Source organism: Xenopus laevis, chromosome 9_10L (assembly GCF_017654675.1).
Source record: "Xenopus laevis strain J_2021 chromosome 9_10L, Xenopus_laevis_v10.1, whole genome shotgun sequence".
In the NCBI taxonomy this organism is placed as follows: Eukaryota; Metazoa; Chordata; class Amphibia; order Anura; family Pipidae; genus Xenopus; species Xenopus laevis.
This window is the reverse complement of record NC_054387.1, coordinates 123,306,487-123,450,665: the sequence shown is the minus strand read 5'-3', so window position 1 is coordinate 123,450,665 and position 144,179 is coordinate 123,306,487. Positions and strand designations below refer to the sequence as shown.

Here is a 144,179-nt window from a genome sequence, read left to right as displayed (position 1 = left end):
CCGAATCCTGATGAAAAAGGCCGAATCCCGATCCGAATCCTGGATTCGGTGCTAATGGCATGTGGGCTAAATTGTTTTATCCATTCTATTAGGAAATTCTGTATTTCCGCTCTGATGAAACGTGGAAAGTGAGACAGGGAATAAAGTGGGGCCAGCACTGAGCTATAAATACTCCTTTTTCCATGTATTGGGTCATATACAGTTCTGAGAGGAACACACTGATTTCCATGACTTCTGACTTCCCCTTAGAAACTTCCCTTTTGTATTCTCAAAAGAACAATCTCTTAGGCCTTCCTGAAATAACGACACACACTGACGTCTTGAAAGAACTCCTAACTGTCCCTCGTTTTTCCCCTTATTCATATAGCGCCAACATATTCTGCAACACTTTAGAGTGATTATATTTCATTCACATCGGTGCGTCTGTCCTTTTTTTTCCAAACTAATTTCATTCATTCATTTATTTTATGAAGAGATTCAGTGATATGCCACTAGGTGGAGCATGCAATGAAAACCATAGGCAGGAAAGACTTCTTTGGATAATGGCATTGCTGCAAAGATGCATTGAACGCAGTTTAATTACTTCCACTTATGGAAAGGTGCTTCCCCCTTGTGTTTATTAGTAGCCCAGGGAGACATTGCTCTCTGCGACTTCAGGAATCGTTCAGAAGTACTTTTAAAGGGATTCTTTGATGATTTTTATGGTGTAGCTTTTATTTTTAAATTATACTGTTTATACTGCAAATAATTCATACCAATAAGTGTTTTTTTTGTTGTTGTAATATTGGTGTTGGTGATAGGTAATTTTGCCTGGTCATGTGTTTTCAGAAAGAGCCAGCACTTTAGGATGGAACTGCTTTCTGACAGGCTGTTGTTTCACCTACTCTGTGTAACTGAATGTGTCGCAGTGGGACCTGGATATTACTATTGAGTGCTGTTCTTAGATCTACCAGAGAGCTGCTATAGGGTTACATTCCTATTGTTCTGCTGATGGGCTGCTGAGGGGGAAGGGAGGGGTGATATCACTTAAATTTGCAGTACAGCAGCAAAAAGTGACTGAAGTTTGTCAGAGCACAAGTCACATACCTTGGAGCAGCTGGGAAACTGACAATATGTCTTGCCCCATGTCAGACCTCAAAATTAAATATAAAAAAAAAATCTGTTTGCTCTTTTGAAAAACGGATTGCAGTGCAGAAGTCTGCTGGAGCAGCACTATTAACTGATGCATTTTGGGGGGAAAATTAAAGCACTTCCCATGACAGTATCCCTTTAAGTGATTTGCTTGCAATGGGACAGGTTCTGGACATTTTGTTGCCTCCTCTTTGGCTGTGTAACTTTCCTGTCCTATAAGAAATCCATTAGATAGTTTAGCTTAGCTAGAGGGAAGGGATAAGGATTATTTAAAGGGTAGGATTTATTGTTTTCTCTACTGAATGCAAAATCTGTTCCATAGTTGCACAGTAAAACTGGTCATACACAGGCTGGTAAAAGCTGCCGACTTGGACCCTCCAGGCAGTTGATGGTGTATTGGCCCCAATATGGGGCCCTTCTTCAATATCTGGCTCCTCTGCACTGATCTCCAAAAAAGGAGCGTAAATATTATAAGCTGATCTGACCAAATATGGCGGCTACTAGACCCAAAATGCTGGGCTGGTATGGGGGAGCAGGACTGTTTGTGGGGGAGGGCACGGTTGTGGTCATTCAGGAAGGGCAGGGGCTTTGTTTTTCTTTAACTGGGCTCTGATAGGAGTTGAGGAAAAAATGATCTAAAATTTAAAATAAAAACAAAGGTCTAAAATCAAACTGAAACGGCCAAATCAGGCAAAGATCCAATTGGCATGATCTTTCTGTGTGTGGCCCTCTCTGAGGGAACCCAGACTATTACTTCTATCTCTTGCACCTTTTGAGATGCCCTGGCCACTGATACAGAAACAGATATATATATATATATATATATATATATATATATATATATATATATATATATATATATATATATATATATATATATATATATATATATATATATATATATATATATATATATATATATATATATATATACACAAATATTCATCATCACCTGCTATGGAGATTCCACTTTTCTGTTTGTGATTAAAGGACCAGTAACATAAAAAAAAAATATTTAAAAATTAGTCTTTCTCCCGTATCATCAGTGCAGCGGCCAGTAATAGCTTGAGCTCCGAGTTCTACAAGTGAAACTATGAAGACTCCATTCGGACCTGAGCACACTGACCAAGCCAGTGCTCTGAAACTTAGTCCCTCAGCTCATCCCTCAGCGCAGACAGCTGGTGCGTTTGCGTCGTGGGCCACAGACATTATCTAGCACGGAACTACTCTGAAAGCTTCCGGTCTCCCGTAAAGTTCCCCTGCCAATCCCAGGCGCATCTACCGATTGAGGGGGTGGTGAACTCCCGCGGCCGCCTGCTCGTGGATTGCAGGGAAGAGAGGGTGCCTGACCCCCTTCGGATGAGCATAGGAGCCAGTGGAGCTGATGAACATGCTGTGTGGATGATGATGGGGGGAGCCGGCGGCTGGGTGATGCTCCCCTAACATGGCAGGAGTGGTCAGTTCCCTCCTGAGGATGAAGTCCCTGCTGGTAGAGTAGCCAGAGTGAGGGTGAGCGACGCAAACGCATACGGGAGAAAGACTACTGCGCTTGCAGGAGAGGACAGCCTGTGACACTGTTGCTGCTGGACACCAGGAGGAGGATGAAGGACGATGCCTGTCAGTGAATAGCCAGGGAGGAGAAATCGATCTCTGCTGTATGGATGGTCGCCTTTTCGCGTTTCTAAAGAGGACAGGAAGTTGACATTCTGTTAGTTATTTCTTAATAAAGGCTTTGCTATTTAAAAGTTTAATTTGTCTTGGTGTTTATTTTTCATTGTGCACTAACGAATTTTTAAATATTTTTTTTTGATGTTACTGGTCCTTTAAAGGGGTGGTTCACCTTAACGTTAACTTTTGGTACGTTATAGAATGGCTGATTCTAAGCAACTTTTCCATTGGTCTTCATTTTCTCTTTTTATAGTTTTAGAATTATTTGCCTTCTTCTTCTGACTCTTTCCAGCTTTCAAATGGGGGTCACTAACCCCTTCTAAAAAAAAACAAACACTCTGTAAGGCTACACATGTATTATTGTTACTTTTTATTACTTATCTTTGTATTCAGGCCTCTCCTGTTCATATTCCAGTCCCTTATTCAAATCAATGCATGGTTGCTAGGGTTCTTTCGACCCTAGCAACCAGACTGCTGAAATTGCAGACTGGAGAGCTGCTGAATAAAAAACTAAATAACTTAAAAACCACAAATGATAAAAAATGAAAACCAGTTGCAAATTGTCTCAGAATATCACTCTCTACATCATACTAAGTTATTTTAAAGGTGACCAACCCCTTTAAGAAGCCTGCAGTCGTATGTGCATAAGTGATTGTGTCTAATGTATAAAGAAAATTAAATGTTATAATATTAATTTCCTCTTTATTTCCCCCCTGACAGTATTCAAGTCCGAGCCTGTTCCGCGTTGGCCACCTGAGCACGGTTGACCTCACCGATGAGAACCAAGAGCTGGTGAGTTGTTCAGCACTGTGCCGAAATCCAGCCTGGGGGTCACTAACTGAAATTGCGCTGCCATACAGAGTGAACAGATGTGCAAGGCCAGGGTACCCAGCACATTATCTAATTAGCCGAGCCATCGCAGTTCTTTAATTAAATGCAGCAGACTTTTATTCAGTGTTTCTAAATAAAACTTGAAAGTAGTGGGTGGGGAAACATGCTGACACTCATTTAATACCATGGGGGTAATGTAATAAAAGGCACCAAGTTTGCCCAGGAGCAGTAACCATAGCAACCAATCAGCAGTTATCGGTCACCTGTGTTAAGACAAACATCTTATAGGTTGCTGCGGGTTACTGCTTCTGTGCAAACTTAGTGCATTTTATTACATACATGGGCAAGGATCTTGCTACTGTGTAATATCCAGCTAAACATGTGAATAATCCCCTGAGATTTGCTTAAAGGGGAAGGAAACCTAGTCGACGCAAAACCCCCACCCACCCACCCTCCCCCCCCCTGGCCTACCCGTCCCGCTGGGCAAATGCCCCTAACTTGTTACTTACCCTTCTGCGCAGGTCGAGTCCAGGGAGTTCACCGACGACATCTTCTTCCACGCGATCTTCTTCCTGCTTTGAACGGCGCATGCGCAGTAGGATCATTTCGCCGGTACGATCTACTGCGCATGCGCGTGACTTTTGGCGCATGCACAGTAGATCCGTACCGGCGAAATGATCCTACTGCGCATGAGATCGCGTGGAAGAAGATGTCGTCGGTGAACTCCCTGGACTGGACCTGCGCAGAAGGGTAAGTAACAAGTTAGGGGCATTTGCCCAGCGGGACGGGTAGGCCAGGGGGGAGGAGGGAGGGTGGGCAACAAATGGGAGGGGGGGTGGGGGGTTTGCGCCGACTAGGTTTCCTTCCCCTTTAACGGGTATTAAAATCCAGAACACTTCTAAGGTCGATTCTGTTCTACGTAAAAAAGTCGGTAATAATGAAATGGACTTTGACGTAGTTGGCCAGCTTAAATATATTGCAATATATGGACAAACAATCCCTGTTTTGTTTAAAGGGTAAGGCATTTTTCAGTAGCTGTATGCACAAAATGTCGCTGTCTTAAATATATTGAGAATGGGTTGAGTGCAGAGGACTCTTGTATGTGTCTATATGAAATGGATGAGCCCAACCCTCCCTCACTGCAGCAATGGATTAACTTAATAAATGGTACATTGCCCCTAGTTTAACTGACGTACAACGCTAGGGGAACACCCGTGAAAATTTTGGAACCTTGGTTGGATGCCAGCCCTCATGCATCCCTCCAGGTGACTGAACTATAGAATTGCTCCGAAATATATGAAGATTATCGCTAACTATGTTACACGCTCCTCTATGCTTCGAAACTATCACTGTACATACGAAATAATTGTAAACGCAAGTCAAGTAAATGTCAAGCCTATTTGTGTTGTTTATTTTTGTTTTAAAATGCAAAATAAAAACCTTTAAGAAAAAAATAAAATGTGAATAATCTCATTTCGCTTGGTTTAGGAGGAAACAGAACTGACCACCACGTTTACAAAAGAAATCCCCCGCAATGAGAACCTCCTGTCCCTCAAATACGAGGTAGGTCTCTAAGCTCTTCTTTAGGGATCGGTCACAGTCAAGGATCTGATTGGTTCACATGAGCTGAGCCTAACACATTTCATGCTTCCCTTAGCACTTATTCTAAAGGCAGTGGCACACGGAATATTCCAAGCATTGTGCAGCCGTGCTGTTGGATTTGGATTCGGCTGAATCCTTTGTGAAACATTCGGCCAAATACCGAACCCCAATCCTAATTTGCATATGCAAATTAGGGGTGGGAAGGGGAAAATATTTTTTTACTTCCTTGTTTTGGGACAAAAAGTCACATGATTTCGCTCCCTGCCCTTAATTTGCATATGCAAATTCGGATTCAGTTCGGCCAGGCAGAAGAATTCACCTGAATCCTGCTGAAAAAGGCTGAATCCTGCCCGAATCCTTTATTCGGTACATCCCTACTGATAAGGAATAGCTGCTGACAATTACCCCTCCATTTATTTATACATTTATCACCTGGACACTTCCAGTGCATTTGCAGGTCAGGCAATTATCACTCGGAAGGGCTCATGTCCATATTTCTAAGCTGAATTCCCCCCAAGTGTTTTGGCAGGTGAGTTTGTTTCCAGTATTTAGCCATCCACTATACTGTAAATCATTGAAGAAGGGGAATAGCCCCAATATTTAATAAGTTTGCCCAGGAGCAGTAACCCATAACAACCAATAATATGTTTGCTTTTAAAAAGGTGATCAGTAAATTCTACCTGCTGATTGGTTGCTATGAGTTACTGCTCCTGGGGAAAATTAGTGCCTTTTATTAAATAACCCCCAAAACGTGTTAAGCTGCATTTATGCATTAACTTCAGTCTATCCTTTTTCCAGCTTGGGGCTGGTTATCCAGCCTGGAGCAGGAGGGAACAGATAGCTCATCCACCAGCCTACACAGGGCCTACCATTAAAGGGATCCTGTCATCAGAAAACATGTTTTTTTCAAAATGAATCAGTTAATAGTGCTACTCCAGCAGACTTCTGCACTGAAATCCATTTCTCAAAAGAGCAAACAGATTTTTTTATATTCAATTTTGAAATCTGACATGGGGCTAGACATATTGTCAATTTCCGAGCTGCCCCCAGTCATGTGACTTGTGCCTGCACTTTAGGAGAGAAATGCTTTCTGGCAGGCTGCTGTTTTTCCTTCTCAATGTAACTGAATGTGTCTCAGTGGGACCTGGATTTTACTATTGAGTGTTGTTCTTAGATCTACCAGGCAGCTGTTATCTTGTGTTAGGGAGCTGCTACCTGGTTACCTTCCCATTGTTCTTTTGTTTGGCTGCTGGGGGGGGAAAGGGAGGGGGGAGATATCACTCCAACTTGCAGTACAGCAGTAAAGAGTGATTGAAGTTTATCAGAGCACAAGTCACATGACTTGGGGCAGCTGGGAAATTGACAGTGTCTAGCCTCATGTCAGATTTCAAAATTGAATATAAAAAAATCTGTTTTCTCTTTTGAGAAATGGATTTCAGTGCAGAATTCTGCTGGAGCAGCACTATTAACTGATTCATTTTGAAAAAATCTTTTTTCCCATGACAGTATCCCTTTAAGGAAATAGTACAAGGGACCTTTGTATGTTTCCATTTGTTAAAGCTGAACAGCAGGAAATAATGAGGAGACACACACGATACGTGCCCAGATGCCCAGCCAAATTATCAGCATATATATTAGATACAATTGGCATTCTGTAGTGCTCAGGGTATGGTGGAGTTGGGGTTAAAGACAATGGTTAGTTATAACTACTCTTGAGTCTTGTAACAATAGGTTCCTGTTAAAATTATTTGAACTATTTTTCACTCCTGTTTTCCAGAGTTTGGACTATGATAACAGTGAAAACCTGCTGTTTATGGAGGAAGAACGCAGGATAAACCATGCTGTAAGTTTTGTCCAGCAGGACCTCCATTCATACCTCCTCCCTGCATCAGAGGAGCTTGGTGTGGGGGGAAAACAGAAATCTGAGAGCACAGGCAGCACAGAATTTTTCCTGCTTCAAATGCTTCAGTGGCTATCACTTGTAATCAGTAGCATGTGGTGTGGCAACTGAGACAAGATATAAGTGTTTAAAGGGGAAAAAATGAAAATTTAATATAAGCTTCAACATACTGAAATAAACTTTCTAAATACAATCAACTAAATATTCTGTATTGTCTCTGAAATAGATCTTTACTATTTCTCTCTCAGCATTTGTTTCTCTTCATTCTTTTTTCTGCAGGAAGTGGCTGTCAGATAATCATTGACCGTTTGATCGAATATATCTTATAGGGGGGCTCCTTTTGCCTAGAAGATGTATTAGAGCTCACTCTATTAAAATCACCAGACATCATGTCTCTCTACATGCAGGATTTGTGCAAAAATGCAGTTATTTTGTTAGATTTTATTTGTACTGGAATTAGTTATTTGCATGAGCTCTAATACATCTGCTAGGAAAGGAGCCCCCCTATAAGATATATTGGATCATTCATCTGACACCCAACTGCTGCATGAAGACAGAATGAAGAGAAACAGATGCTGAGAGAGAGGAATAGTGAATATAAACTTGATTATTTCAGAAAAAATTGCTGAATATTTAATTGATTGTATTTACAAAGTTTATTATTTCAGTGTGATGAAGCTTATATTAAATGTTCATTTTTGAGATTGTTCCCCTTTAATTATGGAGCCCACTCATGGGCCTTATATAACCAAACCCATGATCCTACCTATGCAATGCATATACTTAGTTCTTGCACAATTTTGTGGAGCTAGTGCTGTGTGGGGGTCTGAGTTATATAATTAATTCAATGCACATTTCTTGGGTTTATTCCAGGCATTCCGGACAGTGGAGGTAACCCGCTGGGTCATATGCGGCTTGATCGGAATTTTCACTGGACTCATTGCCTGCTTCATAGACATCCTGGTAGAGAAACTGGCCGGGGTCAAGTACCAAGTGATCAAAGACAGTATCCTTTCCATATGAAAGACACACAGACGCCCAATAGCATTACTTTGGTCAGGAGCCTATCAAGATGCCATATTAAATCTTTACCTTTAGTCCTACCTCCGCAGACTTGATTTGAAGATCTAATTTTACCACTTTTAAAGGGGTTGTTCACCTTCCAAACTTTTTTTCAGTTGTTTTCAGATTGTTCCCCAGAAAGGAATACTTTTATCAATTACTTTCCATTGTTTATTTTTTACAGTTTTTTTTCAAAATCTAAATTTAAAATGTTTCTGGTAGTGATGCGCGGGCCAACATGATACCCACGGGAGGGCGGGTTTGGGCCGACCATGCACGCTTTGTTTCGGCTTCCGACTTCTGGGTTCGTCTTTTATAGACGCTGCGCCGGCTCGCCCCACCCCTTTTGTGATGTCATGCGCGGCGCAGGTCTACAAAAGAATCCTGGAAGTGCTGATGTGGGCGGGTACGGGCCGAGGGAGGGTTAAGGTCGGGTCCGGGTTGTGGAAATTCCGACCCGCACATCACTAGTCTCTGGTGTTTGAGTCTGGCAGCTCAGTAATTCAGGTGCAGATTCTGAACTGTTACAATTTTGCAACATTTAGTTGATCCATTTCTCAGCAGCGTCTCTGGAGTATTAGCAACTATTGTATCAAGTCTAACAGCTGCCTGTAATGAAACCCAGAGATTCTGCTCAGCAGGGACAAAGATAAGAAATGTATCCACTAAATGTATCAGTTCAGAACAGTTTGGGGGGGTCGGCGACCCCCAGAGCTGCTTTAGAAGGTGAAAAATGTCATTTTACACTTCAATATTAGAAAAACGGTCACACATAGAAAATAGAAAGTAATTGGAAGAAGTCTTTATTTATGGTGATGTATCTGAAACCAACTGAACTGAAAAAAAGTGTTGGAACAACCCCTTAAAGGGTTAATTTATTATGCAGGGGCCAGGAAGCAAAGTACACAAGTGGCTACAGCACCCAGTTTTTTTAGGTATTTTGCTCCATTTTTCTTTAAGGGAGAACTAAACCTTAAAAACAAATGTGGCTAAAAATAGCATATTTTTTATAGTGAACTTATTGCACGAGGCTAAAGTTTCAGCTTGTCAATCGCAGCAATGATCCAGGACTTCAAACTTGTCACAGGGGGTCACCATCTTGGAAAGTGTCTGTGACACTCACATGCTCAGTGGGCTCTGATTGGCTGTTGAGAAGCTAAGCTTAGGGCTAGTCACTAATTATCCAGCAGAAAATGAGCTTCCCCTGTAATATAAGCTGATGCTACAGGTTTGCTGATTATTCAATTCTGATGCTAATTGCACTGGTTTCTGTGCTGCCATGTAGTAATTATGTGTATTAATTACTAATCAGCCTTATATTGTGACATTTCTATTCTATGTGTACTGTATATTGTGAGTGGGTCCCTAAGCTCAGTAAGTGACAGCAGCACAGAGCATGTGCAGTGAATCAGCAGAAAAGAAGATGGGGAGCTACTGGGGCATCTTTGGAGACACAGATCTTTACTGCTAAAGAGCTGTGGTTGCCTTGGGCTGGTACAGAAGCATAAAACTTAATGTACAACATTTCTAGCTACTTCTTTTAAGCTTTAGGTTCCTCTATTAAATACAGGACTGTACCCCTTTACTGTGTTTGCAGAGTAAAACCCTGCTGTTAAATATGAAATATATGACATCCCTGCTACACGGTTACTTGAAAGGCAGGAAATATGTAATTGGATCCAGACTTTCTGCTTATCCCCCTCTATGCTGTGGCTGCTGGGGGTGGGGGATGAGAATAGGGGGCACATTTGGGTTCCTAACTCATGTACAGTTAAGCTATATGTATTCCCATATAAACTATTACCTTTTATGGGGAGGGTGGGGCAGGGTGACTGGGACTTTTACAACTCTATAAAATGTGTTGCCTGCTTACACAGCCATTATACGCCAGGGGTTTGTAATGTGAGAAAGCACAGTAAACACTCTAGTAAATATCAGTGCTGAAACCAACGACAGGGACCAGACAGCACATAAATGACATTGGTGCCCTTTAATGCCACCCTTGTTGCCTTAACATAAATCCACAAAGACATTGACAAATTCACAGAGAAAGGAGGCCTGTCATTCTCGCTGCTGCTATGGGCAGCGTTGAACTGTACCTTTGTCATGGTCGGTTCTCTCATGGTCGCCTACATTGAAGTAAGTTGTTCTTCTCTTTTATTGCCTAGTCAAACATTCCCATACAAACTGACAGTCAGTACTGTACCATTAGCCTATGCTCCAGCCTACAGATATAAACATATTAATGTTTATCATATCAAGCCTGCTTTCCTCCTGAGATAGATGCACTACAACTCCCAGCATGCTCTGTCAAGTATATACAAGTTTAGGACCCACTGGCTAATGGTAGGTGGCGGGGGGTTGTTTGCAGAATGGGAACATTAACTTTTCCCTATTTTATCTTGCAGCCTGTGGCAGCCGGCAGTGGCATTCCGCAAATCAAGTGTTTTTTAAATGGAGTCAAGATCCCACACGTTGTAAGACTCAAGGTACCGGCATAAATATTTCTTAACTGCCTAAATGTAAGTTGGTCACAGTGGGGCTCATTTATAAACACTGGGCAAATTTGCGCCTGTGCAGTAACCTATAGCAACCAATCAGTGATTCGCTTTTTTCAGCCAACTGCAGGTTGGACAGTGAAAGCAATCATCTGATTGGTTGCCAAGGGTTACTGCCCATGTGCAAATTTGCCTAGTGTTTATAAATGACCCCCTGTAAGTACTAACAGTGCAGGTCAGTAGCACAAAATCCCAAAGCCATGTGCAATCCTTTGTGCTCTTACATATAGTGAAGGCTCTGGGTTTTTCGTAGACTGAAATTAAGTTGAATTTAAAGGGGAACAGTTTTTTTTGTTCATCATGCAAAAAAAAAAAAAACGGGAGGGGTTGGGTAGAGTTCTCCTTTAACAACCCCAAGGGTTATTGGTTTTCATCTACATCACTGAGTTAAGGTTTGCTCATTTAGATGGTTCCTTATTATTCATTATAAAATCTAAAAATAAATAGTTCCTTTATGTTGCTTTCCAGTAAAGTTGAGCACAGAGCATTGATTCTTTGTATTATTGAAGTCGTATTGACATCGTTAGGTCCCGACACATTTTGGAATTTTGATTAGAATGGCACCATCTAGTGGCCAGGACAGTGTGCGCTCTTGTATTAATGCTTCAAATGTGAATCAGAGCAGAGGTGTGAGACATTTATATACTTGTTTCCTTTCTTTTGCAGACGTTAATGGTAAAGGTTGTTGGGGTCATATTATCAGTAGCTGGTGGGCTGGCAGTTGGAAAGGTGAGTTTCTAGGTGCCATTTTTCCTTTACCGCTCCTGTGATTTCCATCCTTGCAGGGCCGAATCCACATACCTGGGCAAACTGAAGCCTAATTTGCATATGCAAATTTCCTTCCTGCCCAAGTTAGGGGCAGGAAGGAAATCATAACTTTTTGTCACAAACAAGGACGGTAAAATGTTTATTCTACTTTTTCCCGTCCCTAATTTGGATATACAGTTTCCCTTTCTGTCCCTAATTTGCATATGCTAATTTACATATGCAAATTAGGGTTTGGATTTGATTCAGTATTTGGCCAAATCTTTCATGAAGGATTTGGCCGAATCCCAAATAGTGGATTCGGTGCATCCCTAGAACTAACAGACTCCTTTTTACAGATTCAGTCCCATTTAGGGCCTTCTCCCAAGCCAAGAAACATAGTTGCACATGCCGCTCACTTCTGCTTTCTCTGAATTTAGGAAGGTCCCATGATTCACTCAGGAGCTGTGGTTGCAGCCGGAATTTCACAAGGAAGATCGACCTCCTTAAAGAAGGATTTTAAGGTCAGTGCTGGTGTCAAGGTAGAGCACAGGCATATGAAAATGCATCATCTGGGATCCAAGTCTAATATAACATAATGCAATTACCGTTGGACACCGAACTTCCTGTTCTGCAGAACAGGAAGCAGCTTGAATAATCAGAGGCTTTCTCTGCGAACAATATGCAACAGCCTCTTTAGTCTTTAGAGACCAGCCCACTCTTAATAAAAGCAGATATACATTGAAGGAAAGCTCTGTGCAATCTAGGACTTTGACAACATAATAAATTAGTTATTTATGATAAATGAATCGAGTATATTTTCCCTTTCAATGCTGTAAATAATTCAGTTAGTATGTGTGTGTGAATGCACATGAAGCAGAAATCCACGGTTCTAAAGTGGCTGCTTTTCACCCTGGGAGCACTTGAAGTTTGCGTGGCTGAGACTGCGTAAATCCTCTGTTAAATAAATCTGTCGCCATATGTTAGGAAGTTTTACAGCTATGCCCTTTGCTTAGAAGCCCTATCGTGTTTCAGTGCTTGAAATCTGGGAGACTCATGAGCTTGGCTCTGAATGACTTGTATTCCTCTTTGCAGATCTTTGAATACTTTCGCAGAGACACGGAAAAGAGAGACTTTGTGTCAGCGGGAGCTGCTGCCGGGGTCTCTGCGGCGTTTGGCGCCCCCGTTGGTAAATTTTCTTTCTACTTCTGCTTTTAGGAAATTTATTGTCAACCATAAAATAACATTTCACAAGCAGAAAATCAAATTCTTTGTTGTATTTGAGTAGTGAAAGCAATAACAAGGTTACAGATATAAAGAAACATTGGGGTAACAGTCATCCTGCTATAGTTCCAGGGGTACCCAGGGTACAAATAAGCACTCACCCCAAATCTCCCCCTAACTGGCCTTCAGACTGGGCCCCCTTAGCTCATAACAAGGTTACAGATATATAGAAACATTGGGGTAACAGTCACCCTGCTATAGTTCCAGGGGTACCCAGGACACAAATAAGCACTCACCCCAAATCTCACCCTAACTGGCCTTCAGACTGGGCCCCCTTAGCTCATAACAAGGTTACAGATATATAGAAACATTGGGGTAACAGTCACCCTGCTATAGTTCCAGGGGTACCCAGGGTACAAATAAGCACTCACCCCAAATCTCCCCCTAACTGGCCTTCAGACTGGGCCCCCTTAGCTCATAACAAGGTTACAGATATATAGAAACATTGGGGTGTCACCCTGCTATAGTTTCAGGGATACCCAGGACACAAATAAGCACTCACCCCAAATGTCACCCTCAATGGTTTTTAAACTTGGGCCACCTGCAGAATCTTGTGGCACCTTTTACGTCTGTATTTACAGCCTCCCATATCACTGCTCAGATCTGTTACATGAAGAAAGACATGAGCTATCATTGCTATTTTCTTTGTCTCTATTATATGTAACTTGTGCATATCACCAGTATTGTTTAGATACAGGTATTTCCAGTGGTTAATTTGCACTATACCCGGCAGGCGAGACTAACTTGCTGTTCTGTTCTTTGCCTGCAGGGGGTGTGCTTTTCAGCTTGGAGGAGGGAGCCTCCTTCTGGAATCAGCTGCTGACATGGAGAATAGTAAGTAAGCCATTCCTCTGACATGTGATGCCAGTATTAAATTCATAGTGGTATCACTGTAGTGTCTTACTTAATGAATTGTAAGCTCTCCGGAGTGCTCAGTAGTGCTCGCTAATCACCCCACCCACCGTTCTCTTTCATTGGCTACAGAACTGTCAGTCTTTGAGTGTACACATGTACTCATCCATCTGTTTGTCTACTTACCTGCAGACCAGCTTATGTGCTGCAATCACTTTTATGTCCACTGTTTAACCCTGCGTATGACTTCTGGTTCATTGACGCAAACAGGCACTTTGTTAGTTCTGCCTTTGCTTCCGCTCAGTAGACTCTCCCTTTCAGCGTTGGGTGGAGTAGTGTATTTAATGTGGTTACAGAGTGATGCTTTCTGAAGGACCGACCCAATGACCTGTTTGTTCAGGATTCTCTTTTTCTCTGTAATAATAAAACCTTGTTTTTCATCCAAATTACGATAGAATTAATCCTTATTGGAAGCAAAACCAGCCTATTGGGTTAATTTAATGTTTAAATATTTTTTAGCAGGCTTAAGGTATGAAGATCCAAATTACAGGAAGATCCATTCTGTATAACAGCTCCCATACCTGTACTGTATTAATCGCCTTACAGTGACTTTCAACTTGCCCCCATAAGGGCCCAAAGCATTGGAGGGGTTGCCTGGTCCGAGGGTCATGTTAGGGGCTTCATCACCTACTGTAAATGATAAGGATATTAGAAGTCACTGAGGGGTTGTTCTGTGACCATATAAAGGCACACGGCTGCAGGCTGAGTTATACAGGGAACTCTGAGTATCACTCATGTATTATAAGGGATAATGTACCCCCTACTGTAAATGATAAGGATATTAGAAGTCACTGAGGGGTTGTTCTGTGACCATATAAAGGCACAAGGCTGCAGGCTGAGTTATACAGGGAACTCTGAGTATCACTCATGTATTATAAGGGATAATGTACCCCCTACTGTAAATGATAAGGATATTAGAAGTCACTGAGGGGTTCTGTGACCATATAAAGGCACAAGGCTGCAGGCTGAGTTATACAGGGAACTCTGAGTATCACTCATATATTATAAGGGATAATGTACCCCCTACTGTAAATGATAAGGATATTAGAAGTCACTGAGGGGTTGTTCTGTGACCATATAAAGGCACACGGCTGCAGGCTGAGTTATACAGGGAACTCTGAGTATCACTCATGTATTATAAGGGATAATGTACCCCCTACTGTAAATGATAAGGATATTAGAAGTCACTGAGGGGTTGTTCTGTGACCATATAAAGGCACAAGGCTGCAGGCTGAGTTATACAGGGAACTCTGAGTATCACTCATATTATAAGGGGTAATGTACCCTCTACTAAATAAGGCTAGTAAAAGTTCTGTGACCATTTAAAGACACATTTTCTTAGCTTTCCTTTTTTAAAGAACCATTTATTTAAATAAACCAGTTATTTTAATTGTGTCGTCCTGAACATTATACATCAGGGTTCATAAACCTGGCTGCTGAATAACCACTCCCAGCATCCATAGCTATCCCATTGGAGTTGGGAGAAAATCAGATAGAGCTCATCAGGTCAACTTATCTTGTGATATTTATTGGCTTTCCTGTAGCTAAGTCATCTCTTAATAGCCAGGGGGCTAACTTGTTCCAACAAAGCAAACCCTGTGTGTAACTGGTAGGGCAAATGATGCAACTTTCTGATGGAGCTGCTGATAAGAAGGATAATGTGACTTGTCCAGGGTCACAAGAACAGCCTGATGATTGTAGTCTACATAGTGGCACTACTCTGTTATCTATCATTTCCCAACATGCACTCCAAGGGGTTTTTATTTCACAGCCTCCTCTTGGGGGATTTTCCTTCACTTTACATGTCCAGATTATCTCCATATAATAAGGGACAGCGCTCTATTCTGTAACTCTAAAGCTGTATAGTTTAAAGGGGTTGTTCACCTTTAAATTACCTTTTAGTATAATGTAGAGAGTGATTTTCTGAGACCATTTGCAATTGTTTTTCATTTTTAATTATTTGTGGTTTTTGAGTTATTTAGCTTTTTATTCAGCAGCTCTCCAGTTTGCAATCTGGTTGCTAGGGTCCAATTACCCTATCAACCATGCATTGATTCGGATAAAAGACTGAAATATGAATAGAAGATGCCTGAATAGAAAGATGACTTATAAAAAGTAACAATAACATTAAATCGGTAGTCTTACAGAGCATTTGTTTTTAAGATGGGCCCCCATTTGAAAGCTGGAAAGAGCCAGAAGAAAAAGGCAAATAATTCAAAAACTATAAAAAAAGAAATAATGAAAGCCAATTGAAAATTTGCTAAGAATTAGCCATTTTATAACATACGTACATACATAAGTTAATTAAAACGCAAACCATCCCTTTAAAGTAGAAAAAAAGTTACAGAGACAGTTTATTGCCAATAGATTAGTCACAATAGTGCAAGCTAGAATGCTATGCTTTACCATACCTAAGTAAACATCTCTAGAAACTCTCTCTGTTTGTTTAGGATAGCAGCTGCCATGTTAGCTTGGTGTGACATCACTTCCTGCCTGAGTCTCTCCCTGCTCACTTATAGCTCTGGGCTCAGATTACAACAGGGAGGGAGAGAGGAGCAAACGGAGCATGCTCAAGCCCAAGCCCTGGAGGTTTATGCTGAAAACAGAAGTCTGATACAGAAGCCCATGAGTACACGATAGAAGGAAAGAAATGCTGTGCTTCTTTTGACAGAGGACTCAGAGCAGCATTACTTTGAGGGATTACTGGTGTATTTATATAGACCTTTCTGATAAAGCTTACTTAGTTTTAACCTTTCCTTCTTTAAGGTTTTACAGAATACATACATGGAGTCTGTCTAGTGGCAAGTACAAATTGCTGATTGGTTGCTACAGCAACTGCTCTTGCCCTGTATAGCGCTTATGATGGCAAATGAGCTCCATGTTACATCTATAAATGGTTTACATTCTCTGCCCTCCTCCAGGTCTGCTAATCAGCTGGCTTCTGCTACATTGTTCAGGAGTCAGAACCAGCAGGACATGGGATATAACCAGCCAGCCAGGCAGATTCTGCTTTCAGTAGAAATTACATTTACAGATCACTGTAAAACCAGTGCAAATATGTAATGAATGTATAATGGCAAGTGGCTTAGTATAATATTTCCCCTTTATATCCTTACTCTGGGGAAAAATGGCAGATGTTGGCTGTTTGGATTCTTTTTGCTCGGAGTATGGGGAGGACGGTATAATATCCGCTGTGTGTGTGTCTTTATAAATTGTCTTAGAGGCAGGAAATGTAATTTCAGCCTCTGTTGGCTTTAGGCCCATAAATGTTATTTTATTGCTCTGTGCTTTATTGGCCGCCACAAAAGTAAGCGGTTTCAGTAGCACAAAATGATATTTAAAGGAAAATGTCTGGCCAAAACCACAATGACTGTCACTGTTCTACCAGCTGGCCATTGCGTGGCTTGTCCTTTCAATGGAGGGGCAAGCTGGGGAGAGAAGGGGCTAAACCTGGCAGACGATTTAAAGGGAATTATATCCGGTTTGTGAGCAGTGTGATAAATGGTGATTGATGCTTTCTTTTTTTCCTGCCCAGACAGCCTCATTTATGTGTTAATTTATGGTTATACATGTAGGCAGGAGCTGCCATACTGCTTCTTGGAAGGAAAACCAGTTAAATTTCAATCCATAGCCCCCTCCAGTGGCCAAATGCTTTTTTGGGATGCTTTGAGCCAATGGCAGCCTGGCAAGACTAATATAATAGGCTGCTGCTTCCCTGCAACAGGCACAGAAAGGTAGAACATGTTCCATCTGCTGGGTGGGGTCCAGTAAGTTAAAGGACCAGTAACGTCAAAATGTTTTGTTTTTTTTTTAAAAAAAATTTGTAAGTATACATTAAAAAAAAAAAACACCAAGACAAATTAAACTTTAAAATCTCAAAGTCTTTATTAAGAAATAACTTACCGAATCTCTGCTTGCGCTCCTCTTCGGAAAAAGATCGGGCGATCCATTGTATGGCACTCGATTTCTCCTCCCTATGTTCTTTATAGGAGATAGCCAGGGAGGAAAAATCGAGCAGCGCACGATGGATCGTCACCATGTCCCTTTTCTGAAGAGGAGCGGAAGCAGAATTTCAGAAAGTTATTTTTTAATAAAGACTTTGCGATTTTAAAGTTTAATTTGTTTTGGGGTATTTTTTTTTTTGTTTTTGTTTTATGATGTTACTGGTCCTTTAAAGGAGTGGTTCACCTTTAAATTAACTTTTAGTCTGATGTAGAGAGTGATATTCTGAGAAAATCTGAATGTGTTTTCATTTTTTATTTTTTTTTGTTATTTAGCTTTTTATTCAGCAGCTCTCCAGTTTGCAATTTCAGGACTCTGGTTGCTAGGGTCCCGCTTACCCTAGCAACCAATACGAGCCTGGAATATGAATAGGAGAGGACCTGAATAGAAAGATGAGTAATAAAAAAAAGTAGCAATAGCAATAAATGTGTAGCCTCACAGAGCAATTTGTTTTTTTATTGATGGGGTCAGTGACCCCCATTTGAAAGTTGGAAAAAGTCAGAAGAAGGCAAATAATTCAAAAATTATATAAAAACAAAAAGTGAAGGCCATTTGAAAAGTTGCTTAGAATTAGCTATCCTCTAACATACTAAGAGTTAACTTATAGGTGAACCACCCCTTTAAATCCACCTGTCTTTATCTTTCCAGTGTAGAAAGTGTCGCCCCTTAGACAATTGTGTGTTTTCCTTTCATTCCCCCTGCTATTAACTGCTTTCCTCTCTTGCAGTTTTTTGCCTCCATGATCTCCACCTTCACCCTGAACTTTTTCCTGAGCATTTACAACCAGAAGCCCGGCGACCTCTCGAATCCCGGCTTAATCAACTTCGGCAGGTTTGACACAGACGTGAGTGTGTAATATTGTTTTTATCCAGCGGTGTGATAATAAGAATGTTCTATTCACCTCTACCTTGGTGAGCTTGCTCTTAAAGGACAAGGAAAGCCTCAAAATAAGGTGTTACTCACCATATAAGCACAGGTTCAGCATGCATTATAGTAACTGCAACCTATATTAATGCAGATAGTTGTATCCTTTATTGGTGTGTGCCTGTTTGCATATTTATATGGGGAGGTTACATTTTTGTTTAGAGGCCACACCTTGTGATTGCTGATTGCGTATCCCCCTATAGCTCATAACAAGGTTACAGATACTGTATATAAAAACATTGGGGTAACAGTCACCCTGCTATAGTTCCAGGGGTACCCAGGGTACAAATAAGCACTCACCCCAAATCTCACCATAACTGGCCTTCAGGCTGGGCCCCCTTAGCTCATAACAAGGTTACAGATATATAGAAACATTGGGGTAACAGTCACCCTACTATAGTTCCAGGGGTACCCAGGGTACAAATAAGCACTCACCCCAAATCTCCCCCTAACTGGCCTTCAGGCTGGGCCCCCTTAGCTCATAACAAGGTTACAGATATATAGAAACATTGGGGTGTCACCCTGCTATAGTTCCAGGGGTACCCAGGGCACAAATAAGCACCCACCCCAAATCTCGCCCTAACTGCCCTTCAGGCTGGGCCCCCTTAGCTCATAACAAGGTTACGGATATATAGAAACATTGGGGTGTCACCCTGCTATAGTTCCAGGGGTACCCAGGGCACAAATAAGCACCCACCCCAAATCTCGCCCTAACTGCCCTTCAGGCTGGGCTCCCTTAGCTCATAACAAGGTTACAGATATATAGAAACATTGGGGTAACAGTCACCCTGCTATAGTTCCAGGGGTACTCAGGGTACAAATAAGCACTCACCCCAAATCTCACCCTAACTGACCTTCAGGCTGGGTCCCCTTAGCTCATAACAAGGTTACAGATATATAGAAACATTGGGGTAACAGTCACCCTGCTATAGTTCCAGGGGTACCAACCAGTGCAGTTGCCATTATCTGCTCTGAACTAATTACTGATTGGTTGCCATGGGTAACTGCACAGTTGCAGTTTAGCTCTTATGTAAAAAAATAGCCCCAGTCCTTCAAGAATAACTGGCTGAACAGATTTTTTTGTAACCTAAAATATTTTTCTTTACAGGAGAACAGCTATCAGTACTTTGAGCTTCCAATCTTCATGTTTATGGGAGTAGTAGGTAAGAAACCATTGAGTTCTCTTCAGTCAAAACATTGCTCATAGGTTACGTTGCTCTTTCTGGTTAATAGTATAAATTCCAAATGACTATATTTGATCATTTATAAGACTATGCTGATTGGCCTTCCTGCTGATCCCGTAGGCAATTGCAGGTCCAGTACAGAACATTTTCTCAGATGTCTATGCTGTGTCTGCCCCCCTATAAAAGAGTGTACTTGGGAAATCAGAAAAACGTGTTTTTTTTCAAGAAGAAGAATAGCGTCTGCCTGGGGTGGGAAGTGAGCAAATAGAATTGCTGGGGGTGTCTGGATTCAGGTGTCCCCTTAAACAGCTGTTTTTATTAATTGTATAGTAGAAACAGTGTAAATCTAAAGTGGGAGCCTCTCATCTGCGGCACCCCTAAAGGATTCGAGTGCATAAGCCATTGTGAGCCTGACTGGAGTCTGCATGTTCTTCTGTTGTTCTTGTATTATCCATGCTGCTTATAACACACTGTGTTCCCTCTATGTTCCATGGTCGGGTGCAGGCGGCATGCTGGGAGCTCTGTTCAACGCCTTAAACCACTGTCTCACTACCTTCAGAATAAGGTACAGTCAGACTCCTTCTGTTTAACCCAGTTCTGCTGAATCAATGAGCCGTGCACTTAATCCTGTTTATGTAAAGTCTCTGCAATGTCCATAACCCTCCTGTGCTGCTGCCAGAACCCTGTGTTATACATTAGCCTTCAACCTGGACCTCCGCTTCCTCTCTCTCCCCCTAGGCAATTGCATAATGGTTCCTATTATGTTTCCTTCTCGCTCACTGCTGGAACAGTGTTTAGACTTTAGCATCCCTTTGTGTTTATTTAAAAAAAAAACTCTGAATTTTGAAATAATAAAGGGGGTTTAATCAGGGTGACTGTTATTGATGCAGAATCACAAGGGGGCTTGATCCAGGAATTGTGGCCGTTCTGTGATCCTCGTGGGCATTTAAATCTCATGGCAACGCAAGCAGTTTCCTTTTGGGGAATGAACTTAATTGCCTCCCCCAGGATTCCTGTGGTTTTCCGACAAATGTAAACCATCAGAAATACAAACAATTGGCAGACTGTGCCATCCTGTTAGGATTCAGTGGGAGTCGTGGAACGGAGCAGGAGAATTAGCCTTTCTGGAGGCCAGCTGCTGTGTAGCCATGGGGGCAGCCATTCAAGCACAGGATACACTGTAGATAACAGATAAGTACTACTATAGTTTATATAAACAAGCTGCTGTGTAGCCATGAGGGCAGCCATTCAAGCACAGGATACACTGTAGATAACAGATAAGTACTACTATAGTTTATATAAACAAGCTGCTGTGTAGCCATGAGGGCAGCCATTCAAGCACAGGATACACTGTAGATAACAGATAAGTACTACTATAGTTTATATAAACAAGCTGCTGTGTAGCCATGGGGGCAGCCATTCAAGCACAGGATACACAGTAGATAACAGATAAGTACTACTATAGTTTATATAAACAAGCTGCTGTGTAGCCATGGGGGCAGCCATTCAAGCACAGGATACACTGTAGATAACAGATAAGTACTACTATAGTTGATATAAACAAGCTGCTGTGTAGCCATGGGGGCAGCCATTCAAGCACAGGATACACAGTAGATAACAGATAAGTACTACTATAGTTTATATAAACAAGCTGCTGTGTAGCCATGGGGGCAGCCATTCAAGCACAGGATACACAGTAGATAACAGATAAGTACTACTATAGTTTATATAAACAAGCTGCTGTGTAGCCATGGGGGCAGCCATTCAAGCACAGGATACACTGTAGATAACAGATAAGTACTACTATAGTTGATATAAACAAGCTGCTGTGTAGCCATGGGGGCAGCCATTCAAGCACAGGATACACAGTAGATAACAGATAAGTACTACTATAGTTTATATAAACAAGCTGCTGTGTAGCCATGGGGACAGCCATTCAAGCACAGGATACACAGTAGATAACAGATAAGTACTACTATAGTTTATATAAACAAGCTGCTGTGTAGCCATGGGGGCAGCCATTCAAGCACAGGATACACTGTAGATAACAGATAAGTACTATTATAGTTTATATAAACAATCTGCTGTGTAGCCATGGGGGCAGCCATTCAAAGGAGAAAAGGCTCAAGTTACACAGCAGATAAGCTCTGTAGAACATAATGGTGTTATCTGTTATCCACTATTTAACCTGTGCCATATAGACTTTTTTAAATTTCCACCATTGCTACACAGCAGCTTGTTTATATAAACTATAGTAGTGTCTGTGAAGCAAACACATCAGTTTTACCAGTGCAGGCAACTATACATGATATTTTCATTACTTCATAAAACCTTCATTTGTTGGTGTTACTGTTCCTTTAAATAGAAAAAGAGTGTGTTTGTGTTCCCATTCATACAGAGAAATAGGAATGGCCCTGCTGTAGGTATGATTGGAAGGGCAGGAGTGTCCACTGACAACTGGGTCCACAGGGAGTTTTCCCAGTAGATGAGCCATTCAAACCTGCCCAGTCTGTGAGCTACATCTTGGCCATTGATAAGCCTGGGAGATGCCTATCTCTGCACACTGTATCCCTTCCGTATGGAGCTCAACTGCCCTTGCTAAACTAAAATTCCCAGCATACACTGTGCTGTGCTCCAAAAATATGTAAATCCACAAAAGCTGGAGAGACCAAACTAAGTTTGATGTTCTAGACTCCTATTGATGTATCATGTCTTTCCCCAGGTATATGCATCGGCGCTTCCTGCAAGTGATAGAAGCCATGCTGGTGGCAGCCGTTACAGCAACCGTGGCTTTCGTGACCATTTACTATTCCACCGACTGCCAGCCACTGAGGCAAGATGATACCGATTATCCCTTGCAGGTAACCAATAGAAATAATTACCATTATAGTGTGCAATTCTGCCCCTCGCTGGGGACACGGACTTGATTTAACTACTCTTGTCAAAGGCAGCCTATGAGTTTGGTGGCACCATTGATGTTTAAATTGTTGTTGCTTCCAGTTGACGGCAATTGCAGGTGCCACCAGTATCTACTAACTCATAGTAGTTGCCTCCAAACAACTGCTAGAGTCCTATGACTGTCCCTAGGATTTTACTGAGCAGCGGCCATCAAGATAAGCTGCTTCTTATGAGGGTGGTCAAGTGATATACTTTGTAAAATATTCCTACCTTTCTGCTTTCTGCAGCTGTTCTGCTCAGACGGTGAATACAACGCCATGGCATCTGCATTCTTCACCACGCCAGAGAAAAGTGTCCGTCGCCTCTTCCACGATCCGCCAGGTCAGACTTATGTGTAACTTTGTCACCCTTCACTAGTTGCCGCTACTCTGTGCATATTCTTGAACTTGAATTGTCTAGGACTCTAGACTAAAAAGGGGTTGCAGTTTGTTTACAGAGCATATTTGTTTATATGGGGTCAGTAACCCCCCATTTGAAAGCTGGAAAGAGTCAGAAGAAGGAGGCAAATAATTCAAAAACTATAGAAAACTATAGAAAAATTAATGAGGACCAACTGATAAACATTAACAACCCTTTTAAACAGGACCTAAAGGCAAAAAATAAAATCCAATTTTTACTTTCTGTAATGAAAAAGAAACCTATCTCCAATATACTTCAATATACAAATTATAAGAAACCTGACTGTATGCAGTGAAATTCTCCCTTCATTTAATTGCTCTAACTGCTGTGGATAGGAAACTTCAGACGGTCCCTAACTGCTGTGCAGGGAAACAATCATACTTTCAAACAGCAGGGGGAGCCCCACCCACCTTACTTCACAGAACTCAAGCTGCTTTGTTTGTTTCCCTGTAGAGCAGTCGGCGACTGTGTAGAGATTCATATTGGATTTTATTTTTGCCTTTACATCCCCTTTACCGTTTCCAGATTTAAACAGATAAACTGGGATTTTCATTGAAGGATTATTTTGCTGCAGCCACTGGTTCTGCAGAGTTGCAGAAAGTTTGTATTAAACAATACAATCCACATTAGATCACATGACAACACAGGACCCAGTACAGTCTGTATATTCTGATTATTAATCAGTCTTGCTGTATCTAGCAAATATTATTTGACTTGTGCTGTTTTGATAATTTATGACGATCCCTAAATTTAACCTCCCAACTGAAGCCCAGACCACACTGAGCATGTGCGTAGTCTTGGTCTTGCAGAGATGTATAACAAAGTTACAAAATGGTGACCCCCTGTGGCCAACTTTTGAATAATTCCCTGTGTATTTTTCCTTCTAACAGGTTCTTTCAACCCTCAGACGCTGGGCGTGTTCACAATCCTGTATTTCTTCCTGGCCTGCTGGACGTACGGACTGACAGTGTCTGCTGGTGTTTTCATCCCTTCCCTGCTGCTTGGGGCTGCCTGGGGCAGGCTTTTTGGCATTCTATTAACAATCGTTCCTAATGGAGTTGTAAGTACCTATACAGCTGTCCTAGCATTATAATAGTACTTATGTTATATGCGTGCTCTACCTTGAGCCCTGGTGCATCTGCATGTTAGGAGCCATTTATAATTTTGATATGACGGACTCAAATTGCTCGGAAAATGGCATTCGTGACCAGAGAAGTCATCTGAAATTTCCCCAGTTAGTTCTAAGCAGAGCAACATCACAAGACTCTCCTTTTCTCATAAAATTAAATTTCAGATGACTGAAATGAACACCAGGTGGTGCTGTTGTTTCAAATTCAGTATAGTAGCTGAATAAAAACGGCTAATCTCTTAAAGGGGATCTATCGCGAAAAAATGAAAATGTAATAGAAGATTCATCTAACTTTTTAAATATAATCAATTAAAATTTCTCTACTGTTTAAGAAATAATAAAGTTAGTCTTCAGTATTTCACACTCCACAACCTGTCACTCTTCATGCTGAGGTCTGGGTCAGAGTTTGATTGACAGGTAGGTCTAATACGTATTTTAGGGGGGGCTCCTTTTCTTAGCATAATTACTCAAATAACCAACTCCAGCACAATCAATAGTTAACAAAGTAACATACTCTGGCAAACACCCTGCACGTAGAGAAACAGTAAAAATAACCAACTCTGATGGAAATCCTGAGTGAGCACCTAAATTAAGGGCGCAACCCCCCCAAAGGATGTTTTAGACCTAACTGTCAATCAAAAACTGACTCCACCTTCTGCATGAAGACTGAATAAAGAGAGACCGGTTGCTCAGAGGGGGAGAGTGAAGAGTAACTTCATTACTTCATAAATGGTACAGAATTATTAATTGATTATATTTATAACGTTTCAGCAAGATGAAGCTTATATTACATTTTCATATTTGCAATAGGTCCCCTTTGAAGATTAGCAAATAAAAGGAATGTAAATTGCAGAAGTGATCGCAATTTGACTTTAAGTTGTTCCAAGATTTACTTTAAAGGAGAACTAAAGCCTAACTAAAGAAGTAGCTAGTAATGTTACACATTATGTTTTATGCTTCTGTACCAGCCCAAGGCAACCACAGCCCTTTAGCAGTAAAGATCTGTGTCTCCAAAGATGCCCCAGTAGCTCCCCATCTTCTTTTCTGCTGATTCACTGCACATGCTCTGTGCTGCTGTCACTTACTGAGCTTAGGGACCCACTCACAATATACAGTACACATAGAATAGAAATGTCAGAATATAAGGCTGATTAGTAATTAATACAGATAATTACTACATGGCAGCACAGAAACCAGTGCAATTAGCATCAGAATTTAATAATCAGCAAACCTGTAGCATCAGCTTATATTACAGGGGAAGCTCATTTTCTGCTGGATAATTAGTGACGAGCCCTAAGCTTAGCTCCTCAACAGCCAATCAGAGCCCACTGAGCATGTGAGTGTCACAGACACTTTCCAAGATGGTGACCCCCTGTGACAAGTTTGAAGTCCTGGATCATTGCTGCTATTGACAAGCTGAAACTTTAGCCTCGTGCAATAAGTTCATTATATAAAATATGGCCTTTTTAGCCACATTCATTTTTAGGGTTTAGTTCTCCTTTTATCTACACGTGCTTCAATAGAAGTGCTATACTTGTAGCATTAGAGGAAGCCGTTTATCTGTACGTGAGGCTTTTCCCCATTTTGGCTTGACAGGCCTTTTAATTATTTTGCCTTGTGTGCTTCACAGACATGGGCCGACCCTGGGAAGTACGCTCTGATGGGAGCGGCAGCTCAGCTGGGTAAGTATAATAACATTTGGGCAAATGGACGGTATTTTCTATTTATCTTCCAGTTTTCCCTGGGATCCTTCAACTCTTTCCACTTCAGCCTTCCTTTAACTGCTGTCTATTTGTACAGTCACTGAAGCACAGCCAATCAGTGTTTATTTCTTTACCCAGTGAGCTTTGCCATATGGCATCTATTGCCCCCCACAAGGCCATTTTATTCTGGCACAGCCTATCAAGCAGAATCAGAAGAACATCTCATTCTATTCTGTCTTCAAATATTTTATTATGTTTCACAGTAAACGACAAGATGAGAACAACGTGACGGCTACTTCCCTGCAGAATCGAAATCATATTACACTTCAAAAAGAACTAGAATATGAAATAAATTTGTTCAAATAATCAACTCCTTTTTAATCCGTTATCAAGCAAAACAGAAGCAATGTGAATATGTGAAAAAGAATAAAGTAGAAAAATAAATAATCAGAAATAAATAATCCAATGGACGATAGAGGAAAAGGAAACCACTGTTTTCAGGAAAAATTAGATTCCCGAATTGGCATATGTACCACATACAAAGAAAGCTGAATATTTGATCCCTGTTTCTGGAATCACAAACCTCAAAATAAAGAGGCCATGTAAGCTTGAATGATTCTTGGAAAAGAAAAAGAAACCCCACCAATTGTTATGATTCTAAAATTGGCCAGAAATACTGCAACGTGATTTATTACACTTGTTTACTGACAACAATTCATAGAGAATTGTAATAGAATTAATAAAGTGCTAGTGCTGCTATAAATTCATCCATAATTAGAAAAATTCATGGATTTAAGTAAAGTGCTGTGCAATAAATTAGAATATTAGACCCCAAAGAAAAAAATCAATTAAAAATATATATAGAAAAATGACCAACTTTAGGTAGTGGGTTAGCAATTGAAGTCACAATCCATAAATTTAGATTACAGAAAATAGAAAAAATACAAAGAAAGCTGAATATTTGATCCCTGTTTCTGGAATCACAAACCTCAAAATAAAGAGGCCATGTAAGCTTGAATGACTCTGTTATCTTCTGATTTAACTTTCAGAGCTTCTTGCCAAGCTGAGCTGGTCATGGTATGACGTGATGTCTGTTACTGAAGGAGATTCCATTTTTAGCCAAAAATGAATTAATGCTTTTTTTGAAGCGGCCATTATCAAAGTAACATTTTATTGGCACCTGTACTGTATTCTCTCCAGGGCTGGATTAGGACTCCCCATTAGTAGCATTAATTACAGAACACACATCTTATGGGAGGATTGGAAGATGTTTTCTATATATATATCTATCTATCTCCACTATAGCACTGAACTGCTACTCCCAGTTGCTTCCAATTAAAAGATCAGCACCAGACAGAGGGTAGCAGGTTGGGCATATCGTTCTTTCCCTGTTGGACTGGGTGTAGGACATTCTTCATGCTCTAGTTTTTTTTTGTTTTTTTTTAAACTAAGCATTTTTATTGACCAATCTGTTCTTTCCCGCTCCCTGTAGGTGGCATCGTCAGGATGACATTAAGTCTCACCGTCATTATGGTGGAAGCCACGGGAAACGTCACCTACGGGTTTCCCATCATGCTCGTCCTGATCACAGCCAAGCTGGTGGGGGATTATTTTGTAGAGGTAAGACGGCCCCCCTTCTCCAAATGCACAATGCGTTCACACTCTCCATTTGTTCTTGTGCATGGGATCTGCCATGTTTTTTTCAGCAGAACGGCGACGTTTCATTGCGAGCTCTATGGGCTGCGCCCACTGCATTGTAAACATGTCAATATGGGTTCCACAGCAGTTAGCATTGCTGCCTTGCATCACTGAGGTCCTGGGTTCTGTTCCAACTATATGGCCGGTGGGTGACAGCTTGGGCTGACAGATGACTACCTGCTGCTGCAACAGATGGCTCCTGCACATTAATCATAACGCAAAACATTTGGTATTTCCGCCAGTGTTTGCTCAGCTTCACTTTCTCTTGTCACTGCCTTAAATCCTTTACTTTGCCTTTATCTGACGCTCACAGATACCTGTGCTGATTTAGACCCTCAATTAGATTGTAAGCTCCAAGGGCAGGGCCCTCCTTCCTCCGTTGTCTTTTATCATGTGCCACATAATCTCTGTTACTATGGATATTTATTGCAGTGTTTGGTCCCTGTCAGGGCTGCCATCATGGGGGCACAGGGGGTACAAGTATACCGGGCCCGGGCATAAAGGGGGGCCCGGCTGTGCTGCAGTTTTTGAAACAGCCGGGCCCCCTTTGGTAGGGCCGAAAACGTGCCACCTCTTTAAAAGTCCTGAACCGCTGAAAAGCCGAAGTACCGAACTGCTGAAGTCACGAAAAGAGCTGAAGTCCTGAAGCCGCAAAAAAGGCTGAAGTCATGAAAGGAGCCGAACTTGAAGTCTTGAAGCCACAAGTTCAGTTCTACTGAACACCAATGTGTGTTTTTTAATTTTTTTTATGGGGGGCCCTGGCTCCACAGTTTTTTTTAACTTATAGGGGGGCCCTGACCATCAATGGCTTTTTATAACTTGTTTGTGGGGGGTTTACCATTTTTAGCGCTGATGTCTGGGATCTGGGGTGGGGCTTGGGGTCTGGGGTGGGCGTGGCCCAGGGAGCCCTGAAAATTGTGTTGTACAGGGCCCAGTAATTTCTAATGGTGGCCCTGGTCCCTGTTAATCTACTGCAAAATTATCCAGTGCTTTGTATGGAGTAGTAATGAAGAGCCACACAGTGCTTCTAAAGGGAAAGCTAAACCCTATGCCAATCTTTGTCATTTTATATTTGTTTCAGGGTCTGTATGACCTCCATATCAAGCTGCAGAGTGTCCCATTCCTTCATTGGGAAGCCCCTGTGACGTCCCACTCTCTGGCTGCTAGGTGAGTTCCTCCAGACTGGTGCACCGAATTGGTAAAAGGGGGAGTCCTTGGCATAATATTATCAGATTTATCAAGGGTCGAATTGAAAATGGTTGACTAGGGAGTTATCCAATTTTTTTTTTAAAAAAAATTCGAATTTGATTTTCAAGATTTAGCATACACTGGCCCTTTAAGAATTCGTATTCGACTATTTGCCACCTAAAACCTGCCGAATTGCTGTCTAAGTCAATGGAAGAGGCCCAGGGATCAATTTGCAGTCTTCCTGTTATTTGATGTCAAATTTTTGGGGTTGTTTAAATTCGTCCAAGTTTAAAAAAAAAAATCACATTTTATTAATAAATTTCGACTAGTCACTTATCGAAATTTATGAGAGTTTAGGGGAGTTTAAAAAAAAAATTCAACCCTTGATAAATGTACATTTATTATATGATTTATTCATAGATGTGGTGCCTGCCAATCACGCCTAGTTCACAGAATTGTATCCGGGTAGCATTTATTCATCTATAAGGGAACACTGCCCTCTTGTGGTGTAATGATCAATAAATCAATGTTGGCCTGCTGGCTGCCCTTTAACAGATTGTCTTCACTAGAGTCATCCTAACTTAGAATATCTATCATTTAATGGGGCAATAAGAGGATGCATTATTCTGCTTTATCCAGATAACCCCCAGCAGATTCCTCTAGGGGCAAGTTTATTTAGAATTGCCAGCTCTGGTGGCTGCTACTGTTCTGAACCCTGTCTCATAGGAGTCCTAGCGACAGATGATAGAGGGTCCGATTGATCTGTTTCATGATTGTTTCACTGTATCCTGTATGGAATATGGGAACCATTGGATGAATGCAAGTGTATAGTGCTGGGGTTATGTGTCCCTAATATCCTTACTGATTGCAGGGAAGTCATGAGCACCCCTGTTGTTTGGCTGAGGAGGAGAGAAAAGGTCGGCGTCATCGTGGACATACTCAGCGACACATCGTCCAATCACAACGGCTTCCCTGTGGTTGAAAATACAGTGGACAGCAGCCGGGTAAGTTCTGTGCAGCCCAGTGCTTCTCAGCTGAGTGTCCATGATTGGCTGACTGGGGCTACAAGAAATAGAGACATTATGCCCTTCCTTTGAGAATGTCACACCAATATGGCAGCAGATGGATACACCACAGTCAATGATTTGCTGCTACAGAAATATAAATAAATGGAAGCACAGAATATTTAGAAATGTGTCTTCTGCTTAACCACCTTCTATTTCTCCCTCTGTTCTAGCCCTCCAGGCTATGTGGGCTGATCCTCAGGTCGCAGCTGATTGTCCTCCTCAAACACAAGGTAAGGAAATAGTATCATATGCAGGGGACCGACACATTATGTCTCCGATATGGACTGATCTGGCTGCGGTAAAACTACAACTCACAGGATGCAAATGTCAGGTCATCGGAGGCCACAAGCTTAGCCACAAGGCTGTATATGAATAATTCGGGGCAATGGGTGGGAACATGACTTTTAGGCATCAGGGGGTTTGAAAAGAAGTGAAACCTGAGCCTGCACCACCCAGCGAATACCAACCTTGTACTGTACTGTAGGTACTACCCATGGATGCAGGACTGTTCATTTACTCCTACACAATCTCTTATAGAGGGGCCTGCACTCCAAAATTCTTGTGTTGAAAAAACTCATTTATTCATCACTGGTGCATCCTATAAATAAAAGTTTTTTCAACACAAGAATTTGGAGTGCAGGTCCCTCTATTAGAATTATACAATTATCATTGACCCAGCCCCCACAAACGGATATTGGAGTTAGAGTGCAGGTACCTGCTGGAGACCAGGCCTCAGGGATAACTTTGGCTGCATTCATTATATGGATTTAGTGTGCTATGTAATAGGGATTGAATCCAGACCTTGCTCAGTACTAAGTGCAGCCCAGACCTTTGCTATTAATAAGGGATGCGCCGAATCCAGGATTTAATTCAGGATTTTATTCAGGATTTGGCCTTTTTCATCAGGATTCAGATTCGGGCCGAATTCTTGTGCCTGGTCGAACCGAATGCTAATTAGGGGCAGGAAGAGAAATCGCGTGACTTTTCGTTAGAAAACAAGAAAGTAAAAAATGTTTCCCCCACTTTTTCCTTTCCCTAATTTGCATATGCAAATCAGGATTCGGATTTGGTTCGGTATTCGGCCTAAATTCACCGGGGATTCAGATGAATCCCAAATAGTAGGTTCGGTGCATCCCTTTTATTAATGCTTTCCTTCCTCCCCGGTGCAGGTGTTTGTGGAGAGAGAAAATCTGAGCCTGATACAGAGACACCTAAAGCTGAAAGATTTCAGAGACGCCTACCCACGCTTTCCCCCCATCCAGTCGATCCATGTGTCTCAGGATGAGAGAGAGTGCCAGATGGATCTGACGGAGTTTATGAACCCCACTCCCTATACAGTACCCCAGGTGCGTAGCTATTGCCACATTCTTGCAACGGGGGCTTCATTTCTTCTTTTTCATTCAGCATTCAGATCCTACAGATTCTTTATATAGTGACCAATCAAAGACTTGGCCTGTCTAGACTTATTCGGCAGCTTATTGGCCAGTGTATGGGGCTTCCAGATGAGTTGCCTGGCATATTTGGTGCTTGGATGCATTCCTCTCCCAACTGATCTCCCTAGGCCGCCATTGTGATCTGAAGCTCAGCCAGCATTTTGGTGGCCATTTAAAGATCCTCTTACTTCCACCAAACAAGCAGACTTTAGCAGGTCTGCCCAGCCTAAATTTAGCTAAACTCTGTTTTCCTATGCTCAATCTTATAATCCCGTTTGCCAAAAGTAAGAATCCAAATACAACTTTAGTTGACCCGTGATTCAAAGACGTACAAAATCAAGTGCATTGATCTGGTTTGGCCACTGGACCAGGGATCCCCAATTTTCTTTTTTACCTATGAGCCACATTCCAATGTAAAAAGAGTTGGGGAGCAACACAAACATGGAAAACATTCCTGGAGCTGCCAAACAAGGGCTGTGATTGGCTATTTGTTAACCCCTATGTGGACTGGCAGCCTAAAGGAGACTCTGTTTGTCAGTACAGCTGGTTTTTATACAACCAAAACTTGCATCCAAGCCTGGAATTCAAAAATAAGCTCCTGCTTTGAGGCCACTGGGAGCAACATCTAAGGGGTTAGTGAGTAACATGTTGCTCGTGAGACACTGGTTGGGGATCACTGCACTGGACACTCAAGATTCAGCCGAGTCTGAATTCTGCCACAGGAACTGGGATTCATTCTAATCCCACATTAAATCCAGTATTCGGTGCATCACATAAAACTCACTAGTACTAAAGCTAAATCTATTCTATTCCTAGTACAGCTGCTGTACCTTTAGTGAGCCATAGATGTCACCACTGAGCAACACAACTGCACATAGACCAGTGATCCCCAACCAGTAGCTCGTGAGCAACATGTTGCTCTCCAACTCCTTGGATGTTGCTCCCAGTGGCCTCAAAGCAGGTGATTATTTTTGAATTCCAGGCTTGGATGCACATTTTGGCTGCATAAAAACCAGGTGTACTGCCAAACAGAACCTCAATGTAGGTTGAAAATCCACATAGGCGTTACTAAATGGCCAATCAAAGCACGTATTTGGTGCCCCAGGAACCTTTTTCATGCTAGTGTTGCTCCCCAACTCCTTTTACTTCTGAATGTTGCTCATGGGTTCAAAAGGTTGGGGATCCCTGACATAGACAAACACTTCTTACAGGCAGTTACTAATCCATAGAGTAACATAGAGTGGCAATTTACTGTTTTACTATTTGGGAAGCAAACCAGCAGAAAGTTGATTAGTGTATGTATGTATATATATATATATGTGTGTGTGTGTGTGTGTGTATATATATATATATATATATATATATATATATATATATATATATATATATATATATATATATATATATATATATATATATATATATATATATATATATATATATATATATATATATATATAGTGAATAAAGTACCCCCTTTTGTAAAATATAAGGATATTATAAGTTACCGAGGAGTTTCATGACCATATAAAAACACGAGGCCGAAGGCCGAGTGTTTTTATACAGGTCAGGAAACTCCTCGGTAACTTCTAATATCCTCATATTTTGCAACTGGGGGTACTTTATTTATTATAATACACAAGTTTCAGTGAGTCATGTGACAGAAATGACATCAGAACTCACCGTTTATAACTGATGACATCAGAACTCACCGTTTATAAGGATATAATTTACAGGATATTCATGGCTTTTGTGTATTATATATATATATATATATACACACACACGCACACTTGGATGTTTTACACACATTATCTTTTATCCTTCGTTACAGGAAGCCTCTCTACCGCGAGTATTCAAGTTATTCCGCGCCCTCGGCCTCCGGCACCTCGTTGTGGTGGACAATCATAACAGAGTAAGAACATGCACAGTATCTATCCCTGTAGTACCCACTCACTCTTTACTACTGATCACTTTGTAGGGCTCCCCGGCCAGTCTCGTATGAATAGCTATGTGCTCAAGTTATTCAAGGGGAACTGTCGCTAATTTAATATAAGCTTCATCAGACTGAAATAAGAAACTTTCTAAATACAATCCATAAAAAATTCTGCATTGTTTCTGAAATAATCAAGTTTATATTCACTATTCCTCTCTCTGAATCTTTTTCTCTTCATGCAGCAGTTGGGTGTCAGGTGAATGATCCAATATATCTTATAGGGGGGCTCCTTTTGCCTAGAAGATGTATTAGAGCTCACTCTATTAAAATCACCAGATATCATGTCTCTCTACATGCAGGATTTGTGCAAAAGGCAGTTATTTTGTTAGATTTTGTTTGTACTGGAATCCGTTATTTGAGTGAGCTCTAATTCATCTGCTAGGAAAGGAGCGCCCCCCTGTAAGATATATTGGATCATTCATCTGACACCCAACTGCTGCATGAAGACAGAATGAAGAAAAACAGATGCTGAGAGAGAAATAGTGAAGATAAACTTGATTATTTCAGAAACAATACAGATTATTTAATTGATTGTAATTAGAAAGTTTCTTATTTCAGTATGAGGAAGCTTATATTACATTTTAATTTTTGATAGTTCCCCTTTAAGACTCACAGTGATAGGCTGCATCATGGGGAAGGCTGTTGCTCTTCTCGTTGGTATCCAGCTTTAGGGCCCCAACATTGCACATCTGGGTATTTTTCAAGGCCCAGGTTATTGCTCGTGTCCTGTGATCCTTTCTCTTCACTTTTAGGTGGTTGGTCTGGTAACGAGAAAAGATCTTGCTCGGTATCGGATAGGTAAAAACGGCCTGGAAGAACTGGATCTGGCCCAGACGTGATACTGTCCTACCTATTCTTTGTGCTTTCCTTGGAATGGACCTTCAGCTCTCTGGGAACCAACTGCACTGCCCGACACGAAGCTTCCGATCAAAGCTGTTTGGGATTTTGTTCCCAGATACAAGAGGTTCCCCCAGACCCTCCCTTTATTAATAATGGGCCTTGTCTTTGCCAGAGTAGTGTGCTTCTCATGGAGTTGCTATCAAATCCTTCATTTCACCCTAAACTATGACTATGCATCGACTCCTCTGACCAATCCAAAAGCTCCTCCTGGTTCTACGCTGATTTTAAACTAAATAATAATGTCTATGCACAACAGGAACTGCGCTTCCTGTACTTTTTATTTGGCAAGAATATGGACTTTCCCAGGCTTGCTGCATTCTGATTGGTTGAAACTGTTACAAAGGCAACCCTGGCCTCCAATGAGGTGGCAAAACAACTACTGACACCACCCCACACGCTGACTAATCACTGGAGTTCTGAACACCAGACAAAAACATAGTTTGCTTCTTTTTTTTTTTTTAATATCTTCTCTACCTGTATAAAAAATTTAGTTTTTTGCACTGAATTATGGGCCATTTCATTGTTCTTTCTGACCACTTAGCATTTCCTCTTCTTTTAAAAAAATAGCGCATTTTATATTTAAAGCTGAATATTGCCGTTTAAATATCCAATTTCTTTCTTCACCGGCCTGTTAAATACGACAGGCCCTGTCCCTGGCCGGGATTCCTTAGGCCGGCCTATTAGCGACACTGTTTTGGTGATGTTTGAAGCCGGCACAAGAGATGAAAGGGGTTCACCAAAAAATGTTGTTTTTTTTTTTAAAAAATTAGGTTTTAATTCTCCTGCAACATTATGTAATCTATGCAATTCTGAAATGGCCTTAATTTAGCAGTTTATAGTTGTTCATGGTCAAAAAATGAAATAAATTGTTAGGATATAAATCTATAATTAATTTGCTGGGCGGTGGTTATCGGTGGGAAGGCGGCTATTGATTATTATTGTCTCCCGGGGCAGATTGATGCAATAATGTTCCCCTCAAGTCACTGATTGGTTACTGACTGGTAACCAGGTCTCTGAGGAATTTAAAGTAACAGTTCAGAGTAAAAATAAAAACTGGGTAAATAAATAGGCTGTGCAAAATAAAAAATCTTTCTAATATAGTTAGTTAGGCAAAAATGTAATGTATAAAGGCTGGAGTGACTGGATGTGTAACATAATAGCCAGAACACTACTTCCTGCTTTTCAGCTCTAACTCTGAGTTAGTCAGTGACTATAAGGGGGGCCACATGGGACATAACTGTTCGGTGAGTTTGTAATTGATCCTCAGCATTCAGCTCAGATTCAAAAGCAAAAGTTATGTCCCATGTGACCTCCCCTTAAGTTACTGCCTGGTAACCAATCAGTGGAAACCAAGAGAGCTGAAAAGCAGGAAGTAGTGTTCTGGCTATTATGTTACACATCCACTCACTCCAGCCTTTATACATTACATTATGGGCTAACTAACTATATTAGATACATTTTGTATTTTGCACAGCCTATTTACCCAGTTTTTTTTTTTTTATAATGAGCGGTTCCTGTCATTTACTTATAGGTATGTTGAGTAGGTGGCCCTATCTGAAATATGGTGGTGCTCCAATCAGGATCAGTGCCACCCTAGGCGTCGGACCTCGCTGCACGTGATGTCACGTCCTTTACACATGACGTCACTTCTGCTATCACAGAGTGACATCACAGCAACCAGTGTTTAATGGCCAGTGACCAGCTACACCCCCAGATTTACTCAGGTTCTTTCTATTGGCAGCGGGGAAGGTTTTTTCTTATTTAATTTCTAAAAAAAAATTATATAGACACCCAAGGGCTGCCAGCTTAAAGCTGCCACCCTAGACACAAGCCGTTGGGTGCCCATATATCAATGCAACATACAGGGAGGCTTGAGCTTGCAATATGAAAAAGACGCCAATACCTTTAGATGCTGCAAATGGGGGTGATCCCAAGTTTATTCCATGGTGCTATCAGACACTACAACCACAATCCAACCTTTCAGGACCACATGTTCCTTCCTCATGCCACTATCTAAGCCCTAGGGCTAAAAAGGCTTATGTCCCAACCAGATGCATTATGATAGACTGCACCATACAAAAGGTTTATGTTATGTTTAGTCCCGGGGTGCCCAGGACGCCAATCGCGCAATTGTTACTGGTAGACCGTGACCTGGGGCTGGTATTGGGAGGGAGGGAGTGAGTGAGGCTGGGCCGAAGAACAGGAGGGAGGGCGGAAGGAGCAGCACAGAGGGAAAGAAGGCTTCACAGGAGGAGCAGCACGGAAGGGAGGATGGAAGAGCACAAGAACAGCAGCACTAACGGAAGGGAGAGCAAAAGACCAGCAGCAAGGAAGGGAGGGAGGGAGAGAGAGAACAAGAACAGCAGCACTAACGGAAGGGAGGGAGAGCAAAAGACCAGCAGCACAAAGGAGGGTTGGGCTGAGCACAGAGGACTAGTCTGCACATTTTCCCCTCCCTGAACTGATAAGCAGCAGTACAAGGGTAAGCAGTATCTATTACTTGTACTGCTGGCACTCCCCCCCCCCCCCAACTCAGACACATTTGCCTGGTGTTTATTAACTCTTTCCTGGACTTCTGTGAATATGTCACTGCTATGACTTCTGGGGGTATTTATACATGAAATTGCCATTTTCCTATGAATTCCGGGGGTATGAATTGGACATTAATTTGACACTGTGCCATCTGGCTGTGAGTTCTGGGGGGTATTTATACATGGATTCGCCACCCTTCTATGAGTTCTGGGGTGTTTGTACTAGGGATTCACTGAATCCAGGATTCGGGATTCAGCTAGGATTCGGCCTAATCCTTCTTCCCGGCCAAATCCTAATTTGCATATGCAAATTAGGGTCAGGGAGGGAAATCGTGTGACTTTTTGTGACAAAACAAGGAAGGAAAAACGGTTTTCCCCTTCTCACCCCTAATTTGCATATGCAAATTAGGATTTGGTTCGGTATTCGGCCGAATCTTTCACAAAGGATTCTTATCTCCTGATGGGGGCCAGGTGTGAAGAGTAGATCCCAGGGTAATTCTGACAAGTGTCCAGCGGTGGCCTAGACTCAGCGGTAGAAAGTGGGAGCTTAGTGTTGCCTTAATAATCATGACCTATCGGCTGTATTTAGGTTGGCTGCTGCTCTAGGCACTGGAACCTGCTCCTTTTAGTTGGAAATTGGTGACAATGCAGATGGTCAGACTGTACTTCAGGCAGAAGCTTCAGGTACCTCCCCTATGTTGTTCCACTGTCGGATTGAAGTGCCAGGCTCCTGTTTTGAATAGAGGCACCCAAGCCCCCCCCCCCCCCAAAGCTGCTGCCCCTTGGGTGCCTCTATGTTAAATACATCCATGTGCTAATTAAGGTGTCGCTTGCCTGGCTGCAACCTTAGTGAAGGCTCTCGGGTACATCCCGTCATATCCCAGTGTGTTTATTTATTATCCTCTCGCTGTGCTGCCCCCCGAGTTCACTGTATGTATGAGAAATGTCTTCTCGTGATGTTCTATTATAAAATAGACTTATGTCAGATCTCCAACATATGCCTGAGCGCCCCACTGCATTCTAGCAGAGCTATTTTGTCCCTCTCCAGACCCAGTAGAGCGTGAAGTGTATAGAGTGCTTTCTATGCATACGGTTCCTGCTACCCACGTTTTATGCTAGATAAAGTTCAATAGTAGAAAAACACTTATCCTTTACAAGTTCATCTCTGAATATATATATTCTTAAATTCTGCAAACACAAGTAAAAAATAAATTCAACTGAAGCAGCTGATCAATATACATGATTCACAGAATATTAGTGTCAAGGGGGGGCAACTATTCTCCCCTCCATCAAAAGAGAATTTTGCCTCATTGTTATTTAGTGGGTAACAGTTGTATTAAAGGGGTGATTCACCTTTAAGTGAACTTTTAGAAAAAGCCATTTTTCTTCAGTTGGTCTTCGTTATATAGTTTTTTTAAAATTATTTGCCTTTTCCTTCTGACTCTTTCCAGCTTTCAAATGACCCCTTCTAAAAACAAATGCTCTGTAAAGCTACAATTTTTTTTGATATTGGAACTTTTTTAATACCTATCTTTCTATTCAGACCTCTCCTATTCATATTCCAGTCTCTTAATTAGGTAATTTGAACCCCAGCAACCAGTTTGCTGAATAAAAAGCTAAAAATAACTCAAAAACCACAAATAAAAAATGCTAATTATCTTAGAATACCACTCTCTGCATAATATTAAAAGTTAAGTCAAAGGTAAACATCCCCTTTAATACAGTTCTATTTTGTAGCTGCACTGGGCTTGTGAAAGGCGAGTGCTGGTTGGTTGCTCTGGGTTTCTTGCCCCAGGTCAAGCTTTGACAAAGTTTATACTATAAACCTACTCAAGTGCAAGTTGGATAAGACCATGGATATTGTCTTAGCAAGGGCATTGGCAACCCAGTCACCACCAGAAAAATAACACTTTACCTTCACTGGATTAATAAGAGGGAAAGACAGAGAGAGGAGGGTCTCTAACCTGTGAGCCCTGAAATTATTTTAAAGGAGAAGCAAACCCAAAAGTTAAAAAGACTTCCCTACAAAGACCACCCTCCCTCCTCCCCCAGCTTTAGTGTTACCCCAGGAAATGCCCCTAACTCTTTGCTGCAGATTCAGGCATCAGAGTTCATGGGCGCCATCTTCAGCCCTTTCGGTAATCTTAGGAATGAGACCGGCGCTTCAGCAATTTCCGTGAGCTTCGGCGCATGCGTAAAACAGAAAATTGTTCCAACTGCACATGCGCCGCTGGTCTCATTCCAAAGATTAGCAAAGAGAAGAAGATGGCATCGTGAACATCGCTGGACAGAATCTGCACAGAGGGGTAAAGACTTTGGGGTATTTGCTAGAGGGAGGGGGGTCTATGTAGGGTAGGGGGTAGGGGTTTTTTAACTTTTGGGTTTGCTTCTCCTTTAAGGAGGGGATCCAATAGAGCCACAACCACTTGGCAAAGTTCTATCCCTTTGAACTTGAGTTTGAAATCATAGACCAACCAGGTTGCCCATTCTCAACACTATAACATGCTCCTCATATGTAGGTGTTGCCTTCACTAATACCACCTGACACACTTAAAATGTGGTGTGAGAGGCGCGAGCTGTTGGGCATATTCAGTTTATGTCATATCAATAGGGGTTGGTAATTGAAACCAATGAAATAGTGTTCAAACATGGAAAGCAGATTAAATCTGAGGCTAGATGATCGTGATGCTTTTTCCATCATTTTTTCTTCTGCCCAGGCCCTTTCTCTATTCATATCCACACCACAGCCTGGTTGCTAGGGTAGGAGAAGGTTGGACCCTAGTGACCAGATAGCAAAAGACTACGTCCAAATTCAATGATTACAAGGTAATTTCCAGATGAACTCTGTTTAGCGACAGCGGATTGAACCGAGATTCTAGTTCATCTGCTGAATTCACTGATTAGATCCCTGGTGGCACCGTGCAATTCACTGTGAGCATCGGAGGTCCAGTTCTCCAGCAGGTCACTAAAGTCCGGAGTGTTGGTGTTGAGTATACAGGCTGGGGCCGGTGTAGGCTCCTTCCAGAAGGACATGGGCAGCATTCTATTGGCCATGGGAAGTAGATGAGCATATTTATTATGAAGTCTTTGCTGCCTGCCTTCTTTGCTCCCTGCTGCCTTCCGCCTTGTGTATTTGCGAAGGCCAAAGTCAAACAACTCCATTAAGGGTCCCAGTTTTGTAGGATCTTCTTTGGTGCAAATTGACTGTAATCTCTTCTGGTCTATGTCTCCTGGAGGGGTCAGGGGGTTAAATAAGTCCTCCCTGTCATAATGCGTGGCCTGTGCCATCTTCACAAGGTCTTGATAGTACACCTCCTGCCCAGATAGACGGGGGGCACAGTAGTCCTCATAAATGTTGCATGAATCTGGATCTTCTTCCTTCGTCTTTGGTCCAAAGTATCTTTGAATATCTGAGCTAATTAGCTCAGAAAACTTGAGAAGTTGAAATGTCATTTCAGTGTGAAGGTCACTGGTTTGTTGGCTATTCATATTGTCACTTGGCACAGGGGTCGCTGGGTTCAACTCTTCCACCTCATCCTCCATCTCCTCGTCCTCCAGGAAATCTTCTTCCTCGTCCTCAGAAGATTCCTGAAAATCCAGGTCATCTTGTAGTGACGGATGTAGAAAGGTGATGTAAAAAGGTGGTGGGAACTTGAACTCTGGAACGTTTCTGATCACACCTGTGGCCATTGTTTCAAAACAGGATCAACTAAAAATAGAAGAGAAACCAATTATCGATTTGTGTGCAGCAAAAAAATTGCATCAAATACATCATTCTCACCCTAAAGTCAACAAATACAAGTTAGATTAATTGCCTTTGTTCACATCATCATCATAGGGTGTTTGTAATCCCCTCGTTTCCCATTTATAACCCTATAGCCCTACATTTTGGTTCAAACCAGTTTCCTAAACGTTGTCTCTAATCCTGCCTAGTGGTCTAGAGGTTGGTTGGTTCTGTTCTCATCTGGAGGTCTGTGGGTTGCTTTGAAGCCAGTTTAGTCATCTACAGGTTGGTTCTAACCTCCCCCAGTTAACTATAGGTTGGTTCTGTTCTCACCCAGTGGTCTGCAGGTTTCTAACCCTGTTTAGTGGCCTACAGGTTGGCTATAATCTCCCCAGTTGCCTAGATGTGGTTTTAGCCATACTCAGTATCTTATAGGTTGGTTCTTTCCTCACCCATTTGCCTAGTTGTTTTTAACCCTGCTTAGGGGCCTACCAATTGTTTCTAAACTCACCCATTTGCCTGTATCATTGCCTTCACATTGGTTATTACCTCCCCCAGTTGCTAGTTGTTATTTTCTAGTCCTGCCTATTGGCCTACCAGTTGGATGTAACTTCACACAGTAGTCTGTAGGTGGTGTTTCATCCTGATTAGTGGCCTACAAGTTGTGTCTAATCCCACACTATTGCCTACAAATTGTTTCTGACCTCACCAAGTCACCTACAGGTTGGCTCGACCCTCGCCCAGTTGCTTGCAGACTGCGTCTGACCCTGCCTACTGACCTACACATTGGTTCTAACTTCACCAGACATATGTAGGCTCACTCTAAGCCTGTCTAGTGATCTATAGGTTGGTTGGTCTCTCATCTGGATGTTTTGAACCCTGCTTAGTGGCCTTCAGGTTGGTTCTAACTTCCCCCAGTTGAGTACAGGTTGGTTCTATTCTCACCCAGTGGTCTGAATGTTTCTTACCCTGTTTAGTGGCCTACAGGATGGTTATAGTCTCCCCCAATTGCCTACTGGTAGTGTCTAACCCCACTAGATGGCTTACAGGTTGGTTCTTTCCTCATCCATTTACCTAGTTGTTGTTGTTATTTTAACCCTTCTTATGGTCCTACCAGTTGTTTCTATCTCACCCAATTGCCTGCAGGTTGTTTTATAATCTCCCCTAGTTGCCTGCAAGTCAGTTATAACCTCCCCCAGTTGCTAGCTGTTGCTTCTAGTCCTGCCTATTGGCCTACTAGTTGGATGTAGCCTCACACAGTTGTCTGTAGGTGGTTGCTAACCCTGATTAGTGGAGTCCAATTTATTTCTAACCTCACCCTATTGTCTACAGGTTGTTTCTCACCCAGGTGCCTATAGGTTAGCTTGACTCTCACCTATTTGCCTGCAGGCTGTGTCCAACTCTGCCTATTGACCTACACATTGGTTTTAACTTCACCCAGATGCCTACAGGCTCTCTCTAACCCTGCCTAGTGGTCTATAGGTTGGTTGGTTTTGTTCTCACCTGGAGGGCTACAGGTTGTTTCAAGCCCAGCTTAGTGGCCTACAGGTTGGTTCTAACCTCCCCAGTTGACTACAGGTTGGTTCCCTTCTCACCCAGTGAACTGCAAGTTTCTAACACTGCTTAGTGGCCTACAGGTTGGTTATAATTTCCCAAGTTGCCTATAGGATGGCTTGACCCTGACCCAGTTGGCTGTGTACACACTGGTTCTAACCTCACCCAGATGCCTACAGGCTCTCTCTTACCCTGCCTAGTGGCCTACAGGATGATTCTAGCCCAGTCAAGTCTGGTTGATTTGGTCGCTATCCTCATAGCCCCTAAATCATTCAGTCCTTGGTGCTCATGAACAAACACAGCAATTACATCAATTCAAATCCCACCGAAAATTCCTGATAATAATCTGTTTGCATGTAGTAAATTAATGGAATGTGTGCTTGTATAAATCCAGCCCAAAATATATGTTGTAGCTTTGCAAATGTGACTATTACATACTGACAAAAGGAAAGGGCTACGTTTTTGTGGGTTCATGGGAGAAAGAGAAAACAGATACAAATACAATGGCAAGTGGGTGCTCCGTGCAAGATCATTTGCACTCCCACCTTATCTGGAGAACACTAAGCAATACACACACCAAAGCACCATCACCCCTAGACAAGCTGATAATATTGTTCCCCGTAAATAGAAAGATGACGTGAAAGTGATGAATAGTCCCATAGATCTACCCTAATGGTGTTTACTTAGGTGCAATCTCTCTCACTGAGCTACGGGATTTCCAAACTGATGGGCGCAAATCAGGAAATATTCAATTTAACTTCAATTTCATCTCTCCGTGAATGTAAAGGGGAACTTCATCCGAAGAATGAAAGAAATTACATTTTGCATATTGAAAAAGAATTGAAAGTTGCTTTGAATTAGAATTTGAGCAGAGTTCTAATTTGCTACTAGAAAGTAGATGATTGTTGCTAAATGCCCCTTAGAAAATTTTATGTTGGGCCAAATTAGTCACTAGGGAAAAACTTGTGGTTTATTATGTGAAAACTACATTGTAGTTTGTATTTGAATTTTTGGAATTTTTATTTGGAAATAAGGTCCATTTTGTGCATAAACAAACACTGAATTCAGATGAAATTGAATTTATTCGAGATTTAAAGATTGTTATACTTTTGTTTTAGATCTCCATAATCTACTAGAAAATAATATAAATATTAAATAAACCCAATAGGCTTCCAATAAGGAATAATTATATCTTAGTTGGGATCAAGTACAAATCACTGTTTTATTATTACTAAGGAAATCATTTGTAAAAATCTGAATTATTTGCGTAAAATGGAGAGACGGCCTTTCTGTAATTCAGAGCTTTCTGGATAACGGGTTTCCAGATCAGAACCATTATATCAAATACATTTAAATCACACACATATATATATTTTTTCTTTACATTTTTATATTTATTTATTTAAGATAAATGATCGTTATGCATTATAAATTGTGACCTGTTTTTTTACAAATAAGGGGTTTTTTCTGTAATTGGATCACCATGCCTTAAGGCTACTAAAAAAATATTTACCCTTGCAGAAATAAAAATAAGTCAATCGAAAACGATCCCCCCCAAAAAAAGTGTATATATATTTATAAAATAAGGATGCACCGAATCCAGGATTCGGTTCGGGATTGGGGCAGGATTTGGATTCGGCCGAATCCTTCTGCCTGGCTGAACCGATCCTAATTTTCATATGTAAATTAGGGGTGGGTAGGGAAATCACGTCACTTTTCATCACAAAAGAAGATTTTTTTTTCCACTTTTGCCTTTCCTGCCCCTAATTTGCGATTCAGTTCGGTATTCGGCCAAATCTTTCACCAAGGATGTGGGGATTCGGCCGAATCCCAAGTTATCCAGAAAGCTCTGAATTACGGAAAGTCCATCTCCCATAGACTCCATTATAACCAAATAATCCAATTTTTTATAAATGATTTCCCATTTCAGTGTAATAATAAAACAGTAGCTTGTACTTGATCCCAAATAAGATATAATTAATCCTTATTAGAAGCAAAACCAGCCTATTGGGTTTATTTAATGTTTATATGATTTTCTAATAGACTTAAGGTATGAAGATCCAAATTACGGAAAGATCCGTTATTCGGAAATCCCCAGGTCCCAAGCATCTTGGATAACAGGCCCATACCTGTATATGTATATACATTTATATATTATTATTTATTTTAGTAGGAAAGTAGGAAACTGAATGACTGTATTTTTAAGAAATCTGGGCGACATGGTTCCCCATAATTAATCCCATACCTATAATATATTTTAAACATATTTTTTGAATTACATAAATAAATGTAAAAAAAAAAGTATAAAAATTTAACCTGTATAAATGTTACAAATGTACAAACCTATGCTCAGTGCTACATTATCCCTGCACACAGTACATCATATAATAAAATATATAGTGAATAAAGTACCCCCTCTTGTAAAATATAAGGATATTATTAGTTACCGAGGCGTTTCATGACCATATAAAACACGAGGCCGAAGGCCGAGTGTTTTTATACAGGTCATGGAACTCCGAGGTAACTTCTGATATCCTCATATTTTACAACTGGGGGTACTTTATTTATTATAATACACAAGTTTCAGTGAGTCATGTGACAGAAATGACATCAGAACTCACCGTTTATAACTGATGACATCAGAACTCACCGTTTATAAGGATATAATTTACAGGATATTCATGGCTTTTGTGTATTATATATATATATATATATATAGAGACTTACCTTGTATGAGAGCTGCCTGCCCCTGTGTCTCTCTCCTTTCTACCTGAGATCAGGTATTTATAGGGAAGGCTGGGGCTGTGGGTTGATAAATATTTGATATTGTGGTATTGTAACAGGAGACTGGACAAACAGAGGCTGAATTTGCTTTAGCGCCCGGCAACCACAAGCAAAGGGAAAGGGAGTAAACTGGAGCGGATGGGGAGCTGTGAGTTAATGGAGCTCCTGCCAGGGGACAGTCAAGTGGAGCAACTGCAGCTCCAGCGATTAACTGTCCCAACCCAGATGCTGAAGCGCCCGCAGCACTTGTACTTATCCCCCTTATCACCTGCCACATCTCATACTCAAACCTGCCCTGACAAATAGCTGGAAAATTACATTTCATGCTATTTTGACTTCTGGAGTAGCATCTTTGAAAGGACATAAAGCTTAACAAACAGTCAATATTGATACAGACAATTGGTCAGTGAGGTGGAAAAGAATATAAACTGAGCCAGGGCTGCATGAAAGCCTCGGGGGGGGGGGATGATACGGTGGCGTGAAACGCGTTACTACCTTAAAGTAATAAATGTATTCAAATTTAATTGAATTTAAATTTTTTAAAGAACTGTACTAAGCACAATTCTGCAGGAACAGCCCACCTAAATTTGTTTAAGCCTATGCAGACCATAAATCCGTGGCAGCATAGGTATTCCCCTGTACTAAGCACAATTCAGCAGGAACAGCCCCTAAGTTTGCTCATAGTCTGTACAGAGATATACCATAAAACTATGGCAGCATAGGTATTCCCCTGTACTAAGCACAATTCTGCAGGAACAGCCCCCTAAATTTGTTTAAGCCTATGCAGACCATAAATCTGTGGCAGCATAGGTATTCCCCTGTACTAAGCACAATTCTGCAGGAACAGTCTCATAAGTTTGCTCATAGTCTGTACAGAGAGATCCCATAAAACTATGGCAGCATAGGTATTCCCCTGTACTAAGCACAATTCAGCAGGAACGGTCCCCTAAGTTTGCTCATAGTCTGTACAGAGAGATACCATAAAACTATGGCAGCATAGGTATTCCCCTGTACTAAGCACAATTCAGCAGGAACGGTCCCCTAAGTTTGCTCATAGTCTGTACAGAGAGATACCATAAAACTATGGCAGCATATGTATTCCCCTGTACTAAGCACAATTCTGCAGGAACAGACCCCTAAGTTTGCTCATAGTCTGTACAGAGATCCCATAAAACTATGGCAGCATAGGTATTCCCCTGTACTAAGCACAATTCAGCAGGAACAGCCCCTAAGTTTGCTCATAGTCTGTACAGAGATATACCATAAAACTATGGCAGCATAGGTATTCCCCTGTACTAAGCACAATTCAGCAGGAACAGCCCCTAAGTTTGTTCATAGCCTGTACAGAGAGATACCATAAAACTATGGCAGCATAGGTATTCCCTGTACTAAGCACAATTCTGCAGGAACAGCCCCCTAAGTTTGTTCATAGCCCAGGTAGTATTAGCTAAAATAGGTGGAAATATACTCATGTTCTAGAGATGCAAACCATGTTTTACATCATTGATCCCCAACCAGTAGCTTGTGAGTAACATGTTGCTCTCCAACCCCTTGGATGTTGCTCCCAGTGGCCTCAAAGCAGGTGATTATTTTTGAATTCCAGGCCTTTTTTGGTTGTATAAAAAACAGATGTACTGCCAAACAAAGCCTCCTGTAGGTTGACAATCCATATACAGACTACCAAATGGCCAATCACAGCCCTTATTTGGCACCCCAAAAACATTTCTCATGCTCGTGTTGCTCCCCAACTCCTTTTAATTCTGAATGTTGCTCAGAGTTTCAAAAGGTTGGGGATCCCTGACATAAAGGCTACTAATATCCAATCACATTTGGCACTCCTTTTTCATGCTTGTGTTGCTCCCCAATTCTGTTTATATTTGAATGTGTTTGGGGACCCCTGCTCTAGAGGCATGGTAGAGCTGAAGATATCAAGAGACCTGAATGTCCTGGCCATTCTTTCTTTTAATAACACATATGTACAGAACTCCATCCTTGTAGTAGTTCGCCCAACAATTTGAGTAAGAAATAAGATGTGTAACATTACCATTTCTCCATAATGAGGATTTGAGATGGATGGAAGGCTGAAAGTGGCCCTCCAAGCACTTTAAAGGGGTTGTTCATTTTTTAGTATGATGTACAGTTTGATATTCTGAGATAATTTGCAGCTGGTTATATGTGTTTTTTGAGTTATTTAGCATTTTATTCAGCAGCTCTCCAGTTTGGAATTTCAGTAATATGGTTGCTAGGGTCCAAATTACCCCTAGCAACAATATATTCATTTGAATAAGAGACTGGAGTATGAACAGAAGAGGAGTTGAATAGAAAAAAGGAGCAATAACAATAAATGTGTAGCCTTACAGAACATTTTGTTTTTTAGATGGGGTCACTGACCCCCATTTGACAGCTGGAAAGAGTCAGAAGAAGATGGCAAATAATTAAAAAACTATAAAAAAATAAATAATGAAGACCAATTAAAAAGCTGCTTAGAACTGGCCATTCTATAACATACTAAAAGCTAAATTAAAGTTGAACCACCCCTTTATTCCTAAAAATAATTTATACTAGTATATAATAATATATATAATAAAAATACTGATCCCTTGCGGTATGAGTTAAAGTGGACCTGTCACCCAGACACAAAAAGCTGTATAATAAAAGTCCTTTTCAAATGAAAGATGAAATCCAAATTCTTTTTTTCATTAAAGCATTCATAGCTGTTGTAAGCTCATTTAAAGATCTCAGCTGTCAATCAAATATTGCCTGCCCCTCTTCTATGCCTTAGGCAATTACTTTCACTTTCCATTCAGCACTTCCTAGATATCACTGCTCTCCCCACATTCCCCAGTTCTCTTAACCATTTACTTGTGTAGCCAGTGCATGGGGATGGACATCAGGTCCCCCATTCTGGTGCACAAACAAGATTCTGAGATGACACAAGACTTGTCTTAATAACTGTGTCCACAAAATGGCTCCTGCCTGCTTGTTATAATTATGAATTCCCAGACTGATGGAAACGAGATTCAAATAATTTATACAGTGTAATAAAACTTCATTTTGCTCGACTAACATGAAATATAGGATTTGGAATACTTTTTTTGGGGTGATGGGTCCCCTTTAAGCTTGGAAAGACAAGGGAAGTCTGTGCAAATAACAATGTCTCCTTTTTCAGCGCAGCAGTTCTATCATGCTTTATGGTTACCTCAATAACAAAAGAACTGGCACCACATCTAAACCTATTGTTTACAACTCAGATGGGTGTTGAGCCCTTAACAGGATTAACGAGCAGGTAGTGATTGAGATAAGGACACAAGGAGGAGAGGTTTCTGTTTAGCACCATGGACAGCCTTAGATTTCCTGCAGGTGATTACTCACTATGGGGAGATCCCTATACTGCAGAGACTCAGATAACCTAGTGAGATGTTCCTGCCATTGAGATGCTATTTATGACTATAGTTGGCTGGTTACATGGACATTGTTATTATAACAATCCTTTCTGGCTTCTAATGGGGTTTATACTGCACAATGGGAAGGGTATGGTGATATGAATGGAAGAATGGATCAGCCTTCCAGAGAAAGACAATGGAACTCTACAAGGAGCAGATTTAAGGACTCATTTAAAAAGGGTTGGATGCAACCGCACAAGGGCCAGGACAGCTACTGCCTGCTGCAGACCTGGATTAAAAGTTGGTCCCAAGACAAATAAGGCAGGGCTGTAGCAGGTAGCGGTTGGACCCCCCAGTGATCCCCCGGCTGGTTGACATGCTAAGGCTGTTTTATGTGTTGCCCACTTACTGCCTTCCCCCCACCATTCCTGTGTCATCACTGGAGTACAAAGAATTGCTCCTCAGGGTGCAAGGTACTAATCCAAACAGGCAGCCCCAAAGCCCCCTCTGGCCCCCCTAGCCACAACCTCCCTCCAAGTACCTTTTCGTGCACGTCTGAAACGAGGGCCAGGGAAGGAGGTTGGGGCAGCAACCGGGGATCATGGAAGGAGGTAAGGTGAGTAGCAGTGCGGGGAGCGGGTCTACATATGGGACAAGGTACAAATGGCAAAAACCATGCCCCTCTACTGAGAGCTGAGTCCCTGGCCTGTTCTTAATGGGTTTGCTCACCTTTAAGTTCACTTGTTGTATGATCAGGGCTGCCATCAGGGGGGGCACAGGGGGTACATTTGTACCGGGCCTAAAGGAGGGCCCGGCTGTGCTGCACTTTTCAAATTAGCCAGGCCCCCTTGACAGCGCTAAACCGCTGAAGTAACCAAGAGCCGAAGTCCCAAAGAGCAAAAGGAGCTGAAGTCACGAAAAAGGCCTGAAGCCATGAAAGGAGCCAAAGGTAAGTTCCACTTTTTGTTTTTTACCCCTGACACCAATGTAATATTTTAATTCTATATAGACCCCTGGCCACCAATGTTTTTTTAAAAATATTCTATGGGGCCACTGGTGCCAATTTTTTTTAATTTATAGGGGGCTATATGTTGTTTGTTTGGGGCTGGCACCAATGATTTATTTTAACTTGTATGGGGTCTCTGACCACCAATGTTTTTTAAAAAAACTTTTATGTGGGTACCCTGGCCACCAATGTTTTTTTTTTTTAAACTTATAATGGGGTCCTGAACACCAATGGCTTTTTATAACTTGTAAAAAGGCAAATTATTCAAAAAGTATAAATAATGAAGACCAATGGAAAAGTTACTTAGGATAGGCCATTCTATAACGTACTAAAAGTTAACTTAAAAGCGAACCACCCCTTTAAACACGTATTGCCATTGGGGATGTAATAAGCATGGGAACGTCACGAATTGTTGTGCTTTTCAATGCAAATACACAGAATACCAATTCATTCCCCCCACCACCATTCTTTTTCTCTCGATTGGGACTATTTACCTTTCAATGTATTTTCCCATGATACATTGGTGGTTTAGAAAGCCTATCCCATTGCAGGACTGGATGATTGAAAATAATAAAGGCAGGAGACTGGTGTTACTGGTCCCATCCCGATGGTGCAATGATAGAGCCATATGTCCAAGCATCTGCTCTGTGCAAAGCATCCCCGGCTCCCTCTCTTATCAGCCCATCCTGCAGGAGGTCACAGAAGTCCGTCTGGCTTATCCCCGTTGCCCAGAAACTTTTCAAGAATCCCAAACCTTAGCCATTGCCCCACACCTCCTCCTCCCTTTTTGTCTTCCCTGCTCTTATTGATTTTCCTGGGAAGTGAATCAATAGTGCCAATATGTCAGCACTTAAGGAGAGGAGCAATGAATTACACAAGCCATTAAGCACAGGAGCACCGCTGTCATTAGATGAACATTAGGAGAGCAGTGATTGGCTTTGCCTCCAGATAACAGATAAACTAAAGCTCCCCATAGACGCGACGATTCTTCTTGCCGAACGACCGATTTTAGGGAAGTACGACCAATCCTTCGAAATTATCGTGCGGTTAGTGGGATTCGAACGATCGTCCATCTTACGATTTTTCGGCCGACATCTGTCAGGAAATTGATCGGCCAGGTCAAAAAATCTTTGTCGGTCCCAGTGCAATCTATCTATGTCTCCAGGGCCAAGCAGGCAGCTCCCTTTTGTTTTCCTGGCAAATTGGTCTTTTTAGTTGATGGACAATTCGTACGATCATTCTGAGAAGATCGTGGTCTCACGATCAGGATCGGATCTTTTAAAAATCTCAGCATCTATGGCCAGCTTAACCCTGACAGTCTCCCACGTAGATCAGGATCTAAGCTGTTTATCAAAGGAAATGTATGAAATGGCAGGCGTAATTCACTCATTTATTTAAAGGAAAACTATACCCCCCAACAATGTAGGTCTCTATAAAAATATATTGCATAAAACAGCTCATGTGTAAAACCCTGCTTCATGTAAATAAACCACTTTCATAATAATATACTTGTTTAGTAGTATGTGCCATTGGGTAATCATAATTAGAAAACTGCCATTTTAAAAAATAAGGGCCGCCCCCTGGGATCCTAGGATTCACTGTACTCACAAACAAACTATACATGTTAAGTCACATGAGCCAATTAACAGACAGAGTTGTGTCTTTTGCTTCCACACTTCTTTCTGTTATAGTTAGAGCTGCAGTATTTCTGGTCAGGTGATCTCTGAGGCAGCACATAGACCATCACGAAATGGGGGTTCAAGGCAAGAGATGTAAAAGGGCAAGATTTACTTAAATATATATTCCAGTTTGGTGAGATCCTTTAATATGCCACTACATTTGATATAAACTATATGTTGCTTAAAGTTTTCCTTTCCTTTAATTTAGATTTTATTCTGTCTATTGAAAACATATGCAGGCAAATAGCCTCATCCTTAAGGGCGTTCACTGCCTGTACTTAGATTAGCGGAACTAATGACGCACAAGGCAATTATAAGCATTTGTAGCTCCGCCGGGGTGGGGACAAAGGGATTGAAATCTTTCTTCCAATGGGAATCACCTGCAAGGGCCTGGTTGCAGTCAAGTGACATGCGCTACGGTCATTCCCATTCAATGAATGTAGAACAATATCAGTATTGTGTCCCCACCCCTGCAGAGCTGCGAAACACTTAAAACCGCTCCCACAAATCCTATAGTACAATAACATATGCAGGTATTTAGCTACAAACCTACATTACTCTCGGACATAAAGGTGCAATAAAAAGATCTTTGGGAGTAATGGCACACAGAGCAATTTTAAGCTTTTTTAGCTCCGAGGGGGTGGGGAGATAATGCTTGAAATCTCTTCCCTTTAAATGGAGAATGGTCTGTAAGGGCCCAGTCAAGTGACCTCAAAGGTGGCAGTAGCTCCAGGGTTCCCATAGCAGCCAGTTATCAACAACCACAGCAGCACAGATGCCATTTTGACAGTGAGCACCGGACAACAGAAGGGGCCCCTACACTTGCGAATTAGCCCTCAATGCTCCATTCTATCCTGACTAGTCCTCTGTGTCAGACTGGCCCACCACTGTACCAGGAAAACTAAAGGTGGCCATACACATAGAGATCCACTTGTTTGGCGATTTCGCCTTGAGGTGGGTGATATTGTGCTGATCTGATCCTGGGCCCTAGGGCCCAACGATCAGATCATAATGTATGGAATATGGGCAGTCAGATTGCGGGATCGCATCAACGATGCCCTGGCATTTCAGGTACAGAGGCCCAATCTGCTCCCCACCAGCCCACTAAATAGTGACATTCTCTGGCACACAGAACCAACAGATGGCCTGTACGGGACTGGCTGTGGTTGCCTTGGGCTGGTAAAAAAGCCTTAAAAGTGCAAAGTGCAAAAAAGGCCACAGTTGGGTATTGCACAAATAGCTGTGCACTAGGCTTTGAATGGAATGCTGCCTGGGTTCAGGGGCAATTCTGGCCCCTAAATCGTCCTGAGACGGCTCATGTGATGTCCCAACAACTTCCCACTGCTCTCTGAACTAGAAGAGCTGAATTTCCAGTTTTTTATCCAGAAATTCAGATCTTAAAGTCTCAAGGAGCGGCTTTCTGGCATCTCTGGTAACTTGCTTTCAGTGCTCAACCTGCAGCTGGCTGAAAAAAAGCTAATCACTGATTGGTTGCTATGGGTTACTGCCCAGATGCAAATGTGCCCAGTGTTCATAAATAAGCCCCAGTATGCCTTAAATTAATAAATTGTGTCAGATGCCTCATCCAGTAATATATTTATTGATGTTGTGTATTATGCCTTATTGAATAAAGTAGTGGTTGTAGAAAGCAAGCAATTGTGAACGCAGTCTTTACATTTATTTTTGGGTTAATATAAATATTGATATTTAATGAGGTGGATGGTAGGAACACCAGTCTACGTCGGGCCCGGTCCATAGGTGAATATTTCATCCAGTACAAGAAGGTGCAAGTGGGTGTGGTCTGACTGCCGATGTGAGCAAACGCTGATTCAAGAGCTCTGCCTAAAACCTCACAAATATCCTCTAAACGCAGCACTAAAGTATACAGCACGGAGCTGAAAACCCTACAAGGCATCCCCTACCCCAGAGGCAAATTATGAGGGTGAGCAGAGCACAAAAAAGAGCGTCGGAGGCCGCTTCTCAGCTCGAGGCAGAAATGGCCACAAGCTGTCCCAGTTCCCCCCTGGAACCACCAGGAGAGTCCCTGATTGCCAGTGCAACCCACGACTCAGCAGAGCCTCTGAATCAAGCAGAACCCACGCTACGGGATCTCATAGTGTGACCTTACCCTTATTACTTGCTCAATTTTTTTCTTTGCTGCCCCAATTTGTTGTGCCATTAATCATATCTGGGCAACATTATCAACCTCTGGAATCTGAGACATGAGCCATTGTCTTATAGTTGCAGCCATACAACAATATGAATTTGGGGGCCCCTTTGCATTGTGTTACCTGCTAACAGGGTCGGACTGGGCCGGCCCAGATCCGCACCCAGATGTGCAATTTCCAGTCTCCTTCCTGCTACAGCCCCGGGCACCCCAGTCCAACCCGGCCTGCTAAACCCCTTTTTCAGCACTGGGTGCCAATGGAACAATTAGGAGGATGCAGGGTGCAGGCCCTTATTGACCCCCTTTTACCCCTAAGAGACCCCAGAGGTAGGATCTTCTGTGTGAAAGTTCCTCTAGCAATGTGAGTGGAGAGCAAGCCAACCAGAGAACTATCTCCCTGCAGCAGTAACCCACAGCGACCAATCAGCAATAAGCTCACATTATCAACTTTAATAAGTCTGATGAAATGTGATTGGAATTGGTTGCTTGGGATTGCTACTCTGGGCACAGATTTGGTCAGGAATTTTGGCAGAACTTATGGCCCAGTCAGTTTCCTGGATCACGTGCCCTGTGCCCATGCCTTGCCTTGGAACATGAAGGGCACAATGTGCCTGTGTAGTTCTCTGTTCATATTCAGCCAAAACTGTAGGTATAAAGCAGCAGCTAATCACAAGGACTGGAGGGATTTACTGCCATCTTGTGGCCACAGAGGAAAATAGTTTAATTAAACCCGCACATCACTAGTGGCTCACCTTTAACTTAAGTTTTAGTATGTTATACAGTAGAATCATCAATTCTAAGCAACTTTTCAATTGGTCTTCTTTGTTTATTTCTTAATAGTTTTTAAATGATTACTATTCACAGTGCAACAAACAAACCAAGGATACACATACATGTGAGGTCATGCGAGCTATTTAAAGGAACACCATAAAATGCAAGTGTTTTATAGGCATATTTAACAAGGGTCGAAGTTAAAATTCGAATTTTGAGCTATTTTTGTGTACTTCCACTAGTGAATAGTCCAAATTCGATTATTGATGATCGAATATCGAAATTTATCATGTACTGTCTCTTTAAAAATTCAACTTTGACCATTCGCCATTTAAAACCTTCCCGAATTGCTGTTTTAGCCTATGGGGGACCTCCTAAAATCAAGGGTTTTCGATCGAATGCAATGTTACTTTCGATTCGAATCTGAACGAAAACTGCCTATTCACCCGAAAAAAACCCTTTTTTGATAAATTTCGGTTTGTCTTTTTTAATTCGAATTTCGAAGTTATGGGAGTTCAAAAAAACTCCCACTACTTCAAAATACGACCCTTGATAAATCTGCCCCAAAGTATGTTATAGAATGGCCAATATGAAGCAATTCTTCAATTGGCCTTTATTATTCATTTTGTTTTCGTTTTTTTTTAATTATTTGCATTTACTGATTTCAAAGGGGGGTCTCTTATTCAAATCAATGCATGGTTGCTAGGCTAATTTGGGTCCTAGCAACCAGATTGTTGAAATTGCAAACAGGAGAGCTGCTGAAATAAAAAGCTAAATAACTGATAAACCACATATAATAAAACATGAAAACCTTATAAAAAAGTATAAAAAGCAGGAAATGAATTATAAGTGTAAGTTAAAAGGCCAGATAAACTCGCGTATAATGAGGGAATGAGGACTGATATGGTCGTGATTAAACAAGTGACTTATTCTCTGCTGATATTTAACAAGAGACATTTGAGCTCATTAGAAGCGTCAGGCTCATGTATATGATGTGCAGTTAAACAGCTGTTTGCAGCTCTGGGAGGCTGGACATCGGGTCACATGACGCGCCATTATGACATCACCAGCCACTGTGTGTGATGCGAGTAAATAACACACACACATCAGGGGATGAGTTTTCCTGTAGTTTCACACTGCATTCAGCTTTTTTCTTCCTTTTCTCTTTTTATTGAGCAACGTAAGCTTTGCCCAGTAATGACTTTCACTGCACAGTTTATTAAAAATGGCAAATTTAAATGAGTGAATTACATTCAGTCAGCACTGCCTAACAGCTGCACCACTATGACATCATCGTCACCATGGCAACGGCATCGGTAAACAAGCCAATGCCATTGTGACATCACAAAGCCATCCTGTGACAAGTCAGCGAACACATAGTAAGCCTCAGTTTTCCTGCATCTTCACACCGTGTCGCATCGCAGGAAAACTTTCCCATTTTTTACATCAATTTTTATCAATTTTTATCCATTTTTATCCATTTTTATCTATTTTTATCCATTTTTATCCATTTTTATTCATTTTTTTCTATTTATAAACTAGGTAAGTGGAAAATAATCTTGAATTTTATTACATTTGAACATTTTTCAATAATGAGACCGATGAAAAAGCGCATTTTGCAAATGTTCATTAGTTTTCAGCTTTGCAGATTTCGGCTTATTACTCGCAGGCAACACAAACCGACACACACTAGGGAACACGTACAAGCGTTTTTCAACATTTTCTTCCTTTTACAGCTACAAGATATTTTGTCAGATGATTTTAAGCATTAACATGATTTTCCTGTTTGTTCTTTTGCTTTTTAGTTCTATTTACCTGAAACAAAAAACATCAATGGAAAAAGTACAAGCTACACTTGAATTTTCATTACATCTAAACCAATTCCAGAATCCGACTGTTGTACCAAGTGGGTAAGTGTGTTTTAAGCCTTTAAGGGGTCCGATTAGGTTAAATGTCTGAGTTTGGTTGAATCCAAATCTTCCAAAAAAAAATCCTCGGACTCAGTTTAATCTTAGATTCGGCACATACTTCAATATGGCAGCTTCTAAGGCATTGCTCTCACATACTCACAATGTCCTATGATCAGTGTTGAGTAAATAGTAAAACTGGAAGTTACTGGGCCCTGCAGTAAAATCATTTTAGGACCTTAGAGGTCTAGCCACACAGGCAGATTCTGGGAGATAAGTCGCCCGGCAACAAATCTCCCCAAACTGGTTTCTGCCGGCTAGAATGAAAATCAACTGGGAGAAGGCGCTCGGAGCGCTTCGTTTTCCAAAGTCGCCTCACGATGAAACTTTGGGCGTCTTTGGAAAATGAGGCACTCCGAGTGCCTTCCCCAAGGCGTTTCCAATTCTAGCCGCCAGTTCAGGGGACATTAGTCGCCCAGAAGAAGAGGAGATTTGTCGCCGGCGACTAATCTCCCCGAATCTCTCTGTGTGGCCAGATCCTTTGGGGGCATATTTATCAATGGTCGAATTTCGAATTGAAAAAACGTCGAAATTCAAATCCAAAAAGACCAACCGAAATGAAGTTGAAGTTTTTTTTTTGGTTGAATAGGTCCGTTTTCGATCGAATATGTCCGTATTCGGCCGAATTCGAATTGTACTTATCGAAGGAATAGCGCATTCGATCGAATTCGATTCAAAGTTTTTCCCAAAATAACTCCAAATGGGTTCTAGGAGGTCCCGCATAGGCTAAAACAGCAATTTTTAAAGAGACAGTACATGATAAATTTCGATATTCGAATTTTCTATTTTTTTTTTTTTTCAAATTCGAATCGAATTTGGACTATTCCCTAGTCGAAGTACACAAAAAATAGCTTGAAATTCGAATTTTTTTCATTTGAAAATTCACCTCGACCTTTGATAAATCTGCCCCTTATACATTGAGCAACATATTCCAATTGTTTTTGGATTGACATCCCCTTCAGAGAAATGACATTTACACTGTATATGGACAGCAGCAAAGGGCGGATTGTCTACCATTGAAAGGAGTACAAAGAAGCATTCTGGCAAATAAATGTCCCCTTTAAAGAAGAATTCAACCCAAACCTTAAAAAACCCCTACCCCCCAATCCTACCTAGACTCCCCTTCCTCCTCCCCCCAGCCTACCTGGTACCTGGGGCAAATGCCTCCAGGATCAGACTGGGGGGGTCGAGGGTGCCTGTGCGTCGCGCCTGTGTGCATGCGCACGGTGCAGCGGTTATGTGCATGCACGCGGCGCCGCATTAGTATGCATGTGTGCGGCACCTCGGTTCTGCGCATGAGCAAACACAGTGTGCACAAACAAAAAATTTACGCGACCTCCAACAAAGGGGGTCACAGCATAAAGAGGAAGATGTGGGTGCGAACCTGGGCCAGCGGGGCCCACAAGAGTCGGGGGTCCACCGGGTTTTTACCCGTTGCCCCGCCGGCCCAGTCCGACCCTGAATGCCCCTAACTTTTTACTTAACCCTCTGTGTCCTCGGGAGTTCACCGCAGCCATCTGCCTTTCTTTCAGAAGCAGACCGGAGTTTCGGCACATGTGCAGTTGGAGTAATATTCCGTTCCCGAACAACTGTGCATGCGCTGAAAGTCACAAAAATTTCCGAAATTGTTTTGTGACTTTTGGCACATGCGCAGTTGTCCGGGACCGGAATATTACTCCAACTGTGCCGAAACTCCGGTCTGCTTCCAAGTTTACCGAAGAAAAGAAGATGGCTGCCGTGAACTCCCGAGGACAGAATCTGCGCCGAGGGGTAAGTAAAAAGTTAGGGGCATTTGCCCCGGGTACCAGGTAGGCTGGGGGGGAGGAGGGAGGGGGGGTCTAGGTAGGGTTTGGGGGTTTTTAAGGTTTGGGTTGAATTCTCCTTTAACAGAATGTGTTTATGAGGTTCAAAGAGAGTTTGATTTTAATGTCACAGTTTAAATATTGATATTGAAAACATTGTTTTTTGTTTGTAGATGTTGGCAAATTGAGGCATCCTTTGAGATTTTGACCAACCTCCCTCACACCATCGAAACCAGGATCTTCCATACTAAAGGTATGTGTTAAAAATTAAATTTTTTTAATTCTGGTGAATAGGATTGACCTGCAAACTCGAATCTAATTTGAATTGTATTCGATCGAATTCGATTCGAGTTTTTTCACACACTTTTCAAAAGTCCACCAAACGACTCCATAGCCTAAAACACCAATTCGGCAGGTTTTTAGATGAATGGTGAATAGTCGAATTAGAATTCTTAAAGGGACAGTACATGATAAATTTCAAAATTCAAGGGGTACATTTACTAAGCTCGAGTGAAGGATTCGAAGTAAAAAAAACTTCGAATTTCGATGGTTTTTTTGGGTACTTCGGCCATCAAATTGGCTACTTCGACCTTCGAATCGAACGATTCGAACTAAAAAATTGTGCTGTCTCTTTAAAAAAAAAACTTTGACTACCTACTTTAAACCTACCGAGCTACAATGTTAGCCTATGGGGACCCTCCCCATAAGCTTTCTAAGCTTTTTTTGATCGAAGGAAAATCGTTTGATCGATGGATTAAAATTCTTCGAATCGTTCCATTCGAAGGATTTAATCGTTAAACGATTTTTCCTTCGATCATTCGATCAAAGTATTTGCGGTAAATCCTTCGACTTCGATATTCGAAGTCGAAGGATTTTACTTTGATGGTCGAATATCGAGGGTTAATTAACCCTTGATATTCGACCCTTAGTAAATGTGCCCCCAAATGTTGATTTTTTTTTTTTTAATTCAAATCGAATTTCGACTATTCCCTAGTCGAATTACACTAAAATAAACTTGAAATTCAAATTTAAAAATGTGAATGTTTAATTCGACCCTTGATAAATCTGCCCCTATGGGTTATTATTGCTGGCATAGCCTTTGTTCGCTCTGTTGTGTAAACGTTTGGTAGATTAATTAAAACTCTTTTGTTTTTAGATAATGTGATGGTTCCGGCTTCAGTTGAGGGCAGTGTTTTTCTCAGCCGTGCGTTTTACTTAAATCTAACCAAACGCGCAGTTACAATTGACGACGTTGTGATCTACACCGTTAATATCCTCGTGGATAAGAGTCAAGTAAGTGATAAAAAGTCTTTTAGATCAGCTTTGTGTTTGTGTGTTGCGTATACTGTGGCTTATGTTTCTTCTTCTATTCTCTCTACAGATTGAAGAGACTCTGAATGCCCTGGAGAGCAAGATGATCTTTCGCCTTTACTTTGCAGAAAGCGACAGAGAGTAAGTAGAGAAATGATCAGAATTGAAGAATATATTAAAACTCTGACTCTATGGGGACCTTCCCCGTAGGCTAACATTGCACCTCGGTAGGTTTTAGGTGGCGAAGTAGGGGGTCGAATTTTTTTTAAAGAGACAGTACTTCGATTCGATTCGAAGTCGAATTCATAGTCGAAGGTCGAAGTAGCCAAAAAAAACCATTCGAAATTTGAAGTTTTTTTTTTATTCTATTCCTTCACTCGAGCTAAGTAAATGTGCCCCTTAGACTTAAATATAGAAACCGATTTTCTACCTGAGCGGTTAAAGGGGTGCTTCACCTCTAAGTTAACTTTTCATATGTTATAGAATGGCTAATTATAAGCAACTTTCCTATTAGTCTTTATTATTTAGTTTTAATCGTTTTTTTTTTTTATTTCTTGGCTTTTTCTGCTGATACTTTCCATCTTTGAAATGGGAGGTCACTGACTCCATCTAAAAAATCAGATTTTCAAGATTTTTTCAGATTTTTCATTAGATTTTCACCATTTTTTCGGAATTTTCACCCAAAAACTTCGGGGTATTGCACGAAACCCAGCGCACATCAAAAAATCATTGGGACGTCTGCCATTGACTTATGTGCAACCTCGACAGGTGTGAGATGCTGGATTTTCAAATTCAGCCTTTTCCATCCTCGGGGTTTAATAAATTCCGAAAAATTTGCAATTTTCAGGATTTTTGCATTCAGAGTTTAGTAAATAACCCCCATAAAGTTAATTTAAAGGTGAACAACCCCAATAGACTTGGTTAAGTGGCAACACTGTTCCGTAAATCAGCGTATAATAATTCTGGTACAATAAAGCTAACAAGACTGATGGTAAGTGAAATTTGATTTGTGTTTAACACATCGATCTTCTGTTTTTAAAGCATATGTATGAATTTGGCACCAATGTGCACGGAGGACATGAGACTGCACTTTAACCTGCATCGAGGGATTCACGGCCACACAAATATAATGTTTATAACACTTTCAAGGCTATCGATCATGGTTCATGGCCTGTTGGTTGTATTACAACCCCCACTGAAGAGGTAAGTACACAGATTTTTACTGTCAGATAAAGAAGATGACATTTTTTTACTATTCTATTAAGAAATAATATCAATTGCAAGCTAATACATACATCTCTTTTAGTTGTTTTCATAGCTTTTCCAAGAAAAACTCAGTGTTCCAAAGAATTCTTCCCAGCTGGTGTACAAAGGCTAAAAAACCGACGTTGGAAAGTGTCATTTACGGCAAAAACTTCAAAAAGAAATTGGCAGCAGACGTAAGTAACAAACCTGAATTTGTATTTGATCTTTAGAAAGATAAAGGAGCACTACACTTAGTAATTCTGTGCTTATACACTGCAAGTTTGTATCAAAATAGAAACAATAATATCAAAACCTGAAGCAGTGTGGATAACCGTCGGTATCCCTTAACGGCTTCAAAGCAAAACCAGTTCAGTGTGTTACCCACAAGAAAGTATCTTTTAGTTTAAAATGTAACTTTTAATTTTTTACCATTAAAAAGAGAAAGCGCTCACTAGTCACACACCCACTGCAACAACCAACCGTTGGCAGTGCCGGATACATATCCATTAGAAGACAAATAATTAAAATCTGCAAATGGTGGAACAAGTGGAGCCACGTGCTTGTATACAGACACCCCTCAGTGGGATAAATGCCGGTGTTGCCTAGGGCCTGGCCGGTAAAAATGATGGCTGAGCTCAATGTTATTAATAGGGAAAAAAGATAAATATATAGGAAGGCTGGTATTTTTTTCCAGAAAATGTGGCAACCCTACTGTTGCCTAATGCCATATAGCCCGCTCCCTCCCTTCCATTCAGATCCCATATATGCCCCTGAAGAAGACAAATTAGTTAGCGAAACGCGTCGGGCTGGCATAGGTGGACAGTGGGGTGCCAAGCTCCCACTTTGTCCCCACGTAGTTAGGCAGGTGTTCTCACGGCGGATCTGAATGGAAGGGAAGGAGCGGCCAAATATGGCATTCGGCAACAGCGGCATTATTGTATTTGAACCTTCCGGAGGGTAAAAACAGTTATGTGAGTGGAATTAAAAATGAGCACAAAAGCCTCTGTTTCTCTATTTTAGGGTAAAAGCGTCGTGATCAAAGAGAAATACTTGCAGCATGCCTACCGTTTCCTTTCAACACTACGATCCTGCTTGCTGCTTTCCTATGATGGACTGTACAGTTATTTCATCTCCCTATCAGAAACGCTGCCTCCGTCATGCAAGCTGGAGCTCGGTATGTGATTGCTTCTACTTTGTGCCGCGTATTTGGCCTGCTCTTTAGGTTTTGTTCAACTTAGTTCATGTAAACATTGACCTTGTCTGACCACCCAACATCCAAAATGGATAATAGATATTAATGAGTCAATGAACACATTCTTTCCTCTTGGAAGTTTAAAGATTATGGGCATGAACAAACAAAGTGCACATTTAGGTGTCCCAAAGTGACCCTTAGTTTACACACTGGCAGTGGCGTAACTACCGGGGGAGCAGGGGGTGCAATTGGGCCAGGGCCGCACCCCTTCAGGGCTCCCCGGCAGCTCGTGCGCCACTGAGTTCTTCGGCCGTACGGAGGGGGCGGGGCCTGGCTGCACGTCCCGCATCCCTCTAGTTACGTTACTGCACACGGGCCTTGATATCTTCATTAAGTATTAGGGCAGTGGCAAATAGTAAAATAGTCGTTACTCATCTCAGGTCACTCACCATCATTAGAAAGCACCGCGAGTAACGGCGCATCTACAATTATTGCCTACAAATCTAACAAGGCTCCTCTTATTCATTTTATTGAGACATTTCCTGGGGTGGGTAACAGATGTTTTCATTGGTTACTTTGGCTTAGTAGTCCTGGTGCACAAGTTTTATTACATTTACCCGTTGCTTTCTAAATTCCCCCTGGAGACTGACATAGGTCATCTGGACAACTCCCAAAAACTCACAACATGTTGGGTTTTATTTATTAAGCAATGAATACCCGAAATCTGAAAAATTCCTTAAAAATTTTTTTTTAATTTTTGGGGATTTATTACAGTCCGATGGTATGAGAACTCCAAATCCGAAAACCAGGCATCACAAAGCTCTCTGGTACCTGTATTAGTCAATGGGGAAGGTTACAGTGTCTGCGCTGCTGTCAGTACTGATATCCGATGATTTGTGGTTTTTGCAGAAAAGTACGAAAAATTTGTACTTTTCGGGAAAAGGTCTGCAATTTGCCCGAACTTATTTTTTTGCATGATAAATAAGGTCCATTCGGGAATTCCGAGTTGCTTGGATTTTTACTTTAGAAATACCGAGATAAATTTGGATCCTAGTAAATAAACCCCGTTGTGTTCTTCTGTCACACCATTGCTATATCCTAGGGGTTCTTATTCCATTCCAGTCTGATCCACTCCATATTTTACATCACAACAGCAAAGTAACACACGAGGGAAAGGGAATAAGCTTGTATTCTTAGAGATACAAAACATTATTGTGAATTGTAATATAATGCCGTTGTTTCACTGCTCATTTACATGGTCTTTGTTTCCTCCTCAGAAAAACTGGATTTGAAAACCCGGCTCAGTGAGTTATCTGACAAAGTGACGGTAAGTTTGCTCGTTGCTTATTCTGTAATCTGATACCAGGTCCGGACTGAGAATTAAAATAGGCCCTGGCATTTCAGGTACATAGAGGCCCATAAAGCCCTCACCAGCCCACTAAATACTGACTTTCTATGGCACCTTATAGCAGCCCCTCTGGCATTTGCCAGAACCCACAGATTGCCAGTCTGGGCCTGTCCGATACTAACCTGTCACCCCAAACTTGTCCTTATACTATTGGGGTATTAAAAAGTGCTTTACATACTGTATTCTCCTTGTTTACACAAATTAATGATTATTTTATATTTTAACTATAGGAATTAGAAGACGCCAATGACCTGGCAGAAGAAATAAATAGAAGCCTATTAGTGCTATCAGCTCAACTTCTCAATCTGTGGGGAAAATTCCTTCAATCCTCCTTGGAGAGTGAACAAGAGAAGAAGCAAATAAAGGTAAGAAGCACATTCAATAGGATTTAGAGCAGATGCAGCTTTTCTCTTGTGTCTCTTAGGGTCTGGCGACACGAGCAGATTCGGGGAGATTAGTCGCCCCAGTGACAAATCTCCTCTTCTTTGGGGCGTCAATCTCCTCGAACTGCCTTCCCCCTGCCCTCCGCCGGCTAAAATGAAAATCACCTGGGGCAAGGCACATGCGGCGCTTTGTTTTCCGAAGTCGCCCGAATTTTCTTCGTGATGCAACTCAACTAATCTCCCCGAATCTGTTGGTGTGGCCAGACCCTTACAGATTAGTGCTCATTCTTCAGTGGGGCTACATTTAGGGGCCGATTCACTAACTTCGAGTGAAGGATTCGAAGGAAAAAAACTTCGAATTTCGAAGTGTTTTTTGGGCTACTTCGACCTTCGAATCGAAGGATTCGAACTAAAAATCGTTTGACTATTCGACCATTCGATAGTCTAAGTACTGTCTCTTTCAGAAAAAACTTCGACCCCCTAGTTCGCCATCTAAAACCTACCGAACTCAATGTTAGCCTATGGGGAAGGTCCCCATAGGCTTGCCTACGTTTTTTTGGTTGAAGGATAATCCTTCGATCGTTGGATTAAAATCCTTTGAATCGTTTGATTCGAAGGATTTAATCGTTCGATCGAAGGATTATTCCTACGATCGAACTATTTGCGCTAAAATCCTTCGACTTCGATATTCGAAGTCGAAGGATTTTAATTCCCAGTTGAATATCGAGGGTTAATTAACCCTCGATATTCGACCCTTGGTGAATCGGCCCCTTATTGTTTTACACTGCCGTTATCTCTGAAGGTTGTGCTTATGAACTGTGTCTATTTTATTGTTTTATAGGAAGAAAAGTTCAAGAAATTATTCTTTTCTACTGACCATCCCCGACAAGAAGCTATTTTATATGATGAGAAGATGTGAGTACAATGGTGTTTCTTCAAATATTTATGTTTAGAGACAGTAAGTTGTTATCTGATTGGGGAATATTACATTTACACACTTTTATGGAAAATATTTATGGTCCTTTAGAGTTTTACCTCTAAGAGATGCTTGTATATGAAAATATCATGCTAATGTAATAAATGGTACACATTAACTACAAGTCTAGTATCCTTAGCAAACCAAACAGCAAATATTATTGGTCTGATTATCAGGTGTTTAAAATCATAGGATTGGTTGCTGTTGGATACTCTAGATTTTTTATTCCATCTCTAAGTTTTTAGTTTACTGATCTCTGGATGGAATTTATTTCTAAATATAAGATCTCATTTCTCATTGCAGCGCCCAAAGCCATAAAAAGATTTATAAAGAAGTCAAAAAAGCTCCAAAAGAAGATTGTTTCGAGTGCAAGGACTGGGTATCAAAATCTGCCCCCGTAATCTTTGAAGACCTGTACTTAGAGCCTGAGAGAATAGGTACGTATGGAAAGAATCCACAGGTGTTGCTGCCTCAGTGTGTGACAGTTGTTCATCCACAACTCCTCCCACTCTGTACAATGGAACCATTGAGATTAGGTACAATTATGTACCGGCTGAAAGATAATATCACTTTTCTATATATGATTGTGTATGGGAAGGCATTTTCCTGCTAACGTTAAAAATGTTGTATTTATAGATTGCTCAGAAGAATTTCTAGATTGCTCAGAAGCCTTTATGGATTGTTCAGAGGACTTCATAGATTGTTCAGAAGACTATATGGATTGTTCAGAAAACTTTATAGATTGTTCAGAAGACTTTATAGATTGCTCAGAAGACGTTAAATCTTCCCCTGTTGCTAGTACTGAAGATATGAGCAAGAAAAATATGTCTATCAGAACAGTACCTGGATATAACAAGCCATCTCATTTGGGGAAAGGGTAAGTTCTGATCCCTACCAAATATAAATATAATGCACAAAATGTAATATAAAAAAAACTAAATAGTAAAATATAAAAAAGGGCCATATCTATCTATCTATCAATCATCTATCAATCATCTATCTATCTATCTATCTATCTATCTATCATCTATCTATCCATCTATCTCTCTATCTCTCTATCCATCCATCCATCCATCTCTCTATCTCTCTCTCTATCTATCTATCTACAAAGAGAGGGAGGCAGCAGTCAGGGCACTTACTATGCACACTATTATATAGAAATAGAAGTTGTACATTTTCCACCAGGACCAGTAACTTTGAGTATCCAATCAGCATGTGATTGTTCGTCTGTTTGAAAGGGAGCATCTGATTGGTTGCTATTGATTACTGGGGCTGGTACAGTAGTATTTTACCTATTGTTTTTTTTTTTACAGAGCGTTATTCTTATGTAAAGTTAATGTTCTCTAATGCAATCTCATAAAACCAGATACTGTAAATACTGTATATATATATATATATATATATATATATATATATATATATATATATATATATATATATATATATATACGGGTCTTCCAGCAAAAATGAAAATATTGACATTAGGCATCATTTGTTTTGTTTTTTTACTCTAAATATGCCTAATTCTATCATTATAAGTAAAAAAGATGAAGATATTAACTTTTCTTCTGTAATGGGTTAAAACTGAGCTACAGTTAAGAAATGTTCATCAAGACCCAACAGTCTTATAGGGCAGGGCCTACGTTACTCACTGTGTCTAATGGGGATGCATCATTTATACACAGAAACACATCATATCATTTTCTTAGAATATTATCTCATAGAGTAGAAAAGCGACAACACCCCCCAGTGAGCGAAAGTAAATATTGCTGCTGTTATTTTGTGTTTCAATGGACAGTTTTTCTTGACCTGCCATTGTGTATTTTTATTGTGTAGATTATTCCAAGAAACCAGCGAACAGAAACTCGTTCGGGAGCAAGTTATACGTACGCAAAACCAGAGCCACTTTACTGGTAAGTTAAACGTTGATTTTTCCATTAGATCATAAAGGAAAGAGGACGTTACTTGGATTATAATTACTTATTTTATTTTATTGTAGGTTTAAAAGACAACTCCAGTAGTAACGATGGAACACATCTAATAGTCTGTGTGCACGGCATGGGTGGTAAGTAAAATTTTAAAGATTTGATTCTGACACGAACACTTTACATGTGTTTTGTCATATGATATACCATTGCCCTGCCCTGTTGAAATAAATAGCTTTATTTCTACTCTAGGTTGCCAATATGATCTTCTACCTATAAGGACTTACATCGAGTCTGGAGTGACACATGGGAGAATCAACTTCTTTATGTTTCGATACAAGGTACGTATGTCTGTGTATCTTGTTCTGAGGGGTCATCTCCTATATACAAAATATATTGTTCAAACATTCTATCCATCTCAGCTCAATGTAAACTAATAGGCAATGGTGATAAAATGAAACTATCCCGAGAAATCTATCCTCTTATTATTAGAATTTTATTAGTTTACGGATGATTCATATGAAATGATCAGCTGCAGTGGGGCCCATAAAGATCATTTTGATATATAACTGTAACAACTGATCTGTCACAAACTGACGCTATTATAGATCGATCAATGCAAATCCCTTTGAACAGAAACGCCTTCTATGGCGTTTGATATCTCAAAATATATAGAATAATATTATTAAATTGAATGAAAAATGTTTCAGCAACAAGACAGGATATGGATAGGTCTTATAGAAGATTATTGTTGCTGATTGTTGGCAGACAGGCCCTTTAATATTGCTATTTTATACACCGTTAAATAATTGGGGCAACTATAATGTTTTCATTAGTGTCGGTCTCTGTGTTTTATATTGATTGTGTTCTTTTTCACTTCTTGTATTTTCTTTACAGGAATACGACACTATGGATATTGATATGATAGGCAGACTTCTCCTAAATGATATATTCAATCGCATAGCAAGCAAGAAGCTCATTATTTCCAGGATCAGGTACAGTAATTAGCAAAAAAAAAAATCTCTTTATTTATTAATATATATGAATTTTTTGATAGTAATGTTACTTTTCTCTCCCCGCAGCTTCATCGGCTTTTCTTTGGGCAATCTAATAATACGCTCAGCCCTCGGGAGACCTGAATTTGATTGCTACCGTGGAAACCTGCACACTTACCTCTCCTTCGGTGGACCACATATGGGCCTTCTGTACCACAACATGTTTCTTGTAAAAACTGGTAGGGATTTACTGGCCACATTGCTTTATTATTGACAAGTAATTCAAAGATTAGAAACAACAAGTAATATATGTATATGGATTTAAAGGGGACCCATCACCCAAAAGGATTATTCCAAATCCTATTTTATCATGTTTGTCAAGCAAACTGAAGTTTATTTACACTGTATAAATCATTTGAATCTTGTTTCCGTCAGTCTGGGAATTCATAATTATAACAAGCAGGCAGGAGCCATTTTGTGGACACTGTTATTAAGACAAGTCTTGCATCATCTTAGAATCTTGTTTGTGCACCAGAATGGGGGACCTGATGTCCATCCCCATGCACTGGCTACACAATTAAATGGTTAAGAGAACTGGGGGAATATGGGGAGAGCAGTGACATCTAGGCAGGCCCGGATTTGCGGCAAGGCCGCATAGGCCCGGGCCTAGGGCGGCAAAAAAATAGGGGCAGCATGCCGCCCAGCCGCATTATAGGGACGTGTGCGTCCCCATTCAATTACAGCAGCTGCGTTGGCGTTTTTTCGCCGGTGCGCTGGGAAGAGGAGGTGTAGGTGGGCGCTAGGACCGCGCGGCCGCCTGGTCGGACCGCGCGGCCTAGGGGCGGCCGTCAATGAAATCCGGCGCTGCATCTAGGAAGTGCTCAATGGAAAGTTCTAAGGCATAGAGGAGGGGCAGGCAAAATTTGATTGACAGCTGAGATTTTTAAATGCATTTACAACAGCTATGAATGCTTTAATAAAAAAAAAGGGTCTGGGTGACAGGTCCACTTTAACCATGTTTAATTTACTTTAATGTATTTTGTTTAATTTACTTACATGTTTAATCAAGTACAAGTAATATATAATTATGATAGGACAAAAGTAAAAAAATGTAAATTATGTTTGGGAAAGATCACGGCTGATGCAGTGTGTTTCCTGATAATATAACCCTTTATCTTTACCTATATTTTAGTGAACTTTAACATGTTTTTATATAGTACAATGAATAAACATGTGCATGTCTTTTGTTATAGGCCTGTGGTTAATGAAGTTAATGAAGTGGAAGAATGTACCTGTCTCCATGTCTCAGATGACATTCTCAGATCACATAGACCCAAGACAAAGGTTCCTCTACAAACTTAGCCAGAAACCAGGTAAGACATATGGCCCATTTTGTATGGATTTCATCTGTATATTAAAAACACCAAAATAAAGCTACTGCGATTTGATAGTTTAATTAGAAACTTTTGCAAACTATTTTAACCATAACCAGCGAGGTAGTATTTTAAGATATTTGCAGGTCTTATAGTACAGCCTCCATGGACCTGACATGGACTCAATACTCTTGAGTAACTTACAAAATAGTGATTTGAAATGTATCTTATTGAAAGTATTATGCCCGTGATTGCATGAAAAATGTGTCTGTATTGCTGCCTTAACAGTGTTCTGGAATCTCATGGTGAATATTATTGTTTTATAGGCTTGGAGCACTTCAAGAATGTGATTTTAGCGGGCACGTTACAAGATTACATCGTTCCCTATCACTCCGCTCGTATTGAAATGTGCAAAGACGCTACGAAGGGAGATGAGTTAGGTAAGGTCTCACTTTTAAACATATGTCTACTGAACAGAGTACAAGTACTACTGAAGCAGTAGCCAGTTCTCCACCAGCCAAGACTACCGCTCCCACAATGCCTTGCACACTGTTGTGATTTATGCAATTAAGGAAAGTAGGCCTCTTGGCTGGAGGAGAGTTGACCCCTGCTAAATATTTCCAGCTGTACATTTTATTAAAAATGTTTCCAGCACATTAAGAAGGTGCACAAGTCTTTGCTGGATAAATCCTAGGTCATTGTTTGTTGGTGGGATGGAAAGGCTACCGTGTATTTATTAACAATGTAGTGCCGTTTCCTTTTCAGGAACTGTTTATAGTGAGATGCTCCGAAACGTCCTTGAGCCTGTTCTAAACAACAAGAACTGTCATTTTGTGAGATACGACGCCAGTTTTGAACTGCCCAAACTACTCAGTATTTTAGTTTGGGCTATGGGCCACTGCGCATTAATCAAATCTCGGCAATTCTTGGAAAACTTCTTTCAAAACGTTGGCCTGAAATACTTTGAATAGAAGAAATGTGATGCCGGACGTGTTTAATACTGTTGAAGTGCCAGAGACATTGAATTGCAGAACCGTTTTCTACCTTGTAGCACAATGGACTAATGGTGAGATTTATATCTGTGTCGATTGTTCCATGTATTTAGAATCGGTTTTATTCAACTGTGTTATAGCTGATTAATATACTGACATAGGCTTATTCTTACCTACAGATTTACTGTGCAATGCCGACATTATACACCTGGCCTATAAGCAAAAAGAAGAGAAACCTTAAAGGAAAACTATACCCCCAAAATAAATACTTAAGCAACAGATAGTTTATATCAAATTGAATGACATATTAAAGAATCTTACCAAACTGGAATATATATTTACATAAATATTGCCCTTTTACATCTCTTGCCTTGAGCCACCATTTCGTGACTCTATCTGTGCTGCCTCAGAGATCACCTGACCAGAAATACTACAACACTAACTGTAACAGGAAGAAGTGAGGAAGCAAAAGGCAGAACTCTGTCTGTTAATTGGCTCATGTGACCTTACATGTGGTTTGTATGTGTGCACAGTGAATCTTACGATCTCAGGGGGCGGCCCTTATTTTTTAAAATGGCAATTTGCTATTTATGATCACCCAATGGCACATACGACTTAAAAAGTATATTATTATGATAATGGTTCAGTTTTACACATGAGCTGTTTTACTCAGTATCTTTTAATAGAGACCTACATTGTTTGGGGGGTATAGTTTTCCTTTAAGAGACCCAAAGTACTCTGCCCCAGGGTCTCTTTAAGAAGAAGAAGATTCCAGAAACATCTTTAATTTAAATGCTGCATCTGTGAAATGTATTTCTTTTGTTACTGATTAACCAATAAAATAAACTTAATTAAACTTCATTTGTTGATTCTGTTATCCTTTAGTAGAAAGTAAACAAGATGATAATTATGACAATATGTTTATATTTCTTTTACCCTATTGTTAGTTGAGGGGTGGGAAGTCGATGACCAAACATTATAAAATTGTTGGACACAGGAAACTTCAGATCTGTGTTGTTTGTAATGGAGAAAACGAGCGCAAAGATTCTCTCTACGACATTGATGTTATTTGGGGGGATACTGAGTGATGGGAGACACTCTGTGGGACATTCACTAAGATTCGTAGTTGCCCTTGCGTCCGCTTCGCTGCACTTCGCCAGGCGTATTTTCGCTAGCGCTCCGCAAATTCACTAAAATCCGAAGTTGCGCTCATGGGTAGCGTAAGGTTGCGAAGTTGCGCTAGCGTTAATTCGCCAAGCGAAGCGAAGTTACGCTAGCGATGGTTAGTTTGCATACGGCGCCAAATTCGATTTCCAATGGAAGTATGCGTAGCAGAACTACACAAGCCTGGGAAACCTTCAAAATAGCAAATAAAATGTTTATTTTGCCCTACACATGTGCCCACTGTGTAGTTAAGTTGCCATGAGTTAGGAAATGTAGGGGGGAAGGAGGGGAGCCCCAAAAAAAATTTCGATCGTTTTCAGCCTATCACCCATAAAAAAGAAAAAAATGCCAGCGTTTTTGGGGACTTAGAAAATGTTTTAACTTTTTTTGAAGCAATCCCTATCTACTCTATTGCGCTTCGCCTGGTCTGAGGTGGCGAAGGAAGTCTGGCGTAAAAGGTAGCGTTCAGAACAATGCGCGCGTTAGTGAATTTGCGTAGTTACGTCCGTTGCGCAAATTTGCCAGGCGTAAGGGTGAGAAGTAACACTAGCGAAGTTACGCCAGTGTCCGTTAGTGAATTCACGCTAGCGTTAGCCGATTTGGCGCTTAGTGAATTCGCCCCTAAGTCCTAATATAGGACATCATTACTAAGAAAGGGATGTTACTTTTCCTCCATGCCTCAACACTGAGAAAGAGACCCATGGGGGCAGATTCACTAACGGGCGAATTTTCACCAGTGTCAGCTTCACACAACTCACTCTGCTTCGCCAGGCACAAATACGCTACAACTACGCAAATCCACTAATATGCAAAGTTTCCTCCTGGGCGCCGAACGCTGGCGACTTTTCGCTAGTGTTACTTCGGCAGTGCAAGCATTTCATAGCGAAGATACGCTAGCGTCCGCTTGTGCCTAGTGAAAATTTCGCTAGTGATCTTGCGCTTAGGTCAGTTTGCACAGGGCGGGTAATATAAAGTTGTATGGACGTCTTTATTATAAATGTTGCTGCGAATGCTTGAAGTTACCACTTTTTATTAAAAATGTCCAGGGAACCTTAATAAAGATAAGAGAGTTAATAGAATGCCCTACACATGAGCCCACTGTAAAATGAATGTTCCACATGTTATGAAATGTCTGGAGAAAACCAGTTACCCAAAAAAAGTTTGAGTCAGGACTTTTGCAGCCAATCCCGCTTCAGAAAAGGAAAAGTCGCCAGCGTTTTTTTTGGAACTTTAATGCATTTTTGGCAGACAGGATATGATGTAAGTGACATAAGATTGAGGAAGATGCATCTTCATTTTAGCACTTCGCCTGGTCTGAGGTGGCGAAGTCAAATCTGGCGAAAGAGGTAACGTTCAGTTAAATCTGCACTTTACTGAATTTGCGGAGTAACGACCTTTCGCCAGAGCGAAAATTCGTCTGGCGATTGAGTGTGAACGAACGAGTGCGATGGTGTCTTCCACTAGCGAATTGATTCCTGCACCTGTTAGTAAATAGCGAATTGTCACTAGCGTTAGCCACTCTGTCCTTTAGTCAATCTGCCCCATGGTCTCTAATTCCAGCCTGTCTGTACTAAACTACCCTCATATAGCCCCAGTGTTATGTAGAATTAAAAAGGTAGTCCACCTTCAAAAAAGCTTATTGTTTTTGAATTGTATACTACAATAGGTTATTATTTATATATTCATTTTTACCTTTTTTGCACAGTTTTGTTTTGCTGGCTCATGTTTGGCAGTAGCAATGCAGGGTCTAAATCAGGAGCGTATTTACTAAAACTCAAATTAATCTAAATATTTTAATAAAACAAAGTCGACCTAACTCCCATCCATGAATTTAACTCACGCCACAATCGAGCATCAATTAAAATCATGTGACTTTTTCGAATTGATGCTCTGAAAACTCTACTATATCAAATTGTTGCCAACTTTATCGGATGAAAACCAGCACGAATCACAGCGTCAAGAAACATCTTCAGGGACATCTGCCCTTGACTTCTACATGACCTCAACAAGATGCAGCATTTTTGGATTTTTAGCAGCTTTGGGGTGGTATAAATCTTTTTTTTCCCCCTAAAAATTCTAGTTTTCCCCTTTGAAAACTCGACCAGAAGAATTTGAGGTTTAATAAATGGGCCCCTTGTATATTTATGAAGCATCCAGCCAAAGCTTTACTATAACTATCTGTTACAATTTAATATATTAGTTGCTGGTATTGTCCGGAATCTAATGGCCTAGTACCATGTAGGTTTAATTTAAATTACTACTACTAACTGGTTGAGGAAACTACAATTAGCATGGAAGAGCTAACCATTCTGATAGAGGTCAAACAAACCAACTTTATTTGCTATGATAGGATCAAAAATATAGTTTTGAAACAAGAAAAAAACAGTCAGTATTTTGCTACACATTCATAATTTGTAAAAATGTTAAATTCTATTATTCTCTTAATTTCTATATTTACTACATGAACAATGACTTCAGCATCCTCCCAGCTTCAACTGGTGAACCATAAGAGAAAGCTAGTGAAGAATTAAATGATTTTTCAAACCAAGTGGGACAACGTAATCCCTTCATACTGACACATTGTACTGACAAGTAGTGATCAGTGAATAAATTTGGCAGGTGCAAATTTGCGGTGAATTTCTGCATTTCACAGTCGGCAAATAAATTTGTGAAACTGCGGCAAAAATTTGCCGCGTCAAAAAAATGTCGGCGCATGGCAGAATTAATCGGACACCCATTGACTTTCATGCATCCGGACAAAATAGGCGCACGTATAAAAATAATTTTGACACCGATTGACTTCAATGCATTTCGCTAATTTTTCAGGATAAATTCGCCCATCAATACTGACAAGTCCTACATTATTTGTAAGGAGATTCTTCTTCACCAGAAAAAGAAACATTCCACCATTTTAATTAATAAATAATCTGGCTACTAGAAGGAAACATCTCAGATGCAAATTCAGTAACCTCTGAAAATTCGCCAGTGACGGCTTTGCTCACATCTCAACACTTCGACAGGCGTAGATTCGCCAGGACAACGCTAATTCACTAAAATCCGAAGTTGCGTCCAGGGCGCTGAACGATGGCAAAGTTGTGCTTGCGTTACTGCGCCAAGCGAAGTTGGGCTACCGTTGGCTAATTAGCATACGGCGGGAAGTTAAAGTACAATGGACGTATATGTTGCAGCAAATACATTACACTACACAAGCCTGGGAAACCTTAATAAAATACAGTTGTTATATTGCCCTGCACATGAACCCATGTGCCATATGTTGGGAAATGTAGGGGGGAAGCCGGGTACCCCCCAAAAAAATTACGCTCTTTTTCAGCCTACCACCCTGAAAAAGGAAAAGACACCAGTGTTTTTTGGGACTTAGAAACATTTACAACAATTTTTTGAGGAAGTCCTATTTACTCTATTGCACTTTGCCTGGTCTGAGGTGGCGAAGGCAAGTCTGGCACAAGAGGTAACCTTCAGTAAAATCCGCATCTTAGTGAATTTGCGTAGTTACGTCCATTCGCCAGAGCGCAAATGCGCCAGGCGTTAGGGAGCGAAGTACCACTAGAGTCTATGATTTCTGATGTCCTTATAATTTACAGTAGGGGGTACATTATACCTTATAATACAAGAGTCGTACTCAGAGTTCCCTGTATAACTCAGCCTGCAGCCTTGTGCCTTTATATGGTCACAGAACCCCTCAGTGACCTCTAATATCCTTATCATTTACAGTAGGGGGTACATTATCCCTTATAATACATGAGTGATACTCAGAGTTCCCTGTATAACTCAGCCTGTAGCCTTGTGCCTTTATATGGTCGTAGAACCCCTTAGTGACTTCTAATATCCTTATCATTTACAGTAGGGGGTACATTATCCCTTAAAATACATGAGTGATACTCAGAGTTCCCTGTATAACTCAGCCTGCAGCCTTGTGCCTTTATACGGTCACAGAACCCCTCAGTGACTTCTAATATCCTTATCATTTACAGTAGGGGGTACATTATCCCTTATAATACATGAGTGATACTCAGAGTTCCCTGTATAACTCAGCCTGCAGCCTTGTGCCTTTATACGGTCACAGAACCCCTCAGTGACTTCTAATATCCTTATCATTTACAGTAGGGGGTACATTATCCCTTATAATACATGAGTGATACTCAGAGTTCCCTGTATAACTCAGCCTGCAGTCTTGTGTCTTTATAGGGTCACAGAACAACCCCTCAGTGACTTCTAATATCCTTATCATTTACAGTAGGGGGTACATTATCCCTTATAATACATGAGTGATATTCAGAGTTCCCTGTATGGGTAGGACTCCACGAGCGATTTTGTCGCAATCCGACGCGCTGCAACAAAACGCATGTTACTTATAAGGTAAGAGATAGAATTGTCCATGGTGTTGCAGCGTTGATTCTACACGACACGACTGTCAGATGCAGACGCAGCATGCATCGGATCAACAGTCGGATCGCTTCGGATCAACGCTGCGACACCATGGACAATTCTATCTCTTACCTTATTTTTGTCGCATACGACAAGTCGCAGTGCATTGGATCGCGACAAAATCACTCGTGGAGTCCTACCCTATAACTCAGCCTGCACCCTTGTGCCTTTATATGGTCACAGATCCCCTCAATGACTTCTAAAATCCTTATAATTTACAGTAGGGGTACATTATCCCTTATAATACATGAGTGATACAGTTCCCTGTATAACTCGGCCTGCAGCCTTGTTCCTTTATATGGTCACAGAACCCCTCAGTGACTTCTAATATCCTTATCATTTACAGTAGGGGGTACATTATCCTCGGCCTGCAGCCTTGTTCCTTTATATGGTTACAGAATCCATCAAATGGTGAAATATTATCAGTTTTTAAAAGTTTATTGAAGTCAGTCATGTTTATTATTTCATTCGATTAAGGGCAGCACTACCCAGACGATTTCTTTGCGCTTCTGTCGGATCCGACGCTGGACAACAAAACGCCTGTGTCAAGTCGGATGCAGCAGAAAAACAAGGTAAGTAATACAAAAGTCGGATGGTGTTGCAGAGTTCATCCAACGCAACACGACTGTTGGTTGCAGGCGCAGCGTTTGCATCCGACAGTTGTGTCGCGTAGGACAAACGCTGCAACACCATCTGACTAACTTTAAGATAAAGGCTACTTACCGTTATGAAGTCCAGAAGGGTCCTTGGCAGCCATGGGGGGTCCCAAAGCTGAGTCCACAGAGCAGGAAGTCGCAGGCTGACTGGAGGAGGCAGAGAGGAGATGCAGCAGACTCGTGTCTGCATAATTGTAGGCGGGTCCTGCGACAATTGCGTCCCAGGAACCAAGTGGGCTCCCGCTGCTCATTGCCTAGGGGGCTGGGAGAGCACCAGAGCTGCAGCTAATTTTGTCTAAAATAACCTTGTGTAAACAGTAGCTTGTACTTGACCCCAACGAAGATGTAATGAATCCTTATTGGAGGCCATTTAAGGGTTACATGATTTTCTAGTAGACTTAACGGAAGAAGATCCAAATTACAGAAAGATCCATTATCGGGAAAACCCCAGGTTCTGAGCATTCTGGATACAGGTCCCATACCTGTATTAGCATTTTGTGTTCATACACGTTTGCCTGATGGGCCAGTAACATACAAGCCAGGTGGCCACCCTGCCAAGAAACCAGTATTGTCTTCTCAATGGGGAAGTTCACCTGATATATTCATTATTTGCCAATAGTCTCTCCTGTATTTCTTCTCTTAATGCTCCGCCCCTCTCCAAAATGATAGTTCCTGTCTCAGTGTAAAGGACATTACATAAGAGCAAACTGTGACACATTAAACTCAGCATTTCCTTTTATATTTAAAACCAGACCCATTTACAGCCCCTCAATGGCCTGATTTGGGCGGGAGATAATGTTCAAGTGGGCGGGGCTTACTAGTAACTGGGAAGGCCTCATATAACTGGGCGTGGTCAGTCACATTTGGGGCGTTTACTAAATGTTAAATTTGTAAACAGGTATTTTGCGACACGGGCCTCTGTTTGTTAACTCCGCTATCTTTACTGCGAACAAATGCTCCGTTGTAAATACCTAGCAACCACCACATAGAAATTTAACCTAAAAGCTTTGCAAAAAAATCACTCGATAAAAGTCAATTACAAATGCCTCTATTTTAAACTTCGCTGTAAAGACGAAAAACCAATGCCCAAGTGTAAGGGAACGACAAGAGCCGTGACGTGAGAGGACGCAGCCGCTGATCGCTTACGTCATTACTAGGCGACGGTTACTAGGGGCGGATGAGACGCAGCAGTGACGGTTGCTAGGGCCCGGGCGCAGCTGAGTGACGTTAGAGGAATAAGATTCAGTTGGTAGCGGCGGGAGGACAGAGCTGGCAGGAATGGCTGGAGGTAGGGAATGTTGGGATGGGGGAATGTGGTCACTAGTGGGAAACATGTGGAGGGCTACAGCTAGGAAAATACAGGGACAGACAGGGGGAAATGCAGAGACAACTGGAAATATGGGGCAAATACTGGGGCAGAGCAGACAGTACAGGGTTAATGGGGTTACACCTTGTGATAAAGGACAGTCCAGCTTCATCAGATGGAAATATGTGTCTCAATGCTGCTGCTGGTCTAAGGGGAATATGAGGTTTAAAGCTGCTGGTATAAGGGGAATATGAGGGTTAAAGAGGAATAAGAGGGTTAATGCTGCTGGTATAAGGAATATGAGGGTCAACGCTGCTGGTATAAGGCAAATATGAGGGTTAATGCTGCTGGTATAAGGGGAATATGAGGGTTAATGCTGCTGGTATAAGGGGAATATGAGGGTTAATGTTGCTGGTATAAGGGGAATATGAGGGTCAACGCTGCTGGTATAAGGCAAATATGAGGGTTAATGCTGCTGGTATAAGGGGAATATGAGGGTTAATGCTGCTGGTATAAGGGTAATATGAGGGTTAATGCTGCTGGTATAAGGGGAATATGAGGGTTAATGTTGCTGGTATAAGGGGAATATGAGGGTCAACGCTGCTGGTATAAGGCAAATATGAGGGTTAATGCTGCTGGTATAAGGGGAATATGAGGGTCAGTGGGGGAAGGTGTCAGCAGCTGCTCATAGACATCATGTCAGGTGACAATGGTCAGTGTTAGAATTCTCTGGTACTGACAATAAAGCAACACTAGGGCTACTGAGTTCTATGTCAGTACAGAGTAACTGGCAGTTCCAGGCATGAGACTGTGAATAACAAACAACAGGCTCCTGGGATGTACAACTGTGTAAATAAGGCTTTGCTGGTTGCCAGGGGGAGTAAGGCGGCATCAGCAATAGGGTTGTGTGAGGGCAAGTGGCTGAGCTCTAGTGTGAGGGCAAGTGGCTGCAGGATGAGCATTTAAGAGAAATGTAGACGTTCCGGTGCAGCAGGTTGGGACAGGGAATCTTGCTGTAACATTAACTACATCGCGCTGCTCTCACTCTGTCTCTTAGTCTGGCAGCACCCATTTGTAAATGTCTTCAAGCACTTGCGGTTGGAGGAATGGAAGAAATCCAGCAAGGAGGGAGATGTGACCAGTGTCATGGTAATGTACCACGTCTGTCCTTTGTGACCAGGCTATAGGCACTTTCTTATTTCCTCTATTTGTATCCTTGCTCTCATTTATATTTTGGGGTTGGTGGCAGTTTAACTTTTCTTTGGTTCTCCTCATTCTCATGTTGATTCATTCCACCCCCCTCTGGTATGTACAATGGTAATTATGTATAGAAGTGTTTTTGTTGTTGGCGTGCTGGATAATTTAGAGCTGACTGGTACTGCCCACCCTGCCTAGTCTAATCTCTATATGTTCTACTCCACAGGACAAGACCCTGAAATGTACAGTCTACAGAATCCGTGGCTCCATTCCAGCTGGAAACTACATCCAACTACCCAAAACCAGCACTCAGTCCCTGGGTCTGACCGGCCGGTATCTCTACATCTTGTTCAAGCCTTTGCCCGGGAAACATTTTGTGGTTCATGTAGATGTGAGCGCAGAGGTAAGGGTGCAGAGCAGCTCAAACTGGTACCCAAGAGCATGGGTAAAGGCTGGGAACTGGGGTTTCATTCCTAGGTCAGCTGTATATACTATTAAAGGGGTGGTTTACCTTTGAGTCAACTTTTGGTACGTTATAAGCAACTTTTCAATTTTTCTTCATTATTTATTTTTTCATAGTTTTTGAATTATTGTCTTCTTCCTCTGACTCTTTCAGGCTTTCAGATGGGGGTCACTGACCCCATCTAAAAAATCAAATGCTTTGTAAGGCTACGCATTTATTGTTACTGCAACTTTTAATTACTCATATTTCCACTCAGGCCCCCTCTTATTCATATTCCAGTCTCTTATTCAAATCAATACATGGTTGCTAGGGTATTTGGACCCTGGCAATCAGATTTGCTGAAATTTCAAACTGGAGAGCTGCTGAATAAAAAGCTAAATAACTCACAAACCACAAATAATAAAAAATGAAAACAAATTGCATGATATACATCATACTAAAAGTTATCTCAAAGGTGAACAACCCCTTTTAAGGCATTTGAAGAAACAAAGGACTTAAAGGGCAAGGAAAGGCAAAATTCTTGAGAGCAATATTTTTAATTTGCTATCTGATGTCCCCAATTGCTAACTCCTGTCATTGCCTTCTAAAATTTGCCTACTGGCTACCCTTGACTACATACATGTGTGTTAGATAGTCGGATTGGCAGTGGAGGGTCTAATGCAGCTAGTCAAGATGGTGCGACATCCTGTCCTTGTTACGACTTCACTTCAATTATTTTGTTTCTTGTCAATTCAGGATGGTCAGACCGTCCGGATCTCTTTCTCCAATCTGTTTAAAGAGTTCAAGTCCACAGCAACATGGCTGCAGTTCCCATTTGTATGTGGAGCCATAAAGGGATCTGTGTATGACGGCACAGCACAGGGTGCTCGGCAAGGTGAGTGGGCAGTGAACTAATGAGGCTCCTGCTGTCTGTGTGCTGCTGGGTTCTGTTTAAAGGGCATGTCAAAATAAACATTTTCTGCAAAAAAAAACATATTTAAAAGGATATTGTTTTTTTCAAAACACATCAGTTAATAGTGCTGCACCAGCAGAATTCTGCACTGAAATCCGTTTCCCAAAAGAGCAAACAGATTACATTTAATTTTGAAATCTGACATGGGGCTAGACATATTGTCAGGTTTCCAGCTACCCCCAGTCATGTGACTTGTGCTCTGATAAACTTCAGTCACTCTTTACTGCAAGTTGGAGTGATATAATGAAAAGTCGCCTGCGCTAAAGCACACGCGGCACTGCGTTTTCAGAAGTCGCCCGAAGTTGTCTCACGAGTCGACTTCGGAAAACTCAGCGATGCGTGTGCTTTAGCGCAGACGAATTTTCATTATAGCGGATGGGAAGACACGCGGAGGCAGTTCAGGGAAGTTGTCGCCCAGAACAAGAGGCGATAAGTGGCCAGGCGACAAAATCTCCCTGAATCTCCTCGTGTGAACTAACCCTAACATGAGATAACAGCACCCTGGTAGATATAAGAACAGCATTCAGTGGTAAAATCCAGGTCACACTGAGACACATTTAGTAACATTGAGTAGGAGAAACAACAGCCTGCCAGAAAGTAGTTCCATCCTAAAGTGCTGGCTCTTTCTGAAAACACGTGACCAGGCAAAATGACCTGAGATGCACCTACACACCAATATTACAACTAAAAAATACACTTGCTGGTTCAGGAATGAAATTTTATATTGTAGAGTGAATTATTTGCAGTGTTAACAGTGTCATTTAGAAATAAAAACTACATCATTAAAAATCATGACAGAATGCCATTAAGGGCATATTTTGTTTGTTAAAACTATGATGAGATTGGAGAATGTAGAGCAAGTACTAGACAGACCAATGTTCCTTATAAACACTAATATGACACAGCTTTGTTCCTTCCTCCATGCCAGGAATGATAGGCCCTGCCCCCTCAGGCTCCCGCTGGACCTGTCTTCTCTTGGACGTCCAGTACATCTTATCTTTGTACCTAAGTCGTAGGTACAGCCACTTGAGGAGTGCCAAGCTCTGCTCTAACCTGCTTGTGAAGAACCTAATGACCAGTGATTTGCTCTTCAACCCAGGTGAGATAAGTATGTCACTATATGTAAAAGGAGAGTTTGAATAATATTAAAACATAAACCCAAGTCTATATACTCATGGGTCACATTTGTCTTCCACATTGAAGAAGTGAACTTCATGGAGGCGCGAAATGCAAAGCCCCTCCCTGACGGCATTTCTCCTATGCCTCGCGAGATGTCATTCCCTGTTCCCAAGGGAGAGAAGTGGCATGACTTATATGACTTTATTAGGTGAGTAGCCAAATATCGGAGGTGGTAAGATAACAGAGATGATTGTGCAGTATGTAGGCTGACCTCCCCCCCAAATAACCAAACATGTAACAATATAAGTAAGAGGGGAAATAGGCTTTATCATAGACTGACCTGTTTTTCAGGCTGAGTGCTGCCTGTTGAGCTGTGTGTTGAATCTATTTGCCATTCTTATATGCTAAGGGTTTTTTCATGACTCCCCCTAGTCCATGGATCAGAAGTGTACTATGAGGTTTTTATTTTCTGCCTCACATTCCACCATTGCTTGAACTGCAGGCCCAGACTCACCTTTATTGAGACATGGGCTCTGACCCAAACAATCGACAACGTTTCAGACCATCAGTCTTTTATCAAGCCACCTCCGCAGCACCTGTGCACAGTTATTTATACATTGTATCACAGTGACCCCTAATGATGTATTCTCACATTTACAACAAACAATGTATCACATATATAGTCCACCACATTGTATCTGATATAATCCATATTATTACATATAGATACTTATGTCTACCTCAGTGAAAAATCCTTTCTCCGTAGTGTCCATTAGTTTTCTTGTGAAAAAGCTTTACTGTAAAAAGAAAATATATACAAAAAATACATAAGTAAAATGATTCCAATAAATAAAGTATAAAGTTAAAAGATTTTTGTTAAAAAAAAGTTTAATGATAAATCTTCTTTAAATCATATTCCCCGTTGAGACCATGGGGTACTAATGTTTCTAGTTTTCGGATCCATCTTGCTTTCTTTTTGAGTAACAATTTTGCTTGGTCTCCCCCCTCTCCGTGTTTTAGGAACACTATCAATTGATAGGTATTTTAATCGTTGCAACAAGTGACTTGCAACAAGGAAATGATTTGCATCTGCTTGATCACTTTTTTAATGTTAATTGCGGACTTATGTTCTCTTATACGCTCTTTAGAGCTTCTTGAGGTTTGCTCAACGTAAGCTAGCCCACACAGGCATTTTATAACATACACAACAAAAGTGCTTTCACATGTGTAGAAGCCATTAATTTTAATTGCTGTCCCTTTCCTTGGGTGATATAACACCTCACTTTTTTGACAATTTGAACAGCAACTACAGCCAAGACATGGGTATGTCCCATTCCTTCTTGGCTGCAATTGTCCCTCATGGGAATGGGTACCACCAACATCAGCTCATATAGCCATAGATCCAATGGTCTTAGGTTTTTTATATGAGATAATTGGAGGATTTTTAAAGTGGTTTATTTCAGGTGAGCTTTCCCTAAGTACCGACCAATGTTTTTTAATGGCCTTCTCCACATGAGTACTCACTGTGCTGTAACGGGACTCTATCTGTCTGATTTTTTTGGACTTTACTAGCACTTTGTTATATATCTAAACGTTGTTTTTTTAGAAGTTCCACTAGGTTTCCTCTCTCTTCAAATTTTGTTTGCATTTGATTTAGTCAGGTTTCTAATACACTGTCATCGACACTATCACTAACTCTACTAAATTGAGATTTTGGTACTGATATATTGGAACGACTTGTAATGCAATTCTATGGGTTCTGGCAAATGCCAGAGGGGCTGTTGTAAGGTGCCATAGACCGTTATTATGTAGTGTGGGGGGGGGGTCTCTGTGTACTGTTAATGCCAGAGACTATTCTGAATGCCAGTCCAGACCTGTTGAACTGTCAATTGTATCTGTCAGTGCAACGACCTCTGTGAGAAAATTCAGCAACCTCTCCACTCTCAAATATTTCAAGTTTAATTGGTACAAGACCCTTTGCAATAACTTTTTGTTCTTCAGGTTCCCCTCTGATGGCTCGAAACTGCCCTATGACTCTATACAGAAGGGCCAGTCTGTGCTCACGGCTCCTGGTAAGTAACAAATCTTCTGTCCTAATCCTTGCCTAACTTGCTTCTCATGGCTGGTCCTTATGTCTGCCTTTAAGGTATCACTGAAACCAAATGAGTGTTCTCATTCTAGGTGCCCCCATGTCTCGCAGCCCAGCTCGGGAACGCCCTCGCTCTGTTACTATTAGCAAACCTGTGCAGGACAGAGTGTCACTAATCCAGCAGATAACCACCCCCAGACCGGTGAGTGTGGGCACTATGTATATTTCTCATGTTCAAATCCCTTTAGGTCAGCGCTGTCCAATTTATATGGTACAGAGGGCCGGAATTTTTCTAATCTACTTGGTGAACGGCCGATAATGGATGCCAGTATTAGCCACTCCCCGTTTTTAAACCACACCCACTTTGAACCACACCCATGTTACTGCAAGACCATGTCCACATTAATAGCACACCAAAAAAACTGATGGTTGGTGCTCACTGCAGGGATCAGGGCCAGAACTAGGAGTAGATTGAGTAGGCGGCTGTCTAGGACGCCATCATTGAGGGGCACACTTTTAATGGGGTATTTTTTTTTTTGTTGCTGCTGGGCGCTGGCACAGGTACATAAATACTTGGGGGCAATATGATGTGTATTTTTGGCTGCTGCTGGCACAGGTAAAGATTGTGGGCAATATGATGGCTACTGGAGGGCTGTATGATGAATGGCTGCTGAGCTTGCGGGTACAGGTAGGGGGGCAGTATAATGAATGGCTACTGGCACAGGTACAGGGGGGGGCTGTATTATGGATGGCTGCTGCATTCATATAAATAAAAAATTATTGTACATTTTCTTGCTTTCTTTATTTAGAAACCATCATGGTAAGGAGGGAAATGGTAATGCAGGACAGGGGGGCTTTGATTGAAGCTCTTGCCTAGGGAGCCAAACTACCTTGGCCCGGCACCAGCAGGGATGTCACTCATATGTGAAAAAAGTTAAGTCATATTAAGACATACTTTAAATCCATATGCCTCCTCCCCTGTGTATAATACAGTACCCCAGCATACGATTAAACAATTTGGGGGCCCCTAACCATAATTTTCAGATGCTAGCAAACCCCCCAGAACAAATACCAGGCTTATGTTCCATTGGGATCATGTCAGGCAGAGTATGGCAAACACAGGGTGCAAAGAGCAGGCAAAGTATGACACACACAGCATAGGGAAGGCAGAACAGAGCAGGAGACAGGGAAACCTATCAGGACCAGTCTAAGATGTACTACATACAGTGACACAGTGCTGGTGCCCCATTAGCATTTGTATAAAGTGTGAACAGGTGAATAATGTGGGCAGTTTCAGTCTGGGTTTTAGGTGGAACAGTACAGGCCTTTAGGATGTGAACAATAGAGGTGTCACAACTTTGAACATTGCAGGGGGAATTACGTGTGTGAACAATACAGTGTGAATTTGAGGTTTAAACAATGCAGGGACTAGTCAATCTCTGTAGTGATACCTTTTAAAGATTACAAATGGTAAACAGACACAGCAGGCAGACTTTGATGTGGAGGGCCACATAAGGGGGGGGGTCGCGGGCCGCATGACCGTCAATTGGACAATACTGCTGTGTCAGTATTACTGTGAGTGGAGCTGCCATACTCTTGTATTTGATTGTTATGAGTACATCATGAATTACTCCATGCTTTTACCCATCTTTCTATGTGAATGCACGTGGCATATCTGAATCGGAGATGGTAAAACAGAGATAAAGAGCAACACATAAGTATGTTATTCTTTCTCGAAGATGCCCCATAGAAGTCTGCTACGGGCAGAATCTGTTCCTGAACGACATGTCTCTGTGAGCACGAGGGCTGAAGAGGCAAGAGATTGGGAGGAGGGAAGCAGAAGTGTGGAGCAAGATGAAGGAGTTCATGTTTATGCACACAAGACAAACAAGCTCTCAATCCACAGGCACAAATCTGATACTGAACAGGTAGGTGACAGCACAGAGATTCTTGAGTAAAACAGGGAATGTTGGTCTGTGGCTCTTCAACTATCAGATTTTAAACTCCCAAAGCTCAACAACAACTGGGGGTCAAGGCTGTAGGATACTTTCAACTCACACACTCGTACATCTGTATGTTTTTTTTTTCCCCAGGTAATTTGCACAAGAGTGAACAGACCAGAAACTTTGTCTGTGCCCCCAGAATGCAAAGTGAGTATTCCAGCCTGTGGGCTTTTCAGATCATTCAGGAAAAAGCACAGATTGACCCAGAGGACTGTATTTTTACAATTCCGCTCTTTATATTGTAGAAACTCCTTCCTGACCCAATTCTGAATCTCAGGAGAATAATTGGTTTTGGTGGATGCACAGAGCGATTTGTAAGTAATCCTTACGCACACCTGCAAATGCTTTATCATGCTCTATGTACAGCACAGTTTATCTTTGAGACATTCAGCATGCTGCCTTGTCGGTAAATTACTTTTTGTTTGTTTAAGGCACTCTGGACTCATACTGGCTGCTCCGTGGTGTATCCATGCCATGCCATTATAGTGGTTCTCGAGGTGAAGACAGGAGAACAAAGATTTTTGCTGGGTCATACCGACAAGGTACGTGACAGATAAAATTTCATTTTGATATTCAGCTATGGAAGATAATGGAACTTTTATGTTGATACTGGGGCTGTTGTTTTAGGAGACCTCTCAAGAGATATAAGCCATGTCTTCATTTGTCTCTTTTACTGTAGGTCTCAGCTCTGGCCTTTAATGGCAGCTGCACACTGCTCGCCTCCGCACAGACAGGTTCTCTCAGCATGGTGCGACTTTGGCACTTCCAGAAAGGAAACTCTCTCGCTATGTTTAAAACTCACGTTCACTCCGTCTCATACCTCAGGTGGGTTTCTGAACACTGAGATTGGGGCAAGCACCAACACTTCTTTTACTGATATCGCATATTGGGGCTGATTCATGGGCCTTGTTTTCACCTAATCTTTAACACTGTAGTGTGTTGCCTGTCTGTGTCCCAGCTATGTGTGCAATTGTGGGATTGATTTAAAATAGTTTCCTTTTATCTCCAGTTCAGATCAATTCAGTTAACATGTTAAATATATTTACAAAAATGTGTGTTTTACAGTTTCTCACACAGTGGGGCCGTTTTATGCGGCGTAGGAAAAGACAGCCATGGAAAAACAGTGAGTACTGCCGCATTATGTTCTTTGTCTGTCAAGTGTTGGCATAGCTTTAATACTGGGTTAACTTTGCAGATGGTGGTTGTATGGAATACGTCTCAGGCAAGCCGGAGTGGGGAGGTTGTAGTTTTGGCAAAAGCTCACACAGACGTTGACATCCAGACCATGAAAATCGCTTTCTTTGATGACACACGGTGAGCATATTTTGTGTATGATTCTCTTAATCATTGATCTCAAACCCCTTGAATGTTGCTCTGTGACCTCAAAGCAGGTGGTTATTTTTGAATTCCAGGCTTTGAACAAGTTTTAATTGCATAAAAAAAAAAAACGAATTATAGTGCCAAGTAGAGCCTCCTGTAAGCTGCCAGTCCACATAGGGGCTACCAAATAGATAATTACAGCACTTATTTGGCACTCCAATGGATTTTTTCATGCTTGTGTTGCTCCCCAACTCTTTTTACATTTGAATGTGGCTCACGGGTAAAAAAAGGTTGGGGACCCCTGCTCTTTAAGGTCGAACTGCCAATTCTAAGCAACTTTTTAATCGATCGCCATTATTTATTTTTAGTCGTTTTTAAATTATTTGCTTTCTGACTTTTTCCAGATTTCTAATGGGGCTCACTGGTCCCATCTAAAAAACAAATGCTCATCTTTCTGTTCAGGCCTCTCCTATTCATATTCCAGTCTCTTATTCAAATCAATGCATGGTTACTAGGGTAATTTGGACCCTAGTTACCAGATTGCTGAAATTGCAAACTGGAGAGCTGCTGAATAAAAAGCTAAATAACTCAAAAACCACAAATAATGAAAACCAATTGCAAATTGCCTCAGCACCATACTAAACGTTCACTCAAAGGTAAACAAATAAATACAGTTACAAATAAAATGCACTCTGCACTGGGGCAATGGCAATTTTATATATATATATGGAAATCACACATTCACAATGTCATTACTGAAATGTAGGGGTGATTTTGTGCCACATCCATGGAGCTCCCAACTGCCCAGTTAATAAAGCTTGCCGTGTGTGTTATTACCTTTAATCTCTGTCATAATGTTTAAACCTCTTTCATCCCAGGATGGTCTCATGTGGAAAGGATAATGTGCGCCTTTGGCGGGTACGTGGTGGGACTTTGCGTTCCTGTCCAGTGAATTTGGGTGAATACCACTCGCTGGAGTTTACCGATTTGGCATTTGAGGCCAGACATAGGCCTGAGAAGGAAGCTGAGGACAGGATTCTGTAAGTTTGAGCAAGATTTACTGACTATTTTAAGGGGATAGTTACCTTAAAAGAGAACAAACCCCGCCCCCCCTGAGATATAACAACCCCCTCAACTGCCCTTGATCTGCCCAGATCTGGGGCAGATCGAGGGCAGTTGAGGGGGCTGTTATATGTTGGGGGGGGTATAGTTCTCTTTTAAAATGTAATTGTAGTATGATGTGGCCTCTTTCCTTTACCCTGCCAAATTCTTTTTCTTCTTTCACCAACCTAAATCAGTTCCCTTAGGTGTGTGCTTAGCTGTATTTTCACTCATCTCCACCTTTTGTCACCAGTCTAACCTCTATTCTTCTAGCTGTGTGTGCAGTCATGTCTTTCCTATTCTCCAGCCTTCCCTCACAACTCTCCCCTCTATTCCTTAGCTATGTGTGCAGTCATGTCTTTCCTATTCTCCAGCCTTCCCTCACAACTCTCCCCTCTATTCCTTAGCTGTGTGTGCAGATGTATTTCCATGATTTCCGTCTTTCCCTCACCAATCTAACCTTTCTTCCTCTAGCTATGTGTGCAGCCGTAGTGGCCATATACTGGAAATAGACTATAAGAATGTTGTTCTGTGCAATGTGAGGCGGGTGCAGCCTGGTCAGCAGCAGCACAATGAGCGTCGGGACAAACAGACATTTTCTTCAGGTGAGTATGGGACCCCTGTACTATCTATACCCTCTGTGAAGATAACACCACCTGCTGAAAATATAGGAATATGCCTGCATTAGTTTCCATGTTCCAGGAGGATGGCTGTTCTGTAAGATTTAGAATAAGCAGTTAGTAATGTCTGTATGCAGAGTACAATGGTGTGGAGTCCTGTCCATTTAACTGATCCATTTGAGATTTTTCCACTGATGCCAGTGTGTTCACAATTGGAGGCCTAAACATTTATTTAAATCCTCTCCCTTTCAGGTCCTGGCATAGCTATCAACAGCCTCAGTGTTTCTGAAACTATTTGTGCCACAGGCTCGGAAGATGGCTATTTGCGCTTGTGGCCATTGGACTTTTCCGGGGTCTTCTTGGAGGCCGGTACGTCTTTGTCTGTAGTTTCTTTTACAGGGACATTCTCCCATAAAAGAACAATAACAGAGTAAATGTGTTGATTCTATAGATATGAGCCAAAGTTACATAGCTGATGTTCTGTGTCTCTAGAACATGAAGGACCTGTGAGCTGTGTGGCTATTAGCCCAGAAGGTCTGCGTGTCATGTCCTGTACCTCAAGTGGGGAGCTGGGGGTCCTGGATGTGCCTTCTCGGGGCTACAACACACTAATGCGCTCTCACACCAATTCCCTGCTCTCTTTCTCCTGCCACCCCACCCTCTCGCAGCTTGTCACAGTGTCTAGTGACAATACCATCCGGATCTGGGATACTGACACCCTGCAGCAGGTACTGTTGACAAAAAAAACTGTATCTGTTAATAAACAATGGCACCCACCCATTAACTTGATATCCTACAGGTGTACTCCGGTTATAAGTCTATAGTCATAAATAAGTATTGTATCTAGAAATGCTATTACTCAACTGCAGCCTCTCCTGCAGCTTTATGACTTCACCGCGGAAGAGGAGACCCCGTGTGCTGTAGCCTTCCATCCTATTCGACAGGCCTTTGCTTGTGGTTTCAGCAGCGGGACCATCAGGTTCTTCGACATCACAGCTACAGCTTTGCAGGCGGAGCACAAGTAAGGGCACGCCTACCCACATATGCAAAAAAAAAAAATAAAAAAAAAATTTGTTCTTTAACTTTCTTGCTTGTGTTCTTGTGTACAGGCAGCATCGAGGTGAAATCACAGGATTACTCTTCTCTCCTGATGGAGGTCTCATGTATAGCTGCTGCTCTCTGGGCTCTGTGGCCCTGTTCAGCATAGGACACAAGGAGCAGCATGTCCTGCGGGTGCTAGGTGACTGATTATTTCACTTTATAGTAGTAGAGCCAATCCTTGACGTTACAGTTCAAGTCTGTCCTCCACGCTCCTCTGTCAGCAGATTAGTCATGGGTTGTCTTTCCATTTGCCTTGGCAAAAATGAGTTAAATTTGGTTAAATCTTATTAACAGGCAATGTGGTATGCAAGGACTCTGAGAGGGGCCCTCGGGCTCTGTCTCTGAGCAATGATGGCCGTCTCCTTGCCTTTGTGGGTCCTACAGAGTACACAGTGACTGTAATGGACGCCCGGTCGTTAGATGAGGTAGGCCAACTGCTTGCATGTTACTCAGGAATGGTAAACGATATGTTATGTGCTTAAAGGGATACTGTCATGGGAAAAAAATGTTGTTTTTTTCAAAACGCATCAGTAATTAGTGCTGCTCCAGCTGAATTCTGCACTGAAATCCATTTCTCAAAAAAAAAGAGCAAACAGATTTAATTTTGAAATCTGACATGGGGCTAGAAATATTGTTGGTTTCCCGGCTGCCCCCAGTCATGTGCTCTGATAAACTTCAGTCACTCTTTACTGCTGTACTGTAATGCTGGCCATAGTTGCAAAGATCAGATCGTTCGACAAAGATAGTGACAGTCTCCCACTGAAAATCGTCCAATCGGCAATACATGCAGAGAAATTATTGGCAACCGACAGAAATCTTTTAACCTGGCCGATCGACCAAACGACCGATCTCCGTGGGAACGAAAAATGACGGGATTCTCCACACATGGTCCGAAAATCGAACGAATTGAGGATTCGTACGATCGCATCTTTGTGTCTATGGCCAGCTTTAGTTATAGTGATTTCACTCCCCAGCAGCCTAACAACAGAACAATGGGAAGGTAACCAGATAGCAGCTCCCTAACACAAGATAACAGCTGCCTGGTAGATCTAAGAACAGCACCCCACTGTGACACATTCAGTTACATTGAGTAGGAGAAACAGCCTGTCAGAAAGCAGTTCCATCCTAAAGTGCTGGCTCTTTCGGAAAAAAACAAGACCAGGCAAAATGACCCAATAGGCTGGTTTTTCTTCCAATAAGGATTAATTATATCTTAGTTCTGGTCAAGTACAAGGTACTGTTTTATTATTACAGAGAAAAAGGGAATCATTTTTAAAAATTTGGATAAAATAGTGTCTATGGGAGAAAACCTTTCTATAATTCAGAGCTTCCTGGATAACGGGCCTCCGTATAACGGATCCCATACCTGTACTACATCAGCAGCACTTTGTTACACCAAATCTTAGGCAGCAATGAAGCAGCCGTGCTGTGCCACCATCCCCTTTTGCACTCACTATTTATACTTTCACATTCCCTCAGCTCCTGCGTGTTGATGTGAGTATCCTGGATTTAGATAGTACTTCTCTAGACTGTGCCCTAAGCCTGGCGTTCAGCCCTCTCAAGCCCCACCACCTGCTGGTGACAACCTCAGGCAACAAGGTCTTATGGCTGGACCCAAAGACTGGACGTCTTACAAGAGAAGTAGGTGAAAACGTGTACAACCCTAACAAGCTGTACTGGGATCCGGCTGACCCCCCCCAATTGTGACATCTTGGATATCTCATAACATTCTTTCTCCTTCCAGGTGACTCATGTGCACAAACAATGCTGCTCCTCCCTAGTGGTGAGTACAGATGCCCGGCACATGCTCACGGCAGGGGATAGACTCCTCAAAGTATGGGATCAGCAACAGCCAGGGACTGTCCGACCTCAGGTACTGACTCCTTACTGGATTTTATTTCCTAATATTTTTTCCATTTGTTTTCTTACACCCTGTGTCACTCTATGTTTAATTTCTGTCTGATACAAGAGAAAACAAGGTGCTTCCTTTCTTTCCCGCACTTCACCTTTAATTAAGATTTTTACTCCCAGGTATTTATTGGTCACTCTGAAGCAGTACAGCAAGTGGATTTCTCTCCAGACCAGCAATGTGTCATCAGTGCAGGTGATGCCATTTTTATATGGGATTTCCTGGCAGCCCCTGATCCTGAGTTTACAAAGACAGAGTAAGTTTTGTTTCGCCCTGTGAGCAGAACAACAGATCGTTATTCTGTTTTTAAATAATAAGCCAACCTGTTAATGGCGTCGGAGTAATTGAGGCACATTAGGCCAGGTTTGGAGAGGGAAGAATGGGGTCGGCAAGTCACTAATTGGTATCACTTTCTGATAAAGGAGAAGTAAAAGGTGTTACTAAGGAGTTATATTAGAATCACTTAAAAGTAGGGATGCACAAAATCCACTATTTTGGATTCAGCCGAATCCTTCACGAAAGATTCGGTCGAATCCGAATTTGCATATGCAAATTAGGGGTGGAAAGGGGAAACATTTTTTTACTTCCTTGTTTTGTAACAAAAACTCACGCGATTTCCCTCCCCAGCCCTAATTTGCATATGCAAATTCAGATTTGGTTCAGCCAGGCAGAAGGATTCGGCCGAATCCTGCTGAAAAAAGCCGAATCCCGAACCGAATCCTGGATTCGGTGCATCCCTACTTAAAAGAAGCAACTTACATATACATGCACTCTTTTTTTTTTTTCTTTCTGCGTCTTGCAGCCCCGTCTCTGCTCCTCTTCAAATCAGTGAGTTGATTGGACATTCTCTGGTGTGATGTCACTCATGGGTGCCATGTGTCCTCAATTCCAACAACACTGATTTGCTGAGCACCGGAGATGTGGTGAGGGAATAGTAATGAGAAAAAAATTAATGGCTGTTTATTGAAAAATCAGCTTCTTTTAAAGTAGCAGGAAAACTACCAAGGCAGTTTATTGTCAATAGATTAGCCACAACAGTGCAAGTTAGAACACCATTTTTTTTTCTTTAGAATGCTTTTCCATACCTGAGTAAACCGCTCTAGACACTGTCTCTGTTTGTTTAGGATAGCAGCTGCCATATTAGCTTGGTGTGACATCACTTCCTGCCTGCGTCTCTCCCTGCTCTTTCATAGCTCTGAGCTCAGATTACAGCAGAGAAGGGAGGGGGAGAGGAGCAAACTAAGCATGCTCAAGACCTAGCCCTGGAGGTTTAAGCTGAAAACAGGAAGTCTGATACAGAAGCCCATGAGTACACAATAGAAGGAAAGAAATGTGGTGTTTCTTGTGACAGAGGACTCAGAGCAGCATTACTTTGAGGGTTTACTGGTGTATTTATATAGACCTTTCTGATAAAGCTTACTTAATTTTAACCTTTCCTTCTCCTTTAAAGGGCAATTAGGTCTAAAATAGAATAATAGAAATGCTGTATTTTGTATATTAAATATAAACATGAAATTACTGCACCACAAGCCTAATTAAACAAATGCTTTATGGTTTTAAAGTTGGCGCATGGGGCTGTCATCTTGTAATTTTGTTAAACATCTTTGCAAGACCAAGACTGTGCACATGCTCAGAATGGTCTGGGCTGCTTAGAGATCTTCATAAATAATCAAAACAGCACAAGTCAGATAATATCTGCCAGAAGCTGATACAGCAAGACTGATTAATAATCAGAATATACAGACTGCACTGGGTCTGTGGATACAAATCTACAGTTGTTAAAGGTAAACAAACAAAGCTGTTCGAGTTCTGGGTAGTAAGGTGGGGGGGCTCCCCCCTGTTGTTTGAAAGTATGATTGTTTCCCTGCACAGCAGTTAGGGAACGTCTGAAGTTTCCTAACTGCAGCTGTCAGAGCAAGTAAAATGAAGGGGGAATTTCACTGCATACAGTCCGGTTTCTTATAAAAAGGTACACATTTTTTTAATTAAAGTATATTGGAGATAGGTTTCTTTTTCATTATAGAAAGTAAAAATGTGTTTTTATTTTTTTGCCTTTACATCCCTTTTAATATTTCTGCTTTTCTTTAGCTGTGTTCCAGCCCTTCCGTTTACACTGCACTCAAGTGCTGGTAAGTCTAATCTCTACACTTTAGTAGGCCATATAGGAGATTTAGTTAACAGAACGTTTAACCCTATATATTTTTTTTATAGCTCCAGATCCTGCCCCTGAGCACAGAAGGGACTCCACATTCATCTCCTCTGGGATGCCACGGGGTACAGCGCCCCGACCTTGCATCTCCTCCCCTCCACGCCTAGACATCAGCCCTGTACAGCATAACAACCATCCAGGTGGGTTTTCTACCTTTTTTACAGACTAAAATGAATCTGTACAAATGTAGCGTTATGTTTTTCATGCAAATCTGCTTTAGCTAGGAGGCTATTCGCTGTCCTTTGTGTGTAGGGTTTGGGAAGCAGTTGTCCAATCAAGGTTATGCACTACATGAGTAATACTCTATAGGCAGAAGTTAGGAAGAAAGAGCAAGATGGAGTGAAATTCTAAGAGTTGGGACAAACTCTCTGGGGAGAGGAAGGAAAGGGAAAGGGGAGGAAATTAAATGATATGGAAGGGAAAACAAGGAAATGGATTATTTTAATACTCTATAGACACAAGTTAGGAAGAAGGAGCAAGATGGAGTGTAATTATAAGAATTGGGACAAACTCTCTGGGGAGAGGAAGGAAAGGGAATTAAATGATAGGCAAGGGAAAAAGGAAATGGATTATTTTAATGCTCTATAGACAGGAGTTAGGAAGAAAGGGCGAGATGGAGTGAAATTATAAGAATTGGGACCAACTCTCTGGGGAGAGGAAGAAAAGGGGAGGGAAGAAAGGAAAGGGGAGGAAATTAAATGATATGGAAGGGAAAAAAGGAAATGGATTATTTTAATACTCTATAGACAGGAGTTAGGAAGAAGGAGTGAGATGGAGTGAAATTATAAGAATTGGGACCAACTCTCTGGGGAGAGGAAGAAAAGGGGAGGGAAGAAAGGAAAGGGGAGGAAATTAAATGATAGGGAAGGGAAAAAGAAAATGGATTAGTTTAATACTCTATAGGCAGAAGTTAGAAAGAAAGGGCGAGATGGAGTGAAATGATAAGATCTGTGACCAACTATCTGTGTTACTTCCAGTGAGACAAGCAGCTTGTTCCATTCCTTTTTCTCCAGATTTCTTCTCAGAGTCTGACGATGGTCAGGAGGAGGAAGGGAAGAGAGAAGAGCTGGAAAGGACCCTGGTTCCAGATATGCACAGAGCCGATCTAGGAGACAGTGATGAACAGTCTTCAGTGGTCATAATAGAATGTCAACCCAACAGGACCAAAGTACTCACGGGCTCTAAAAGCAACAGTAGCCGTGTAAGGGAAGGTGAGCAGGAGTCACAGTAAGACATGTAGGAAATATCAGTATTTGCATGCTGAGCGCCATCTTGTTTTGCTGCCTTGGCTACATTGGTTCTCTCATAAATACAACTGCTGTCATTATTACGCATTCATTGAAGTTACTCTTTTTTTTCTTAATAGGGATGGTAAATTCAAACCAGGAACCACCACGCCCTGATTCATACACACATTTCCACACTCGCTTTAAGGCTTCCCATTTAGCCAAGGTAATGTACTGTATGGTCTGCGCACACACGCTTCAATGCCACTTATATTATTAGACATATTAACTGCCCAGCATGTTCATTAGACATCTATTTATGATAATCCTATTCTATTCAAATATTTGAAATTGGTTGAAATTAAAAAGACCGAGAATGCGGGATGTTTGTTTGTGTGAATTTCCTTTCTGTTAATAATGCTGTTGATGTTGTTTGACTGTACAGGGAATGTGCCATCCTCCAGAGGGGCAGGAGATGCTGGGTCTAAGAGCAGTGATTGGGTACAATGGCAATGGCAGAGCCAACATGGCATGGAACCCGGACACAGGTACAATTTGGAATAGGAATGTGAACAGATAGATATAGGGTAGGTCACTGCTGTATGCCAGGAAGTGTAGTTGGGATATAGCCTATATAACACGGCAATGTAAGTGAACTGGCACACATGGGTTCCCTTACTTTCAGCAACACGGGTCTCTCTCCCTACACTGGCACATGTAGTTTCCCTTTTTGGCAGCAGCACAAATCTCCTTTTCTGTACTGGTGGTTACTCTCTTGCATGTCCACACTAAGATTTTTTTTTTTTTTTTTTTTAAAAAGTTGTGGTACTTTAAAGGAACAGTAACACCAAAAAATGAAAGTGTTTTAAAGTAATGAAATGTAATGTAGTGTTTCCCTGCACTGGTAAAACTGATGCGTTTGCTTCAGAAACACTACTATTGTTTATATAAACAAGCTGCTGTGTAGCAATGGTGGAAATTGAAAAAAGACTATATGGCACAGGTTAAATAGTGGATAACAGATAACACCATTATGTTCTACAGAGTTTATCTGTTATCTGCAGTGTAATCTGAGCCTTTTCTCCTTTGAATGGCTGCCCCCATTGCTACACAGCAGCTTATTTATATAAACAATTGTAGTGTCTCTGAAGCAAACACAGCAGTTTTACTAGTGCAGGGCTGTTTTTTCTTCAGAAACATTACTATTATTTATATAAATAAGCTGCAGTGTAGCAATGGGGGCAGCCATTCAAAGGGGAAAAGACCCATGATACACCGCAACCTTTTGCATTCCGTTATATTTTTATTACTTTAAAACAATTTAATTGTTTGATGTTACTATTCCTTTAAGTACATTAAGGCCCAAATAGCTCCCACACAGGCCTCGTGTCTGTGGCGTCTTACAGAAGCCCCTCTGGCATTTGCCAGAATATACAGATTTCCAGTCCAGGCCTGTTCTTGAGCAGCACTGGTGTCTCAACTGCATTGGGATATGATTAGAGGCCCAACCAGGAATTCTGCTAAATGTGAGACTTTTATACATTGGTTTATTGCATACTGTCACTTTAAAGAGACCTGGGGACAGAGCTGTTTTTAGAGGGTGACAAATAGGGGCAGCTGCTCTGAGCCTGGCACTTGAGAAAGACATTAGGGGGTCCCCACTTCTATTTGTCGGCTTATTGACTCCACCATCACTATTGGTGTCTGCACCAGAGGAAGGACCAGTTTCCTCCGAAACATGTAGTGCTATAATAAAACTACATACTTGCAAAGACTCTCCAGACTTTATTGTTATTTTATGGTGTCTGCACCAGATAGCTTGCCATGGGTCCCCACCAACTCTTGTGATTTCCCTACTTGTGGGCCTCCACATGCAATAGGAAAATAAGCTCTAGGCTGCCATGCCATTTATAATCTGTTTTTATTCTAGGCTTCTTCTCCTACACTTGCGGCTGTGTGATTGTGGTGGAGGACCTGCACTCTGGATCTCAACGCCACTGGCTGGGGCACCCTGAGGAAATCTCCACCCTGGCTCTGACCAATGATGCCCTTGTGAGTACATGTCATGTGGTGGTAAAAAATAGACATCTGCTCAATAAAAAATGAATTGACCATAGCTCCTCTTCTTTCACAGGTCTTGGCTTCAGCCTCCGGCTCAGGGGATGGATCCTCCTTGTGTCAGATCCGTGTCTGGGACACACAAGATGGTTCCTGCATGAAGATCCTGACGCACCACCGTACAGAGGTGCAGGCCATGAGCTACTCCCGAGATGACCGTCTCTTTATCAGCATCGGTAAGTCTGAGAGAGACTCCAAACTATCATAGGCACAGGCATCTTATTTTATAATTACAATTGTAAATGCATTAACATTGTTTGTTGGGGTAGCTGACTTTTCTATTGCTTGGCAGGTGACTACAGAGATGGCAACCTTGCCTTGTGGAGTACAAAGGGCTATGAGCTGTTGGCCACCAGTCGCCTCTTCCAGTCAGTGCATGCAGTCACCTTCAACCCTGCACACTTCGATGACTTTGCAAGCGTGGGCCCTGGGGCTGTCAGCTTCTGGAGGATAGACACTCACGGGACTGACACGCAGATAAAGGTCTGAGCCAAATCCCACCATGCTTCTAATGCAGGTTCTGGGGTTACAAATTAGATTCTCCAACCGTAGCACATGATTCCTACAGACTTTTAGTTTGAGGCACAGGGCGATAGTAACTTGCCTGAATTGAAGTCTGTGGTGCAGCTCAGTAACCCAAATCTTTTGCTCAGACAACACAGAAAGAAATTATCACACACACTGTTCATTTATTCTTACATGTCCATTTGTGACTCCTGCCTCCATCAAAAAAAGAAAATGGTGAGTCCAACTAGTATAGGCACTACTGAAAATAGATGCAATTTCAAAAATCAAGTATAAAGTAGTAGGACATACTCACAGGTCGCCCCCAGTCCAAGGGTGCATACACACAGCAGCAAACACAAGAGTGAGAGTTCCTTCAAAAATAAGTGAAGCAGCAAGTAATAAAATACAAAAAGTTTATTAGGACGTTACCTATTAGGTGATGTCCTAATAAACTTTTTGTATTTTTTTACTTGCTGCTTCACAAATTTTTGGAGGTACTCTCACTCTTGGGTTTACTCGTGCCTCCATCCCCAGGTGTACAGAGCAGCGGTTCCAGAAGAGGTTGGTACGGCAGAGCTGACCTCCGTAGCCTATAACTCCACGTCACTGCTGTATAGCGGCTGCAGCACAGGACAAGTATGTGTGTGGGACTGTCAGACTCACCGGTGCTTCATGACATGGGAAGCCGACCAAGGGGAGATTGGTAAGTGCTCAAAGCTAGAACAGCGAGGTTGTTTGCTAAAAAAGGCGCTTTCTAAGCCTTCACTTAACTGCTTCTGTTCTTTATGGAAGGGGTTCTGCTGTGCCGAGGGAACAGGTTACTGACTGGTAGTAACACGCGCAGGATCCGTCTGTGGTCGGTGGCTGCTGTGCAGGAACTGAGAGAAAAAGGCTCCAGTGCCAGGTACAGGCACATCCGTTATATTGTCTGCTCTCTTATTAGTTATATACATCGTTATTTACCCATAAGGAGTGGTTCACCTTTAAGTAAACTTTTAGTATGTTATAGAATGGCCAATTCTAAGCAATATGACTATGAAGATTTTCATTCATCCAGGTCATGGTATATCTAATATAAGTAATTCAATAAACAACTGAACTTGCTGAGTAATTATTGGACGAATGAATAGTGAAATGTCTTCAATAATTACTCGGCTAGTCCAGTTGTTTATTGAATCACTTATATTAGATAATTCTAAGCAATGTTTCAATTGGTTTTCAATATTTTTTTAATTTTTAATTTTCCGGCATTCAAATGAGAGGTCACTGACCCCATGTAAAAAAACAAATGCCCTGTAAGGCTACACATGTATTGTTATTGTTACTTTTTACTACTCCTCTTACTATACAAACCCTCTCCTATTCATATTCCAGTCTTTTATTCAAACCAGTGCATGGTTGCTAGAATAATTTGGACCCTAGCAACCAGACTGTTGTAAATGCAAATGGAGAACTGCTGAATAAAAAGCTAAATAACTCAAAAACCACAAATAATAAAAAATGAAAACCAATTACAATTGTCTCAGAATATCACTCTCTACATCATACTAAAAGTTAACTCAAAGGTGAACAACCCATTTAAAGAGAAGATATTAAAGGGATAGCGACTGTTTTTCTCACCATATATCCGCGCAAAATTCTCCGATCCCCATTCTCAATGTAGCATGTGATAGGCTGGCCAGAAACCCCAGGGACCCACAAGTCAGGCCAGCAAAACACATCCACATCTTTGAGGGTGTGGGTAACTAGCCAAGACCTGCCCACGGCCCACCACTCTGGTGAATTTAGGGTGTACCTGATTTCTCCATTTGCCTGCCTGTCTCATTCCCCTCTGGTGAGATCAAAGTTGGGCGAGTCCGGTACTAGTATAAAAATAATGAGAGCTCACCAGTTTGGGAGGGAGCGGGTTAGGGTCAAGTGTGGGTTGGCTTTTGGGTGGCCTGCACATCACTCCTGGAAAGTGTCACTATCCCTTTAAATAGTGGGTATGTTAATATAGGAGATTTTATGAGTATCCCACCCAATAACTGCTCTAAGAATATCAACCCTCCTGTTTTCCATCCATTTAGCTCCTCATCAGTCCTCATGGAGCACGAGATGACACTGGATGGTGCCATTGTTTGTGCCACGTTCGATGACGCCCTGGAGATGGGAATTGTGGGTACCACAGCTGGTACGCTCTGGTACATCAACTGGGTGGAGAATACTAGCATCCGACTCATTAGTGGCCATAGGAACAAGGTAAAAAAAGATTATGGAAGGATCCCACTTTAGACTGTAGGGCCGTAAGCCAAATATAATATGATATTGCTCAATTCTTGCCCTGAACAGGTGATGGATGTGGCAGTTGCTCATGGTGAGAGCCATTGTGCCACATGTGGGGAGGATGGCAGCGTGCGGATCTGGTCCCTTCACAGCTGTGAGCTGCTCCTTCAGTTCCAAGTTCTTAACCAGGTAACCGAGTGGGTGTTTCAGAAGCTTACAACAGCTTCTAGGTAAAGCCAGTCTCCTATAACATTTATGTTTCTCCTACAGAGCTGCTTGTGTCTGGCCTGGAGCCCTCTGCCAAAGTCCAGCGTCTCCACAGAAGAGCAGAGAATTGCTGCAGGCTACAGCGACGGCACCATCAGAATATTCAGTGTCTCCAAAACTGAGATGGAAATGAAAATACATCCCCACCCGTGTGCAGTAACCTCCATCTCATACTCCACTTCCGGTCAGCAACACGCTCTGACTTGTGTCCCTGCTCCCCGACTTTGCTCCGTAATTTGTTCCGTGTATTGACTTTGTCTGTTATTTCAGGTGAGGTGCTTCTGACTGGTGGAAAGGATGGTCAGATGGCAATCACTAGCCCACGCACAGGGATGACCATCAGAGTGCTGAGCGATCACAAAGGATCACCCATCACCGCTATTGAGTGCACGAGCAGGAAGGTGAAAGATTTATCTTATCATGACTTGGCTTGTCCGTAGCAGTTCCACAGCTTGGATCTCATTAGTAAATATAAATATTTTGTGTGTCAGTGGCTCTGCACATGCTCAGTGTACTCCGGGCTGCTGCTGAGAAGCCAAGCTTAGGGGTTGTTGGCAATCATCAAATTATTAGCAGAAAGTGAGCTTCCATTTGTTGCAGAAGCTGTTGCTGCAGAGCTAATTATTCATTGTTTTGCACTGGCTTCTAAGCTGCTATTTCCTGTAAATCAGAATGAATTATTAAATCAGCCTTGTATTTTATAATGTCTGTGTACTACCTGTTGGTAGAAATAACTGATCCCATTTGAATTGCAGAACCCAGTAAAAATATATAATCATTTCTTTGCTCATTTTATCATTTCCGCGTTCTTACCCTTACAGCCAGCAGGACTTCCTGTGGAAGGAGAGCTTTGGTTGGCTGCAAGCACAGACAGGCGTGTCAGTATCTGGGCCTCTGATTGGTCGAAGGATAAATGTGAGCTACTGGATTGGCTGAGCTTTCCAGCTCCTACTTGCCAAAAGGTAGGAATTTTCAGACTGATGCTAATCAGCCTTATTCCTGGACGAAGCAGAAAATAGTTTTACTTCCTGGTTTTGTGACAAAAAGTCGCGTGATTTCCCTCCCCACCCCTAATTTGCATATGCAAATCGAGTCGGTTCAGCCAGGCAGAAGGATTCGGCCGAATCCTGCTGAATCCGAATCCTGGCCCAATCCGAATCCTGTTGAAAAAGGCAGAATCCTGACCAAATGAATCCTGCTGAAAAAGTCAGAATCCTGCTGAAAAAGGCCAAAACCTGTCCGGATCCAAATCCTGCTGAAAATGGCCGAATCCTGGCCAAATCCGAATCCTGCTGAAAAATGACGAAACCTGGCCGAATCCCAAACCGAATCCTGGACTCTTGCAACCCTAATATCAATGGCCTTTTATCAGCCCATATATTAGCATGCTCCTGATATAAAACAACACTGCTGTCCCCTAGTGGATGCTTTTGGCACTGACTCATCAACACAATGTCCTTATACCCTTTTATTTGTTGATAATATTTCACAGTTCTAAGATTCCTGTTCAGATCGTTTGTTTGAGGTTGCCCGTAATTACCCGGCAGACTGAAGCATTGCTGCTTTCTCATTTTCCCTCCCCCAGGATCTGTCTGTCCCCACCCTGGCAGCATTCTGTCCTTGGCAGCCTGGCACTGTGGTGTATTCGGGATTTGGGCTGGAGAAAGAGATTCTGTTCTACAGTCTAATCCAGAAGCAGGTATGTACCGGCGGTTACTGTAACATATCATAACATACATGGGTGCACAATACTACCTGCATTGGGGGTACAGACGGGGGCAGCTTAAGTGTAGGATGTGTTTTACACGTCTCCTGTAACGGCTTCAACTGATTGTGGAGAATCAGCCAGTGTATATGTCTCATAGGAGTAACTGTCAGCATCACCAGCTGGCAGCAATATGTTGTGCCCAAGCACTGGCAGCAATAAGTCCTGCCCACTCACTGGCTGCTTTCCCTTCACTTCCTGATAAACTGGAACTAAACAACTTCTTTCCATCAGGTTCTGCTGAGGATTCCGCTCTCACACTTTGCCACGTCTCTTTCCCTGTCTCCCGTGGTGTCACTTATAGCCGTGGGCAGCAATGGTAAGTCCAGTCTGTTCCCTCATCCTCTTGCTCTTTATCCTTTTACCTCCCCAAATCATCTTCCTATACAGGTATGGGATCCGTTATCCGGAAACTCGTTATTCAGAAAGCTCTGAATTATGGAAAGGCTGTCTCCCATAGACTCCTGTTTTATCCAAATAATTTCCTCTTTCTGTGTAATAATAAAACAGTAGCTTGTACTTGATCCCAACTAAGATATAATTAATCCTTATTGGAAGCAAAACCAGCCTATTGGCTTTATTTAATGTTTAAATGATTTTCTAGTACAGGTATGGGACCTGTTATGCAGAATTAGGGCTACACCGAATCCACTATTTTAGGCTGAACTGAACCGCAAATTAGGGGTGGGAAGGGGAGAATTTTTTACTTCCTTGTTTTGTGACAAAAAGTCACGAGATATTCAGTTATTCAATTGCTTAACATTTTTTTATTTTTTACCATTTTTCCAAAATCTAATTGTAAAGTTGAATGTTTGTGTCTCTGGTGGTTTGAGTCTGGCAGCTCAGTAATTCAGGTGCAGATTCTGAACTGTTACAATTTTGCAACATTTAGTTGATCCATTTCTCAGCAGCATCTCTGGAGTATTAGCAACTATTGTATCAATTCTAACAGCTGCCTGTAATGAAACTTAGAGATTCTGCTCAGCAGGGACAAAGATAAGAAATGTATCAACTAAATGTATCAATTTAGATCAGTTTACAGGGTCGGTGACCCCCCAAGCTGCTTTAGAAGGTGAAAAATTACACTTTACACTTCAATATTAGAATAGATAATAAATAGAAATTAATTGGCAGGGAGCAATCTACAACCAACTGAACTGAAAAAAGTGTTGGAAGGTGAACAAGGGGGAATCATGTAGAGAGTGATATTCTGAGACAATTTGCAATTGGTTTAAATGTTTTATTATAAAGCTATTTAGCTTTTTATTCAGCAGCTCTCCAGTTTTGCATTTCACCAATCTGGTTGCTAGGGTCCAACTTACCCTAGCAACCATGCATTGATTTGATTAAGAGACTGGCATATGAATAGGAGAGGCCTGAATAGAAAGAGGAGTGATAAAAAGTAGCAATAACAATACATTTGCAGCCTTACAGAGCATTTGTTTTTTAGATAGGGTCAGAGACCCCATTTAAAAGCTGGAAAGCTTCAGGAGAAGAAGGCAAATTATTCAAAAACTATAAAAAAAAAGACCAATTGAAAAGTCATTCTATAACATACTAAAAGTTAATTTAAAGGCGAACCACCCCTTTAAGGTATGAATTACGGAAAGATGCGTTATCAGGAAAACAGCAGGTATCAAGCATTCTGGATAACAGGTCCTATATCTGTACCAATGCACCATATGTTACACATGCATTAACTCTCTCTACAGAACGACTCCTGCGTCTCATTGACACCTCTGCTGGCACCAAACAAGATTTTGCAGCTCACGATGACGCCGTACATCTCTGCCGAGTATCACCCTCCGGCAACTTACTGTTCACGGCTTCATATAATCAAGTGCTGGTGTGGGACATTCAGAATTCATAGTACTTTGGATCAATGTATGTATTGTGTCCAGATGGCCAGCTAAACCTTTGCTTGGCTTATTAGTATCATTATACAAGGCTCCACTCAACCCAATGTGCCTTCAACATTCAACCTTAGGGAGAAGTGAATGCTCCCCAGGGTGCAGGATATTTAAATGTCATGTGATGCTCCAACCGCCAGGTGGATAGAACTGGAGAAGGCTGAGGACAGGTCTAAACCACGAGCCGTGACTGTGGGAAATGGCCCTAAATGGTAATCTGCATAAAGAAAGCCAAATATTTACTGGGGCTTTACTTGCCCTTTAACTGGCATCATTCCCCGGGATTTCTCTCTAGCAGTGAGCGCGGCACTCATAGAGCGGATGTGTTTGTTTAACCTGGGCTGTTCAATCACAGAGAAGCCGAGAGCAGACATTTTTATTTCAATTTTTTTTTTTTGTAAAAATTCAAAATCTATTTTATTACTTTTAATTGGTTTTTTTTTCTTTTTTTGCAAAGATGTTTTTAAATAAAAAAAAAGTTTGTGAATTCAGTTTGCCCTTGTATTATTTGAAACAATTGAGTTGAAAATGGAACTAAGGAAGAGCACAAAAGAAAGTTTGGCTGCTGTCAGATGGTGCCACTATTTTGGATTCGGCCGAACCCGCCAGATTTGGCGTTCAGGACCCCCCTACAAGTTAAAAAAAAAATCATTGGTGGTCAGGGTCCCCGTATAAATTAAAGGGGGGAAAAAAAAACATTGGTGCCATGGCCCCCCAGGATAAGATAAAGGGGAACTAATGCAAAATGAAAATGTAATATAAGCTTCGTCATACTGAAATAAGAAACTTTCTAAATACAATCAATTAAATATTCTGCATTTTTTCTGAAATAATCAAGTTTATTTTCACTATTCCTCTCTCAGCATCTGTTTCTCCTCATTCTGTCTTCGTGCAGCAGTTGGGTGTCAGATATTCATTGACAGTTACATCCAATATATCTTATAGGGGGGGTCCTTTTGCCTAGAAGATGTATTAGAGCTCACTCTATTAAACTCACCAGACATCATGTCTCTCTACATGCAGGATTTGTGCAAAAGGCAGTTATTTTGTTTGTACTGAAAGCACATTTTTAAAAACCATTGATGGCCAGGGGCACCCTATAAATTTAAAAAAAAAAATACATTGGCGCCAGGGCCCCCCAGGATAAGTTAAAGAGGAACTATCACAAAAATGAAAATGTAATATACGCTTCATCATACTGCAATAAGAAACTTTCTAAATACAATCAATTAAAAATTCTGTATCATTTCTGAAATAATCAAGTTCATCTTCACTATTCCTCTCTCAGCATCTGTTTCTCTTTATTCAGCAGTTGGGTATCAGATATTCACTGACAGTTAGATCCAATATATCTTATAGGGGGGCTCCTTTTGCCTAGCAGATGTATTAGAGCTCACTCTATTAAACTCACCAGACATTGTGTCTCTCTACATGCAGGTTATTTTTAGGGATGCACCGAATCCAGGTTTCGGTTCGGGATTTGGCCTTTTTCAGCTGGATTCGGCCGAATCCTTCTGCCCGGCCGACCAAATCCTAATTTGCATATGCAAATTGGGGGCAGGGAGGAAAATCACGAGACATTTTGTCACAAAACAAGGAAGTAAAAATGTTTACCCCTTCCCACCCCGAATTGTCATTCGAGGGTTCGGCTGAATCCAAAATAGTGGATTTGGTGCATCCCTAGTTATTTTGTTAGATTTTGTTTGTACTGAAAGCAAATTTTTAAAAATCATTGGTGGCCAGGGGCACCCTATCAATTAAAAATGTATTTCGTGCAGATTCAGGCATCTGAGTTCACGGGCGCCATCTTCAGCTGCTTCGATAATCTTCGTAATGAGACCTGGGCTTCGACAATTAGCTGTTGTGAAACAGAAAATTGCATGCGCTGGGACGCCGGTCTCATTGCGAAGATTACCGAAGCGGCTGAAGATGTCGCCTGTGAACTCCGATGACTGAATCTGCACTGAGGGGTAAGTAAAACGTTAGGGGCATTTGCCCGGGGTAACACTTAGGCTGGAGGGAGGGGGGTCTATGTAGGGTAGGAGCAGGGTTGGACTGGCCCGGCGGGACACTGGTGGGCCCCGGCCCTCATGGGCCCCCGCCAGATCCCCTCTCCCCCGATCTCCTGGCGCTACAAAAAAAAAAAAACTATTTGTGGCGGCTCGCAGTGCTGTTCGCACATGTGTGCGGCTCCTTTTGCACATGCACAGCGTCGCAGTAGAGGCTCCGGAGGGGGGCCCTGGAGAGGAGTCCTGGTGGGCCCCACGCCCCCCAGTTGGACCCTGGGTAGGGTTTTTTAAGTTTAGGGTTGATTTCTCCTTTAAAGCACCAGGCACGCCCCCTGATGGCGCCCTGTAACCAGCTGCTGATGGGGGAAGGGAGAGGCTTGTTTATACAGAGCTCCTTAATTGTAGAGAGACAAAGCTGTTCAGGGAAAAAAGAAAATGATTTTCCTGCCCCAAATAGACCCTCGGGCTGGAGCCCCATTTCCTCATACGGTTCCACTGGGCTGTGACAGTGTAGCATTTCTCGGCCTCTATTCCCTTCTACTCACACACGTATCCCAGTAGCAGCTCCAGCAGGTATACGTGCTCTAATCCAGGTGCCATGGCAAGCCCCGCCCCCTGCCACCATGGCAACATCCAAGCCGGCCGGCTCCAGCCATTCTAAACAGCGTACTCGGGCGCGTGGCGGAAGTGACGCACCCCCCATGCAAGGGAACCCGGAAGTAGAGGGAATTCTGTCACTGTCCGTTGAGGAAGTTTCCCCAGCCGCACCGGAGCCATGAAGCGGGACGTGCGGATCCTCCTGCTGGGGGAGGGTGAGTGTGAATCACGTGACCACTGGTGAAAGCTTCACTCACCTCCCTGGCTGTGGGGGGCAGTATAGAGACCGAGAGCAGTGTCAGTGTGACCTCTGGCCAGTATCCTGTCTGTGTGCTGGGGGTTTGACGTCAGATAGTAACGAACTGGGAATTAATTACAGGCTCTGAAAGTCTAGTAACCCATAGCAACCAACCAACCAAACCAGCTCCTACCTACCCGCCTGCTGTTGGGATGCAATTTCTACTTGACTGTGGGTTACAACTCTCTGTGTCTCTCCTCACATCATCCCCTAGTGTTTCATGTGGAGCCCACCCCTTAGAACTGCACTTGTATGTGCTAATAGTAATTGTACTCTGTGGGGAAACCAGTGCAGTCTGCAGCAGGATTAGGAACAGAGGCAGCCATTCAAAGGAGAAAAGGCACAGGACACACATAAGATAACAGATAAACTCGGTATTATACAATGAGATTATTCATAATTTATCTGCTACATCTACTGTGTATCCTGTGCTTGAATGGCTGCCCCCATGGCTACACAACAGCTTGTTTATATAAACTATAGTAGTACTTATCTGTTATCTACTGTGTATCCTGTGCTTGAATGGCTGCCCCCATGGCTACACAGCAGCTTGTTTATATAAACTATAGTAGTACTTATCTGTTATCTACTGTGTATCCTGTGCTTGAATGGCTGCCCCCATGGCTACACAGCAGCTTGTTTATATAAACTATACTAGTACTTATCTGTTATCTACTGTGTATCCTGTGCTTGAATGACTGCCCCCATGGCTACAAAACAGCTTGTTTATATAAACTATAGTAGTACTTATCTGTTATCTATTGTGTATCCTGTGCTTGAATGGCTGCCCCCATGGCTACACAGCAGCTTGTTTATATAAACTATACTAGTACTTATCTGTTATCTACTGTGTATCCTGTGCTTGAATGACTGCCCCCATGGCTACAAAACAGCTTGTTTATATAAACTATAGTAGTACTTATCTGTTATCTATTGTGTATCCTGTGCTTGAATGGCTGCCCCCATGACTACACAGCAGCTTGTTTATATAAACTATAGTAGTACTTATCTGTTATCTACTGTGTATCCTGTGCTTGAATGGCTGCCCCCATGGCTACACAGCAGCTTGTTTATATAAACTATAGTAGTACTTATCTGTTATCTACTGTGTATCCTGTGCTTGAATGGCTGCCCCCATGGCTACACAGCAGCTTGTTTATATAAACTATAGTAGTACTTATCTGTTATCTACTGTGTATCCTGTGCTTGAATGGCTGCCCCCATGGCTACACAGCAGCTTGTTTATATAAACTATACTAGTACTTATCTGTTATCTACTGTGTATCCTGTGCTTGAATGACTGCCCCCATGGCTACAAAACAGCTTGTTTATATAAACTATAGTAGTACTTATCTGTTATCTATTGTGTATCCTGTGCTTGAATGGCTGCCCCCATGGCTACACAGCAGCTTGTTTATATAAACTATACTAGTACTTATCTGTTATCTACTGTGTATCCTGTGCTTGAATGACTGCCCCCATGGCTACAAAACAGCTTGTTTATATAAACTATAGTAGTACTTATCTGTTATCTATTGTGTATCCTGTGCTTGAATGGCTGCCCCCATGACTACACAGCAGCTTGTTTATATAAACTATAGTAGTACTTATCTGTTATCTACTGTGTATCCTGTGCTTGAATGGCTGCCCCCATGGCTACACAGCAGCTTGTTTATATAAACTATAGTAGTACTTATCTGTTATCTACTGTGTATCCTGTGCTTGAATGGCTGCCCCCATGGCTACACAGCAGCTTGTTTATATAAACTATACTAGTACTTATCTGTTATCTACTGTGTATCCTGTGCTTGAATGACTGCCCCCATGGCTACAAAACAGCTTGTTTATATAAACTATAGTAGTACTTATCTGTTATCTACTGTGTATCCTGTGCTTGAATGGCTGCCCCCATGGCTACACAACAGCTTGTTTATATAAACTATAGTAGTACTTATCTGTTATCTACTGTGTATCTTGTGCTTGAATGTCTGCCCCCATGGCTACACAGCAGCTTGTTTATATAAACTATAGTAGTACTTATCTGTTATCTATTGTGTATCCTGTGCTTGAATGGCTGCCCGTGTATGGCCACCTTTAGGGGTAGATTCACTAAAGGACTAAGTGGCTAACGATAGCGACAATTCACCATTGTTACCATCTGCAGGGACATCGCCTAATCACTAACAGGCATAGGTATCAATTCGCTAACGAAAGAGACCGTCACTAGTGTTCGTTCGCACTCTTATCGCCAGACGACTTTTCGCTCTGGCAAAAGGTCATTACTCTGCAAATTCACTAATGTGCGGAATTTACTGAACGTTACCTCTTTTACCATCTCAGACCAGGCAAAGTGCTAAAAAGCAGCCAGTTCCTCCTCAATCTTCTGTCACTTACATCATATTTTGCGTGTCGAAAATACATTAAAGTTTAAAAAACGCCCTATGCAAATTGACCAAAGCACAAGATCACTAGCGAATTTTCGCTAGGCACTACGAAAGCTAGCGCATCTTCGCTAAGAAATGCTCACACTGCCGAAGTAACGCTAGCGAAAAGTCACCAGCGTTCGGCGCCTAGGACAAAGCTTCGCATATTAGTGAATTGGCATAGTCATAGCGCATTTGCACTTGTGAAGCTGACGCTGGAAAAAAGTGTCCATTAGGGAATCTGCCCCTTTGTCCCTAAGCTCAGTAAGTGACAGCAGCCCAGATCAGGTGCTGGGAATCAGCAGAAAAGAAGATGGGGAGCTACTGGGGCATCTTTAGAGGCACATATCTTCCCTGCTAAAGGATTGTGGTTGCCTTGGGCTGGTAAAGAAACCTCTGTCATTACTGTATTGCTTGATGTGTGTTTAGAAGGCAGCCCTGTGACTGACATTTCTATATATTCCTTATATTTCAGCCCAGGTGGGGAAGACGTCTCTGGTTATGGCTCTGGTGGGAGAAGAGTTCCCTGATGAAGTAAGTGAGCTTGAGTATCCACTAACCGTCTACCTTAACCATTCCAAATTTAGAGCCAGCCATGCATTCCAGCACCATATGTCAGAACGGTCTTATAGAAGTGCTTGCAGAATATCTCCTAAATTGCTGATGGCTCCCTTAGTGAAAAAGGAATAGTTTTGTGGCACACTTGCTTGGGCCTTTAGGGTAAGGCCACACGAGCAGATTCGGGGAGATTTTGTCGCCTGGCGACTAATCGCCTCGTCTTCTGAGCGACTATCTCCCCGAACTGCCTCAGCGTGTTTTCCCATAGGCTATAATGAAAAGTCGCCTGCGCTAATGCACATGCGGCAATGCGTTTTCTATAGTCGCCCGAAGTTGCCTCACTGAGGCAATCAGGGAAATGCACCCAGTGAAATGCATTGTAAATTGGTGGGACCACAAATAGAAAATGCTGCTGATTGGCTGATATAAATACTGGCCAGGAATATTATTATTATTATCTGGCCTGTCTCTAAGCCAGTTGGCTTCAATATTTTCTTTCCTTATTAACAGGACACTATTCGTTATTCATTGATGGAAATTCTTCGTATTTATCACAGGTTCCATCTCGTGCGGAAGAAATTACTATTCCTGCTGACGTGACCCCAGAGCGCGTCCCGACCCATATCGTTGATTACTCAGGTGTGTAAAATGTTTGCGGTTCCTTGTGCTGTACTTGATTCTAATAAGTATGTGCCGTATTTGTGCCCAGCATTTGTGATCATTCCCTTGATCAATAAACAAGCAGCTCCCTGGACGCCTGCACAAGCGAAATATTATCTGTAATGGTCCTAGAATGCAGAATGGCTTCCATTGCTGATGCTGTAGTCTCCGCCTCCATGCTGACACTGAGCCCTCTTGTATATTAAAAAAAAAGTTTATTTTGTATCCAAAATAAATTAAAACACTTTGCATGAAACTTGGCATTTTTTTTTTTTGCTGAGTGCGTGCTGCTTAAACAATCCTGACCAATATCTATGTACCATCAGTTGTTATTTTTCTGATTGGACGTTTTGGAGACTGCAATCTGCCGATTCCCCATATCTGCCATTGCATTGGCTGTTCTGATCATTCAGGCTGTCAGAATGGAACAACATAAAGACCTGAGCTTGCAATCTCCCCTGCCTTCTCTGTGACATCATTTGTGATGTCATCATAGGTTGTGGGTTTTGAAGCCCCTTCTCAGCCTTATGCTAAGCCAGGCCTATCAACCCAAATCTTACCATCAATCTCCTTGCATCCAGTATCCGGGGGTGAACCTCTCTCTTAACATACACCTGTTCTGCATTTATGACACTGCAAAGCTTTACAGTTAGGTCCATAAATATTTGGACGGACAACTTTGTTTTCTAATTTTGGTTCTGTACATGACCACAATGAATTTTAAATGAAACAACTCAGATGCAGTGGAACTGCAGACTTTCAGCTTTAATTCAGTGGGTTGAACAAAAAGATTGCATAAAAATGTGAGGAACTAAAGCCTTTTTTTTAACACAATCCCTTCATTTCAGGGGCTCAAAAGTAATTGGAAAAATTAAAAAACTGAAAATAAAATGTTCATTTCTAATACTTGGTTGAAAACCCTTTGCTGGCAATGACAGCCTGAAGTCTTGAACTCACGGACATCACCAGATTCTGGGTTTCCTCCTGTTTAATGCTCTGCCAGACCTTTACTGCAGTGGCTTTCAGTTGCTGTTTGTTTGTGGCCTTTCTGTCTGAAGTTTAGTCTTCAACAAGTGAAATGCAGCTCAATTGGGTTCAGATCAGGTGACTGACTTGGCCATTCAAGAATATTCCACTTCTTTGCTTTAATAAACTCCTGGGTTACTTTGGCTGTATGTTTTGGGTCATTATTTAAGGCCTCCCAATCAATTTGAGTGCATTTAGCTGGATTTGAGCAGTCAGTGTCTCTGAAGAGCTCACAATTCATTCTTGTGCTTCTGTCCTGTGTCACATGATGGATAAACACTAGTGTCCCAGTGCCACTGGCAGCCATGCACGCCCAAGCCATCACACTGCCTCCCAAATGTTTTATACAGAACTGTGCTATGCTTTGGATCATGAGCTCTTCCACGCCTTCTCCATACTTTTTTCTTGCCATCATTCTGCTAGAGGTTGATCTTAGTTTCATCTGTCCAAAGAATGTTTGGCCTTTCTATTCTTGATGCATATGAGTGTCTTGCACCTTGCATATGCTCACTGTATTTACTTCCATGCAGTCTTCTCTTTATGGTAGACTTGGATATGGATACTCTACCTCCTGGACAGTGTTGTTCACTTGTTTGGCTGTTGTGAAGTTTCTCTTCACCATGGAAATGATTCTGTGATCATCCACCACTAGGGTTGCCACCTTTATTAAAAAAAGTAAAGCTACGTGACGTGCCGCAAAAGGGGCGGAGCAACATCGCACAGCGCTGGAAAAAAGCGCTCTTTGCGAATTGGGGGCAGGCCAGGGGCTTTTTTTAAAGGGCATAACAAATTACCGGCAATTGCATTACCGGTAAATTTGTAATACCGGCCCCGGTCTTGGCAGCTGTTTTACCGGCTAGGCCGGGTGGCAACTCTATCAACCACTGTTGTCTTCCGTGGACGTCCAGGTCTTTTTGCATTGCTGAGTTCACCAGAGCTTTCTTTCTTTCTCAGGATGGACCAAACTGTAGATTTTGCCACTCCTAATATTGTAGCAATTTCTTGTATGGGTTTTTTCTGTTGCAGCTTAAGGATGGATTGTTTCACCTGCATGGAGAGCTCCTTTGACCCCGTGTTGTCTTTTCACAGCGAAATCTTCCACATACAAGCTCCCCCCTCCTCAAATCAACTCCAGGGCTTTTATCTGCTCAATTGATAATGACAAAGCAAAGGAATTGCCCATACCTGCCCATGAAATAGCCTTTGAGTCAATGGTCCAATTACTTTTAAGCCCCTAAAATGAAGAGATTGTGTTGAAAAAAGGCTTAAGGTCCTTATAGACGCAAAGATTTCTCTTGCCGAACGACCGATTTTAGCGAAGTCCGACCAATCCTTCAAAATTATCGTGCGGTTAGTGGGATTCAAACGATCGTACATCTCACGATTTTTCGGCCGGCATCTGTCAGGAAATTGATCAGCCAGGTTAAAAAATCTTTATCGGCCCCAGTGCAATCTATCTATGTCTGCAGGGACAAGCAGGCAATATCTGGCAATAACGCCTGAAATGGTCTTTAGTTCCTCACATTTTTATGCAATCTTTTTGTTCAACCCACTGGATTAAAGCTGAAAGTCTGCAGTTCAACTGCATCTGAGTTGTTTCATTTAAAATTCATTGTGGTCATGTACAGAACCAAAATTAGAAAAAAAAGTTGTCTCTGTCCAAATATTTATGGACCTAACTGTATACCATCGATCTTTGGCTTTCAGATCATTAATAAATGATAATACACTTACATCCACTGTCAGGGCAGAGATTGCTATAGATATTCATATCCTTCTGCCAATATTGCTGTTTGCACAAAGAGCCTTCCACTAAGCCAGTATTATAAAAGTTCTCATGTACAGTAACGCTCTTCCCCTCAGGCACAGATTTACCGACACCGGTCATATTGCTGAAGGTCAAGTATTTGTCTCTGAGTGAGGGTATCTGCAAATCGATATTGTGTTTTGCCTACCTCCTCATAAAAGCACGTTATATATTGTCTGGTGTGACCTCTTTTCCATAAAGTCCTGTTCACTTGGCATCCCTAGTGTAGTTCCTGGCACAGTGGCTATTACCAACAAACCCAGACTGGTACATATTTCAGCATTGATTGCTTATTTGTGCCATAATCTCAGTGATTCTGCTGCTGTCACTTAATTGGTTGTAGGGACTGACTGACAATATACTGTATATATGCAATATAAAATCCACAGTACAAGGCTGATTAGTTTGGAATTCATATGGCAAGGCAGCAATTCTACGTCAGAATTGATTAATAATCAGCCCTGTAGTATCAGCTTCTATGAAAGATGAACCTCTTAATGAATCTCGACAACTCCTAAGCATTCCAGAGCACACTGAGCATGTGCAGTGCCACTCACACACAAAACATAGTCTACGGGTAAGGGCACACGCTAAGATTCGGGGAGATTTAGTCGCCCGGCGACAAATCGCTTCTTCTTCGGGCGACTAATCTCCCGAATTGCCTTCCCGCCGACTAGAATGTAAATTGCCGGCAGGATGGCACTCGGATCGCTTCAGCTTTCCGAAGTCACAGAAACTTTCCTTGCAACTTTGCGTGACTTTGGAAAACGAAGGGTTCCAAGCTATACTGCCGGTGATTTACATTCTAGCAGACTGGAAGGCATTTTCAGGGAGATTAGCCACCTGAAGAAGAAGAAGAGATTTGTCGCTGGGCGACTAATCTCCCGAAATAGCAGCGTGTGTCTCTGCCCTAAATAGATCCAAGATGGGGATCTTCTCTGGACAACTTTGAAGGCCTGGGTCCTTACTCTAATAGGGCTGCTAAACCTCTGGGCTCTGGGCACATTAAATACAACATTTCTAGTCCTATTTGTTTGTGGCCTTTAGTTCTCCTTTAAATATATTCAGCTGACTTCCCATTGTGCTTTTCAGGAGTAGAACAGACAGAGGATGAACTCAGGGAAGAGATTGCAAAGGTGAGTTTCATTTTTTTACTTACACCTAATACATTGCTATTACCAGACATGCTGTTGTGACACCTGAATCACAAACCTGAATCACAAACCTGTATTTATATAAGAATGTTTACTTAGTCTGAATTCCTACAAAGGGCACGAGCCTTATATTTGGCCTTACAAGACTATTGTGTACCAAACAATAGCAATTTTCAACCTTGTTGACGTGTATATTCATTTCCTCCTCCTTTTCCGCAGGCAAACGTTGTGTGCATTGTGTATGATGTCACGGATCTAGAAACCATTGAAAAGGTGAGCTCCTCGTGATTCTATCCAAGTCTAGGGCAGATCCAGAATGCGTGAGCCGTGTCTTTCTGACAGTCAGTGAAAAGCACAAGTACACGGGCTGAGAATTCAGTGTGTTATTTCCCACTAGCACTTTATAAGCCAGCTGAGAAGTGCCCCAACAATACCAACTAGTGCTTTTCAGTCTGAAAATGCTTTTTGGGTTTGTGGCTGGCTGATTTTTTGGACCTGGACAGACATCTGTTAGGCATGCAGGGCTGCCATTAGAAATAGTTGGACCCCCATATTACTTAGTTAACAGGCCCCTCCCTCTTAGCAGCCCCGGCTATGGCCCAACTGTCATATGGTCCCTTCCAACTAAGTAGAACGGGGCCCAACTGGAAAAAATTAATATTGACAATCCCCAAATCTGCCCTAGCCTCACCCTTACACTGAAAACACACTCAGTGCTTGTCAAAACCCTGTCCACTCCTGCCACAAGATGCGCTCCACTTGTGATCCACAAATCACACCACCCAGTCTGCTCAAGCCCCCTCCTGCCAAAAGGCAAAAACAAAACCCCCACCTGTACAAACCCCATTTTGGCACTACGGTGGAACGTACTAAGTGTTAATATGGTAGAAAAAAAGGCAGTTTAATTAAAGGGGTTGTTCACCTTTGAGTTAAAGGAGACATTGCGTAAAAAAAATAAGAATATATCAGTGCGTTATACTCATTTAGATATAGTAGAATTGTGCTTATAAATGTAGTGTTTCGAGCTGATTTATTGAATATTTCTGCAAAAACCCTAATAATCCCTCCCCTCCCTTCTCTTCCACTTCCTGCTCCCTGAATTCCCAGGCTGTGCAGGGGAGCCAGCGGCTCTCAGCTCACTGCACTGTAGGACAGGAACCAATCAGCAGCTAGCAGGACCTGATAGGGAACTGAAGCCTGTCTTTGCTTGTGTGACTGCAGCGCTGTGATTGGCTGTCTCCCTCCTACTGTGCTTCTGGAAGGGACCGTTAGGACACACCCACCCCTCATTTGAAACACAGACAGGGACCAGAGAACATCTATAGGGAGCTCCAATAAAGGGGCTATTTTTAAAGATAATATTAATTTTTAGCACCATGTAAAAGCAACACCATATATTACTTATAATTGCCTACAAAATTAGGGTTTTTTCATTTATCCTATATGTCTCCTTTAACTTTTAGTATGATGTCGAGAATGCTATTCTGAGACAATTTTGTAATTGGTTTTAATTTTTTATTATTTGTGGTTTTTGGGTTATTTAGCTTTTTATTCAGCAGCTCTCCAGGTTGCAATTTCAGCAATCTGGTTGCTAGAATCCAAATTAACCCCTCAACCACATCCTGAATTGAATAAGAGACTGGAATATGAATAGGGGAGGGTCTGAATAGAAAGAGGAGTAATTAAAAGTAGCAATAACCATACATTTGTAGTCTTACAGAGCATTTGTTGTTTTTTAAATGAGGTCAGTGACTCCCATTTGAAAGCTGGAAAGAGCCAGAAGAAGAAAGCAAATAATTAAAAAAATAAAATAAATAAATAAATAATGAAGACCAAGTCAAAAGCTGCTTAGAACTGGCCATTCTATAACATAAAAGTTGAACCACCCATTTAAAGTCAATTATCATTTATTATTGACTTGCTAATTACGCATGTAAGTAAACAGTGGCATCAGTCAAATCCAATTGGTTTTCAACTATGGGAAGGCAATATCTGGCAGACTATTTGACCTCAGCCCACTCATATGCCCTCTCTTAATCTATAATCAGTTTGCCAGTGTTCAGCCATCTTTATATGTGCTCTAACTAACGTCCCATTTCAGATGGCTTCCAAATGGATTCCCATGGTGAACGGCAATGCGGAACGAAACTCCCGGTAAGAATGTTCTACAATGAGGAGTTCATGTTTCTTTTCTTTTGGGCACAGACATAGTCTCTGACTGTATAACCTCTTATAACATGCTTCTGTCTCAGGCTTCCCATAATCCTAGTGGGGAACAAATCAGACCTTCAGTGTGGCAGCTCCATGGAATCCATTCTTCCTATCATGAACCAGTTCTCTGAGATTGAGACCTGCGTGGAGGTAATCAGCTGCATGCTCCAGTCAGATCTTCAAAACCACCCTCTAATACGACAATATGGAGTCCAAAGCGGGTGGTGGGCCAATAGCTGGGCCCCCTTGGGGGTGGAGGGCCCTGGTCACTAAGTAGTATTGAGGCCAATGATTTCTAATGGCAGCTCTGTATAAACAGATATTTTTAAGAATATGTTTCCCTTTCCAGTGTTCAGCTAAGAACCTTAAGAACATTTCTGAGGTTTTCTACTATGCTCAGAAGGCAGTATTGCACCCCACGGCCCCACTGTATGACCCAGAAGAGAAGCAGGTGAGTAGCCAGCAAATGGAGTGTTAAGATGTGGTAATTTACTACTAAAGCAAATACATTGCACCACAGCATTTACCCATGGCAACCTATCAGATGTTGACTTTCATATAAAACTATAGGCCAGTTAGTCTGACGTCAGTGGTAGGAAAGCTTTTCGAAGGGTTAATAAAGGATAAGATACTGGACTTTATAGCAAATCATAATACTATGAGTTTGTGCCAGCATGGTTTTATGCGTAATAGATCTTGTCAGACTAACTTAATTTCTTTTTATGAGAAGGTAAGTAGAGACCTCGATTCTGGGATGGCAGTGGATGTGATTTACTTAGACTTTGCTAAAGCATTTGATACAGTGCCACACAAAAGGTTACTGGTTAAATTAAAGGAAAACTATACCCCCCAAACAATGTAGGTCTCTATTAAAAGATACTGAGTAAAACAGCTCATGTGTAAAACCCTGCTTCATGTAAATGAACCATTATCATAATAATATACTTTTTTAGTAGTATGTGCCATTGGGTAATCATAAATAGAAAATTGCCATTTTAAAAAATAAGGGCCGCCCCCTGAGAACGTAAGATTCACTGTGCTCACATACAAACCACATGTAAGGTCACATGAGCCAATTAACAGACAGAGTTGTGTCTTTTGCTTCCTCACTTCTTCCTGTTACAGTTAGTGGTGTAGTATTTCTGGTCAGGTGATCTCTGAGGCAGCACAGATAGAGTCACGAAATGGTGGTTCAAGGCAAGAGATGTAAAAGGGCAATATTTATGTAAATATATATTCCAGTTTGGTAAGATTCTTTAATATGTCATTCAATTTGATATAAACTATCTGTTGCTTAAGTATTCATTTTGGGGGTATAGTTTTCCTTTAAGGAATGTTGGCCTGGAACATAGTATTTGTACCTGGATAGAGAACTGGCTAAAAGATAGACTACAAAGAGTGGTGGTAAATGGAACATTTTCTAATTGGACCAGTGTTGTTAGTGGAGTACCGCAGGGCTCTGTACTAGGTCCCTTGCTTTTCAACTTGTTTATTAATGACCTGGAGGTGGCCATTGAAAGTACTGTTTCTATTTTTGCAGATGATACTAAATTGTGCAGAACTATAGGTTCCATGCAGGATGCTGCCACTTTGCAGTGTGATTGGTCTAAGTTGGGAAACTGGGCAGCAAACTGGAAAATGAGGTTCAATGTTGATAAATGCAGGTTATGCACTTTGGCAAAAATAATATAAATGCAAGTTATACACTAAATGGCAGTGTGTTGGGAGTTTCCTTAAATGAGAAGGATCTAGGGGTCTTTGTAGATAACACGTTGTCTAATTCTGGGCAGTGTCATTCTGTGGCTACTAAAGCAAATAAAGTTCTGTCTTGTATAAAAAAGGGCATTAACTCAAGGGATGAAAACATAATTCTGCCTCTTTATAGGTCCCTGGTGAGGCCTCATCTGGAGTATGGGGGCAGTTTTGGACTCCAGTCCTTAAGAGGGATATAAATGAGCTGGAGAGAGTGCAGAGACTAAGTGCAACTAAATTGGTTAGAGGGACTTGGATGATTTTTTGGACAGACATAATATCAAAGGCTATTGTGATACTAAGCTCTATAGTTAGTATAGATATGGGTATATAGAATTTATGTGAGAGTAGGGAGGGGTGTGTGTATGGATGCTGAGTTTTCATTTGGAGGGGTTGATCTTGATGGACTTTGTCTTTTGTCTTAAAAAAAAAAAGTGATTTGCAGTGGTGCACTATAACTCCCATGTTAGTAATGGAGTCGCAGTTTGGTTCCATGACATTTAACCTCTGCTGAGATTTCAGCCTGGGCAGAAATCGTGGTAGTAAAGGCTTTCTTCATATTATTATTACTAGGCTATTATGTAGGCTTTCTACAACAGCCTTCACCCAGATGTCAGCAGATTCCTGGCTGTGTAAGGCTATGGGGAATTTGTATGCATAGCAGCATGCTGCACTGTAACAAATATATATTTATGAGGGGTCTAAACACAACACAATACGCTAAACAGGTTTCCAGCTGTGAGTGTGACTTCAGCCATATTCCCCCCAGCCATTAGCACCATTGTAGTAGAAAATGGTAACCTTTGCAGCAGCCATTGAATCTGATTAATTTAGACTGATTGTTGCAGCACCTGGGGGGGGGGGAACGCAAGTGACATCAGCAGTGACAGGGTTTTTGCAATTTATCTCGCTCAATGTATTCCCTATGGTTTAAGTTGTAATGGCTTTTTATTTCTGTTCTAGCTGAGACCACAGTGTAAAAAGGCCTTAACTCGAATCTTCACCATCTCTGATCAGGACAGCAATCAAATCCTCAGCGATGAAGAGCTCAACTACTTCCAGGTACCTCCTGGAACTTAATTACCAAACTGTCGATTCTGGCTCTTAAAGGAGAAGTAAAGCCTAACTACAGAAGTAGGCTATAAATGTTGTATGTTATGTTTTGTGCTTCTGTACCAGCCCAAGGCAACCACAGCCCTTTAGCAGTAAAGATCTGTGTCTCCAAAGATGCCCCAGTAGCTCCCCATCTTTTTTTCTGCTGATTCACTGCACATGCTCTGTGCTGCTGTCACTTACTGAGCTTAGGGAGCCACTCACAATATACAGTACACATAGAATAGAAATGTCACAATATAAGGCTGATTAGTAATTAATACAGATAATTACTACATGGCAGCACAGAAACCAGTGTAATTAGCATCAGAATTTAATAATCAGCAAACCTGTAGCATCAGCTTATATTACAGCCAGGGAAGCTAATTTTCTGATGGATAATTAGTGACGAGCCCTAAGCTTAGCTTCTCAACAGCCAATCAGAGCCCACTGAGCATGTGAGTGTCACAGACACTTTCCAAGATGGTGACCCCCTGTGACAAGTTTGAAGTCCTGGATCATTGCTGCTATTGACAAGCTGAAACTTTAGCCTCGTGCAATAAGTTCAGTGTATAAAAGACGCCATTTTTAGCCATATTCATTTTTAGAGGTTAGTTCTCCTTTAAATGGGATCTAATTGCCAAAAATGAATTGATGTAAACTTACTTAGAGTAGAGGCCCACACAGTTCTGTTTTAGCAGATCTGTACTCACATTCTGGCCCAACACACTTTGACATGCCCCTGCCTGAAAATAGTATTAATTGCTGTTAACTGGCTTATAGCTTATCAGCATTTTTTCTGAGAAATTCATTAATTTTGGGGTTTAGCTACCCTTTAATACTTCTCCCTTTTCTTTCCCTCTAAACTGAACTGTTAAAGTGAATACTCTCTTCATATGACTTTGATTGCTCTATGTCTCTGGCTTGTACCTGTATCGCTGATTTCATCCCTGTTTTTGTTTCCACACCCCTCTTCTGGGAGGCAGCAGTCCTGCTTTGGGAACCCGTTAGCTCCTCAAGCTCTGGAAGACGTGAAGATGGTGGTAAAGAAGAACACAGCAGATGGAGTGCGAGAGAATGGACTGACATTAAACGGTACAGAATATAATGGAGGATGGCAGTTAAACCAGCCGTAGCACATTTTCACATCAGTATTATTTATTACATTGGGCCTTTTTATTCTGTTTCAAAGGCTTCCTCTTCCTCAACACCCTCTTCATCCAGCGCGGCCGCCATGAGACCACATGGACCATCTTAAGACGTTTTGGATATGATGATGCACTGGAACTAACAGATGACTACCTCTACCCACCGTAAGTGGCAGTGAAATAGTACAACCAACCCCTCTGTCAACTGTCATTGTATGAGATGTGAGACTATGACTAAGTGTCCCTGGTAGACACGAAACGCGTCAGGCCTTGGTTCTTCATTATGGAGAATAAAATGTAAGCTTTTTAACCTTTTACAATCTGACTCATGCTCTACTACTTTGTGGGTCCATACTTGTGCCGTCTCTTTTGACGTCTCCTGGTGCAGGACAGAAATCTGCTCTTTATGTTGTTGACTGGGGATACAGATGTTAGATATAGCACAAAAATCATGGGGATCTTTATGTGATCACACTAGATGAGGCATCAGTGATATGATATTTTATATATATATATATATATATATATATATATATATATATATATATATATATATAAAATATATATATATGTAAAAAAAAAAAAGGCATCACGGCTCAAGTTTAGGAGCCAAAACGTTGCAATAAAGCCAACAAGTTTTTGTTTTTCACTAAAAGCCCTGTGTGTGCGGCTTTGTTTTTTGCGTTATGGATAATTGTTTATAACCAGCACCCAGGCATTATTATACAGTGATCGGTGCACCAGCTTTGGGCTCTCTCTCTCTCTCTCTCTCTCTCTCTCTCTCTCTCTCTCTCTCTCTCTCTCTCTCTCTCTCTCTCTCTCTCTCTCGCCTCTGACACTGGTTACTCAAGCCATTTTAAAAATTCCCTTTCTTCTGATGCCCTCCAGCCGCTGGGCTTGTAAGTGTTTTCACCTCTGAATCTGGCATGACCATATGTTCAATGATGACCTCCAGCAATATCATCTGGAAGCTGGACACATATACAGCATATGCGAATATTCCTGTTTGTGATGCCTGTAAGTGTTGATGCCCAAGGCAATACAACTAATCTCCAAACATTGTCACCACTTGACCCTAATACCCTAGAAGCAACAATATTTCTACTGTGTTCCATTTGCACGCTGAGTGGCTGCTGTTTTTCTCCTCTCCCTGTTGCCTCACCTTTGTTTTGTCTGTACATCTAACTGCAATTGTCTCCTCATCCTGCAGGTTGCGCATTCCGCATGATTCCTCCACAGAACTGAACCACTTCGGTTACCAGTTCTTGCAGAAGGCATTCGAGAAACATGATCTGGTGAGGGACACAGATAAAGCGCTTTCTTTCCAACAATAAAAGGGAATAGAAGCCAGGCACTTGGTTGTTGGTCTGTAGACAGGGTTGCCATCATTTCTGGAAAAAAATACTGTCCTTCCTATATTTTTATGGTTTTTCCCTATAAGTAACATTGGCAAAATACCGGGCAGGTGGCAACCCTATCTGTAGATGTGGGTTTACCACCTGATTATACAATTAGAACAGTCACAGATAATAATTGTTGACATAAAATGTATCGTAATTTGCCTTTTACTAGTCACCTACCCTGTACACCAAGCCCCTGGTTTAGGGCCGATATCAGTTAGAGACAGATGGGAGTCTTGTCAGGGACCCTGTTTGGACATAGTAGGGATCATTTACAGCACAGAGGCCTGCGGCATGTCATACAATGCAAAAAAAAAGTGCAGCAGTCGGACTCTTTATGCACTTTGCATGCTGCGTCCTACATTGTGTGACATGCCGCAGGCCTCTGCTGTATTTCAGAGAGCTCCATCTATGACGGGCGGAGACATGTAGGCTTCTTTTATATGTAAACGGTAGAGAGGGCTAGGAGGCACATCCCACATCAGGGCCCTGTCCTTAACGCAAACTTACTTAGGTGGTAAGGGCAGGGCTGCTGTGCCTCCTGATGCTGCTGAATTGTTATCACACTACTTTGTTGGTAGGAATCTCTAGTCCCAGGTTATTAGCCCGCTGCCTTCCGGGGCCCCTGGATAGGGCCCTGATGACTTATGATTTCTTTTGTCAGCCCTGCCCTCATTGCATGAACCAGCCCTGCAGTTTGGGATTCTGTTATCAGGCATTTTCAGCTTTTAGTGGATCCCTGGTCTGTCCAGTACTAGACTTGTAGACAGGAAGTCTACTTGGGAAAATACTCTCCATAACATAGTTACATAGTAATTTAGGTTGAAAAAAGACACACGTCCATCAAGTTCAAACTTTTAACTTTTTTTAAACCTGCCTATCTGCCAGGTGATCCAGAGGAAGGCAAAAAACCCCATCTGAAGCCTCTCCAATTTGCCTCAGAGGGGGAAAAATTCCTTCCTGACTCCAAAATGGACCAGTCCCTGGATCAACTTGTACTATGAGCTATCTCCCATATCCCTGTATTCCCTCACTTGCTAAACACCATCCAACCCCTTCTTAAAGCTATCTAATGTATCAGCCTGTACAACTGATTCAGGGAGAGAATTCCACATCTTCACAGCTCTCACTGTAACAAACCCCTTCCCAATATTTAGGCGGAACCTCTTTTCTTCTAATCAGAATGGATGACCTTGTGTCAGCTGGAAAGACCTACTGGTAAATAAAGCATTAGAGAGATTATTATATGATCCCCTTATATATTTATACATAGTACATATCATATAAAGATAATGTATCTTTAGTTTCACATTTCTTAAACCTTTCTTATTGACAGTATTGCTCTTTCTTTAGGATGGAGACGGCGCTCTCTGTCCCTCAGAGCTGCAGAGTTTCTTCAGTGTCTTCCCGTACACTCCCTGGGGTCCCGAATTACCCAGCACGGTGTGCACAGCAGAAGGCGGCAGCTACCTGCCCTTGCACGGATACCTCAGCCAGTGGACGTAAGCTTCTGCTCCCTCTCTGTGTCCCTGTGTTTGTATTCTACGTGCCCTGTGCTAGTAGGTGAGAAGCCCTAGTTATACCATTGCCTGATCTGCCAGTGATTGAGATCTAACCTGCGCGGTCTTGTGCTGATATGAAGGACGAAATTCCGTTCACCTTTTGCTGGAAACCATCAAAGGGAAGTAGAGACTATAAATGGAATAGCTAATAGGAATGCAGTGTGCTGGGCTTTCTTTAATTAACCCTTTAAATGACAACCGGTTGCTATGCACCAACGTTAGTGCGGGTCTTTTTAATCTGCCGGCCTCTCTAGTGTTACAGGGAAGGGCGTTTTCTGATTAAGACATTTAAGGAGGGGGCAGGTAAACCCCCACCTGCTGTTTTTTTGCTCTTTAACAGTATTTTTTATTTTTTTTTAATTTAAATAAAAGTCACCGAGACGATATTAAGTTGTATCTGTGCAATTGCATCTGCCACGGTAAGTAATGAATGGGATCCCTTCCTGCGTAACGCAGCGACCCCTCTGCCTCTATTGCTAAGGTTAATGATGTTATAGCAGCGGTGCCTTTCCACCGGGATAATTTATGGCTGGAAGGTTCCCATTTAATGGTGTTAATACTTCCTTTACCCATAGCCTTGCCAATGACAAGCTGAAAACAGAACTTTACATAATCTGAAATGCCCTGGGCCCCAGGCTGTGTCCTTTATCTCTCAGGAATTGTCTTATTGGCACTTTGCTCAGATGATTCAGTCCAGGCCTGAAGATGCTGCACAGTGAGGCCATACAGGATCGGCATAGGAAGTAGAAAGGACACGGAGTCAATATCAGTGTTATACAGCTCTTAGAATTATCTCTGCCTGCATGGTGCTGACAGTTGCACACACCTCTCTGCCTTATCTCCAACTCCCAGCAGCCTTCAGATCATTAGTTCCTGCAGTCCTGTACTAATCTCACCATGTGTGTGTGCTGCCGGGCATTTACATGTTTTCTAGATAACTTCAAGGCTCAGAACTGCATTTCTCATTCTTTTTATACGTGGTGTTTGGATACTCCTGCCTGTAACAAGCCTCCCAGCCAGTCCCTTTTCATCTCCAACTGTCAGCATCATAGCTATTGCTGAGTCCCCCAGGCACTGCCTCATTTGCCGCACTCCCACCTGTTACATCTCTATAGCTCTTGCTTCATTCCAGCTCCCAGTCTCTGTATATGCTGCTAGACTGTAAGCTCTTCAGGTCAGAGTTACCCCAAATCAGAGTTCTGGATTAATTAGGCTTCTTTATCTGGCAGATGATGCATAAACAGGTTCAGTGCTATAACAATAAACAATGATGAAGATACTCTTATCTTACACCACATTGCTGACTCCTGTGCAGGCTACGTCATCTGTTCATATTCTCCTTGGCAGGTTGGTGGCTTATCTAGACGTCCATCGATGCCTGGAACACCTGGGTTACTTGGGATACCCAATCCTGTGTGAGCAGGAGAGCCAGACGCATGCCATCACAGGTTTGTAGCATGTTTATATGCCTTAAAGGGATACTGTCATGGGAAAACATGTTTTTTTCAAAACGCATAAGTAAATAGTGCTGCTCCAGCAAAATACTTCACTGAAGTCCCTTTTTCAAAAGAGCAAACAGATTTTTTTATATTTAACTTTGAAATCTGACATGGACCTAGACATATTGTCAGTTTCCCAGCTGCCCCAGTCATGTGACTTGTGATCTGATAAACCTCAGTCACTCTTTACTGCTGTGCTGCAAGTTGGAGTGATATCACCCCCACCCCCCCCCCCCCAGCAGCCAAACAAGAGAACAATGGAAGGTAACCAGATAGCAGCTCCCTAACACAAGATAACAGCTGCCTGGTAGATCTAAGAACAACACTCAATAGTAAAAGCCAAGTCCCACTGAGACACATTCAGTTACATTAAGTAGGACAAATAACAGCCTGCCAGAAGGTAGGCACAAGTCACATGACTGGGGCAGCTGGGAAACTGACAATATGTCTAACCCCATGTCAGATTTCAAATTGAATATAAAAAAAAATCAGTTTGCTCTTTTAAGAATTGGATTTCTGTGCATAATTCTGCTGGAGCAGCACTATTAACTGATGCACTGAGCTATGAGTGGCAGCCCTACAGTCAGTAACCACCATATGGGCTTATCTGCTGCCCCCCAACTGTCTCCCACATTGAGTAAATTTTAACTTATCCTGGCTTCTTTTCCAAAGCAATGGCTGATCATGCCATGAAGTTGCCTGTGTGCCATTAAAGGGGGTGTTCACCCTTGAATTAACTGTTAGTATGATGTAGAGAGTGATATTCTGAGACAATTTGCAATTGGCTTTAATTTTTTATTATTTGTGGTTTTTGAGTTATTTGGCTTTTTATTCAGCAGCTCTCCAGTTTGCAGTTTCAGCCATCTGGTTGCTAGGGTCCAAATTACCCTGGCAACCAATGACTAGGCCGAATACCGAACTGAATCCGAATCCTAATTTGCATATGCTTTTTATTTAGCAGCTCTCAAATTTGCAATTTCAGCCATCTTGCATATGCAAATTAGGAGTGGGAAGGGGAAAACATTTTTTATTTCCTTGTATTGTGACAAAAAGTCACGTGATTTCCCTCCCTGTCCCCAGTTTGCATATGCAAGATTGCTGAAATTGCAAATTTGAGAGCTGCTGAATAAAAAGCATATGCAAATTAGGATTCGGATTTGGTTCGGCCGGGCTGAAGGATTCGGCCGAATCCTGCGGAAAAAAGCCAAATCATGGACGAATACCAAACGGTGCTTCCCTAACCTGGATAAAAAGATGAGTAATAAAAAGTAGCAATTACAATACATTTGTAGCCTTACAGAGGATTTGTTTTTAAAATGTTTAAATGTTTTTTAAATGCAATGTCAGCAATCTGGTTGCTAGCGTCCAAATGGCCCTAGCAACCATGTATTGATTTGAATAAGAGACTGGAATAGGAATACGAGAGGCCTGAATAGAAAGATGTGTAGTAAAAAATAACAATGATACATTTGTAGCCTTACAGAGCATTTGTTTTGAAATGGGGTCAGTGACCCCCATTTGAAAGCTGGGAAAAATTCAAAAGGCAAATAATTTAAAAACTATAAATAAATGAAGGTCAGTTGAAAAGTTGCTTAGAATAAGGCATTCTACGCAATTTTTTAATTGGCTTTCATTCTAAGTTAACTTAAAGGGGATCCACCCCATCAAAGTTGCTGATCTTATCTACAGAATACATTTGTACAGCAGTAGTCGGTGCTTTTATGGGGTAATGTAATCATTTGGCCGGGTCTAGTAACCCACAGCAACCAATCGTTTCCAAGCAGCTGACTGGTAAATGATAACCAGTCAGCTTGGTTGCTACAGGTTACCAGAACTTCAGCTACACAGCAGCATGGTAGCTTCTAAATTGTGACTTCACTATTATTTTTCATGTCTGCACAGTACTTTCATTATTTGCCCATAAACCTTGAATGTTTTTCCCGTCGGTGAGCCTGGGATGGGGCACCTTCACGGTGTGATTATCTCATCAGGCTTTTCCATCCAGTCGCAGTTCCAAAACTCACTATCCCAGGCTCAATCAGAGCCGGTACCTGAGTTCCGCAGGAGCCTTATTAAACAAATTCCACTTATTTCAGCAGTACTGCGGCTTCCAGGCTTTACACTTGATTTAGCTAACGCTCTCATATTCTCCATTAACAAGATTTATTGCTGCAAGGATCTGGAGTAACTGCACCAGTAACTATGCACCAGTAACCATGCAGTCATTTGCAGTATTAATATACGTTTGGAGCCACACATCATCACCCCAATTGTATACTGAAATACTGGAGTTCCCTGTATAGCTCAGCCTGCAGCCTTGTGCCTTTATATGGTCACATAACCCCTCAGTGACTTCTAATATCCTTATCATTTACAGTAGGGGGTACATTATCCCTTATAATACATGAGTGTTACTCAGAGTTCCCTGTATAACTCAGCCTGCAGCCTTGTGCCTTTATATGGTCACAGAACAACCCCTCAGTGACTTCTAATATCCTTATCATTTACAGTAGGGGGTACATTATCCCTTATAATACATGAGTGATACTCAGAGTTCCCTGTATAAGTCAGCCTGCAGCCTTGTGCCTTTATATGGTCACAGAACAACCCCTCAGTGACTTCTAATATACTTATCATTTACAGTAGGGGGTACATTATCCCTTATAATACATGAGTGATACTCAGAGTTCCCTGTATAACTCAGCCTGCAGCCTTGTGCCTTTATATGGTCACAGAACAACCCCTCAGTGACTTCTAATATCCTTATCATTTACAGTAGGGGGTACATTATCCCTTATAATACATGAGTGATACTCATAGTTCCCTGTATAACTCAGCCTGCAGCCTTGTGCCTTTATATGGTCACAGAACAACCCCTCAGTGACTTCTAATATCCTTATCATTTACAGTAGGGGGTACATTATCCCTTATAATACATGAGTGATACTCATAGTTCCCTGTATAACTCAGCCTGCAGCCTTGTGCCTTTATATGGTCACAGAACAACCCCTCAGTGACTTCTAATATCCTTATCATTTACAGTAGGGGGTACATTATTCCTTATAATACATGAGTGATACTCAGAGTTCCCTGTATAACTCAGCCTGCAGCCTTGTGCCTTTATATGGTCACAGAACCCCTTAGTGACTTCTAATATCCTTATCATTTTACAGTAGGGGGTACATATATATTTATATAATACACAAAAGCCATGAATATCCTGTAAATGATATCCTTATAAACGATGAGTTCTGATGTCATCAGTTATAAACGGTGAGTTCTGATGTCATTTCTGTCACATGACTCACTGAAACTTGTGTATTATAATAAATAAAGTATATATTTTACAAGAGGGAGTACTTTATTCACTATATATATATATATATATATATATATATATATATATATATATATATATATATATATATATATATATATATATATATATATATATATATATATATACACACAGAACAGAAGATGAGTTCCTGTCTGTGCATTTAGAACCGGGTTCCGTTTACTTTCCTCTAAACCAGGAGAGAAAACTTGCTGTTATTTTTTATTCTAGGGAATATTTATTCTGCTTTAATCTCATAGACCTTTGTCTCACGGGGGGAGATCCCGCTGGCAGCTCTCTGCTAATGTAATTGCTGTGTGAAGAAGGAGTCACAAGGGCTTTCCAAGCTGAGGAATCTTAACCGCTTCATTGCTAGAGGGCCTTAAAATCTAGTGGTGTAGATGGTCCTTAATTTAGGAATACATATATATAGGTAGCAGCAGAGAGGAGGGGCAATTAAAAGGAGGTTGATTTTACAACCGGGGCGCTAAACCTGCAGCCCTCCAGCCTCGTGTCCCTGTTGTACGTAGGCAAATGTCGTTAGTGCAGAAATAGAACTAATAAAGGCTGATGTATATTCATTTTCCTTTCCTAGTGACGAGGGAGAAGAGCATAGACTTGGAGAAGGGGCAGACGCAGAGAAACATCTTCCTGTGCAGGGTCATTGGTCCACGTGGGACGGGCAAGTCGGCCTTTTTACGAGCCTTTCTGGGGCAGAGTCTAGAGGTGAGTGGAGCTCTGTCCTGCTCTGTCTCTATTCCCTGCCCACACCTCTCACCCATACTGCAACCACATCTGACCCCAGGTGCCAATCCCAGACCCATTTCTTCTCCCTCTCTCTCTATAGGAGCAGCAGCTGAGCAACAAGCCGCCCTCGTTCTACTCCGTGAATACAGTGCTGGTCGGTGGCCAGGAGAAGTATCTTATTGTGAGTTATTGGGCCGAGCAATGGGATAAGGGCTCTGGGGCCGAGGATCAGAACATATCGTTACTGGAAATGAGCAGGGCTAATTAATGGGACATTGTGCCCCCCGTTAATGGGTTTTGGGAACAGTTTATGCTTTCCCTTTGTCTTTTATCCTGGGTTAAACAAGGCTGTTCCTTAGGGTCAGGGCACACGCTCAGATTCAGGGAGATTAGTCCCCGGGGACAAATCTCCTCTTCTTTGGGGCGACTAATCTCCTGAACTGCCTCCCGCCAGCTAGAATCTAAATCACTGGCGGAATGGCACTCGGAACGCTTTGTTTTGCCTCACGAGGAAACTTCCGAGTGCCATCTCGCCGGAGATTTAGATTCTAGCCAGCGGGAGGCAGTTCAGGGAAATTAGTCGCCCCAAAGAAGAGGAGATTTGTCGCCAGGCAACTAATCTCCCCAAATCTGCCTGTGTGCCCTGACCCTAAAGTGTTTGTCCCCCTTCAAACACCTAGTTGTTTTCAGACAGTTAGGCGAGGACATTTAGGTGCCTAATTAACCTAAATCAACCTAATTAAATGAATACGTTAGAAATCCCCACCGATTGGTCTCACTGTAACATTCTGCCTCAGGCACCTGACTGTCCTCATTGCAGCAAAGCACATTTGTTTGGCAGAAGTCTCCCCCTATAGTGATGCAAATAAATTGGGTTTCATCTGTGGACCCTACAGGGCAGGACTGGAGGTTTGTGGCCCTTCATAGGACCCTTTTGTACGAAAACATAGTGTCAATGGCATCTAGAATACACCCGTCTATGAAATCTTATTGGCTGGTCACTTATCTGGAATACCCTATGCTTATTGGCTACCTTTTATTGCACAATGATCCCCACAATGATGCCCATGGCGCCATGATTAGTGTGGCGAATGTATTGGAGGGCATTCAGCCGGCAGGCCCCATCATATACTTCTGATATTGCTTCTCGGCAGCTGTTTGAAGTGGACGTGGACACAGAGTTCTTGAAGACGTCCGACGCTCCCTGTGACGTGGCCTGTTTAATGTATGACGTCTCCGACTCCAAATCCTTCAATTACTGCGCCAGCATCTACAAGGTGAGAGAGGGTTGTGGGTGGGTCCTATCTGGGGGGTGGTATCTACTTCCCCTACTTTGCACCATTATTTAGCAGTTCAGATATATTTGTTGAGATGACAATACGAAGCAGGAACTGCTTATATGGACTGCTCACCAACCAATCGCATCTTCACCTGATGTGTCCCACCTAGTAGTCATACCAAATCCGAATTGCGGCTCTTATAATGCTGTTTTCATTTCCTTTAGGGCGGGTTTCTCACAACCTTCCGTTTTTCCCCCATAACAGCAACACTATATGGACAGCCAGACCCCGTGCCTGTTTGTGGGCTGCAAATATGACCAGGGAGAGGTGAAACAGCAACACGGCATTTCACCCGCGGAATTCTGCCACAAGCACCGTTTGCCGCCTCCCTACCATTTTACCTGCCAGGGCTCCCCAGACAGAACTATCTACAGCAAACTCGCCACTGCCGCTGCCTTTCCGTAAGTACCAGTAGGGCAGGGGGTTCTGGGAAAGTACTGCTGGTCACTGACGTTATATTAAAGGAGAAAAAATGTGTTTTTCAAAAAGCATCAGTTAATAGTGCTGTTCCAGCAGAATTCTGCACTAAAATCCATTTCTGAAAAGAGCAAACAGATTTTTTTATATTTAATTTTGAAATCTGACATGGGGCTAGACATATTGTCAGTTTCCCAGCTGTCCCCAGTCATGTGACTTGTGCTCTGATAAACTTCAGTCACTCTTTACTGCTGTACTGCAAGTTGGAGTGATATCACCCCCCCCTCCCTTTCCACCAGCAGCCTAACAACAGAACAATGGGAAGGTAACCAGATAGCAGCTCCCTAACACAAGATAACAGCTGCCTGGTAGATCTAAGAACAGCACTCAATAGTAAAATCCAGGTCCCACTGAGACACATTCAGTTACATTGAGTAGGAGAAACAACAGCCTGCTAGAAAGCAGTTCCATCCTAAAAAAAACTAAAAAATACACTTGCTGGTTCAGGAATGAAATTTTATATTGTAGAGTGAATTATTTGCAGTGTAAACAGTGTCATTTAGAAATAAAAATCTTGGCAGAATCCCTATAACCAATACCTGTAGAGCAGTATTTCTATTTCTGGGGTTACTTGCACTGATACCTCCTCTGTCCTCTGCCCCCAGACATCTGCATGACACAGAGCTCAGCACTGCCTCCTTCTGGTTGCGAGTGGCATTGGGGGCTACCGTGGCTGCCGTCGTGGGATTCACCCTCTACAAGGCTCTCGCGCGAAGCAAATAGTGACCTCTGAGACCTCCAGTCATTAACCAACCGAGATAAAGCTGTCCCAAAAACTCTCTCCGCCTCTCTCCTTCCTCCGTTGCTAATCAATGTGAGGGGTCGTAGAGAACTCAAGGGGCAACTTCTACTTCCAACAGAAACATGGTTTTGCCTCCTTCCTTCTAACCTTATTCCTTTATTACTCTCTAAAAGACTAAAGGGGCCACTGTTGTCATCTCATAAAAAAAAATGTGATTGCTCTGCTTCTCTCTTGGCACCGAGAGACTGATGGAAACCTTTTTACACTGATTTGTCTCTGCCTTGTTCCCGTCTCCCAGCAGAGCTGCCCCACTTAAAACCAAAGTGAATTAACAGAACCGATGCTGGTGTTGAGATGAGGCTTTTGTAGCCTCTGGCCCGACTCTTGCTTAACTAACATTTGCCCAAACCTATTACGTGAAAAGAATGTCAATCAGGTTGCCCAAACGCGTCAGGCCTTCCATGAGAAAAGTGCAATAATATAATGCATGTATAACTGACACATACACACTGCTCAGTATATGGTGCTGAGCAGATAAGAGGTTTCTGATAGTGGAACCCAATGCAGTGTAAACAGCCTCCCTCCCTTCTCTGCTGTTCCTATAGCAGTACAGGTGTGGGGGAGGGGGTTACCCACTTCAGTCCTCTCATCAGTGTTAACAATTCCATTTGATCAGAAGTATTGACTCGTCGAGAAGCTGCTCAAGTCCCCCGGGCGACCCCATAGCTGACCCAACGGCATCTCACGATGTTGCAGGAGGCCACGTTTCAAAGTCACCTGCTGTTTTACTTCTAAGGGAAGATGAGCTCTCGGGACCCCGGAGCCTCGATGATCAATGATCAGTGCGTTTCGGTTTAGCTTTTATATCATCACAACAACTGACTGGATGCCAGAATGTACAAACGCTGGTCTTTTTTGTTTTTATCAGATCAATCACGTTTTGGTTTTTTTTCTTTTGTTATTTATGTACCAAAGGAAGAAAAAGTGCATTGGAAAGCGAAGGGAGACCGTGATTTTACTTTGTTTTTACGTCAGTAAAGAATAAAGACCTATTTTAATTACTTTTCGGTGGTCCCGTGCGTGATTTTGGCAAGATGTAGTGGAGTTTCGAAGAAGATGGTGTATCTAATATAACGACTGGACTTGCTCTTCCACTAATCCAATCACAATGGCACATTGTAACTCTTCAGAGAGGTGACATCACAGAGGTGGTGATTCTGTGGAGTTACTGTGATTGGATTAGTGGAAGAGTTTATACGCCGAGAACTTCCCACACCAGTCAGTTGAACTGAAGAAGCTGCTCGGATGAGTAGTGAAACGTCTTCATTGATTACTCAGCAAGTCCAGTTGTTTTTAGATTGACCTATACTAGATATACCATGACCTGGATGAATGAAAATCTTCATAGTCAAGAAGATTGTGATATTCCAAGGCTGGTTCTTGTGTCTCTCATAGAAAGATCCACCATTTATTTCCCTGGAGCCACAATGATGATGACAAAGTTTTAAGAGCAAAAAGCCCCCTTCCCAAGTGGAAGCAATTATTAGCCCACTGGTCACGTCCGTGGCTGCCATGCCAACAAGTAAAATGAGGCCCCAATGATTAAAAAATGTCCTTTGCATGCATGACCACACCCCAATTATGCAGAAATTTGCCTACGACCCACTACTAACCCCACCCACAAGCCCCACGCCGTATATGACCTACTGTATATGAACACAAAACGCATCTTTCTATTTCAGTGGTCCCCTGATAGTGGTCCTATTAGTCTGAATACCTTGGTAAAAAAAATAATAATGGCGGTATAAAAATATATTCAATATATTTTGCATTTTGATAAAGAAGGAGAATCATAAAGAAAGAAAGCTTTTCACCGAGCGCCAATAACTACCCTATTGGTAACGTCTCATTTGCATTCATTATCTTTTGACTTTACAGTGGAGATAACGAGAATATTGCCTGGTATCTTCAGTTCCATATCAATAAGCTTTAAGTTACTTCATCATCTGAATCAAGGTCATTCCCTCTCTCATCCCAAGTCATTGCTATACTGAATGTTCTGGCATACATGGCTGGCAGAACCGACAATATTGCTGAGGCTAATGACGAATGGGGCGGTATTGTGGTGGAGAAACGCCTGATACAGACCATGCCATCTTCTGGTTTTTATTGGATAGTACAACAGTGCATTGTCCAGCCCAGAACCACCTGTAGTGACAGCTTTCAACGAGCGGATGGGCCAAGTCCTATTTGTCCATGGTTCATAATCTACTGGTTTGTCCACTACCAGGAGTCATGGTTGTTCTTTTTACAGCTGATTTCCTAGAACAGAATCTGGTCAAGGAAGCAGGCCCCTGTTTGGAGAACATTCAAAGCAACAGGCCAACTAACCAAAGGGCTTGCAGTAATTGTCAGCCCATTAAATACTGACTTTCTATATGACCTTATAGCAGCCCCTCTGGCATTTGCCAGAACCCACAGATTGTCAGTCCGGGCCTGGTCAGATATGATAATGTGTCCATGATAGCCCATATAACAAACAAGGGGGTACTTGGAGCTAGAGATGACTGCATTTAGCAGAAGCGGAAGTTCATCCTTAGATGTTTCAGGCAATCGTGTAGACAGACAATGCCAAGTCAGATTGAGTTGATGGATGATCGAGTCGTCTTACTGGCCTCTTAGACAGTGTTCCAGTGTGATTTAGTTACTGGGTTCTCCTGTCAGAGGACTTTTTGCTGGAACTTATATTCAGCTTGATAAAGAGCCAGGTGGCTCGAAACGTTGCTCTGCTGTTGCCCTGCATGTGAAAAATAAAGGCTTTTCTTTTAATCGGAGTGCTGCCCATTTGAATTCCTAACAAATATCGCATACGTGTGGATGGACACGTGGGAAAAGTGCACCCATGAACAAAGTTGCAGACAAGTGAGTGCGACCTAAATTGATTTCAATTGACTTTTTGCTGGAACTTATATTCCCCAAGGAGGGCAGCTTTCTGTTTGTGTTGGAGCAGCAGTCTGGGATATGTATTTCCCCCATCTGCCAAACATAGTTCTGCAGATCAAGGATTATACTGCCAAACTCATCATAATAGAGCTAAACTGGTTCAGTAAGGCTTGGTTATTCAACACATACGGCATCCAGAAGGACCTTACTCCATCAGGAGCCAGATCCCAGTAGACTAGTCCTGTCAGCCTTGATCTTGAAAGCCAAATACTAATCCAGCAGGGTTTGTCAGTTTAGGTTATTTTGAGTATAGTCCAAAGCAAAAATATATAGAGGCAAAAATTCACATTTTGCTGCTTCTCCTGACGAATAGGTCCATCTATCTGAAATTTCACATGGGGTAAGTGTAATAAATAACTCTGCTTACCCTGGTGGTCCAGTGGCTTCCTTCTGGGCATGCGGGGGCACCAGCCATGTCTTGGACGGGGACGCCCGCCGCATGCATCTGTTCCCTTCTGGTGCCAGCTCCCCTATGGCGCGCTTCCAGGTTTATCTGCCGGCGTGATGATGTCATCGCGCATTGGCGCGAAATTCGAAAGTTTAAAAGGGGAATTCAGTTTACTAAACACTCCCATTATTAGGTTCAATTTGCAAAGTTCCTGGGTGTTTATTCCTCGTGAATCCTGATCTAGTGTGTTTGACCTTGCCTGCCTTCTTGATTCCTCTGATCTCTCTAAACCTGACCCTTGCCTGCCTGTTTAACTCCAACTCTCCAATCTGACCTTTGCCTGTCCGTTGACTATTCTAAGCTCTCCAATCCTGATTCGGCCTGTCGGACTATTCTACTCTGCCTGTTCCACGCTGTGTTGTCTGGCCTGCTCTCCTGAGGTGTTCTTCCATTCCAGTATCCTGGTGAGACAATTGTGCCCCTTTGCTTGTCCAGAACCGTTAGCTTTGCTCCTCTCTCAAATAAGACCTGGCGGCATCCAATTAGCCGAGGGCTCCTCCCGAGGTGAAAGGCGGCGGTTATAGGCGAAAGTGAGAGCCGAGAACAGGGAGCTTAGCTTGGGTTCTGGATTTAGGGTGCCGATTCGTGACAGTAAGTACCCTCATACCCAAACTGGAGACGACCTTCTTATTAGATAATAGACTTAGAGCCACTATCTGAGATACTTGTCTGCCTTGGAACCTGAATTGCATCTTCATATCCATTTTTGGGCATCCATTGGAACCACTTTTTTTCTGCAAATATTGTGTCTTAGTTTGAAGGCTGTCATTGTAGTATGGTAGCTCTCATGTTAGCTAGGAATGGACATGAGACACAGAGCCTTTCTTTGAAGCGTCTTATCTTGAAAGTAGCCTTGAAAAAGTAGCTTTGAGACTCTGCCCTTCTTCAGTTCCACTGGCAGCAGGAAAGGAATAGTTCTTCCCATTAAGAAATCTTATCTTGCTTTTTTATTTAGGAGGCTTCATTTGGCCGATTATTGGTCCTATTAGTGTGCTGCCAGAATAGCTAATGGGAGCTAGAAAATGTTACCTGTAAGGAATTCCCTTGGGCAACTCAATGACATTCTTCCCAATAAATTGTCTTTGAGAGAAGCTGCCTCCCTTTATCAATGTGGGATTGTTCCTCATTCCCATTGGCCCCTGCTCCATTGGAACTTCAAGTGTGAGTCCCCTACACATCATACATTGGTGAGTGTTGGAGGTAACCAGTACCCAGACATGCCAGCCACACAGGAAGAACATAAAAACTTCTTGCAGGTAAAAACTGAATGTCAGGTCCTGCTTATACTTGGAGGAAGACCGCTGTGTAAGGTTGTGCTGCCCCAGGAGACCTAAAGGAATCAGTAGGAAATTCTTTGTGCCTGAAGCAAAAATACAATGTAGGTTTAGGGAGATTACTGCAAAATGTTATCCCTAGTGGGGCTGCTCAGAGCTCCACCACTACTGCCCCAGGGAAACAGCCATGCTAAAGACAGGACCCTTATTACATCTGGGATAACCAATATTTTCCCACCTAATGTCCTAGAAGGTGGCCATAGACGTAACAATTACGGAAAGATGTTTCCAAGAAAGATCGTTCGTTTCAATACACACGAGTAGATCTGAATCATTAGATATACAGGGAGAAACAATAGAGTTTTACCTGTATCTGACAATTCAGCACTAACAATAGTCGATGTCTTCAAAGGCACCCGATCAAAATTTTCCACGCAGCCCGATCAATGAGCCGACCGATATCCAAGTCTTCTGCTGATATCGGTCGGCTCTTTTCTCATCATACACGCAACGAATATCGTACAAAATTTGATTTGTACAATATTATCTGTGCTTCTATGGCCATCTTTAGTCTTTGACATTCTATTGGAGTTCGGTCACACCATTGTATGACATTGTCACTCCAGCGTAGCTTTGTGTTTTAGGTGCCTCTGCTGGAATTATACTTGGCCATGCCCTAAGCAACTCTTAGTTGTCCAGCAAAGATCATGGAAACACTTTGCCTTCTGGTTAATCAGTGTGTGAGATGCCAGAGCCAGCACGAAGTGGAGACTGCAATGTTTTCTCAATCCTTGGTATCTGAATGACAGTTGTTGAGCGATACTTTGAGTCAAGCTTTAAGCAGTGGTGCTCTGAACTGACTGGGAACTTTGCCATGAAAAGACGTTCTGGGTATCTGAGAACCAGCAAAGCCAGACTGAAGCAAGTGGACCTCCTGCAATTTATTGCTCTCATGCCAACACATTGCTCCTAGTGCCGTCCCACCGGCAATTTAGATTCTAGCCTACAGGAGGAGATTAGTCGCCCGAAGAAGAGGCGATTAGTCGGCGGGCGACTAAATCTCTCCAATCTTCGTGTGTATCTCTGCCCTTAAGCTAAAGGGGTTGTTCACTTTTAGATTAACTGTTAGTATGACGTAGAGAGGGATGTTCTGAGACAATCTGCAATTGGTTTTTATTTTTTATTATTTGTGGTTTTTTGAGTTATTTAGCTTTTTATTCAACAGCTCTTCAGTTTGCAATTTCAGCCGTCTGGTTGCTAGGGTCCAAATTATCCTAGCAACCATGCATCGATTTGAATAAGAGACTGGAATATGAATAGAAGAGGCCTGAATAGAAATATGAGTAATAAAAAGCAATAACAATACATTTGTAGCCTTACAGAGCATTTGTTTTTTTAGATGGGGTCAGTGACCCCCATTGGAAAGCTGGGAAGTGTCAGAAGAAAAAGGCAAATAATTCAAAAACGATAAAAAATTAAGGCCAATTGAAAAGTTGCTTAGGTGAACCACCCCTTTTTATGCTATTTTACTTTTTGCCTCGTAGTTCTCTGGTTTGGAATTTCATCCAATATATGGTTGCTAGGGTACCACTTTCCCATAGCAACCAGACAGCAGTTTGGAAGTCATGATGAATAGGACAGGGCCTGGGCTGAGAGATAAGTAATTGAAAAGCAACAACAACAATAAAAATGTGACCTCGCTGTGCATCAGTTTATCAGTGGTCGGGGTCATTGACACTGTTAGTGGGTGGGAAGAGGCAGCAAAGAAACTTTAATTAAAGAGGTGGTTCACCTTTATGTTAACTTTTAGTATGTTATAGACTGGCCAATTCCAAGCAACTCTTCAACTGGCCTTCATTATTTCTCTTTTTATAGTTTTTTAATTATTTGCCATTTTCCTCTGACTCTTTCCAGCTTTCAGATGTGGGTCAACGACCCGACCTAAAAAAAAATGCTCTGTAAGGCTACAAATGTATTGTTATTGCTACTTTTTATTACTCATCTTTCTATTCGGTCCTCTCCTATTCATATTCCAGTCTCTTATTTAAATTAATGCATGGTTGCTAGGGGAATTTAGACCCTAACAACCAGATTGCTGAAATTGCAAACTGGAGAGCTGCTGAATAAAAAGCTAAATAAAAATAACACAGATATTAAAAAATGAAAACCAATTACAAATGATCTCAGAATATCCCTCTTTACATCGTGCTATATGTTATCTCAAAGGCGAACAATCCCTTTAATCATAGACCAGAAAAAAATTAAAGGGATCATCTATAACAGGCTAAAAGTTAATTTAAAGGTGAACTTCCCCTTAAAAGGAAAACTTTAGTTTTGTATATTTAATGCAATGTTCTTTGTCGGTGCTTTGCAATAAACCATTGGATGCAATAGAGTCCTGCGCAGAACCAGTTTCTAAAACCCAACCCAAACCCGCAGCCGGTGACCCGAAGCGCAACCCACATATTCACTCACTTTGATCCGCTACCTGACCCAGACCCGCAACCCGCCGACCACCATCAGACAGGAAGTGATGATGCTGCAAACCGGAAAAGGTGGGCGGGTCGGAAACAAGTTTTGCAAAAACTTTAAAAGGAGTAAAAGATAGACAATATTACATAAGAAATCTAGATGAGACCCGCAACCCAACCTGCGGCCCACAGATAGGGTTGCCATCTTTTTTGGAAAAAAATACCGGCCTTCCTGTATATTTAGATTTTTTATAACATTGGGGTGAAGCATAATTTTTACTGGGGGCCAGCATCTATACCCGCACCTGAAAATCCTCCCGTTATTCTTCAGGGTGCCCGCTTTTTATATTGGTAACCCGTGGGTACCCGACCCGCTGCAGGACTCTCTATGCTGCCCCCAATATACACAGAAAAACCCAGTAGATTTAGGTTGTTGGCATGTTGCCATTGTAGGACCCACTCCCAACTCGTACCCATGTCTTCTAGCTCTGCTTAGGCACAAATGCTTAAACGACAGGGAATATTTGGCAGCAGTCTGACCTGCACCCAACCCTAACCAGCAATGGTTAGCCAAATTTCAACCTGAACCCGCCTAACCAGCGGGTCGTCATGGGTTTTGGGTAGGGATGCACCGAATCCAGGATTCTGCTTTTTTCAGCAGGATTCGGATTCGGACAAATCCTTCTACCCGGCAGAACCGAATCCAAATCCTAATTTGCATATACAAATTAGGGGCGGGGAAGTAAATCACTTTTTTTTCACAACAAGGAAGTAAAGAAAGTTTTCCCCTTCCCACCCCTAATTTGCATATGTAAATTAGGATTCGGGTTCAGTATTTGGCCCAATCTTTTGCAAAGGATTCGAGGGTTCGGCCGAATGCAGAATAGTGGACTAGTTTTGGGTCAACCGATACATCACTACTGCATGGAAGAAAGCTCACCTTGATCTTGTTTCTTCTCAAACTGTGACTGGCGATTGAACGTGATCCCATTAAATGTCTGATCAATGAATGAGTCCAGATCAGCAATGTCACTTATGTGTACAGGAGAAGATGATATAGGTGGTGTAGCTTAATTAATTAGTCAACAACACTATTGGTCTTGATCCAAAGGACGTTTGGAGGTGTGTGTGCTGGGTAGCCCTAAATTTGGCCGTATGGTGAGACAACAAAAGATTCTGCCCCAACACACTATGGTCACATGGATCTCAGAGAACCTTTATGCCGAATCAGTAGGGTAATAGGGTTATGCCATATTGTTATTCCACCGGAAATGCACTAATGGGAATATCTCTTCCTTGTCCAATCCATGCAGAAATTCCATTGGAAAAGTCTACAATTTTGTCCTCGAGGGGCCAACGATGTCCTATTACAAGCTCCAAGCGAACAATGAGAAAGAGGTGATATTTGTCTGTCCATCCGACCCAAGTATGGGATAATGTTGCAGAGCTTCCATTCCTGGTGTTTATGTTTATCCTGTGTCTCTATGGGTTCCACTGAGTATTCCAGGTTCCTTCCACGCCCCAAAGGCAGGTTAACCAGCTCCTGATAAAATTAATACTGATACAAGTATAATAAAGTGACATGAAGCAGTAGGACTGTAGGACTGTAGGCCAAAGACTGGAGATGACAATCATATTGTCCTGTCTCATCCTCCGCATTAACATGATCATCACTTCCAACCAATGCAATTATGTGTTTCAAACAACATCTGGTCTATTTCCAATAGGGGGAGCTGTGGGGCACCATCCAGCTGTGAGATGTAAGTAACAGCGGCAATGATTCATCAGCATGCAGCTTGACAGATATTAATAGGAATGTCCCAAAAAGGCCACTGTATTTGTAAATAATAGTGTCCGTGTCCATGCGCAGGTGCAGTGCTTGAACTCTGCCGATGCCATTGGTCATCGTTATCCTATAGAGGTGACCACGAGGAGCGGGAAGGTCATATTGTTGGTATGTACTGTAGGTATACAGTGTATGGGCATGTCCAACGGCAGTGTTATTATGTATTATTGGAATTTACATTATAATGTGCAGTGATCATTAGATACCCTTCAGTCTTAATATTAGGCCAGTGCTACCAACTGCCAGGGAATGCTGGGACATTACGAGGGTGTAAAGTCCAGGCCAGGGTTTAAAGTTCATTAAATAAAATGTGCAAAAAAAAAAGGGCAATAGCTGAAATCCACTGGGCACTGATGGACCAATGAGACAAAGGAGTCTGGAATGGTTAGAGCTGAGCCAGTCATTTTGGACACATCGTTCCATTCTCAGGCCTTGGTTCGATTTCCAAATCAGCTGGAATTGATCCACCACTGATGGTCCCGGTGATTTGTGATGCAGTTTCATGGGCAACATCTTTTATCCTTTCAATGGAAAATGTTATTAAAGGACCACTGCACCTTCGTGTGCTCTATAACAAACAAGAGAAAGTTGTGCTCACCACTAATTTTTAAAAACCATTAGGCGGGGGTGCAATGAGGCTGTGACCACAAAATACATATAGACAAATACAAGATTCCTCTGCACTCAACCCATTATCAATATATTTAAGACAGCGACATTTTGTGCATACTGCTACTGAAAAATGCCTTACCCTTTAAACAACACAGGGATTGTTTGTCCATATATTGCAATATATTTAGGTTTAGGGTTATAGACAAACAATCCCTAATGGGATTATTAAGAGAAGAATGTAGTTTTTTATTTTCATTTTGCTTTATTTTCCCAAGTTTCTATATAAGTATAACGGCCCAGTTTTCTGTTGAGCAGCCATTGTCTATCAGGTCGGCTACCCACGTTTTTCTACCATAGACCTATTCTTTAACAAGTATCCAGAAAAGGGCATGGGCTAGCAATAGAAGGAGTATGATCTGGCACCACTGGGGAGTAATTGTAAAACAAAAGCTGGCTCTCGCACACCCAGTGTATAATGCGAAGTCCGGTGCTCAGTGGTAGAGGTTCGGCCACCTCACAATTGAATCAATACGAAAGAAATCCACGGCACACAGGCTGCTGCAAGCAAGGATCCCCTTGCACGTTTAATGCGGAAGTGAGCAACGTTTCGGGGGCACGCCTTGACAAAGGGGCGTGCCCCCGAAACGTTGCTCACTTCCGCATTAAACGTGCAAGGGGATCCTTGCTTGCAGCAGCCTGTGTGCCGTGGATTTCTTTCGTATTGAACCACTGGGGAGTAACCAATCAAAGAGGGAAGTCATTGGTAGTCTTCACAATAAGGTCCAATCCTTAAGGTTCCTTAAAGGGATTCAGTAATTTCTAAATTACACTAACACTGCAAATATTTCACTATACCATATAAAATTTCATTCCTAACCTGTGTTTTATTTTAGTTGTAATATTCAACTATTCTCAGGTCATTTTGCCTGGTCATGTGCTTTCAGAAAGAGCCAGCACTTTAGGATGGAACTGCTTTCTGGCAGGCTGCTGTTTCTCCTACTCAATGTAACTGAAGAAGTCGGACATGGATTTTTTTAAGCCCATATGGTGGTTACTGACTGTAGGGCTGCCACACATAGCTCAGTGCATCAGTTAATAGTGCTGCTCCAGCAGAATTCTGCACAGAAATCCAATTTTCAAAAGAGCAAACTGATTTTTTTTCATCTCCAATTTGAAATCTGACATGGGGTTAGAGATATTGTCAGTTTCCCAGCTGCCCCAGTCATGTGACTTGTGCCTACCTTCTGGCAGGCTATTTGTCCTACTTAATGTAACTGAATGTGTCTCAGTGGGACTTGACTTTTACTATTGAGTGCTGTTCTTAGATCTACCAGGCAGCTGTTATCTTGTGTTAGGGAGCTCCTATCTGGTTACCTTCCCATTGTTCTGTTGTTAGGCTGCTGGGGGTGGGATGGAGGGGGGTGATATCACTCCAACTTGCAGTACAGCACTAAAGAGTGACTGATATTTATCAAAGCACAAGTCACATGACTTGGGGCACCTTGGAAACTGACAATATGTCTAGCCCCATGTCAGATTTCAAAATAAAATATAAAAAAATCTGTTTGCTCTTTTGAAAAAGGGACTTCAGTGTAGAATTCTGCTGGAGCAGCACTATTAACTGATGCATTTTGAAATTACAGTATCCCTTTAATGCCCTGTGTATAAAATAAGCCCATGGCTTGTGCCTAATACAAAAACATATTATGCTTTCTACTTCCAGTCTGCAGTCTGCAACGTGGAGAGGACAAAATGGCTTCAGGCCTTACAGGACAAAATGATGGAACTGAAAAAGAGGTTGTATTTTTACGGATGTGCGTCTATGTACAATGGAAACTTTTATGCTAAGATGAACCATGTTATTATGGAGCTAATGTCCATGCCATTAGAGCTTCCTGGCCCACTGTCTGATAGAATAGGACTATGATGTTGTTGAAGCTAAAAGCATAAAGGAGAGTTACAGTTCCTTACACTGGGTGCGCTCTATTCATTATATCATGCAACTGCTGTATCTGCCTTGCGGGCCAATCCCATTGGGTAAAGTACTGACTTCCTTTGTCCCTGTGCAGCCAGTGTCTGTCCGACACCCCTGTTGTGCGGGAGAGGCCAGGAGAATTTAGTCGTGGGATCTGTGAGTGGATGACTCAGGTAAAAATGCTGGTGTTGCTGCAGCCTATCACAATGAGTCTTGTTAAGCAGAGGTGGGACTACAGCCGGTGCAGAGGAAAAAACATTCTTTCCCATTAGAAGTTTAAGAACATAGCAATATAAAGCAGCCAATCCATAACACGAGTTGGATATATTGGGAAGCATCAGTTTGCACTGGGATTCAAAGATCCCTAGCCAGCTCCTGGGATGTCACCAGTAATGTTGTTGAGGTTCTCACCATCCGGCGGCCACCATAAACAATGTTAGGCCCTGCTGCTTTATGGCCTATGCAATTTAGATTCTTCTTATGCTGTCTATTTGGAACTAGTAGCAAAAGACAGTCATGTGAATGAACATAAGTCACCCTGCTGGAGATCCTGAGATGTTGAAGGCACTTCATGAGCATTATCTCCAGATATCTAATCGGCCATCCAACATGGAACCCTCTGTCTTCCATTTAAGGTCCCGCATTTTAAGGAAGATCTTCTGAAATAGTGAGAGGCGAAATACAGAGGCGAGCAAATATCAAATTAAAGACAAAGGCCACTAAGCCCAAGTGATGGCTTCTGAGGAAGGTCATAGAATTGGCCGACTGATCCAGAAGTAAATTGAGAATTGTGCTTGAAGGAAAACTACCAGAATGAATACTTCAAAAAGAGCCTTGTCTGAATTTCCTTATTTGGAAAACCAGGCAGGCAGTTTTGACCTGGACAACCATTATAAAACCCTTATGACTGTCTGGGACACAACCAGATGGGTGGCAACCCTAGTTTTACATATGAACTGGTTTATGCAATATATTTTTATAGAGACCTACATTGTTCAGGGGTATAGTTTTCCTTTATCACCAGAGAGCACTAACTGCTTGGGAACTTAATATAACAGAAAAACAAAAATCAGGTGCCAATTGAAAATCTAAATTTATATTTAAATCAAATGGAATTTGGGGTTGAGAAATGCCACTAAGGTGATGCCATTATCCAAATAATATGACTTTATAAGAAAGTTCTTCTCATTCATTTTTGATCCGTTTCCGTGTTCTTTTTCTAGCCCAAACCCATTGGCACATCTGAAATCACAGTTGGCAAAGAAGTTATGTGCGTCAATAACATATGCAGAGAAGGAATGTTCTATACACAGTAAGTTACACCACCCAGCTTTACTTTTAAGGTAAAATAAAGGGTTCATTACACAGTAAATGAGAACTGTGTACGGTTCCTATAACATCTTCTCCTGTACACATAGGTGACATTGCTGATCTGGACTCATTCATTGATCAGACATTTAAAGGAGAAGGAAAGGTTAAAACTAAGTAAGTCTTATCAGAAAGGTCCATCTAAATATACCAGTAAACCCCCAAAGTAGTGCTGCTCTGAGTCCCCTG

At 41.9% G+C, this 144,179-nt stretch overlaps 6 protein-coding genes and 1 non-coding gene across 9 annotated transcripts in view; 6 read left to right on the top strand and 1 right to left on the bottom strand.

The window, feature by feature from the left end:
* clcn7.L (chloride channel, voltage-sensitive 7 L homeolog) overlaps nt 1–34,778 on the top strand; it is a 40,414-nt gene extending 5,636 nt beyond the window's left edge. The window contains 24 exon segments of the mRNA NM_001092265.1: nt 3,520–3,591; nt 5,119–5,193; nt 7,010–7,075; nt 8,006–8,138; nt 10,224–10,333; nt 10,603–10,683; nt 11,419–11,481; nt 11,937–12,020; nt 12,592–12,685; nt 13,550–13,614; nt 18,422–18,538; nt 19,727–19,781; nt 20,307–20,367; nt 22,525–22,663; nt 22,988–23,081; nt 24,050–24,219; nt 25,919–25,970; nt 27,484–27,611; nt 28,771–28,856; nt 29,749–29,881; nt 30,115–30,174; nt 31,114–31,290; nt 33,212–33,292; nt 34,126–34,778. Of these exon segments, the coding sequence (NP_001085734.1) occupies nt 3,520–3,591; nt 5,119–5,193; nt 7,010–7,075; nt 8,006–8,138; nt 10,224–10,333; nt 10,603–10,683; nt 11,419–11,481; nt 11,937–12,020; nt 12,592–12,685; nt 13,550–13,614; nt 18,422–18,538; nt 19,727–19,781; nt 20,307–20,367; nt 22,525–22,663; nt 22,988–23,081; nt 24,050–24,219; nt 25,919–25,970; nt 27,484–27,611; nt 28,771–28,856; nt 29,749–29,881; nt 30,115–30,174; nt 31,114–31,290; nt 33,212–33,292; nt 34,126–34,212 (2,283 nt within the window). The 3' untranslated portion in view covers nt 34,213–34,778.
* Nucleotides 34,779–38,500: 3,722 nt separating this feature from the next.
* XB940087.L (uncharacterized XB940087 L homeolog) lies at nt 38,501–76,598 on the bottom strand. The gene is made up of 2 exons (XM_018236663.2): nt 75,775–76,598; nt 38,501–40,513 (listed from the first exon to the last, which is right to left on the bottom strand). Exon 2 carries the CDS (start codon nt 40,492–40,494, stop codon nt 39,685–39,687), a length of 810 nt encoding a protein of 269 aa, XP_018092152.1. The 5' UTR covers nt 40,495–40,513; nt 75,775–76,598; the 3' UTR covers nt 38,501–39,684.
* LOC108701696 lies at nt 62,856–65,093 on the top strand. The gene is made up of 4 exons (XR_005964001.1): nt 62,856–63,162; nt 64,022–64,095; nt 64,460–64,593; nt 64,793–65,093. It is a non-coding gene; the product is annotated as an uncharacterized LOC108701696 (transcript).
* Nucleotides 66,872–67,402, top strand: LOC121397878 (protein FAM135A-like). The gene is made up of 2 exons (XM_041575890.1): nt 66,872–67,076; nt 67,164–67,402. Exons 1-2 carry the CDS (start codon nt 66,991–66,993, stop codon nt 67,348–67,350), a joined length of 273 nt encoding a protein of 90 aa, XP_041431824.1. The 5' UTR covers nt 66,872–66,990; the 3' UTR covers nt 67,351–67,402.
* On the top strand, nt 68,187–69,730 carry LOC108701698 (protein FAM135A-like). Of its 2 annotated transcripts, XR_001933210.2 has the most exons (4): nt 68,187–68,449; nt 68,776–68,889; nt 69,215–69,515; nt 69,621–69,730. XR_001933210.2 is itself a non-coding variant. In XM_018236664.2 (3 exons), the coding sequence occupies exons 1-3, from the start codon at nt 68,308–68,310 to the stop codon at nt 69,418–69,420; spliced, it is 462 nt and encodes a 153-aa protein (XP_018092153.2). In that variant the 5' UTR covers nt 68,187–68,307; the 3' UTR covers nt 69,421–69,730. The 2 variants fall into 2 exon arrangements, 1 of the variants encoding a protein (XP_018092153.2); XM_018236664.2 differs by having other exon boundaries at nt 69,215–69,730.
* A 212-nt stretch (nt 76,599–76,810) lies between the features above and the next one.
* wdr90.L (WD repeat domain 90 L homeolog) lies at nt 76,811–103,641 on the top strand. The gene is made up of 43 exons (XM_018236660.2): nt 76,811–76,995; nt 78,071–78,162; nt 78,437–78,613; nt 79,409–79,547; nt 80,554–80,724; nt 80,829–80,952; nt 82,746–82,816; nt 82,926–83,035; nt 84,573–84,761; nt 84,927–84,983; nt 85,082–85,150; nt 85,268–85,378; nt 85,516–85,661; nt 85,902–85,959; nt 86,032–86,150; nt 87,035–87,196; nt 87,732–87,862; nt 88,130–88,246; nt 88,370–88,605; nt 88,759–88,898; nt 88,987–89,117; nt 89,273–89,403; nt 90,458–90,619; nt 90,723–90,851; nt 91,010–91,143; nt 92,976–93,016; nt 93,099–93,236; nt 94,110–94,307; nt 94,463–94,548; nt 94,768–94,870; nt 96,253–96,374; nt 96,457–96,616; nt 96,733–96,923; nt 97,482–97,650; nt 97,740–97,851; nt 99,017–99,188; nt 99,279–99,401; nt 99,483–99,663; nt 99,750–99,880; nt 100,301–100,441; nt 101,065–101,178; nt 101,479–101,563; nt 102,957–103,641. The coding sequence occupies exons 1-43, from the start codon at nt 76,986–76,988 to the stop codon at nt 103,112–103,114; spliced, it is 5,541 nt and encodes a 1,846-aa protein (XP_018092149.1). The 5' UTR covers nt 76,811–76,985; the 3' UTR covers nt 103,115–103,641.
* A 2,177-nt stretch (nt 103,642–105,818) lies between these two features.
* rhot2.L (ras homolog family member T2 L homeolog) lies at nt 105,819–132,054 on the top strand. 2 transcript variants are annotated; one of them, XM_018236658.2, is made up of 19 exons: nt 105,819–105,975; nt 108,957–109,015; nt 109,597–109,678; nt 113,625–113,668; nt 113,906–113,959; nt 115,788–115,840; nt 115,939–116,047; nt 116,247–116,348; nt 118,613–118,711; nt 119,728–119,836; nt 119,934–120,054; nt 121,100–121,184; nt 122,643–122,791; nt 124,199–124,299; nt 128,283–128,413; nt 128,535–128,615; nt 129,589–129,711; nt 129,979–130,175; nt 130,857–132,054. In XM_018236658.2, exons 1-19 carry the CDS (start codon nt 105,939–105,941, stop codon nt 130,972–130,974), a joined length of 1,854 nt encoding a protein of 617 aa, XP_018092147.1. In that variant the 5' UTR covers nt 105,819–105,938; the 3' UTR covers nt 130,975–132,054. The 2 variants fall into 2 exon arrangements, with proteins under 2 accessions (XP_018092147.1, XP_018092148.1); XM_018236659.2 differs by lacking the exon at nt 105,819–105,975 and adding an exon at nt 106,041–106,229.
* The last annotated feature ends 12,125 nt before the right edge of the window (nt 132,055–144,179 follow it).

Excerpts from the sequence above, each read along its gene's own strand:
- XB940087.L (XM_018236663.2), bottom strand. The coding sequence starts at position 40,494 with ATGGCCACAGGTGTGATCAGAAACGTTCCAGAGTTCAAGTTCCCACCA.
- LOC121397878 (XM_041575890.1), top strand. The coding sequence starts at position 66,991 with ATGGATATTGATATGATAGGCAGACTTCTCCTAAATGATATATTCAAT. Across the intron at positions 67,077-67,163 it reads CTCATTATTTCCAGGATCAG|CTTCATCGGCTTTTCTTTGG; the intron begins GTACAGTAATTA and ends CTCTCCCCGCAG.
- LOC108701698 (XM_018236664.2), top strand. The coding sequence starts at position 68,308 with ATGTGCATGTCTTTTGTTATAGGCCTGTGGTTAATGAAGTTAATGAAG. Across the intron at positions 68,450-68,775 it reads CAAACTTAGCCAGAAACCAG|GCTTGGAGCACTTCAAGAAT; the intron begins GTAAGACATATG and ends ATTGTTTTATAG. Across the intron at positions 68,890-69,214 it reads TACGAAGGGAGATGAGTTAG|GAACTGTTTATAGTGAGATG; the intron begins GTAAGGTCTCAC and ends TTTCCTTTTCAG.
- wdr90.L (XM_018236660.2), top strand. Across the intron at positions 80,953-82,745 it reads GACTTATATGACTTTATTAG|GTTCCCCTCTGATGGCTCGA; the intron begins GTGAGTAGCCAA and ends TTTGTTCTTCAG. Across the intron at positions 101,179-101,478 it reads ACAGTCTAATCCAGAAGCAG|GTTCTGCTGAGGATTCCGCT; the intron begins GTATGTACCGGC and ends TCTTTCCATCAG.
- rhot2.L (XM_018236658.2), top strand. The coding sequence starts at position 105,939 with ATGAAGCGGGACGTGCGGATCCTCCTGCTGGGGGAGG. Across the intron at positions 113,960-115,787 it reads ATCTAGAAACCATTGAAAAG|ATGGCTTCCAAATGGATTCC; the intron begins GTGAGCTCCTCG and ends GTCCCATTTCAG. Across the intron at positions 124,300-128,282 it reads CCAGACGCATGCCATCACAG|TGACGAGGGAGAAGAGCATA; the intron begins GTTTGTAGCATG and ends TTCCTTTCCTAG.